Below are 139,990 nucleotides of genomic sequence, written 5' to 3' on the forward strand. Positions count from 1 at the left end.
TCCCAGAGGTGACGGTAACCTCCATCACCAGTCCCTTGCCAGAAGACTCTCCCGCAGACACTGTGGTGGCCCTCTTCAGTGTCACGGACCAGGACTCTGGAGACAATGGCAGAACCACCTGCACCACTGAGACAAACCTGCCCTTTGGGCTCAAAGCCACCGAGAACAGCTATTACCAGCTTGTGACCCAACGGCCACTGGACAGAGAAGACGTCTCTGATTATAACGTCACCATCACAGCTACTGACAGAGGCTCCCCCAGGCTCACTTCAATGAGAGTGATTAATGTTCAAACTTCAGATGTCAATGACAACTCTCCGGTGTTTGGAACATCCCTCTATGAAATGCAGGTACGGGAAAACAATCTGCCAGGCTTGCTGATCGGTTCAATCCGTGCTGTTGACCTGGACACGCAGCAGAATGCCAAAGTGACCTACTCGCTTTTGCCTGGAAAGGTCAGGGATGGCCCCACATGCTCCTTTGTCTTCATTAACTCTGAAATGGGGAACCTGTATGCCATTTGATCCATCGATTATGAGGACATAAAAGATTTCCATGTGATGGTGAGGGCTGTGGATAAAGGGTCCTCTTCACTGAGCTCAGAGGTTGTTGTCCACGTGCATATAGTGGATGAAAATGACAATGCCCCCTTCATCCTCTACCCTCTTCAGAACAGCACCTCCCTGTCAAATGACCTGGTTCCCCGGGGGGCTGACGCTGGCTACCTGGTCACCAAGGTAGTGGCCGCAGACAGAGATTCTGGTCAGAACTCTTGGCTTTCCTATCAACTGCTGCGGGCCACAGATCCTGATCTGTTCACTGTGGGGGCCCAGAATGGAGAAGTGAGAACCACGAGGCCAGTGAATAACCGAGACAGCTTCAAACAGAACCTTATTGTGCAGTCAGAGATAATGGACGCCCTCCCCAGTCCACCTCTGCAACACTGAGAATTCTTCTGGCGGATGGCTTCTCCGACCTTTATATGAAAATGCTGGCTGTCCCAAAGGATGAGGTAGCAGAGGAGGAAGACAGTAGCCTGATGACATATTTGATCATATGCTTGGCTACCATCTCATCTGTTTTTCTCCTTTCTGTAATGGTGTTTACAGCACTCAAGATTCAGAAGCAAAGGAAGTTCTTGGGGACCCATAACTCTGCGTCTACTTTTCCTGTGGGACCCAATTCCCAAGAGAACGGTGTGGATTCTGGTACTGGATCTCTTTCCCAGGCCTAGAACTATGAGATGTGCTTAGCTGGTGGATCACTGAACAGGTTTCTCAAGCCTCTGTTTCCTGTTTTTTCTGTGGAGCCTCCTAACACTCAGGTGGATCCAAGGAATTCAGCTGGTTCCCAAGAACTCCCTCGTCATGCAGAGGAAAGTAAACCCATGAGCCTGGTGAGAATATGAGTGGAATCCTTTTTATATTGTCAAATTCCAATCTGTACTTTCCAACCTAGTTTATATAGTGTTTGTTGGCACTGAATGTATAAAAATGTACTTCTGAATTAATTGGATTTCAGCAGATATTAAGTGCTTCTCTTTTTCTTTCTTCTGCTTCAGTTATGTTGATATTCTGCTTTCGTTGGTTCTGTCAACGCAAAGAAGACTTTATTAATGATTTCTCACATCATATTTTGTGAATCTTGTGTAACATCTCACATAATAACCTCATTCACCTCTGGGAATGACTATTATCTTTATTCCAAACAACTTTTGCCAGTATGGGTGGGAGAAGTATCACCAAAAGCGGAGAGGAAGGCAATAGACTGCTTGAGGTGAATCTGTAATTGTTCTACTGGGAGTGTGTTCAGAATGTGCCTGCAAGGATCCCCCTCAAGATTTCAGCCCCTCAGAGCACCCTCAGCACCCTCCTACACCAGACAACAGGGCTTGGAAGCACTCCAGATCTCAATTCTTGAACTCCCGCTATCATAGGGGAGGTCTGAGGACTGACAATCCCTCCCACCTACCACATAGTTTATTATTTCCTTGAGCCCAATAGTTTCTTTGAAACTTCCTTGGTATTGTCTTTCGTTCTATCATTCTTCTTCCTTCTGCCCCCAAAACTGCATTTTGGAATATTTCTTCTTTAGCAGTCTCTCTGTGAAATCAGCAGCTGTCACACCACTTTCCCTCCTTCATCTCACACCTATCTGCATACTTAACCACGAAAGTGCAAAGACTGCCACGGCCGCGCTTAGCAACTATGGGAACTAACGTTTCAGAATAAACCATGGTATAGAGAGGTTTGCAACAAGAAATACTCCACTATTTTCTCAGTTACTGCACATCCACATGGTCCACATTTTCATGATTTTTCCCAGTAACAAAATAATCTGTTATGAATAAACATTAACTCTAAGCCTTTCCTGTTAAATATATATTTTAAGAATGTGCACCCCACTTCTGAGTGGTGAGACAATTCAGGGGTTCCAGGGTTTACCCAGGATTCTGTTTCCCTAGAAATAGGTCACTGGAGATTGATGGCATTTCTGTGATATACAGTTTATTTACAGATATATACAGGCTGAACATAAGATGAGAGTTCACAGCATTAGCACTCAACAGATTTCTGATCCCCATCACACACCATGGGGAATCTATAGTGCCATAGGATTTCCTGCAGAGAGCAATCAGCTCTCTGCCTCCTTTTTAGAAGCAAGCTGTATCCAAAATACATGCTGAGTTTGCTTCTGTTGCTCTCAGAGACCTCTGAATTAGCACATTCCTTGTGGAGGGGCAAGAGAAAGGTAAGAGGCCTTCCAGAACACTCTACCTGTGGCCATCTCTGAGGACAGCCACCATTCAGCTAATCACCATAACAGTTGGGAATCTGCAAGGCTAAACTTGCCCAACTGGTTTGACCCATTCTAACAGTCTCTTTTCATAACCAGAGACTCACAGGGCTGGGCAGATTCTTGAAAGGTCATTTAGACCACCCCCCAAGCTTACAACAATATTGTGTACAGCACTGCCGTTGACTGAAAAAGTATACTGAGCTGCCATTCAATGAGAAATATTCAATCCTAGTGGTTGTTGTACACCCCCAATCTGTTCTTAGAAAATAGTCTGTTTCCTGAGACTGGCCTTAATGTAATAGAAATAACAGTTCTCCTGTAAAAGATAGAACGGTACAGATTAATACAAGCATACGTGATCAAAAGCACACCATTATATTTTCCCTTTACCAGCTCCACTGTTCAACTGCTTCATCACTGCAGTTGCTATTCAGCAGCCACCAATCTGTGACACAACAGGCAAAGTCAGAGTTCATTAACATGCTCCGGCATAACAGGCTTCTATCCAAGGCAGACCTAGGTGGAGTTTTCTCCTGTCAGCTGAAAGCACGTGCTCCCCAAAAACTAAATGGGCACATTTTTTAGAGATTTCCAAATGCTATCAGGATATTTCAGTAATAATGTCCAGTACTGCTACCATTAGCATAAACAGGACAGAAATAAAAAACACTGATTAGGGATGTCAGAGAAATCCACAACAGAACCAAATGAGTTTGGATTTTTATGAATCCGACCCACAGATTCCATTTGCATTTGCGCACATGTGTAAATTCGAAAACTAAAAATGTCTGATTCTGTCGATAGGCAGACAACATAGCGAAAGGTGCCTGGCAATCCATGAGACACAGATGGAACAAATTGTATGCAATCCATCCATCCCTAACAATGATGCAGGCATCCCAAGAGACAGGGCAGAGAAAACTGCCAGAAAAATCCCTACAACCGACAGTCCCCAGAATGTCCCTCCATCCCAAGACTATCCCTTCCCCTGAGTTGTTCTTTGTCTTGAAATAAAGTCACAGATTTAGTCTTTGTGGTGCTTCTCTGTTTCTTTGTTTGGAGCCTTCCCAAATGCCTCTTCAAAGAAATTCAGCAAAATCCCCATTCATCCTCTCTCTTTATGGCCAACTGCCCCCTTTTGTTCCTTTTCCTGTCCTGCAAATGGTTCTCTGGCTAGTCCACTTCATCCTCTGGCCAGTCTTCAGGACTGCCTCTGCTAATTTACTCAAGCTGGCAGCAAGATATGTCTCTCTCTCTGGCCACCATCCCAGTCATGGTGCAAGCAAATCATGGGCGCAAGCAGAGGCAGGTAACTTTCCAAGTGTCTCTTTCCCCCAACACTTACAGGTTCTGGGTTACCCTCATGACTGGGGCTTGCTTCCAGGCCAGAAGACCTAAAGGGGCTGGATCCCACCCAGGAATGCCATCATGGGGCACCCAAGGGGCAAAGCCAATCAAGGACTTTGTCTCGCCAGTTCCCCAGGGTCTGGTTGCTCCTCTGGCACACATGCTTCCAGCTTTTCGTCCTCCACCACCTTCTCCTCCTCCAGCCTTTCCTCGTCCTATACTTCTTCCATGGCCACACGCAGAGAGAAGGAATCTATCAGCTGCCGCTCTTCTCCAGTCTCCCCAGCACTGACTTCCTCCATGAGCCGCACAGCCTCCCCCTGGCCATTCTTTTCTGATTTTTGAGGCTTCCCCTCCAGCTTGTTTTCTTATGTGGCTGCTGCATACGGGGCAGAAATCTCTACCAGAAGTTCCCCATCCTCAGGCTCCAGGTTGCCTCCCACCAGGGCACTCCCATCCTCGGTCTTGGGCTGCACCTGCACCAGCTTCTTGCCCACATCTCTGCTGAAAGGTTCCTGGGCAGGCGACGCCTCCTGCTTCTCTGCTGCTGACTACAGAACTCCACAGTCCAAACCTTTCAGCTGCACACCCGCTCCCTGGATCTCTGGAGCCACCCAGGCCAGTGTGCTCTGCCGCTGGGCTTCTTTCCCCTTTGCAGCAGCTGATGAGCAGGAAAGGTGCTCACTTGCCACACTGGGAGTCCTCCTCAGCTGCACGTGGGAGGCCTCCACAGTGAGCTTCATGGTTAGTCTTAGGTCTTCACAAAACTGCTGCCTCAAGGCCTCCATCTGCTGCTAGAAAATCAACCTTATCTGCTCCAGGAGTGTTGCTGTTAGACCCTCCATGTTAGTTCAGGCAAGTGCCGCACACTGCTTCTTATAGGAAACACTTCTAACACTGGTGTTATGAATGTACACCCCATTTCTGGGTGGAGAGAAGTTTCAGGGTTTCTCGTGCTTACCCAGGATTTAGTTTCCATAGAAGGAGGTCATTGAAGACTTGTGGTGTTTCTGAGATATAAGATTTATTTACAAATATATATGGGCTGAGCATAAAATGAGAGTTCCCAACAGTAGCACTCTAACAAATTCCTGTTCCTCATCAGTTTTCTAGGGGACTCATAGTGCCACAGGATTTCCTGCCGAGAGCAAAGTCAGCTCTCTGCTTCCTTCTCAAACCCAAGACCAGCAAAAGCTATAGGGTTAGATAGCTTCTGTTGTTCTCACCAACCTCTGAATTTACAGATTCCTTTGGAATGGGGAAGAGAAAGATAAGCCCCCTTCCAGAGCAGTCTGCCTATGGCTATCTCTGAGGACAGCCACCACACAGCTAATCTTGATCACGCTATGGAATCTGCAGGGCTAAACTTGCCCAACTGGTTTCGCCTATTCTCTTTTCAGCACCACAGACTCACATGGTCAGGGAGATCCTTGAGAGGCTATTTAGACTAACGCTCAAACTTACAACAATATTATGTACTGCGTTGCCATTCAGTGAGAAATATACAATCCTAGTGGTTGTCTCCTCTTCAGCCACATGGTGGCAGTATATGCAAACACATTAACAGATGGACTGGTTTGTGAAAAAACTCGGAGGAAGCTATGAGCAGAGATGTATCTGAAATAAGAAGACTCGATTTCGTCTGTGACAAAAAGATACAATTCAGTGGAGCAAAGCAATCTGCACCGCAGAAGAAAATTTATTTCTCCATCAGAACAGATGAGCACTAGGTGAATGTCAGAAGCTTTATATTTTGGCCAGAAATTGAAGACAGAGTTCTGAACCATGGAAAGTTGCTTCAAGAACAAACAAGGTCTGTATCTTTTGCTTTTTCTCTGTCTTTCTAGAACAATGTGTATTTCAATTCACTATTCTGTGCCTGAAGAAAAGAAAAGTGGGTCTCTAGTGGCTAATGTGCTGAAGGATTTGAATCTGGGAATAGGGGAGCTCTCTGCTCGCAGAGCCCAGCTGGTTTCCAAAAACACTAAGCAATATTTCCACCTTGATACCCGCTCTGGAACTCTGTTGATAAATGATAACATAGACCGGGAAGCTTTGTGTGGCGAGACAGACCCTTGCTTACTTCTGTATCAAATTGTGCTCCAAAACCCCTTAAAAATCTACAGTATTGAATTACAGATAGAAGACGTGAATGACAATGCTCCCAAATTCTCTAAAACTGAATTTGAGCTGGAAATTCCTGAGAATGTTCCTACAAATACACGATTCCCCTTGGAATCTGCCAAAGATGAGGACCTGGGAGAAAACAGCATCCAAAACTACACACTCAGCCCTCATGGGCATTTCTGGCTTGATGTGCAAAGGAACAAGGATGGAAGGAAATATGTGGATCTTGTTCTGGAGAAGCCACTAGACAGGGAGAAGGAGGCACACTTTGGACTGACTCTCACGGCTGTTGATGGAGGGATGCCACAGAGAACAGGCACAGTTCAAATAAACATTAATGTACTGGACAGTAATGATAACTTTCCTCAGTTCACTCAGTCTGAATATATAGTAAAGTTAAAGGAAAATAGGCCACGGGATACTCTGGTCTGCAAAGTGGAAGCCAAAGACATAGATTCAGGTTCAAATGCACAGATCACCTACTCGTTCCATAGGGTGCCTGAAAAAATATACAATTTATTTCATTTAAATGAAAGGACTGGGGCGATCACTGTTCTGGGACAGATCGATTATGAACAAGGAAGCAGTTATGACATGAATATCAGAGCAACAGATAGTGGGGGTCTTTCTGGGCACTGCAACGTCCTGGTAGAGATTGAAGACATGAATGACAATGCCCCGGAGGTGTCCGTCATATCCATTACCAGCCCTTTACCAGAGGATTCTCTCTTAGAGACACTGGTTATCCTCTTCAGTGTCATGGATCAGGACTCTGGGGACAATGGCAAAACTGTCTGTTCTGTGGAGATAAACCTTCCCTTTGGGCTCAAAGCCACCGAGAACAACTATTATCAGCTTGTGATCCAAAGTCCCCTGGATAGAGAGAAAGTCCCCGAATATAATATTACCATCACAGCCATTGACCGGGGCTCCCCTAGGCTCACCTCAACAAGAATGATCAATGTTCAAATTTCAGATGTCAATGACAACCCTCCAACATTTGAAAAGTCTTTACATGAAATGCAGATTCGAGAAAACAACATTCCAGGTCTGCCAATTGGCTCAGTCCACGCTGTTGATCTGGACACGGAGCAGAATGCCAAGGTGACCTACTCACTGTTGCCTGGGAAGGTTGCTGATGGCCCTGTGGCTGCTTACATCTCTGTCAGTTCTGAAACGGGGAATGTGTATGCGCTCAGATCCCTGGATTATGAGCAGATAAAGGACTTCCAAGTTACAGTAAGGGCAGCAGATGGCGGTTCTCCTGCACTGAGCTCAGAAGCTACTATCCGAGTCATTGTCATAGACGAAAATGACAACGCTCCCTTCTTCCTCTATCCCCTTCAGAACAGCACGTCCCCCTGCAATGAGCTGGTTCCCAAGGCAGCGGAGGCCGGTTACCTGGTCACCAAGGTGGTGGCCGTGGATGGAGATTCTGGTCAGAACTCCTGGCTTTCCTATGAACTGCTGAAGGCCACAGACCCTGGCCTTTTCAGCATAGGAGCACAGAATGGAGAAGTGAAAACCAGGAGACCACTGAGCGAGCGGGACACAAGCAAGCAGAGACTTGTTATCCTGGTCAGAGACAATGGGCTCCCTCCACAGTCCAGCACTGCAATGCTCAGTATACTTCCGGTGGATGGCTTCTCAGATCCTTATATGAAGACAGTGGATGTCAGTCCGCAAGAAAACGACGAAGATGGGACCTTGACCATGTATTTGGTGATCTGCCTGGCTGCGGTCTCATTTGTGTTCCTGGTTTGCATTGTGTCCTTTGTTATTATCAACATCTACAAGAAAGGTTCCGGAGAAACGTTTATCCCTGCACCTCCTCACTTCCCACCTGCCAGGCCTGATATCCCGGAGAACTGTCCCGATTCTCAGAGTGGGTCACTTTCCAGGGCTTTCCACTATGGTGGTTGCTTGTCGGGTGGATCCTTAAGCAGTGAGTTCAGATTTCTCAGGCCTCTCATTCCTGTTTTATCTCTGGGAGACCCCAAAATCCCTGTGATCCACGGGACATCATCCAGTTCCTGGGATATTGGTCAGCAGGTCACACATAAGGAATCAAGAGAACAGGTGAGAGAATAGTATTTTTTTTTTAATTATCTGAAACACCAGGGACCTTAAAGCAGGTCACCATGAGATTGCAAACGGTTTCTGCTTGATCGTCAGTCACATCTGATATTTGTTTTTTCACGTTAATCTCTTTCTACTGCTGTTGGCCGATAAAATATATAGTGGCTAAAGAGAAAGCAGCAGGTTTTTAACTGTCTGTTTATTTCAAATCCACGTGAGACATTTTCCCTGCACCTTTGCAGGGAAGCAAAGAGAGCATCTTTGTAGCTGGGTCATCCTTTCTATTCCCTCTCTCCTTTTCCCCTTGGACCTCTTCTTCTTGCACCCATGCTTTCCTCAGGCCCATTCTTCCAAACCCATTGTTCCGTTTGGATTTCTGTCTTCAGCCCTTTTGCTTGTCTCCCCTTCCTGTCAACCTTCTCCACACTAAAACTGGCTTAAGATTTCATGTGGTAATCACAGTCACTATACATGCCCCAGTATGTCCAACAATAAACCCCCCCAACTGTGGATGACATACCTGCATCTTCAGATGCCCAGGTACATGCACACAGGAACCCTGATTGGGCCATGCTTTCCATATATATATATGCCCAGCTGCTTAGATACGCAATGGGGATATATTATCTACACTGTTTCTGTAGCAGTCCTGTTAGTTGGACATGTTGTGGAGACATCCTAAGATACCTGTTCTATAACTTTCTGGTTTCTCACTCCTGGTTGCCCCCCAGTTCCCCATAATTAGCATGTGTGATCTCCTGTCTGGTTGCATTGGGCAAGAAGCCTCTGACCAAAGCCACTCTGAGCTGCAGGCAAACTCCACTCAGGTTCATACCAGCCTTTCCTGTGTTGCCCAGGTTATGACAGCAGTGCCTTTACTGAGCCGAGGGCTTTTCATGATGTGTAACACTATAAGTCATAGTGTTGGAAGGGGCCATTTAGTCCACTGAAGAATTAGACAGAGGGTACAAAGGACCCACTTCCCACAAACTGAGCAGCTGACCTCCATTCTCCACTCGATAATTGCACAACCCTTCTTGTCCAATTAAAGTCAACTGAAACAAAGTTTATTAAGAATAGGGATGGATAGTTGAGAAGCCTGAAAGATATCTGGTACAGCTGTAGAAGGGGGCAAAACCTAAATGAAGTGTCTAGACTAAGCTGCATTTCCAATCTGAAATGCACTTGTTATGGCTACCTTACTGATAAGTGCCCTCCCGTAAGGGAGTAAAAGTCTGTCTTTCACAATAGGAAGCCTGCTGAAATATCTGCATACTAAATCTTGTGTCTTTAGTCCCTCAAATGCATACTCTCCCACCTCTCCACCCCCACTAGATGGACTGCTGGCAAGGGATGGGTTGCACCTCACAAAGGCTGGGAAGAATGTGTTTGGCCACAGCATGAAGAACTTCATCAGGAGGGCTTTAAACTGAATCCACGGGGGAGGGAGACATAAAGTTGGAGGTAACACTGGATGAAGGATCATGCACCACAATGGAGAGAACAGCTCTAATAGCACCCAATAATAGTCTTCAGAAACATGTAGGAATGAAGCCAGACTATGAAGCACATGGTCTTTGATGTCTATATACTAATGCCCAGAATATGGGAAACAAACAGAACAAACTTGAATGCTTAATACAGGAGGGAAATTATGACTTGGTAGGTGTAACTGAGACTTGGTGGGATGACTCCCATGACTGGAATACAGCAGTTGAAGGATATAACTTATTCAAAAAGAACAGGAGGGACAGAAAGGGAGGTGGAGTTGCACTATATGTTAAAAATACGTATCTTTGCACAGAAATACAGGAGGGGGCGGGGCTTGGCAGCCCCATTGAGAGCATCTGCGTTAAAATAAATGGAGCAAAGAATAAAAGGAACATGGTGGTCGGAGTCTACTACCGGCCACCCAATCAAGGACAAGACGAGGATGAAACTTTTGAAAAGCAAATTGCCGGTGTTTCAAGGAAGTATGATGCAGCAGTACTGGGAGACTTCAATTTCCCTGATATTTGTTGGGAGACAAATTCTGCAAAACATGGTCCCTCCAAGAAATTCCTGACTTCTGCTGCTGACAACTTCCTCCTACAGAAAGTAGAGGAAGGAACTAGAGGATTGGCTATCCTTGACTTGATCCTAACCTACAGAGATGGCTTAGAGGATAAAGTTGCAGTTACAGGAACTCTGGGGGAAAGCGACCATGTTATACTGCAAATCTTGGTTCTAAAAGAAGCAAAAGCTAAATGTAGCCAAACTGGATTTTAGGAAAGCCAATTTTAATAAAATCAGAGCAATGATAAGTAAGGTCCCATGGCAAGTGACTCTCATGAGAAAAAGGAATCCAAGATGGGTGGGAGTTTTTAAAAAAGGAAATTCTAAAGGTACAATTACAAACCATTCCAACAAGAAGAAAAGGTGGAAGACAACAGAAGAAGCCAATGTGGCTTCACAAAAAACTTAGAGAAGACCTGAAAACAAAAAAGGACACATATAGGAAGTGGAAGGAAGAACAAAGGAAGAGTGCAGGCAGGGAGCACAGAATTGCAGGGATGGCATCAGGAAGGCTAAAGCTGAGAATGTGCTGAGGTTAGTGAGGGATACTAAAAGCAACAAAAAGGCTTTCTTCAGATACATGCATAGACTATGATACATGCATACTATGATACATGCACTTCAGATACATGCATAGACTAAAAGATGGAGGAAGGAAATGGTGGTTCAACTATTAAATAAGGATGGCAAAAATGATAACAGATGACAAAGAAAAGGCAGAAGTGCTCAATTCCTACTTTGGCTCAGTCTTGTCCCAAAAGAGGGCCTATGACCCCCCTGGCAAAGGCAAAGTACAGGCTGAAAGGGCAGGATTGCAGCTTGAGATCGATAGGCATATGGTCAAGGAACACCTAATTACTCTGTATGAGTTCAAATCTCCAGGGTCAGATGAACTGCATCCTAGAGTCATAAAGAAACTGGCAGAAGAACTCTTGGAATCACTGCCTATTATCTTTGAGAAATCATGGAGGACAGGTGAAGTGCCAGATGACTGGAGGAGGGCTAATGTTGTCCCTATCTTCAAAAAGAGAAAAAAGGGGGAACTACAGACCAATCAGTCTGACATCAATCCCTGGGAAAATTCTGGAGCAGATGATAAAGCAATCCATCTGTAAGCACCTTGAAAGCAATGCAGTGATTACTTGAAGCCAACATGGATTTGTCAAGAACAAATCCTGCCAGACTAATCTGATCTCATTTGTTTAATCAGGGAACCTCCCTTGTGGACTGTGGGAATGCTGTGGATATAATATACCTCAACTTCAGCAAAGCATTCGACAAAGTGCCCCATGATATCCTGATGAGCAAAGTAGCTCAAAGTGGGCTAGATGAAACAACGATCAGGTGGATCCACAGGTGGCTACAGAATTGGACTCAAACAGTACTGATCAATGGGATCTTCTCAAACTGGGGAGAGGTAACGAGCGGGGTACCACAAAGCTCAGTCCCGGGCCCAGTGCTCTTCAACATTTTACTAATGACTTGGATGAGAAGGTGCAGGGAATGCTTATCAAATTTGCAGATGACACAAAGTTGGGTGGGATAGCTAATATCCTGGAAGACAGAAAAAAAATTCAAAGTGATCTTGATAGGCTGGAGCGCTGGGCAGAAAACAACAGAATGAAATTTCATAGGGATCAATGCCAACTTCTGCACCTAGGAAAAAGAAACCAATTGCACAGTTACCAGATGGGGGATACTTGGCTCAACAATACTACAAGCAAGAAGGATCTTGGAATTGTTGTAGATCACAAGCTGAATATGGGCCAACAATGTGATGTGGCTGCCAAAAAGGCAAATGCTGTCTTGGGCTGCATTAATAGAAGCATAGCTTCCAAATCCCGGGAAGTACTAGTTCCCCTCTACTCAGCACTGGTTAGGCCTCATCTGGAGTGCTGTGTCCAGTTCTGGGCACCACACTTTAAGAAGGATGTAGACAAACTGGAGAGGGTTCAGAGGAGGGCAACAAAGATGATCAGGGGACTGGAAACAAAGCCCTACGAGGAGAGACTGAAAGAACTGGGCATGTTTAGCCTTGACAAGAGAAGACTGAGGGGAGATATGATAGCACTCTTCAAGTACTTGAAAGGTTGTCACAGAGAGGAAGGACAGGATCTCTTCTCGATCATCCCAGAGTGCACGACATGGAATAATGGGCTCAAGTTACAGGAAGCCAGATTCCGGCTGAACATCAGGAAAAACTTCCTGACTGTTAGAGCAATACGACGATGAAACCAATTAGCTAGGGAGGTGGTGGGCTCTCCCACACTGGAGGCATTCAGGATGAAGCTGGACAGCCACTTGTCAGGGATGCTTTGATCTGGCTTCCTGCATTGAGCAGGGGGTTGTGCTTGAGCAGGGGGTCTTGTATTGCATTGAGCAGGCAGTCTTGTAGGCCCCTTCCAACCCTACTATTCTATGATTCTAGTTCAGTTCAGTCCTCCCATGGAAACAGATGTGTAATCCTTTTTATTCTCTATCTAAAATCACAGCTGAGACATGGTATATCCACCTGATTAAGACGCAAAGCAAATGAAAGTGTATTGATTCAGTAATCATCCTTCATACCTTCTCCATGCATTCACTTTATATACGGATGGTGGAGAGGGTTGTGCTGTTGGGCCCACCATCACTTGTAATCCACTGGTCCTGCCCCATCCCCTCCATGCATAAAACGTAAGGCCTGATAAGGGGCACCTATACATGTATAGCTGTATATGCACACAGGTTCTCCACATGATTGGGGTGCCTGATAGTGCAGGGTTCCCATTTGTGTAATGCACCTTTGTGTGTACAGTTGTACAGCTCTGCTGGCTCCACCTCCTGGCCTCTGCACATATAGACAAAGGTCTGAAAAAGGGTACCTATCCACATAGATGCTTTACAGAGTTGAGCTCTACATACGGATGTCATGGGGCAGGACCAGCATGGTATGGTGACATTTGGGACAGAGCCAGTGCATGGTGAAAGTGAATGTATGAGAGGTGCAAAGCAAGCCAAGCATCTCAAGGTAAGTGCCTTTCCTTTGCAATAGCTTTCAGCCCAAAGCTCTGCTTCTGGGATAGTCAGTCCCTGTGTCGATGAATACATACAAATCTTAATACCGGAGACTACCAAAGGCTCTCTAATTCTAAGCGTAGCTCTTATACTACTGTACTAACTGAAGCTAGCACCTACTAGTGATTATCCAGAAGTTCTTTCTATGATGGGGTTCATCTGGACATCTGGGGACTTCAAGGAAAGAAGGACAAGTTCGCGTTTCATGGGGAAATCACTTGACAAAGGGCCTTTTCAGATAGTCACTAGGGGCCTGCAGAATAACTTTTCCCTTCCTAGGCTTACTCTGTGAAATAGATACAGCACATTAAGGCCATGTGGTAAATAAATAAGACTGGTCTCTTTGCTTGAGAATGCAATGAGAAAGAAACTTTCCCCTGCTTTCTTAGTGCAGCTTTTTAAAATTAGCATAAACTTTTCGTTAATGGCTGAGAGGGAAACTGAGATGGCTCCTATGGTGATGATGTCTCACTTGCTACCTAGTTTGCCAACTGTTACGGAGCATTTACCTTCATGGGGATCATTCTCAGGCTACATACTTTTTAATCAAAAAAGTATCTCAAAGTGGGCAATAAAATCAGCAAAATTTCAATAGAATATAAATACACTTAAAATGCACTACATTAAAAATAGCACCAAAATAAATCCAAGAAACCCATTAGAAAAATAAAAACAGCAGCCTTCAATTCTCTCCGAAAGCCATAGTAAACAAAATACATTTGAGCATCTTCCTAAATGACTAGTGAGAACTGCATAAGTACACCTCCCTGCATAAAGGTGTTCCAGAGAACAGGGCATCCACCACAGAGAAGGCCTAAGAATATGTCACATATAAGTGTGGCTCCTGAAAAAAAGAATGATAATGCAGAGTTAATGCCTCTAATGAGGCAAGTGGAGAAGTATATGGGAGGAGGCATTCTCTCTGATAACCTATGAACGAGCTATTTAGGCCTTCATAGGTTAATACCAACACTTTGAAATGAGCTCAGAAACAAATCACTAACCTATGCAGCTCCTTAAGAACAGCAGTGATCAGACTCCCGCAGTAACACTCAGTTATTATTCCATAGCCCCGTTATGCCTGGGTCCTGCTCCAGTTATTTCCATTCAATTAAAAGAAAAACACAACTTTTTTTTTTTTTACTGTACAAGTGCATCAGGACTAAGGCAATAAATATAATTTTAAAAATAAAAGCTGCCCTTCTCCAGCAGATTACAAAAGATAAATAAGCAAAAATGTTCTTCTTGTGTTTCTTTAACCTTTCTGCAAGTTCTTTCTCTGTTGTCTGTTTTGCCTTTCTGCAAGCGCACATCAGTTGTCAGATATAAGCCACCTCTTTTCTTACACACCTCCTCATATTCTTCTCTTGCCTTCTGTTATACATTCCTAACTCTAATGAAGTCAGCCCTTTAGCCAAGCAACACAGAAGACGTATTCAGGTGTTACAGGAATAACGGAAATGGCCACAGTTGGGCTGGGGGGTGCATGTTTTGCCCCACCCCTAAGGTTGCATGGCTCCTCCAGACCCCTCACGTGATTATGGTGAACTTCTGCAGTGGGGAAACTTACGTATCTGTGCAGACTCCCAGTGCAATTAAAGGCCCTGATTTTCTAATGGTTGGCTGTTCCAGTGAGTAATGCCTGCATAGGGCTAGCCTCTTACCAGATTCTCAGATAAGTTTTTCATTTTGAATTCTCTAGCTTTGGTTAGCAGTCCACTTACATCTCCTCTCAAGGCCTTTTTCTCTCTGGAAACAAAAACATACAATCTAACTGGGAGTGTGAAGAGCAGGCCGAAGTACAAGCCACAATGCAGGCTAACACAGTTCTTTCATTTCTGGTTGAACAAAGTCAGTTCTTGATTTCTTTAGTCAATATTTGATCAAATATGCCACACAGTACTCCAGCAGGGAGTGAATATGTGTGTGTTTTTAATCCAAGGATCAAATTTTAAAATTTAAAAGCTTCCTGTTACTATACTTGCTCAGGACATGTGTCTACACACATCTGAATCATATTTCCATGTCCAGGAAGTAAGCCCTTTGGGGACAATGGATGACTGAGGGAGATTAGTCTGGTGCTTTCCCTCTAAGCCTTCTGGCTCTTTTCCTGCAGGAGTTCAGGCTGCTGTCAGTCCAGTTGAGCTGGCCCAGAAACTAGCATGTTTTGTCTAATCAACAGGAGCACAGCATGGGCGACATAAGGACTTTGGCCTGGATAGTGGAGTATCCCCATAAGGTTCCTGGGAGGGAAAACAAAGCTAAAACTTCAGGACTTAACCAAGAAAAAAAGGTGATAATATGCAAAATTACTGAAGGCTAATTCAGTTTCCTAAGGGAGAGAGGAAAAGCAGTGGGGCAGAATTGAGCCAAAGGCAGTGTCCAGGCAGAGGAAGAGAGAAGGTAGAGAGAAAGGATAAGAAGGAGGTAGGGAAGCAGGGAGAAAGAAGCAAGCTAAAGGATCAGGCAGGCCGGAAAGAGAGGGAGGGAGAGTGCGGGGAGATATTTTACCAGTCCTCAAGTCTGCTGAAGCATATGGAGGAAATGAAGGAGAGAAGGATCCTCAGCAGCAGGATTAGATCCAAGAGGGAAGGCCAGGTTTTCCAAGCTGTAGTAGTAGGGCATTCACCAGGGAAGAAGCAAAAGGAATTGAGGGAGTCTGGTGTTCCTGGATCAGAGCAGGCCTGGGCAGAAACACAGGAAGGTAAGCCACAAAATGGGCATCTGACTTGAAACGGGGGCAGGGGGCGGGGAGCTGTGGGCAGCCTGGATGCTAGCAGGGCAACTCCAAAAGATAACGTTTAGTTTAGGGGTTCAAGAGCAGTTGTAGTCTTAGCAAACAAAAACCTGGGTGTCTGCTGAAAGGGTTTTTTCAGGGGAATAAAACGGCTTTATAAAAACATCCTTATAAAAAGGAGATCTGACTCTTGGTGGGTGTTTTTAGTGCTAGGTAGAAGAACACAAGAGAATGCAGGGCTCTTGGTATTGTCAATTAATGAGTGGTAGGGTATTCACCCTGATTAAATTAGCACTTTGTCTTGGCATGTACAAGAACTCTGTAGCCCAGGATACTTAAAGTTAGGACACTCTGTTTTCCCCATCAGTAGTACCGTTCTCCTAGGTTACCAGCCCTTGCCAGCAGCAGCTATACAGGTGGAATCTCTGAGACAAAATGGAGGTGCCAGTACAAAATGGGAGTGCTCTGCCAATGCTATGCTCTCACCAGAAATAAAAACAGTAAGTACTCTGACATGGAGTACAAATAAATTTAAAAACACTCAGCCATGAAACTCACTGGGCCAGTCACTGTCTCTCAGTCTAACTTACCTCACAGGGTTGTTGTGAGGATAAAATGGAGAGGAGGATCATGTAAGCCACCTTGGGCTCCTTGGAGGAAAGGCAGGATATAAATATAACAAATAAAACAGAACGCAAATGAAGTTCCTGGACAATTTTTTAAAATGTTCTTTTTGTGTCTGTTTTTGCATTTTGCCTTCCTGCAAATAGCCATACCCTTGGCAGAATGCTAAGCAGAATGCTACACAGATGCTGTGCCCTGAATTTTCAGCAGACTGAAGGCAAGATCAGAAACAGCAGAAGTTTCTAGATTGGATAGAAGAGATTCCTGCTATTTCATACAGTCTTCAAACCCTAGCACAAGTCAAGCAGTAGCAGTAGCTCCAGGTACCCTCCTAAACTACAAAACATTTGCACTCTTGTGGAGGGCAGATGTCATCCAGGCCTCCTAGAGAGTATAAGGGGAGAGATTATCCAGTCAGTGCTAAGTGACAACAATTAAGGTTTTGAGCCTACAGAGAAATACATTGAAATCCTGAAGACAGGGTGTCCTCATTCCCATTCCTCATGCTGTGCTCAAGGCAAAGTATGGTTTTATTAAAATTATGTTAGTATAAAGAAATATTTAGAGTGATATTTCAAGTGAAGCCTACCTGAATCTTTCATAGCTGCCTGAGCAGAATACACACGCGTGTGCGCGCACGCACACACACACACACACACACAGAGTTCTAAGTAAAACTTGGGGTGAAACTGCTCCATATTCTGTTAGAACTACTAAAACAAGTTAAATTGACTTCTAAAGATTCCAACTTCCTAGCCCTGGGGCACATGTAGCCTCCCCCCTCATTATCTTTTAAATGTATTATTGAGCTTCTAGTATGAAGGATTGCATATAATTCCAAAGGTTTGCAATGCGTCATTCATCATGTAGCCAAAATGGCACCACTCACGAAGAAAAGAGATTTTGCATGCTCAGAGGATTCCCAAGGTATGCAAAAGTAGAAAGAAACTGGGGGTGGGACCCTAAAAGGAAACAAATTCCCATTCCCAAAGGCTGAAACACATCTGCGCATGTGTGCATCACACGCTTGACTCCCGGAGGGGTGTTGCCATACCAGGGCTTCCACAGCAGACTTCAAAAAGCCACTGCGTCAGCTGCATGTCTTGTGAAGAAGCGACAGAAGAGGGAGGCAGACATTGCTGCTAGAAGAGCAGCAATGATATTAGAAGATAGAGGGGTGGGGAGGGGAAAGAGAAGGAGCAAACAGGAGGGGAGAGGAAGAGCCAATACCAGATCCCACTGGGAGGAGGAACAGGAGGCGGGAGAGAAGGAGAGGCCGTAGGGGCAGAAATGACAACAGAGATGGATGGGGGAGAGAGGTGAAAAATGAAATGAGAGAGAAAGGGATGGAAACAGAAGCAGGGAGACATGAAAATGGCAGGACAAGTGACAGAGCAGCAAACCAAAGGGAAAAAAGGAGAAATGGGTGACGCTGCAGGGCGTGTGGAAGATGGAGCCAGAGAAAGATTGACACCCCTGCAACCCAACCCCTCACACATTCGCAACCCAGCTGCCCACCGTCCTTTGGCTGAAGGGGAGGCCGGAGGGCACTTCCCGTTGGTTCCACTGCCTGAGGGCAACTGTCAGCCAGAGCCCAGCAGTCTTCCTGGCAGGGAGGGGGAAGCAGCTCCCCACAGCGACTCCTCCGTGGGGTGATGGATGGGCCGGGCCAATCACCTCTTGCCATGCTGTTCTTCCTAGGTGGCCGGGGGGCATCTGTACTCTGGCCCATGGCAGAGGCCAAAGGACGCTCCCCCTCGGACAGCTGCTGTCTGAGGGCAACTGGCAGTTGGAGCGGAGTATTTTTCTGGCAGGGAAGGGGGAAGAAGGCATCCTGCAGGCATCCCTTGTCTGGCCGATGGCACACCTTCCCCTTGCCATGATGTTCTTCCTGTGACGAAGGGATGAACAGTCCCCCGGCTGAGTGCAGAGGGTGCTTCTTCTCCTGGCTGCTGCCTGAGGGCAAGATGGGGGAAGGGGAGAGAGAAATGGAGATTTTGTGTGGGGTACTAACCTGTTTTAATAATCCAAAAAGCAATTTGTTGCAGGCCCCAATTGTATTAATCACATTATGAAAATGGAATCCAGTTCCAAAAGTAAAAAAGAAAAGAAAAGATGCTTACTCTCCGTTCTGCAAACCCCCACACACACACTCACTCACACATATGTGTATGTTCTCAGACATACTAACAACCCATATATGAAGTTCTAGACCGAGAATTGTTCTGAGGAGATTATGCATGCCCAATGCAGGCTTCTGCTCCAAAAGTTAAACTGTTTCTTCCTGATCATTCACATGGCCTATACATGCTGGGATTTCTCATTTCCCTATTAAAGAGACAAAATACAAAGTTGAGATTTTAACACACATAACTATACTAAACAAACTATTGGAAAGTTTCTGAGGCCTAGCAAATGTAGACATAACACAAACACTTTCGAGCACAATTCAAGGTTTCTTGCATCATCTCAGTGTCGTAGATAGGTTTCCCAATTATGGGCAAGTACAATGACAATGATGAACATCAACAATAGAAATGAAAGAGTGGGGAGTGAATCTGAGGTGCCTTGATAAGTCTTAATATAAAGTATAGATTAAGAGAATACGTATTATGAAATATTACACTCATTGCAAGCTCTTATTGGAGATGATTTCTCTATATATGTTAGCAAGTGGCAATGTTTGTGGGAGTCATATCATAGCTCAAGCACAAGATGGTGCTATTGCACAACACAGAACAGAAAAGTCGGGGAGCAATTGCTCTACTGGAGACCCGTAACCATTAGACAAAGGAATCTCAAGGAGAAAGAGAGCAGATCCTCACCACAAGCAAATCTTCAGACATTTTTGGAGGAGAAGGCCACCTTATCATTGCCAAATAAAATAAAGGAAAAAGGAATAATTTGCTTTGGAAACTTGCAATGGACAGTCACCTCCAGCAGCTGCTGTAGAAAGAACCACCTTGTGTTTCAGATCTGACTGGAGCTAAGGCCGGGACAATGGAAAAGCATCACAACAGCAGGCAAGTTTTGTCTTTTTTTTTGTCTCTTTGTGTATTTGTAGCAATGTGTGAGTCTATCTATTCGGTGCCAGAGGAAAAGAAAAATGGGTCTCTGGTGGCTAATGTGCTAAAAGATTTGAAAGTGGATGCCAAAGAGCTGTCTGCTCGGAGAGCCCAGCTGGTTTCTAAGAGCTCCAAGCAGTATTTCCGGCTGGATCCTCATTCTGGGAATGTGATGTTAAGGGATAAAATAGACCGAGAGGCTCTGTGTGGCCAGAATGACCCTTGTGTTCTCCTCTCTGAAATCGTGCTGGAAAACCCACTGCAGCTACACAGAATCGAAGTTCAAATAGAGGATGTGAATGATAATTCCCCCAAATTCTCTAAAAATCAAATACTTTTTGAAATATCTGAGCAAATTCCAACAAATACCCGATTCCCTTTGCAACGAGCTCAAGATTCAGACACAGGAGAAAATGCTGTTCAAAATTACACACTTAGTCCTAATGAATATTTTAGGCTGGATGTTCAAAGCCACAGCAGTGGCGGTAAATACGCAGAACTGGTATTGAAGAAACAATTAGACCGTGAGGTCAGCCCAAAGATTGCCCTAATTCTCTCAGCTGTGGATGGAGGGATTCCCCAAAGAACTGGAACAGCACAAATAGTCATTAATGTTCTAGATGCCAATGACAATGTGCCTCAATTTGGATTATCTGTATACAAAGTGAAGCTGATGGAAAACAGCCCTTTGCATACATTGGTCACTAAAGTTGAGGCCATCGACAAGGATATTGGCTCCAATGCTCACATCACATATTCTTTCAGCCAAGTGCCAGAAAATGTGCTCAGATCATTCAAGTTAAATCAACATACTGGGGAAATAACTATAGCAGGAACAATTGATTATGAAGAAAATGGTAATTATGAGATTAATGTTGGAGCTGTAGATGGAGGAGGGCTCTCTGCATACTGCAAAGTGATTGTGGAGGTTGAGGATGAGAACGACAATGTCCCAGAGGTGACGATATCCTCCATCACCAGTCCCTTGCCAGAAGACTCTCCCACAGACACTGTGGTGGCCCTCTTCAGAGTCACGGACCGGGACTCTGGAGACAATGGCAGAACCACCTGCACCACTGAGAAAAACCTGCCCTTTGGGCTCAAATCCACCGAGAACAGCTATTACCAGCTTGTGACCCAACGACCACTGGACAGAGAACACGTCTCTGAGTATAACGTCACCATCACAGCTACTGATCGAGGCTCCCCCAGGCTCACTTCGGTGAGATTGATGAACATTCAAATCTCAGATGTCAATGACAACCCTCCGGTGTTTGGAACACCCCTGTATGAAATGCAGTTACGGGAAAACAATATTCCAGGCCTGCTGATAGGTTCAGTCCATGCTGTTGACCTGGACACAGAGCAGAATGCCCAAGTGACCTACTTGCTATTGCCCATGAAGATCAGGGATGGTCCCGCGTCCTCCTACGTCTCCATCAACTCTGAAACGGGGAACCTGTATGCTATTCGATCCGTCGATTATGAGGACATAAAAGATTTCCATGTGACGGTGAGGGCTGTGGATAAAGGGTCCCCTCCACTGAGCTCAGAGGTTGTTGTCCATGTGCATATAGTGGATGAAAATGACAATGCCCCCATCATCCTCTACCCTCTTCAGAACAGCACCTCCCTGTCAAATGACCTGGTTCCCCGGGCAGCCGACACTGACTACCTGGTCACCAAGGTAGTGGCCGCAGACAGAGATTCTGGTCAGAACTCTTGGCTTTCCTATCAACTGCTGAGGGCCACAGATCCTGGTCTGTTCACTGTGGGGGCCCAGAATGGAGAAGTGAGAACCACGAGGCCAGTGAATAACCGAGACAGCTTCAAACAGAACCTTATTGTGGCAGTCAGAGATAACGGACGCCCTCCCCAGTCCACCTCTGCAACACTGAGAATTCTTCTGGTGGACGGCTTCTCCGACCCTTATATGAAAATGATCACTGTCCCAAAGGATGAGGTAGCAGAGGAGGAAGACCGTAGCCTGACGACGTATTTGATCATATGCTTGGCTGCCATCTCATCTGTTTTTCTCCTTTCTGTAATGGTGTTTACTGCGCTCAAGATTCAGAAACAAAGGAAGTTCTTGGGGACCCATAACTCTGCGTCTACTTTTCCTGTGGGACCCAATTCCCAAGAGAACGGTGTGGATTCTGGTACTGGATCGCTTTCCCAGGCCTACAACTATGAGGTGTGCTTAGCTGGTGGGTCACTAAGCAGCGAGTTCCGGTTCCTCAGGCCTCTATTTCCTGTTTTTTCTGTGGAGCCTCCTAACACTCAGGTGGATCCAAGGAATTCAGCTGGTTCCCAAGAACTCTGTAGTCGTGCAGAGGAAAGTAAACCCATGAGCCAGGTGAGAGTATGAGTGGAATCCTTTTTATATAAGCAAATTACAATCTGTGCTGGCCACTTTCCATTGTAGTTTATCTAGTATTTGTTCTTTTTTCTGCTTCAGTAATTCAGTATATTCTGATATGATTGTTTATGTCTATGCAAATGGAAATATCTTGTGAAGAGTGTATGATATGTTATATAATAACTTCATAAACCTCTATGCATCTGACTGTTGCCCTGTTTCCAAACTACTTTTTCCAACATGGGTGGAAGAAGTAGCACCAAAAGCTGAGGCAGAAAGGAAGGTAATAGTGTGCTTGAGGGGAATCTGTAATATTTCTACTCAGAGAGAGTCTCCAAAATTTGCAAATATTTCTCGTTTAGCGGCATCTCTCTGAAATCAACAAGTATGACAGCAATTGTCATCTTCATTTCACACCTACCTGCATAGCTAACAACCAAAGTGCAAAGACTGCCATGTTTAACAGGTTTGGGAACCAAAGTTTCAGAATAAACATTGCTACAGAGATGTTTGTAACAGGAAACAGTTACTTTCTCAGTTACCACTCATCTATATGACGACATTTCCATAATCTTTCCCATACTTTGCTGGGTATTTTCCTAGTAACATAATAATCTGTTCATTACATGTTTCATGTAAATGATTCATTACATGTTTATCTCCCAGCTGGGGCATGCTGGGAGATAAACTCCCAGCTGGGGCATGCTGGGAGTTGTAGGACTTTTTTCTGTCTAAATATGCATAGGGTTGTGCCCTTAGTGTATTGGGCCCTGCTGTACAGAGAGAAATATACAATCTAGTGGTTGTTCCCTCATCTGGCCACACGGTGGGAGTATAGGCAAACACATTACTATGAACTCCGAATTTTGTTTTTGGGGGAACGTCAAAGGAAGCTATGAACAGAGGTGTGTCTGAAACAAGAAGACAGCTAGATTTTATCTTAGATGAAGGGGAAAGCAATCAGCGCCGCAGAACAAAATTTGCTTCTCTATCAGTAGAGGGTAAAAGTCAAAATTTGGCCAGAAATTGAAGACAGAGTTCTGAACCATGGAAAGTTGCTTCAAGAACAAACAAGGTCTGTATCTTTTGCTTTTTCTCTGTCTTTCTGGAACAATGTGTATTTCAATTCACTATTCTGTGCCTGAAGAAAAGAAAAGTGGGTCTCTGGTGGCTAATGTGCTGAAGGATTTGAATCTGGGAATAGGGGAGCTCTCTGCTCGCAGAGCCCAGCTGGTTTCCAAAACCACTAAGCAATATTTCCACCTTGATACCCGCTCTGGGACTCTGCTGATAAATGATAAAATGGACCGGGAAGCTTTGTGTGGCCAGGCAGAGCCTTGCTTACTGCTGTCCCAAATCGTGCTCGACAATCCCTTAGAGGTCTACAGTATTGAAATTCAGATAGAAGATGTGAATGATAATTCCCCCAAATTCTCTAAAAATGAATTTGAGCTGGAAATTCCTGAGAATGTTCCTACAAATACGCGATTCCCCTTGGAATCTGCCCAAGATAAGGACCTGGGAGAAAACAGCATCCAAAACTACACGCTCAGTCCTCATGAGCATTTCTGGCTTGATGTGCAAAGGAACAAGGACGGAAGCAAATATGTGGATCTTGTTCTGGAGAAGCCACTAGACAGAGAGAAGGAGGCACACTTTGGACTGACTCTCACGGCTGTCGATGGAGGGATGCCACAGAGAACAGGCACAGTTCAAATAAACATTAATGTTCTGGATATCAATGATAATTCTCCTGAGTTTATTGAATCTGAATATATAGTAAAGTTAAAGGAAAATAGCCCACGGGATACTCTGGTCTGCAAAGTGGAAGCCAGAGATTTAGATTCGGGTTCAAATGCACAGATCACCTACTCATTCCATAGGGTGCCTGAAAAAATATACAATTTGTTTCATTTAAATGAAAGGACTGGGGCGATCACTGTTCTGGGACAGATCGATTATGAACAAGGAAGCAGTTATGACATGAATATCAGAGCAACAGATGGTGGGGGTCTTTCTGGGCACTGCAACGTCTTGGTAGAGATTGAGGATATGAATGACAATGCCCCGGAGGTGTCCGTCATATCCCTTACGAACATCATACGAGAGGATTCTCCTCTGGACAAAGTGGTGGCCATCTTCAGTGTCACAGACCAGGACTCTGGGGACAATGGCAAAACTGTCTGTTCCATGGAGATAAACTTTCCCTTTGGGCTCAAAGCCACCGAGAACAACTATTACCAGCTTGTGATCCAAAGTCCCCTGGATAGAGAGAAAGTCCCCAAATATAATGTTACCATCACAGCCATTGACCGGGGCTCTCCTAGGCTCACCTCAACAAGAATGATCAATGTTCAAATTTCAGATGTCAATGACAACCCTCCAGCATTTGAAAAGTCTTTGCATGAAATGCAGATTCGAGAAAACAACATTCCAGGTCTGCTGATTGGCTCAGTCCATGCCGTTGATCTGGACATGGAGCAGAATGCCAAGGTGACCTACTCGCTGTTGCCTGGGAAGGTTGGTGATGGCCCTGTGGCCGCTTACATCTCCATCAGCTCTGAAACGGGGAATGTGTATGCGCTCAGATCCCTGGATTATGAGCAGATAAAGGACTTCCAAGTTACAGTAAGGGCGGCAGATGGCGGTTCTCCTGCACTGAGCTCAGAAGCTACTGTCCGAGTCGTTGTCATAGACGAAAATGACAACGCTCCCTTCTTCCTCTATCCCCTTCAGAACAGCACGTCCCCCTGCAATGAGCTGGTTCCCAAGTCAGCGGAGGCCAGTTACCTGGTCACCAAGGTAGTGGCCGTGGATGGAGATTCTGGTCAGAACTCCTGGCTTTCCTATGAACTGCTGAAGGCCACAGACCCTAGCCTTTTCAGCATAGGAGCACAGAATGGAGAAGTGAAAACCAGGAGACCACTGAGCGAGCGGGACACAAGCAAGCAGAGACTTGTTATCCTGGTCAGAGACAATGGGCTCCCTCCACAGTCCAGCACTGCAATGCTCAGTATACTTCCGGTGGATGGCTTCTCAGATCCTTATATGAAGACAGTGGATGTCAGTCCGCAAGAAAACGGCGAAGATGGGACCTTGACCATGTATTTGGTGATCTGCCTGGCTGCGGTCTCGTTTGTGTTCCTGGTTTGCATCGTGTCCTTTGTTATTATCAACATCTACAAGAAAGGTTCCGGAGAAACGTTTTTCCCTGCACCTCCTCACTTCCCACCTGCCAGGCCTGATATCCCGGAGAACTGTCCCGATTCTCAGAGTGGGTCACTTTCCAGGGCTTTCCACTATGATGTTTGCTTGTCGGGTGGATCCTTAAGTAGTGAGTTCAGATTTCTCAGGCCTCTCATTCCTGTTTTTTCTGTGGGAGACACAAACATCCCTGTGAGCCACAGGACATCATTCGGTTCCCAAGTGATTGCTGAGCAGATTGCAGACAAAGAATCAAGAGAACAGGTGAGATTATCACATATAAATTTGAGGTGTAAGTGTTGATAATATTCCATGTACATTTTCTGCAGTGTTGTAAATCACCTCTCCTCTTCCTGTGATTTTTCTGGGATTGCTGTAAATGTGTTCATGTATTTAGGAAGTCTTGCCCTCTTTCAGAATGGATTGTTTGCATTTGGGGACATTATCATTTCACAGTTATGACTGGCTACTTAGTGTTTTGAGATAATCTCATTCACTACCTGATCTATGTTTGTCTGGACCACCTCTGTTACTGATACAAAGGGAAGAAGCTGCAGCACTAAGTACAGGGGGGAAATGGTGCTGAACTGCTAACAAGAGATATAACGGCATTGACCAAAAGAAGGTGAACACCAGGGCTAATCCAAAGCATTTGACCACACAAATTTCTCAGCATTGAGGGACAAAGAGATGCCCAAAGATCAGGCAAGGGGCACCTGAGTTCAAGTGGGAGGTGCAGGTGGTTGGCTATGGGGGAGTAACTGCATATTGTTGAACGAGATGCTCTGAGGGCCACCTGCCTTTTTTCCTTTTCCTTTAACCTTAAATGTGACGCTGCAGAGCTCACGTGAGTGAATCCTGGGAATGTGGCTGCTTTCTGCATCACAGATGGGTCTGTAAATAAACCTGGTAACAGTTGCATGACCAAAGTGTCTCAGGTTTCATAAAATACAACATCAGGATGTTCTAGAGTCCCTCACTATATTGGACTTGCCCGTCTGGCTGCTGCTGCTGTGACTCCACATTCCCTGGAGCTGAGGCAAGAGTTTCTTGGGTGGGGCAAAGGTGCTCAGTGAGAAGTCTCCCCCACAGTCCCCAGATGTCTGAACTTCCACTTTGTGGCTGAATCTCTGGGGCAGAGCAGCTCTCATAGGAAATATTTCTGGCTCAGAAATGGCTGCTGGACCAACCAGGTGTTAGTCCCTCCCAGGTCTGGCTTGATTCACCCAGCTCACTGCAGCCGATGATTCGCACAGCTTCTGGCTCTTGGTGGCAGATGCAAGAGGACTGAAAAAAGGGAACATTCATATCACTCGAGTAAACCCAGGAAGGAACTCGTTAAGGACAGAAAAGAATAGTTGACAGGGAAAAGAGAAATCTAGAATAGTTGCACAACAAAGCAAAATAGAAACTGAATTTCTAGTTTACACATGACTCGTACGACCTATTCACATGTTAGCTTTTAATGAAGAACCAGTCTTGCAGAAGCCTCCTTGTACCTGTAGTAACGACCAGTCTAAGAAACACTACAGGCAGTTGGAGTTCTTCCCTCTAGCCCTCTGTACACAGCGTTCCTAGGGCTCCTTCACACGGAGCTTTTATCCTGCCACTGAGATGGCTCCTTCACGGAAGTTTGCAGGCTCTTTCCATGACACCGTGCACCTCCAGGACGTCTCCTGCACTAAATGCCCTTTGTTCCATTTTTAAATACATCACAAATAATGAGCTGCCAAATTACCCCACTGTGTTCCGCCTGAGTTTCCTTTGTAAAAAGAGGAAAAATGGCAAGAAGAGGAACGAGATCAATGAAAGATAATGGAAAACTCAGATATTGTCACGTTTCCCTTTGCCCCTGCTGTAAAACTTCAAAAGCCAAATCAAAACACAGACAAGAGACTTCAGTTCCAAGGCTTTTAATCCACTTAATTCAGTGGGTCATTCAGATGCTAATTGTCAGTGACCCACAGTCTACAAAGGAAAAGCCTTCAGGGAGTTCAAAGGAAAGTTGCCCACCGTTTGAAGAACAGGTGAGCTTGCTGTCTAACTTAAGGGGTGGTGGTGGATATCTGCCTCTATCTTGTGAGGACTCTAAGCGCAGCTGTTCCCACCGGGCCAATTGGGCAGATCGCCTAAGCTCCGCCCCTGCCATTTCTCTCTTGTCTCTGCATCTGCGTCTAGCGTCTAAGAATTCAGGCTCTACCTGCTCTCTATCTCTCACAGGGATGGGTGAGGAGGGGCCCTCTCCATCCAGCTGTGCTGTTGAAACTTGAGGAGTAGGCCTATCCATCTCTGTCCAGGCCTGGAAAATTTCCTCTCCCATGTTTTGCAGTTCCTCTTCAGACTCTGAGCTACTCTGCCAATCGCTGCACTCAGGGGCAGCCCTGACAGATATGGGGAGAAGGAGGGGGGAAGGGGTGGGGGGAAAGGAAGCGTGTGAAGAAGGGAGTCATTGTGATCCTGCATTTAAAACTGAAGCAGAAAGCCCCATTTTAAATGCAGGATTTTAGGCTGGTGTAGAGATGCCCAGGCCTGTGTTCAGTGCCACTGCATCCTTGCCCTTTCTTGCTAGTGGGAACAAGGAAGACTCCTCTTCCTTTTTCTCTTCCTTGTTCTCTCTTGGTGCAGTTGCTTTCCCTGATCTACTCTCTCCAACTGCAGGCAATATCAGCCCATCCCAGAGGGAGGAAACAAAGAAAGAGCCTAGGCAGTGAGTTCCCTCTAACTAGAAAAAGCAAAGCTGCAGCAATGATGAGTGGATGATGGCTTTCTCTTTGCGAGAAGCACTGAGCAAGAGGGGCCTAGAAGGAAGAGATCAGGGTGTGTTAGTGGCAAACCAGATGTAACACTAAAGACATAATTCCCTCCCCAGACATGTCCCCCCTTTTTAAAACACAAAGACATGATTGCTAACAATGTGTTTAACATCATGGCTGGATTGGCCCTTAGAACTGGTTGCACTAGCAACTACATGTGCAAGAAGGCATGGTGTGAGTCAGCCTCAAATATAAAGGTGCCGTGGTTACCTTCTAGCATACTACCTTCTATGATTCTAGCCCACGTGTGGCTGCCCACTGGAGCATCTGAATCCCAAATGAGGGACCTCTGAGCTTATTCACAGTTGGAGATTTATCCTGAAGACTACTATTGCTACTTATCATCATCATCATAGAATAGTAGGGTTGGAAGGGGCCTACAAGGCCATCGAGTCCAACCTCCTGCTCAATGCAGGAATCCAAGTCAGAGTATCCCTGACAGATGGCTGTCCAGCCTCATCTTGAACGCCTCCAGTGTGGGAGAGCCCACCACCTCCTGAGGTAATTGGTTCCATTGTCGTATTGCTCTAACAGTCAGGAAGTTTTTCCTGATGTTCAGCCGGAATCTGGCTTCCTGTAACTTCAGACCATTATTCCGTGTCCTGCACTCTGGGATGATCGAGAAGAGATCCTGGCCTTCCTCTCTGTGACAGCCTTTCAAGTACTTGAAGAGTGCTATCATATCTCCCCTCAGTCTTCTCTTCTCCAGGCTAGACATGCCCAGTTCTTTCAGTCTCTCTTCTTAGGGCTTTGTTTCCAGTCCCCTGATCATCTTCGTTGCCCTCCTCTGAACCCTCTCCAGTTTGTCTGCATCCTTCTTAAAATGTGGTGCCCAGAACTGGACACAGTACTCCAGATGAGGCCTAACCAGTGCTGAATAGAGAGAAACTAGTACTTCCTGGGATTTGGAAGCTTTGCTTCTATGAATGCAGCCCAAAATAGCATTTGCCTTTTTTGCAGCCACATCACAGCCACATCATCATCAATATCCTACCTTTCTTCAGTGAAACTCCAGGAAGTATACATGCAGTTCCCAGGTGGTCTCCCACCCAGGTGCTGACCAGAACCAGGGCCTGAGCCAGAGCTGCTTAAGTTCAGCAAGGTTACTGCATCATGTTCAAAGACACCCCAGCCCTGGCTCCATGGCTCTTCTCCCCCAATAATGACCATGTAATCTCTTTGTCTCTTTCTGGAAAGTTCTGTTCTCAATAGTGGCTCCAGCAGGATTTTTTTAAAAAAAAAACTGGTATGTAATTTTTAGTCAAATTATTTAAGTTTTACAAGGGACAGGTAGGGTTGGGTTACTCTTTGCTTTATCAAGGCAAGGCAGGAAGGGGCAAATAGCTTCTCCAAAGCCTGGGAAGGAGTGGCTAATGGTGGATTTAAGGGTAGTATTCAAGACAGAAAAAATATTTAGCTAATCTGATGCTGTATCTGCTGAACTGCCTTCCCATAGCACAAAAGCAAGCACATATCGTTCAGTGTATCTGGTGTTATCATTGGGCCTTAGAGCAGGATAATTCTGATCCCTTTCCTAAAACTAGATATAAGGAACTATCAATACAGCAAAGGTGCAGCTCTTCATAGGCTTCCTTCTCCAAAATGTGGGGGGGGGGGGAGCTGGCTCCCAGCGGTTATTCAACCCATCCAGACCTTATCTGGAAAATCCACCTGCCTCAGGATCCTATAATTCCCTGGAACTTTGGGTCCCCCTTCAGGTGTCCTGCAGCCCCAAGTAGGAGCCTGCCCACAGTTTGGGAACCACTGGCCAGAGAGATCTGGGTTCAAATCCCTATCTGTAATATTCTTGCATGGGTCCCTTGTGCAACTATGCATGTGACTGCACACCTCCCTGTTAACTGTGCACTCTCTGTTCTCCAGAAGCAGACTTCTGGAGAACATCTGAACAGCTTTATTAAACAGGTAACAAATGCGACTGGCACTGAGGCTTAGAAACACAAGACCGGCTGGGGGGAGGAGAAGAACACAGAACATACGTTCCCCCCCACACACACACTGAGTTATGGGAGGAGTGGTGGCTACAGCCAATCTCCTATTAACCCTTCAAAGACCATATACCACACTGTCCTTCCATTAACTCATTAGGTGGTCTATGGAACCCATGATAACTCAGCCCCAGTCCCTCGCAATAGTGCATATCATCAACCTGCAGTATCAAACTTTCCATCATACGTGTTTGGCTGCTGCAGTTAAACAATACTTACAGCCCAGATTTACCTCAAAAAAGCACAAACCCACTTAAGGCTGAAAACATAAAACAATGTATCATATATAAAATCTTTTGGCTCAAACCCCACTTCCCCATTGCCCACCCTGACATGGGGGGGGATATGGAACCTGGAAGGTGAGTTTGTAGTTAAGGTGGTGAAGGTAAGGATTAGGGCAGATAGCAGCTCAGTGGTCTTGAGCATGTACTGTGCATGTATAAAGCCCAGGCTCAGTTCTTAGCATTTCCAGTTAGAAGGATCTGAGGTAGCAGGGCTATGGGAAAGACCTTTCTCATACTGTGCAACAGGAATACTGTGCAACAAGAGTTCTAATGGGTACATTTATTTATTTATTTATTTATTTATTATTATTATTTTATTTATTAATCGCCCATCTGGCTGGTCACCCAGCCACTCTGGGCGATGTACAACATACAATAAAACAATAAAATTCTACAATAAAAACATTTTCTAAAATACCCTAACCCACCCCAAATGCCTGCCTGAACAGCCACGTTTTTAATGCATGACGGAAGCTCATTAAAGAGGGGGCATGACGGAGTTCCCTAGGGAGGGAGTTCCACAGAGTGGGGGCCACCACAGAAAAGGCCCTCTCCCTCGTCCCCACCAGTCTAGCTGTCCTGGCTGATGGGACAGAGAGAAGGCCATACAAGGCTGATGTTGTTAAGCGGCCTGTCTGGTGCTGCTGGAGGCGCTCCTTAAGATAGGCTGGGCCGGAACCATATAGGGTTTTAAAGGTCAAAACCAACACCTTGAATTTGGCCCAGAAAACAACTGGTAACCAGTGCAACTCCTTCAGCACTGGAATGATGTGATCTTGCCGGCGGCTGCCTTTAATCAGGCGAGTCATCTGGATGTTTGAGAGAGTGTTGTGGGTGCCATCACAAAATGGCTCCCATAGGGAGCATGCCCATTCAAACAATGCCACAGACAAACCCAGAGAGAGAGAGAGAGAGAGAGAGAGAGAGAGAGAACACACGCTGTCAGGAGCGCCCTAGCTGCCTCTTACAAGTCCCCTCCAGTAGCCAAAACAAGACAAAGACAAAAGGGATTCTTACCAAGGCTTTATTCCTTTACAACTTAATGACTCTTTCAGATGCTAATTGCCAGCTACTAAGCAGGGAAGTGCAAAGGGTATCTTAGCAGGGTAACCTAAGCTTTATGTACGCAGTTGGTCCCCGTTTGGAGGAGAAGGGCGGGAAAGCTCTGAAACTTAAGGGCTAGGAGGGGAGTCTCCCCCCCTTACCCGCGCGGCATTGGGGCACAGCCGTTGCCGTAGCGCCAAGCAGGCTGAGTGCCTCCTCTCGGCACCCTCCACTTCGCGCCTCTCTCTGCGACGGCACCTTGCGTCTAGCAACAACCCATCTCCCGCTCTTTCGCTGCCAGGGTCACTATCTCTCTCTCAGGAATGCAAGCAGGGGGGGCCTCTCCCTGCAGCTGAGCCTCTGAGAGTCGAGCAGGCTCCTCTGCCACGGGTTGTAGCGCTTCCTCAGAATCAGAGCTGCTTTGAGGCTCTGTGGGCTCACTTCCAACCCTGACACAAACATACACAACACAGGAGGAACACAGACCCAGACCAGAAAAAGAAAAAACCCTTCAGTCAAGTTCCATTCTTTCCCTTCCCCCACATCACTCCACTCTTTCTTCCCCATAAGTGCACAATTTTGTCTCTCTCTTTTTAAACATGTTCACAGGGCATTTTCCATCCTGGTCACTCCACTTTCTGCTTGATGGCTCATTTTAGCCTGGAAAAGTACATAGGGTTGATAGAGAGAGAGGAAGTTGGAAAGTGCATTACCCGGGTGCCAATCTCAGCCTGATAAGGTAGATAGAGTTGAAAGAGGAAGTGGGAAGAGTGTCACTCTTGTAATTTCCCTTCTCTCCTCTGTGTACTTTTAAAGACTGATATTACTTCCTTCCCACTTCAGAAGTGGGGGCACTGAGCTGGTGGAGGAGCACAGAGGCTTCATGAATGCTGGGAGAAGTCTTCATGGGTCCTTTTGTGCCCATGGACACCACATTGGAGACCTCTCCTGTACAAGATTATGCTGTTTGTCAGCATTTCTTAGGCCCCATCTACACAAGCCTTTTACTGTGGGGCAGCTGTGAGTTGAGGTCCCTCGGGACAGATGACGCAGCCACCACTTCGCAGCTATCTGTGGTTGTCTCCCAGAAAATATGGATTTCCAAGGAGGCGTTCTGCTGCGATGTTTTTCGTTTGCTGAGGGTTTCCCTGCAGTTGCAAGCTGTCTGTCCCTTCCCCAAACTGACTTTGAATTTTGCAGTGGGCATGTTGTAGGTGTGCATAGTGCTTGCGTCATTCTGTGACGCCTCTTTACTCCCCTCGTCCCTTCACAGCTGTGCAGTTACAGAGGCACAGGGAGGCGTTTTCAGTTATTTCATCACACTTTTGCACATTTTTGCAGCTTCGTATCTTCGCAATGGTTGCTTTCAGTCTCAGTGCCCAAGGGCCGGGGGGGGGGGTCTTGGGGGAGTTCCAACTTTGCTCCGGCCACCATTTCGGAGCAATAGGTAGGCACATACCGCTCACACTTCTGAGTGCAAACCACTGCAAGAGTCTCAGGCTAAGGAACTAACAAACAGATGGTGTGGAAATGAAGGAGCACAGAACACCCACTTTTTACCTAACGAGGGATGGACAGACACAACAGAATCCCTAAAATACAAAGCAGCTACTGAAGTGTCATACCCCCACGCTCATGGGGCTGCACAGCTGCGTATTAAAGTATAATGACAGAAAAAGAGCATAGTGGAGTCTGTTAGTGAAGCCCACAATAAATGGTAAGTGTATCGCAGCAGAAGCTAATTCAAAGCTGAAATGCTGTGCAGTTGCAATGGAGGGAAGGGTGAAAGTAGTGCCATGTAGATGGGGCCTTAGAGCCGGTTGGAACAAATTCAATTAACAAAAAACCATTCAGTTTAACATGTTGTGTTAAGGGCTTTCCATGTGAGACAGGTAACACCCCTGCTCCATCCAACTAGCTTATTTCTTTTACCTTAACAGATGTGTCTGTGACTCATCTGACCAAGAGAGAAAACAGCAGCTATATGGACAGGCCTCACTCGGCAACAGGTTTATATGTCCCAGCTGAGTGTTTTGGACTTCAAATTATTACAATGGTCCCTGAAACACCCCTCAAGCTAGACAACACAAAGTGGTACCACAAAATATATATTTATTGCTCAAACAGTATTAGAGAATAACAAAACTTTACGATAAAACAAGCAGAAGACATCATCCAATACAATTTGGATGATTAGAAGCATAATAGAAATAGTGGCTAGCATAGTTCTTATTAACATTAAAGTTCTATTCCTCTCAACAAAGCAGTCATTATTGAGATTTTATAGTTACCTATCTGGCAGGCATGGTTGCCAACGCTTTGGTAATCATGTTTGGTAGGCTTCTTGTTCTCCCAGGATCCCTCTGTTCACCCAGGTAAAAATCTTACTATTTATAACATTCTACCTAACATTGGGGCCATGGTGGCTTAGTGGTTAAAGACACTGAACTGCAGACCGGAAGGTCAGGTTCGAGACCTGAGTGCCGCATGACGGGGTGAGCTCCCATCTTCAGTCCCAGCTCATGCCAACCTAGCAGTTCGAAAGCAAGAAATTGCAAGTAGATAAATAGGTACCGCTTTGGCAGGAAAGGTAACAGCGTTCCATGCACCTTGGTGTTCAGTCATGCCGGCCACGTGACCACGGAAGCGTCTTCAGACAGTGCTGGCTCTTCGGCTTAGAAATGGAGATGAGCACCACACCCTAGAGTCGGACACGAATGGTTGGGGACACCTTTACCTCTATCTTACCTAACATTATCTCCAGTTCCTTATACATCTATGCACCTTGACTTTTTGGACTTACTTATAGCTCCTATTCATGACCTCAGGAGGGACTCTCCCTAATGCAGCCAGGCTTACAGCTAACTTCAGAAGCACCCTTGCAAAGGGCCATCTCCTCATGAGGTAATGAGCTTTTTACTTCCAATAACTAATCAGTCTCGCACTGGCAAACTTCTTTGCCCCAGTTCCAAGAGCACAATTTGCACTTAAAGCTAGCTTGTAATACAGATAGCTGATCACTCTATACTTATGGTTTGCACACACAGAGATTATAATGAATAACACTAATATAAAATACAATGAATTCTTACCAACAATACATGTTACATTCATACTTTGTGACACATGTTCACTCAAGCTCCAAAATGCCAGGAAATTAAAGCTGTTAAGGGCCACACCCATAACCACCGAATCATAGAATCGTAGAATAATAGGGTTGGAAGGGGCCTACAAGGCCATCAAGTCCAACCCCCTGCTCAATGCAGGAATCCAAGTCAGAGCATCCCTGACAGATGGCTGTCCAGCCTCATCTTGAATGCCTCCAGTGTGGGAGAGCCCACCACCTCCGTGGGTAATTGGTTCATTGTTGTATTGCTCTAACAGTCAGGAAGTTTTTTTTAAAATACTTTTTATTTATTTTTGTCTTTATAAATGAAATAAACAATACCAACAACCTGATCAATAACTACAATTTCCCAACAATACAATATTCTTAAGAGGACACAACAATAACGAAAAGGAGAAGAGAGGAAAAGAAAAGGGAAAAAAAAGAAAAGGAAAGGAAATGTTTTCTTTTTCTTTTTTAAAGGGTTAAATTTAAACTCCCATACAGACGGGCTTCAGATCCCATTCTATTTTAAAAACTTTACCTATAACATTAGCAATATTAGAATTTAATAATCAACCTTACATTTCAATATCATATCATCAGTCTTATAGCAAAGAAGCAGGCCTACAATTCATTCCCAGTAACCATACATTGCCCTTAAGTTAAAATATAATAGTAATAATAAAGCTTAACAGTTTAACCAACCAAAAATCTTACTAAGTAGTCTTATAGTAATGATAATGATGATGATGATGATGATGATGATGATAAAAAAGTTGAAATTATAATGTTATATAATAATAAAGCTTGGAAGCAACCTTACAGCAATCAGGGATATATTTTATACTAGATATATAAATGAGTGTGCACAATACACCCTCAAACAATATATTTGAATACAGCATATCATATCCATTTTAGAGAACGAGAATTTAAAGAAAAATAAAAAAGAGAAGAAAAATGAAAGAAAGCAAATGAATATATGTATAATCAGTTATCTTCTGGCCTAGCCTGAATCATACAGAGTAAACGTAGACAGTTAGCAAAACTTGTTTAAAGATTCCAGTCCATAGGGCTGGAACAGAAATCTCATGCATTTTTACATTCAGCCATGCCTCCGCCATTTCATGATTTAGAAACTTCTTCATCTGACCTTCAGAAACAATGCAAAATGTAGCAGGATATTTTAAGTGATATTGTAAGTTCATTTGTTTGCCATATTTTTTGCTTTGCTGAATTGCCTTCTTTTATCAGCCACCTCTTTGATGAAATCTGGTAATAACATAACTTTATCTTGTTTCCAAAAAAGACTTCCACCCTCTCTTGCCAAATGCAGGATATAATTCTTTGTGGAGATTCCTGCAATTGGACTATAATCATATAGCCAGTCCCTGTAGCATTTGGCACACAAAATGCTTGCTCAATATCAAGTAAATAATCAGATGGCACAGGGAGTATCTCATGCAAAAGCTTCTCTACAAAAGTAGGTAAATTTACATTACTAGGCAAATTTTTAATACCAATAATATGTACATTGAATCTGCTCATGAAGGCCTCCACTTGGGAAATTCTGACAGAGAAATTTTTGAAAAAAGCTTGTGTCATAGTTTCGTTCGTTGTCAGCCTATCTTGTAGCTCGTTAACCTTCACCTCCAATTTTTTGCCAAGAAGTGTTAATTAAATCCATAGCCCCTTGCAGGACGGTGATGGAACTTTGAATTGAATCCAACCTCTTGGCTTGCTCCGCAAATTGCGAAGATAAAGTTTTTATCAGAGTAAATAATTCCCCTATATCTTCTGTTCTCAGAGCTTTTGCCCAGGGAGGTACAGGGGGAGTGGGCAGTGATGCAGTCCCTTTCTTTCTCCTCACTGTAGCCATGTTTCTCTTCAAACAAATCTTTCAGGTCCTCAAATATTCTCAAATATTGTTGATATTTCTTAAACCATACCTCGGATGTTGCTGATATTTCTTAATCCATATATTACAATGGAACATGTCAGCCCTGTTTTCTCCTATTAGATAGGAGTTTCAAAACAGCTTTTTGCGATGGTTAAGCTCTGAGAGGGTAGTCTTGGAATTCAGCACACCTGCTGCCTCGCAGAGAGTACTTTTCTCCAAGATCTTATCCAGATGCTGCCTTGCCCCCCCTTTTAATTCCAGGGGGGAGATGGAAAGATTTTTCAACATTTTAAAAAGCTGTTTGAGATAGCGTCCCGCGGAGGCTCCATGGAATGCTGCGAGGGCAACATTGGTTACAACCGGGAGTTTTTCTTGATGTTCATCTGGAACCGCTTCCTGTAACTTGAGCCCATTATTCTGTGTCCTGCACTCTGAGATGATCAAAAAGAGATCCTGGCCTTCCTCTGTGGGACAAATTTTCAAGTACTTGAAGAGCGCTATCATATCTCCCCTCAGTCTTCTCTTCTCAAGGCTAAACATGCCCAGTTCTTTCAGTCTCTCCTCAAGTCAAGGTATATTATGTCCACAGCATTCCCACAGTCCACAAGGGAGGTTCTCTGATCAAACAAATGAGATCAGATTAGTCTGACAGGATTTGTTCTTGACAAATCCATGTTGGTTTCAAGTAATCACTGCATTGTTTTCAAGGTGCTCACAATGGATGGCTTTATAATCTGCTCCAGAATTTTCCCAGGGATTGATGTCAGACTGGCTGGTCTGTAGTTCCCAGGTTCCCCTTTTTGCCCTTTTTGAAGATAGGGACAACATTAGCCCTCCTCCAGTCATCTGACATTTCACCCATCCTCCATGATTTCTGAAAGATAATAGACAGTAGTTCTGAGAACTCTTCTGCCAGTTCCTTTATTACTCTAGGATGCAGTTCATTTAGCCCTGGAGATTTGAACTCATTCAAAGTAATTAGGTGTTCCTTGACCATATGCCTATCGATCTCAAGCTGCAATCCTGCCCCTTCAGCCTCCACTTCGCCTTTGCCAGGGGGGTCATAGACCCTCTTTTGGGAGAAGACTGAGCCAAAGTAGGAATTGAGCACTTCTGCCTTTTCTTTGTCATCTGTTATCATTTTGCCATCCTTATTTAACAAATGTGTTATTTAGGCAATATGCATATGGTATGGTATCCTAGGCTGTGGCTATTTCCAGCTTCACCATTACCTTGGAACTGGATGGCTGTCAGTGACAGAGTGGTGGACCCAAGTCATAGATTAGTCTGTGTCACTGGAATAGACACATCAAGTCTATGCAACTGAAGCTTTCATGCAACTGACACTACCATTCCATGTTACAAGAACCTAACGGGGGCTGTGTTTCCATGACAAAGGAAGGAGAAGCTAATGGAGGAGTACTGGATTTTTTTTAAAGGAATCAGCTTTGCTGCGCTTTGGTCCATGCAGGGCTCCACGAGCAGTAAAAATCACTTCACAGAACATACTTTCTGGTGGGAGTGGGAGGTGAACATCATCTGACTGGCAGGGGCTGCTCTACCAATAAGAGAGGCTTCCCCCCTGTCCCCCCACTTTCTCCTTTCCCCTGAAAGTCCAGATGCTCCTGCATTCCAGGAGCAAGCCTCATTGAGTGCAGTGGGAGTCACTTCTGAGTAGACACACATATGCTTGTACTGGGAAAGGGGGGGAGGAGAAACAAAGATGGGAAACCAGCCCCCATTTTAGCCCACAGGATCTCTATAATGAAGGGTCAAAGTAGTTACTTCCTAAGGCAATAAACCAAAGAAAGGAGAATCGGAGCCTTGAGATCGGGCTTTACTGCACTTAGGGAATTGGGCTTTCAACTGTGCCATGTCAATTGACGGGGATCTCTGTATGTTCTGATGTGGGCATTCAGAGGGCAAGCATTCATCACAATGGGAGTTACTCCGGAGGAGACACTAATTGGTTTGCGCAGGGATGGGAAACACACAGGAAACACCCCTTGACCAGGGTCACGGTGAAAGGCACACCCCTGGGCAGGGCTAGCATACCCAAGGTCAATGCAGGGGTTGGGGCACACAGCAACTATGTCGAGGAGAACCTGACTTAAGGAAAAGAATCAGACCATAAGCAGTCTCAGGAAATCCAGTTTTTTCCCTGGTAAACTTTGGGGTGGCTGCTGGATGGCCACAATGTCGTGTATCCCTAATGACCTCCACACGCAGCCAGCTCAGAGTAAATTGCTGGTGGAAACACCCCCTTGGTCAGACAAAAGGGAAATGGAAAAGGTATAGTTTACTCTCCTTTCCTTCCTTCTGAACCATGCTTTTATTGTGCAGGCCAGGCAGGTGTTGTTGTCGTTTTTAACCTCGTAGCATGCTTCCTCTCTCAACCTTCATTGCACCCCACGGGAAATTTACTAGAAGCTGTTAGTGGCTTGAGCAGGCCAGTTCTGTTCCCCCCATTCCAGCCCCCCTTTTCTTCATCTGGTACTCTAACAATCCACTGCTCAATTGTGCTGAATATTATGTAAATCCTGGGAGCTTACTGGTCCTTACTGGGTCATATTTTTCTTTTAGTTTATATACTTCTGTAAACCTAGGGAGTCTCCTGAGTCTAGAAATCACTAGCTTATTTTTGGTTGGCCCCATTTCATTTACAGAGTGACAGGCATAACCATATTAATTTGATACTAGAGGGAATAATGACCAAATCAATAGCATTTAACAGATTATAATATTTTCTAGGATTAAAAAACTCAACAACTTGGAGCTTAAGCAGAGTTATAAATTATAAATTAAAGCTCTTATAACTGAAGTCATGCTCCAAAGTGCTTGGAAATTGTACCTTAACTTGCATGCCATGTAACCAGTAAAGATGTTTTACATTCTCATGTTTTGTGCTTGCTTACCACTTAGGCTCCATGCACCAGCACTCCGCTTTTGTCTTTCAGTCCCAATAATCTTCCTCTGCAAGTTGGGGGCAATACTGAGAAAAAAAAAAAGAGCAGTTAGTACCCAGGTGCCCTTGCCCACCAACTAGGGACGGTGGAGAAATCCTCAATGGATACAAATGAGTTTGGATTTCTATGAATCTATGAATCCACCCTGTGGGTTCCAGAGCAGGCTGGCGTTTTCCGAATTACATGGACTCCACAGATTCGTAGAATGGCTTTTTACTGGGGGGGGGGGGGATTTGCACAAATGCGCATTTGCACAAGTGGAACAAAATTCTGTAAAAAAAAATCTGATTCCATCACTGAGCGAATGATAGGGCAAAAGATACCTGACAATCCGCAAAACACAGATGGACCGGATTTCACACCATCTGTACATCCCCAGCCACTGCCCAACTCTCTTCCATCTAAGTTTTTGTTTGCGTTCAGGAGAATGGCAATGAAGGTTTATCGCTGCAGGATGTGACAGCCAGGAATTGGGACACATGGTTCTGTTGTCATGGGGCAGCAAGGTGCTTGGGGGCAAAGTTTACAAGACATCAAGGAGTGCGGAATAGTGTATATGGAAAGGGAGTATTTGCACATGGGCCCAGGAGTAAAGAGAGGAGGCACAACATTTGGGGGTTAAATGTGGGCTACAACTGTATTAAGTATTTCAAATGAGTCACACTGCCTCTGATCTGATTACCTCGGGATAGGTGAGGGGGGCAGGCCCCAAACTCTGGTCCCTGTTCTTCCCAAGTCAAGTAGCCCTGAAAAGCACATCTAAAGAAGCCCCTTTCATCCTCAAAATGCTGTCTCACAAAGACATAGCCCTAACTTCCTATTCTACCTTTACCTGAAAGGTATGGCCTATTGCATAGCCAAATTAAATCGTTTATTTTTTTAATTTAAAAATTTAATTTAATTTAAATTTGATTTCTAGCCTGCTCTTCCTCACAAAGAGCCCAGGGCAGATAACAACTTACATTAAACACTATACAACACACAGACGCCATTTAAGTCATAAATTAAAATCACAAATATATATTAAAATGCAATAAAACCATCATCAGCAAGATCAACAGAAAAGCAAATAAAGCACTTGGCTATACTGCAAAAGCTTGCACAAATAAGTATGTTTTTAACCTGCACCTAAATGATAGCAGCATGCGGGGGCGGGGGAGCCCAATCTCTAGACAAATGGAGGTCCATAACCCAATCCCCAAGGGAGGCTGCTTCCCAGCATTGCAGTGCCATGTGTGTGTGTGTGGGGGGGGTGCTACAAAGGACCTGTCCCTGTAGCCAATTTGTACCAGGGGCGGGGGCGATTCTAACTCAGCCCCAGTGGTGACCATCTTACTGGAGGGGATGTACTATGGGCCTGTGCCTGCCAGTTTGGGTGTATGGGAAAGAAACAAGGAAAGCTGTCTAAGAGGAAATCCAGATTTGGGGGCTTTCTTTCTTCAGAGAATCCCTCAGAACTTCTCAGCTCTAGTTCCATTACTTTTTTTGCCTCAGGAACTATTAACCCTTTAGCCATTGATATGCTAGGCAACCAGCATACCCAGAATTGGTTACATGCACACACAAGCACCACATGGCTTAACCTTCAGCTGCTGTTTGTCTGTGTGCTTGACAATGCATGATGAGCAAGAGGCCCAGAAAAGATCCACAACAGAACAGCATGAGTTGGGTTGAAGGAGCCAAAGCCACCTCTCCTTGAAGTGGGAGAGCCTTGCCGTGGCAGTTTCCACAAAGGAATGTCTGCAGCACTTTACCAACTCTTCCAACAGTAATTGAGATTCCTGAATCCTTAATGCCTTAATCTCTGTGAAAGGAAGTATAACCTTCCTGGCTACAGGTCTCAGCCCACTGCGGGGTACAGGCTGGACACCAGGCAATTGCTGATTATGATGATTGGAAAGGGACCCTGAGGTTCAATAAAGGTGTTACAGTTCTAAATCTTTGGCCTCCTTCACACTCCTGCCACCTTTGTTACTTACAAAGTACGGTCATGCCCATGGTTGTTTCCTTTCTGAAGGGTATTTTTTTCATATTATACATGTTTTACTGAGTTTTTAAGATACTGTATGCATTGATCAGATTATGAAAGATGACCCCTAGATTTTTAATCTAATTGTATTTATAAAATATTCTTTAATCTTTATGAAATATAATCATTACAAGCTTTTAATTCAAAAGAATGTTCTATGCATATCATTAATGACACAGGAATTGGAGAAATATACAACTGCTGCATTTTCTTCAAACACAAGGTGGTGCCATTGCACAAAGCACTAGAAATCAGACGCTTTGCCAGAAAGCTCTGACCATTAGACAAAGGCAGCTCAAAGGAAAAGGCAGAAGCTCTTCATTGAAACAATATCTGCAGAAATTTTAGCAGTCAAACACTGCCGCATCTATTTACAAAAAAAGTGCATCAGAGCAAAAGGTTCCAGTTGGGGATTATAACAGATGAAAGGGAAGCTACAGTAGCTGCTTTACGAAGAGCCACATTGAGATTCAGATCTGCTTTAGGAGAGGCTGGGAAAATGGAAATATGCTACCATAGCAGGCAAGTTTGCTATTTTTTTATATATCTATGTAGTTGTGGGGTGGTTTGTGAGCCTTTCCACTATTCAATGCCAGAGGAAAAGAAAAGTGGGTCTCTGGTGGCTAATTTGCTAAAAGATCTGAAAGTGGATGCAAAAGAGCTGTCTGCTCGGAGAGCCCGGCTGGTTTCTAAGAGCTCCAAGCAGTATTTCCAGCTAGATCCTCATTCTGGGAATGTGATGTTAAAGGATAAAATAGACCGAGAGGCTCTGTGTGGCCAGAATGACCCTTGTGTTCTCCTCTCTGAAATCGTGCTGGAAAACCCACTGCAGCTACACAGAATCGAAGTTCAAATAGAGGACGTGAATGATAATTCCCCCAAATTCTCTAAAAACCAATTCCTTTTTAAAATACCTGAGCAAACTCCTACGAATACCCGAATTCCTTTGGAGAGAGCTCAAGATTCAGACAAAGGAGAAAACGCTATTAAGAATTACACACTTGGTCCTAATGAACATTTTAGGCTGGATGTGCAAAGTCACATTGACGGCAGCAAATATGCAGAACTGGTACTGGAGAAACCATTAGACCGTGAGCTGAATCCAGAGATTTCCCTAGTTCTGTCAGCTGTGGATGGAGGGATTCCACAAAGAAGTGGCAGTGCACAAATTATTGTTGATGTTCTGGATACGAATGATAATGTTCCTCAGTTTAATAAATCTGTATACAAAGTGAAACTGATGGAAAACAGCCCTTTGCATACATTGGTCACTAAAGTTGAAGCCATCGACAAGGATATTGGTTCCAATGCTCACATCACTTATTCCTTCGGTGAAGTGGGTGAAAATGTGCTCAAATCATTCCAGTTACATAAACATACCGGTGAACTTACCCTTGCAGGGAACATTGATTATGAAGAAAACAGTAATTATGACCTGAACATCAGAGCCACGGATGGAGGAGGGCTCTCTGCATACTGCAAAGTCATTGTGGAGGTTGAGGATGAGAACGACAATGTCCCAGAGGTGACGGTAACCTCCAACACCAGTCCCTTGCCAGAAGACTCTCCCGCAGACACTGTGGTGGCCCTCTTCAGTGTCACGGACCGGGACTCTGGAGACAATGGCAGAACCGCCTGCACCACTGAGACAAACCTGCCCTTTGGGCTCAAAGCCACTGAGAACAGCTATTACCAGCTTGTGACCCAACGGCCACTGGACAGAGAAGATGTCTCTGAGTATAACGTCACGATCACAGCTACTGACCGAGGCTCCCCCAGGCTCACTTCAGTGAGAGTGATTAACGTTCAAATCTCAGATGTCAATGACAACCCTCCGGTGTTTGGAACATCCCTCTATGAAATGCAGTTACGGGAAAACAATATTCCAGGCCTGCTGATCGGTTCAATCCATGCCGTTGACCTGGACATGGAACAGAATGCCAAAGTGACCTACTCGCTTTTGCCTGGGAAGATCAGGGGTGGTCCCGCATCCTCCTACATCTCCATCAACTCTGAAACGGGGAACCTGTATGCCATTCGATCCGTTGATTATGAGGACATAAAAGATTTCCATGTGACAGTGAGGGCTGTGGATAAAGGGTCCCCTCCACTGAGCTCAGAGGTTGTTGTCCATGTGCATATAGTGGATGAAAATGACAATGCCCCCTTCATCCTCTACCCTCTTCAGAATAGCACCTCCCTGTCAAATGACCTGGTTCCCCGGGCAGCAGACACTGGCTACCTGGTCACCAAGGTAGTGGCCGCAGACAGAGATTCTGGTCAGAACTCTTGGCTTTCCTATCAACTGCTGCGGGCCACAGATCCTGGTCTGTTCACTGTGGGGGCCCAGAATGGAGAAGTGAGAACCACGAGGCCAGTGAATAACCGAGACAGCTTCAAACAGAACCTTATTGTGGCAGTCAGAGATAACGGACGCCCTCCCCAGTCCACCTCTGCAACACTGAGAATTCTTCTGGTGGACGGCTTCTCCGACCCTTATATGAAAATGCTGGCTGTCCCAAAGGATGAGGTAGCAGAGGAGGAAGACCGTAGCCTGACGACGTATTTGATCATATGCTTGGCTGCCATCTCATCTGTTTTTCTCCTTTCTGTAACGGTGTTTACTGCACTCAAGATTCAGAAACAAAGGAAGTCCTTGGGGACCCATAACTCTGCGTCTACTTTTCCTGTGGGACCCAATTCCCAAGAGAACGGTGTGGATTCTGGTACTGGATCGCTTTCCCAGGCCTACAACTATGAGGTGTGCTTAGCTGGTGGGTCGCTAAGCAGCGAGTTCCGGTTCCTCAGGCCTCTATTTCCTGTTTTTTCTGTGGAGCCTCCTAACACTCAGGTGGATCCAAGGAATTCAGCTGGTTCCCAAGAACTCCCTAGTCATGCGAGGAAAGTAAACTCATGAACCAGGTGAGAATTTGATCTGAATCCTTTCCATATAGTTTTAAATTTAAATTTCCTAAGATTTGAATATCTAATAAAACCCTTGGCAATGTATATATGGTTTGGTCCCACAGAATCAATGAGAGAAGCCTTAATGAAGGAGATCCTTAAAATGGTTAAATGGTTTCAAGTGATTCTCAAAAACTCTCCAGGCTATTTTTTTATCTCTGATAAAAAACACCAGTGCTTTCTGTCAGTGCTGAAGTGCACTGATAACTGTTTCGGCAGATCACCCATTGAGTATGCTGCTTTTCTGGCATTATTTCCTGCTTTCTATTCTGTATTATACAAAATAACGCAGCAGATGTCATCGTGTGTGCTACAAGGCCTAAATGTGCAAGAGGGATATGGCAGCACCATAATGGGATCATATTGATATGACACAAGGTGTACATCTGGCCCAGTCTTGTGAAAAGGTAACTGATATGTGAAATGAGAAGAATTATTTAATTATATTTTAAATCCATAATGTGTGAATGGTTAAACAGTAATTGTCAGGTACAACCTAGTATAGTCTGTTGATGCTTGAGTCCCACTGAAAGAACAAGACAAGTGCAAATGCTCTGGTTTTCAAGCATCATGAATCAAGTTGTCTTTTTCTTTATGCACATACTGAGGAAAATAATGACCTCATTTATGAATGGCAGCCCATCTATAACATCTAAATAAACATGTATCTAAATCTAATCAATATTGGGCTGCTTTTCTGTGGACAATATATGATGCTAATACGTTTTTCTCCATTAAACCACAAGGTAGCAGCATTGGCAAACACATTCTTTACAAATCAGTCAGAATCTTGTTTTGTAGAAACAGAAACTAGAAACAGACAGCTAGAAACAGAATTGAAGCATAGGGAAGCAGGAACTTTGTCTGTGATGGAAATATAAAAATTAAGAGTGTAACATGGCAGACAATTTCCACAGTAAGACATATAGTCACAGGAGAGAAGCAGAAATTTTGCATTTTTGACAGAACTTCAAGATCTTACTAGGAAAAGACTGGAAACTTGGAAGATGGCTTCACAAACACGCAAGATCTGTACCTCTTGCTCCTGCTGTTTGTGTCTGGAGTATTATCTTTCTCAATCCACTATTCTGTGCCTGAAGAAAAGAAAAGTGGGTCTCTGGTGGCTAATGTGCTGAAGAATTTGAATCTGGGAATAGGGGAGCTCTCTGCTCGCAGAGCCCAGCTGGTTTCCAAAAGCACAAAACAATATTTCCATCTTGATACCCACTCTGGGAGTTTGTTGATAAATGAAAAAAATAATCCAAGAAGCTTTGTGTGGCCAGGCAGAGCCTTGCTTACATCTGTCCTAGATTGTACTGGACAATACCTTACAGGTCTACAGTACTGAACTTCAAATACAAGATGAGAATGATAATTCCCCCAAATTCTCTAAAAATGAATTTGAGCTGGAAATTCCTGAGAACGTTCTGACAAATACGCGATTCCCCTTGGAATCTGCCCAAGATGAAGACCTGGGAGAAAACAGCATCCAAAACTACACGCTCAATCCTCATGAGCATTTCTGGCTTGATGTGCAAAGGAACAAGGATGGAAGGAAATATGTGGATCTTGTTCTGGAGAAGCCACTAGACAGAGAGAAGGAGGCACACTTTGGACTAACTCTCACGGCTGTTGATGGAGGTATGCCACAGAGAACAGGCACAGTTCAAATGAACATTAATGTACTGGACAGTAATGATAACTTTCCTCAGTTCACTCAGTCTGAATATATAGTAAAGGAAAATAACCCATGGGATACTCTAGTCTCCAAAGTGGAAGCCAGCAATTTAGATTTGGGTTCAAATGCACAGATCACCTACTTGTTCCATAGGGTGCATGAAAAAATATACAATTTGTTTCATTTAAATGAAAGGACTCTCCCCTGGACAAAGTGGTGGCCATCTTCAGCATCACAGACCAGGACTCTGGGGACAATGGCAAAACTGTCTGTTCCATAGAGATAAATCTCCCCTTTGGACTCAAAGCCACCGAGAACAACTACTACCAGTTTATAATCCATAGTCCCCTAGATAGAGAGAAAGTCCCCAAATATAATGTTACTTGGGCTCTCCTAGGCTCACCTCAACAAGAATGATCAATGTTCAAATTTCAGATGTCAATGACAACCCTCCAGCATTTGAAAAGTTTTTACATGAAATGCAGATTTGAGAAAACAACATTCCAGGTCTGCTAATTGGCTCAGTCCATGCTGTTGATCTGGACATGGATGCCAAGGTGACCTACTCGCTATTGCCTGGGAAGGTTGGTGATGGCCCTGTGGCCGTTTACATCTCTGTCAGCTCTGCAACAGGGAATGTGTATGTGCTCAGATCCCTGGATTATGAGCAGATAAAGGACTTCCAAGTTACAGTAAGGGCAGCAGATGGCGGTTCTCCTCCACTGAGCTCAGAAGCTACTGTCCGAGTCATTGTCATAGATGAAAATGACAATGCTCCCTTCTTCCTCGATCCCCTTCAGAACAGTACATCCCCCTGCAATGAGCTGGTTGCCAAGTTACCTTGGAGGCCGGTTACCTGGTCACCAAGGTGGTGGCCGTGGATGGAGATTCTGGTCAGAACTCTTGGCTTTCCTATGAACTGCTGAAGGCCACAGACCCTGGCCTTTTCAGCATAGGAGCACAGAATGGAGAAGTGAAAACCAGGAGACCACTGAGCGAGCGGGACACAAGCAAGCAGAGACTTGTTATCCTGGTCAGAGACAATGGGCTCCCTCCACAGTCCAATACTGCAATGCTCAGTATACTTCCGGTGGATGGCTTCTCAGATTCTTATATGAAGACAGTGGATGTCAGTCCACAAGAAAACAAAGAAGATGGGACCTTGACCATGTATTTGGTGATCTGCCTGGCTGCAGTCTTGTTTGTGTTCCTGGTTTGCATTGTGTCCTTTGTTATTATCAACATCTACAAGAAAGGTTCCGGAGAGACGTTTATCCCTGCACCTCCTCACTTCCCATCTGCCAGGCCTGATATCCCGGAGAACTGTCCCGATTCTCAGAGTGGGTCACTTTCCAGGGCTTTCCACTGTGATGTTTGCTTGATGGGTGGATCCTTAAGCAGTGAGTTCAGATTTCTCAGGCCTCTCATTCCTGTTTTATCTGTGGGAGACCCAAACATCCCTGTGAGCCACAGGACCTCATCTGGTTCCCAAGGTATTGCTGAACAGATTGCAGATAAAGAATCAAAAGAACCAGTGAGCAAAATGCCACATGATTAAATTATATTGGACTTTTTAGAATAAAGCAGGATAGGACTGAAACAGCTTTTTTGTTTAGCAATCAGTTACTTTTTATATCCATTTCTTCCCATCACCCTGTTTCTGTTGATTTTACATATTGCTTGTTGTTCAGTCGTTCAGTCGTGTCCAACTCTTCGTGACCCCATGGACCATAGCACGCCAGGCCTTCCTGTCCTGCACTCTACTTGTTGCTAAGTTATCAAATGTTCCTGTTTCTAATATTTCTGGTAACTCTGTGCTTGCTTTCGCTTTATAACCTCCTGCACCTATTGTCCTACTCACTTGATCTCCTTTCCAGTAAGATTCCTCTTATGATTGTGAGTGTATGTGTGTGGGGGGGATATCCTAATTATTGTTGGTTTTACTGCTCACCAGAACCCACTGCAGTGATTTTCCTGTCGCTCTCCCCTAGGCATCAGGATTATGGCCTCAGCTTCTCTGAGGTGCTTGCAAGCTCCTCTCAAACTTTGACTTTGTTTCCCAGGGAAATGCAGCAGTGCCTCTTCCAATCCCAGAAACTGTCCAGGTATCTATATAAGAATACGGTAGTGTAACACTTATTACTAGAGAACTACTGGTCTGATTTTACTCATTATTTTTAAAACTGAAACCTGAGCAGTGTAGACATGTAGAAAATTTTGAAACTTTGAAAACATTCAAAGCTCAAGCTTTAATAGCAAAATAGTATGTTTATTTGCTCCATGCCAAACAGTCTCCTTTTGCTCTATGGTTCAGTGCCGGTTTATTTGCTGTGTGCCAAACAGCGCCTGATCTGACATCATGTGTTTTCAACCTTTATTACCGGCATCCTCCCACTTTCCTTTTTTCTGTTTCTGTTTGGGTTTGCTTTTATTTGTTTTGCTTCACAGGCAGGCTTCACAGGGGGCTGGTAGGCCTTGGGGCAGTTTCTAGGGGCAATGGCCATTCTCTCCCCCCTCGGATTGGTTTGTTTTGAATGAGACAAATCAGAGAGCGAGGAGGGAGGGGTTGTTGCTGCTCCTTCCTTGATGTCCTGCATGCAGGTGGAGTTTGTGTATTTGTGTGTGTGTATGTGTGAGTGTCTGAGTGAGGGGGGTAGTGGGCAGGGTACAAGACGAGCACCATATTGGATGGCTCAGGGCAGGTGAAAGAAAAGGGGTGGGTCTGTCTGTGCTTTCATGTAATGGGATGGGGTTCTTATTGGATAGAGGGAGGCTAATTGTGTGGGTGAATGAGAGGGAGGGAGGTGGGCTGGAAGACCCTGTTTGCTAAGGCAGGGGGAGGCTTTCTTTAATGTAGTGAGAAGAGGTCTTATAATTGGGGTGCTCATTGAGGGGAAGCTGATGCAGGACATAATTGGAAAGTTGAGAGAGGAAGAGGGAGGGAAGGAAGGAAATGCCCCTGAAAGTTGTTGCGTCGCAAGGGAAATGGTCAAACATATTTTCATCAAATCATTCTTGGACTACTAGCACCCGTGGCGACACAGGCTTTACACTCGTTCACAAAGGGCTCCGTCACACGGGTGGAGAATTCCACAACAATGCTGGTTCTTTCCCCATTCAGTATCATTGCAGGACTGGGTCGTTCTCTTTAGATGGCTGTCCCCGTCATATTATTTTTCATTTCTTTCCTTCTCACAGGGGTGGTGATGCTGCTCAGAGGCATCACCGCCTTTCTGCAAAGAAGCATGACACGTGCTCGGGGTGTAGCAATAATTCCTCCCTGGTTCCTGCCCCTTTCCCTCCCCTTGCACGTTACTGCTGGATAGGGGCTGACAAGCAGACAGCCCCCACCAATCAATCTCCCCGCCTCCCCATTCAGTGTTTTTGACAATCTCTGCCTTTTGCTGAGCCATTTACTCTCTGGGAATGCACAGCAGGGGGACATCCCAGCAGGTCAGAAGGCCAGCACACTGCTCTGCCAACCTGCCACTCAGCCACCTTGTTCAGAATGCTGCAGGTCAAAAATGGTGAGGACCCAAAATGGCACAGGCACAGGAATGCGACATGCTCCACAGCCCATCGTCACTGCCTTTGCCATCATGACCACACCCCCAACAACCCAAAACAACCGCCCACAGCCGCCCAAACACAGCAGTTCATTCATGCTAGGGGAGAAATACGTGGGGAGGTCATGGCTTTCCATTTGTGCATATCTGGGAAAATACCACTTTTTTCTGTTTGAGGAAAACACGGGATAGGTAGGTGGAAATGGTGGGATAATGACTGGATTATTAAGATGTCATGTAATGGACCCGCACAATTCAGTGAGTGGTCAATCATGAATGTGCAATAAACTGGAGGTGTAGAGACTCCAAAGAATGTGGAGGATGTGACACATTTTTTTTTCTATTTCATCAATGCCTGTTACCTCAGTGCCTTACATGATACCATACAACATGTCTAATTCTGGTAAACTAAAGAAGAAGCTTCTTATAGACATATAAGAAGTTTCTTATCCAGGTGTTTGGTTAACAGCTAGATAAGAAAAAGAAAATTTGGAACAGGTGGCAAAAATCAGTAAAATAAAATAAAATTAGGTACCAAATATAAAGTTTCTAGCTTATGCATAATTCCTAAGCCCATTATCTCAACATCACTGAAACCTATTTTTCATGTAAACCTAACTACTGCAGTTATACTCAAATTAATTAATTATCTAATTAGATTCCTTTCCATTGAATTCAAGGCAAGAACAACAAAACCCAAAAAACAAATAAAGCATCATCCATTAAAAACCTTGAAAATACATGCACGTGACATAAAACTCAGATTCAAAGGAGAAAAAAGTGAAGAAGAGCGAAAAAGCCTTTATAAATGAAAAAAGTGTTCACCATCCAACAGAAAGTGTATGAGGGACTCCCCAAGGAAGCTATTGCACAGGCACATGTCACAACAGAAAAGGTTCCACTCTACACACTGACAGTTTTTTAACCTCACAAATAGAAGGTACACAGAATAAGGCCTTATGCCTGACTTGAGAGAATGTGAAATTTCATATGGTGGTAGTCACCTGCCCAGGTCTTTGCCAGCCTTTAAGATAATAACAAGCACTTTGAATTAGGACTGAAAGCTAATGGACTCTGCTGCAGCAAGAATTGGAGTGGTACACTGGGCCAACTCACATGATCACTGGAGCTCACCGTGGTATACTTAAGGCAATGGGTTTTTGGAGGGTTGTTTCCCCCTCCAACAAGCCATGCCACCTGAGTTTGGACAACAAACCATGGCAACACCCCACCCACCCCGTCAGAGACAGAATATTCAAAATGGCTGCTGGCACCACAACCCAGTGTTGCTTAAATAAGCCACGGTGGGCTCCAGTGATAGTGCGAACCTGCTCACTCTCTCTAAACAGCCCCTGATGGGCAGTAGAGTATTCTACAGCAACTGTAGGTTCCAACCTGGCTCCAAAGGCAGCCTTATATTGTTGCTTGATGTTAACAGAGCATGGATGACTTCTGGGCAGATCCTGCTTCTGCTAATATGTAACTGCATTCTTCCCCCCTCCCCAGACCCTGATGTGTGGGAGCTATCTGTTGCCAGAAAGGTATGCAAAAACAGCCAAACACAGAAATGCTGAAAACCGTTGTGAGGCAGGAAACCATTTTGACTGGATGTGTTGATAATGTGTTTGTTTTGAAACAACAACAGAGAGATGAAGGGTTAATTGTAAAGGGAGAAAAAAACTATATATTTAACTGGTGGCCTGGACTAAAGAAGGTTACAGTGTTAATGTCAGGAGATTGTTAAATGGTTGCTTTGGAGCTATGGTAAACAAAGACTTGCTACATGTGAGGAGTTCTGCTTTATATCCTGATAGATGGAATCAAAAGGTGGTAGATTTGAAATGGCTGAATTGGAACATTCCAAAGTTGTCTGTTGGTCCTTTATTTGAAAATAGTGGGGGTGGAATTCTACCCACTAAAGAACTGATTGGCTGGAGAGTCCTGACAGGAGTGTATCTAAAGAGAGGTCCAGCACTGGAAGAGTCAGTCAGAGGCTTCCTTCACACGGAGCTTTTATCCTGCAATTGAGATTGCTCCTTCACGGAAGTTTGCGGGCTCTTTACATGACGCCCTGATCATCCAAGGCATCTCCTGCACTAAATGTCCTTTGTTCCGTTTTTAAATAGATCGCAGATAATGAGCTATCAAATTACCCCGTTGTGTTCCACTTGAGTTCCCTCCATGAAAAGAGTAAAACCAGCAAGAAGAGGAGCAAGACCAATGAAAGATAATGGCAGACTCAGATATGGGGAGAAGGAGGGGGAAAGGGGGGGAAGGAAGCGCGTGAAAAAGGGAGTCGTCGTGATCCTGCATTTAAAATGGAAGCAGAAAGTACCGTTTTAAATGCAGGATTTCAGACTGGTGCAGAGATGCACAGAGATAAGAAGAAGCCAGAAGAAAAGAAGAATCCAGCCGGAAGAGAAGCCAGAAAAGACCCAAGGAGTGGCTTAAGGGGAGCTGGAAGATGCATGAAAATGTTTAAACATCAGCTGAAGCTAAGGGCTGAGGAAAAACTGCAAGCAGGGGCTGAAATTGCTTGAGACAAGAGAAGGCCTGAGAGGTGGGAGAAGAAAAGTCCTGAGGCAGCCTTCAAGACAGAGCTGTGAACAGAGTATCAGCAGTGAACCGGAGGAGAAAGCAGTTGTGCTTGAGCATATAGGAACATGGCCTGAAGGAAGACAGTTAGCTAACGCCTCACAACCATTCAGTGAGTTTACTACAGCGAGTCTTTTAGGGTAACTAGCTAAAAGTCTGGTTTCGGAAAGGAAATTTTGCCTTAATATAGCAGCTTTTAAATGCTATAGCAACATCTGTGTAGCTATCCCTTAAAAAGAAATAGTAATTTAATTTAATATTAAATTAATATTAATTTAATATTTAATAAGCATTTAATGCATATTGCATTTAATAAACATTTTTCTATAGCTATAGTTTTATAACTATATTATTTACTTGGCTTGTGCCAAGGCATAGACTTATGCTGCACTATTACAGCATGTAATCCGGAAATTCTTAGAATCATAGAATAGTAGGGTTGGAAGGGACCTATAAGACCATCAAGTCCAACCCCCTGCTCACTGCAGGAATCTAAGTCAAAGCATCCCTGGCACATGGCTGTCCAGCCTTGTCTTGAATGCCTCCAGTGTAGGAGAGCCCAGCACCTCCTAAGTAATTGGTTCCATTGTTGTATTGCTGTACCAGTCAGGAAGTTTTTCCTGATGTTCAACCGAAATCTGGCTTCCTGTCACTTAAACCCATTCTTCCGTGTCCTGCATGCTGGGATGATCGAGAAGAGATCCTGTCTTTCCTTTCTGTGACAACCTTTCAAGTACTTGAAGAGTGCTATCATTTTTCCCCTCAGTCGTCTCTTCTCAAGGCTAAACATGCCCAGTTCTTTCAGTCTCTCCTCACAGGGCTTTGTTTCTAGTCCCCTGATCATCTTCGTGGCGCTCCTCTGAACCCTCTCCAGTTTGTCTGCATCCTTCTTAAAAGTGTGGTGCCCAGAACTGGACACAGTACTCCAGTTGAGGCCTAACCAGTGCTGAGTAGAGGGGAACTAGTGCTTCCTGGGATTCGGAAGCTATGCTTCTATTAATGCAGCCCAAAATAGCATTTGCCTTTTTTAAATCCACATCACATTGTTGGCTCATATTCAGCTTGTGATCGACAACAATTCCAAGATCCTTCTTGCTTGTAGTGTTGTTGAGCCACGTATCCCCCATCTTGTAACTGTGCATTTGGTTTCTTTTTCCTAAGTGCAGAACTTGGCATTGATCCCTATGAAATGTAATTCTGTTGTTTTCTGCCCAGCGCTCCAGCCTATCAAGATCACTTTGAATTTTGTTTCTGTTTTCCAAGGTATTAGCTATCCCGCCCAATTTTGTGTCCTCTGCAGATTTGATCAGCATTCCCTGCACCTCCTCCTCCAAGTCATTAATAAAAATGTTGAAGAGCACTGGGCCCAGGACTGAGCCCTGCAGTACCCCGCTTGTTACCTGTACCCAGTTTGAGAAGGTCCCATTGATCAGCACTCTTTGAGTCCAATTCTGTAGCCACCTGTGGATCCACCGGATTGTTGTTTCACCGAGCCCACTTTGAGCTGGTTTGCTAATCAGGATATCATGCGGCACTTTGTCAAAAGCTTTGTCAAAGTATATTACGTCCACAGCATTTTCACAGTCCACAAGGGAGGTTACCTGATCAAAAAATGAGATCAGATTTGTCTGGCAGGATTTGTTCTTGACAAATCCATGTTGGCTTCGAGTAATCACTGCATTGTTTTCAAGGTGCTTACAGATTGATTGTTTTATAATCTGCTCCAGAATTTTCCCAGGGATTGATGTCAGACTGACTGGTCTGTAGTTCCCAGGTTCTTCCTTTTTTCTCTTTTTGAAGACAGGGACATTAGCCCTCCTCCAGTCATCTGGCACTTCACCCATCCTCCACCATTTCTCAGAGATAATAGACAGTGGCTCTGAAGAGTTGTTCTGCCAGTTCCTTTATTACTCTAGGATGCAGTTCATCTGACCCTGGAGATCTCAACTGATCCAAAGTAATTAGGTGTTCCTTGACCATATGCCTATCGATCTCAAGCTGCAATGCTGCCCCTTCAGCCTGTACTTCGCCTTTGCCAGAGGGCTCATAGATCCTCTTTTGGGAGAAGACTGAGCCAAAGTAGGAATTGAGCGCTTCTGCCTTTTCTTTGTCATCTGTTATCATTTTGCCTTCCTTATTTAAATTGAACCACCATTTCTTTCCTCTGTCTTTTACTATGCACGTATCTGAAGAAAGCCTTTTTGTTGCTTTTAGCATCCCTCGCTAACCTCAGCTCATTCTCAGCTATAGCCTTCCTGACACCATCCCTGCAATTCTGTGCTACCTGCCTGTACTCTTCCTTTGTAGCTTGGCCTACCTTCCACTTCCTATATGTGTCTTTTCTTGTTTTCAGGTAATCTCTAAGCTCTTTGTGGAGCCACATTGGCTTGTTCTGTTGTCTTCCACCTTTTTTTCTTGTTGGAATGGTTTGTAATTGTACCTTTAGAATTTGCTTTTTTAAAAACTCCCACCCACCTTGGACTCCTTTTCTCATTAGAGTCGCTTGCTATGGGATCTTAATTATCATTGTGCTGAGTTTATTAAAATTGGCTTTCCTAAAATCCAGGGTACGCATTTGGCTACACTCAGCTTTTGCCGTTCAAAGGAGGGCAACGAAGATGATCAGGGGACTGGAAATAAAGCCCTATGAGGAGAGACTGAAAGAAATGGGCATGTTTAGCCTTGAGAAGAGAAGACTGAGGGGAGATAAGATAGGATCTCTTCTCCATCATCCCAGAGTGCAGGACATGGAAGAATAGGCTCAAGTTACAGGTTCCGGCTGAACTTCAGGAAAAACTTCCTGACTGTTAGAGCAATATGACAATGGAACCAGTTCCCCAGGGAGGTAGTTGTCTCTCCCACATCGGAGGCATTCAAGATGAGGCTGGACAGCCATCTGTCAGGGATGCTTTGACTTAGATTCCTGCATTGAGCAGGGGGTTGGACTCGATGGTCTTATAGGCCCCTTCCAGCCCTACTATTCTATGATTTGATGATTCTATGAACATGGTCACTTTCCCCCAGAGTTCCCGTAACTGCTACTTTATCCACTAAGTCATCTGTGTCAGTTAGGATCAAGTCAAGGATAGCCAATCCTCTAGTTCCTTCCTCTAGTTTCTGTAGGAGGACGTTATCAGCAACACAAGTCAGGAATCTCTTGGAGAGGCCATGTTTTGCAGAATTTGTCTCCCAACAAATATCGGAGAAATTGAAGTCCCCCATTACTACTACATCATACTTCCTTGAAACATCGACAATTTGCTTTTCAAAAGTTTCATCCTTGTCTTCTCCTTGATTGAGTGGCAGGTAGTAGACTCCGACCACCAGGTTCCTTTTATTCTTTGGTCCATTTATTTTAACCCAGATGCTCTCATTGGGGCTACTAAGCTCATCCTCCTGTCTTTCTGTGCAGAGATATGTATTTTTCACATACAGTGCAACCCCACCTCCTGTTCTGTTCCTCCTGTTCTTTTTGAGCAAGTTATATCCTTCAATTGCTGTATTCCAGTCATAGGAGTCATCCCACCAAGTTTGAGTTACACCTATCACGTCATAATTTCCCTCCTGTATTAAGAGTTCAAGTTCATTCTGTTTGTTTCCCATACTCTGGGCATTAGTATATAGACATCGAAGACCATGTGCTTCATGGTCTGGCTTCCTTCCTACATGTTTCTGAAGACTATTATTGGGTGCTATTAGAACTGTTCTCTCTGTTGCGGTGCATGAGCCTTTGTCCATTGTTACCCCCAACTTTACATCTCCGTCCCCCGTGGATTCAGTTTATAGCCCTCCTGATGACGTTCTTCATGCTGTGGCCAAACACATTCTTCCCAGCCTTTGTGAGGTACAACCCGTCCCTTGCCAACAGTCCATCTGCCAGGAAGTATGGCCTGTGGTCCCAGAATCCAAATCTCTGTCGTCGGCACCACCTTCATAGCCAGTCATTCACCCGGAGCATTTTTCTTTCCCATTCTATCCCTCTTCTAACTACTGGAAGGATGGATGAGAAAACTATCTGGTCCCCAAAGTTCTTGAGTTTCCTTCCCAAAGCTTCAAAGTCTGACGTGATTTCTTCGTAGCTCTGCTTGGCAGTATCATTTGTTCCCACATGGATGAGAAGAAAGGGATACCTGTCAGTGGGCTGTATGAGTGCAGGCAACCCTTCAGTTACGTCTCTAATCTGTCCTCCTGAGTTTCGTTCCCACGCAGCAAGGAGTCTCCCACTCCCACTACTCTTCTCTTTTTCTTGATGTAGACCTTAGTTTCATCGCTCCTCTTGACTGACCTTTCAGCCTCTTGTTCGCTCTCATGCAGGTTCCCCTGTAATTCTTCCTCTGCAGGCTGCCCTCCAGTCTCATCCTCAAGTACCTGGAAACGGTTCCATAGTTCCACCGCTTCCACTGGTGCAGAGTGGCTTCTAGTTCTTCTGCTCCTGTCACCCTTTTCCAAAGAGTACTTCATTTTTCCTCACCTCAGCATTTTCCTCTTTTACCTCAGTTTGCTGTTGCTGTTCAAGATTCTTTTCTTCACTTTGCTGCTGTAGTTCCACCGTTCTGTCCAAGAACTCTTCATGTTCTCTTATTCCCTGGAGGGTGACCACTCGCCACTCCTGTCCTCTAACATTTTCTTCCAATGGTATAAACAACTTGCACTTGTTGCACATGTAGGCTATGTTGATCTCAGGCAAGAAAACAATGCTTCCTTGTTCAGGAAGCATCTGCTTCTGACCTGTTAGTCCCACACTACAGCCTAGAACAGGGGTGGGCAGAAGGTAGATGGGGTCCTACTGGGAGATATCTGGATGATACACAGTAGATTAGCCAGGATTTCTGACTCTCGGTTGTTTAACTGTAGCGACAACAACATGACTGTCCACCGCCTTAAATGATATTGCTAAAATTAAGAAAGCTTGGGGGGAGGGGGTAGTAAGGAGTGGGTTTTTGTGTGGAAGGATGTTGACCTCTGTTCAGTTCTGGTACTTAAAACAAATGCCTGGGCTCAGAATTCTTTAATTCTAAGTGTTTGCCTTTTTGTACCAGGCTCCACTTGGTGGATCTTGTTTTTGTTGTTCAGTTGTTTAGTCATGTCCGACTCTTCGTGACCCCATGGACCATAGCACGCCGGGCCTTCCTGCCCTGCGCTCTCTCCCGGAGCGTGCTCAAGTTCATATTCATTGCATCGGTGATGCTATCTAGCCATCTCATCCTCTGCCGTCCCCTTCTCCTTTTGCCTTCAGTCTTTCCCAGCATCAGGGTCTTTTCCAGAGAGTTTTCTCTTCACATTAGGTGGCCAAAATATTTGAGCTTCAGCTTCAGTATCTGTCCTTCCAGTGAGCAGTCAGGGTTGATTTCCTTTAGGATGGACTGATTTGACCTCCTTGCAGTCCAGGGGACTCGTAAGAGACTTCTCCAGCACCACAGTTTGAAAGCATCAATTCTTTGGCGCTCAGCCTTCCTTATAGTCCAGCTGTCACAGCCATACATTACTACTGGGAAAACCATAGCTTTGATTAGACGGACCTTTGTCGGCAAGGTGATGTCTCTGCTTCTTACTATGCTGTCTAGGTTTGCCATAGCTTTCCTCCCAAGGAGCAAGCATCTTTTAATTTCATGGCTACAGTCACCGTCTGCGGTGATCTTGGAGCCCAAGAAAATAACATCTGTCACAGCTTCCATTTCTTCCCCTTCCATATGCCAGGAAGTGATGAGGCCAGATGCCATTATCTTCGTTTTTTTAATGTTGAGTTTCAAATCAGCTTTTGCACTCTCCTCTTTCACCCTCAACAAGAGGCTCTTGAGATCCTCTTCACTTTCTGCCATTAGGGTGGTATCGTCTGCATATGATAATTGATAATTCTCCCAGCAATCTTAATTCTGACCTGTGATTCATCCAACCCAGCGTTTCTCATGATGTACTCTGCATATAAGTTAAATAAGCAGGGTGACAATATGCAGCCTTGTCATACTCCTTTCCCAATTTTGAACCAATCGGTTGTTCCATGTCTGGTTCTTACTGTTGCTTCTTGGCCCTCGTACAGGTTTCTCAGGAGACAGGTAAGGTGGTCTGGTACTCCCATCCCTTTAAGAATTTGCCAGAGTTTGTTGTGATCCACACAATCAAAGGCTTTAGCGTAGTCCATGAAGCAGAAATAGACATTTTTCTGGAATTCTCTTGCTTTCTCCATGATCCAGCGAATGTTGACGATTTGATCTCTAGTTCCTCTGCCTCTTCGAAACCCAGCTTGTACTTCCGGTAGTTCTCGGTTCGCATACTGCTGAAGCCTAGCTTGTAGGATTTTGAGCATCACCTTGCTGGCATGTGAAATGAGCGCAATTGTGCGGTAGTTAACACTCTTTGGCATTGCCCTTCTTTGGAATTGGAATGTAAACTGACCTTTTCCAGTCTTGCGGCCACTGTTGAGTGTTCCAAATTTGTTGGCATATTGAGTGCAGCACTTTAACAGCATCATCTTTTAGGATTTTAAATAGCTCAGCTGGAACACTGTCATCTCCGCTAGCTTTGTTGTTACTAATGCTTCCTAAGGCCCACTTGACTTCACTGTCGAGGATGTCCGGCTCAAGTTCAGTGACCGCACTATCATGGCTATCAGGGACATTCAGATCTTTCCTGTATAGTTCTTCTGTGTATTCTTTCCACCTCTTCTTAATCTCATCTGCTTCTGTTAGGTCCCTGCCTTCTTGGTCCTTTATCATGCCCGTCTTTGCACAAAACGTTCCCTTGAAATCTCCGATTTTCTTGAAGAGATCTCTAGTCTTTCCCATTCTGTTGTTTTCCTCGATTTCTTTGCATTGTTCATTTAAGAATGAATGTTCAATTAAATTAATGAATTAAGAATGTTCATGAGCTTCTTGTTGCAAAATTTCAGCTTAAATTGAAGAACATAGGGAAAACCACTAAACCATTCAGGTATGACCTAAATCATATTCCTTATGAATATACAGTGGAGGTGAGGAATAGATTTAAGGGATTAGACCTGATAGACAGAGCGCCTGAGGAATCATGGACTGAGGTCCATAACATTGTTCAGGAGGCAGCAACGAAATCCATCCCAAAGAAAAAGAAATGCAAGAAAGCGAAGTGGCTGTCTGATGAGGCTTTACAAGTAGCTGAGGAAAGAAGGGAAGCGAAAAGCAAGGGAGAAAGGGGAAGATATATCCAACTGAATGCAGAGTTCCAGAGAATAGCGAGGAGAGACAAGAAGGCCTTCTTAAATGAGCAATGCAAAGAAATCGAGGTGGATCTTGAGGTTCTAGTAAAAAAAAAAAAAAGATCCCCGCAATCCTGAAGTCTGCCCACCTCTGTCCTAGATGGAAAAAACACAGCAGAGGACACAATGAGCCAGTCTCCAGAACAGAAACAAACTCCCTCCTCCTCCTCCAACACCACCACCCCAGACAAAATGAATGTCCTTATTTTTAAAGACTTTAAAAATCTATCCAGAGGACCTGGATGATGTCCATTCCTTCCAGTCACAGTGGTCCGTTCCTGGAGCCAGTGTATGAATCAGAATTGGGAATCTAAACTTCTAAGATTTAAGCTGATTTCTGATTTCCTACTCAACAGTGTTAGAATTCTAACCAGGAAACCTTACAGGGACCCTCAAAGAGGTTCCCAAATGCTGGGAATAATGAATTAAGCAACTTTGGCTAGTTGCTTAAATGAAATGAAATTAAAGAAAATTATATCGGTGCCTTTGCCCCCATGGTGAATGTTTGGTATGGTAGGGCCAATCTGCCAAGACATTGGAGAGGTGTGAATGGTTAACATTCTAATGGCTAACTGACACACAGGGAAGGTGATACCTATGGTAATTAGAGTTGAATCCACATTTACCAAGTTAGCCAGAAAAAATGGCTGGTTTTCTCAGCCTACGTAATTCTATGCTGAACTGGAGGCAATGCAGGAAAATGCAGCCAATACGTCTCAATGTCACCATATGAACTTATTCAACGATATTCACAAGATCTGTTTTGAACTGAACAGAGCAATGCAGAAATTGACTCCTTGCTGTGGGACCTGGGTAAGAGTGAGGAGCTCTAAACCCCTTGCTAGGAGTTTGCATCGTGGTGCCTTCCCATACCAGCATTGCTTGTTCCTGAATGAGTACAATATTGGCCTGGGGCCATTTTGGTGGACTTTTCCCACATGGTCCTTTTCAGCGGCTTCCATGCTGCTTGAGGATACATTACTCAGATAAGCTGTCAACAGGCTCCAAGAGCCAATGTATACACTAAACAGATGTTAATAGGCGATAGACTGAGGTGATAGAATTCTGGGTTCATATTTCTCAGTGCTCTGCAGTGTAGTAAAGCAGCGCTGCCAGCTATACCTTTCTGTCTGCTATGCTAGCTCACAATAAGAAGGGAGTTTTTAATATTGAGGGGCTTTATAACACATTCAGCCCTTCTGTCTGAAGTGGCACAGTCCAGAATTCTGTTACCTCAGGCTCTGGGGAAAGTGACCTGCTTCAGGTGGAACCATGTCACTGTTCTTGCTCCCCCAAACCCTCTAAAAATCAATCCCTCCTCCATTGTGCCATGGGCAGAACAGTACAAGAACTCCAACAAAGCTGTTGCGAGCCTTAAATGTGTCCAGTCCCCTTTTAAAGCTGTCCAAGTTGATGGCCATCACTACGTCTTGTGGAAGCAAAGTCCATTGTTTAACTATGCACTGTGTGAAGAAGTACTTCCTTTTATCTGTCCTGAGTCTCCCGCCATTCAGCTTGATTGGATGACTCCAGGTTTTAGTATTATGAGAGAGGGGAAGCATTCTTCCAATCCACTTCCTACACATTCTGCATAATTATATACACCCCTATCATGTGTCATCCCGCCCCCCTGCCACCACCTTTACTCACCATTTTTTTGCAACCTAAAAAGTTTCAAGGATTGCAAATCCTCCTCATAGGGGAGTTGCTCCATTCCCTTGATCTTTTTGGTTGCCTTTTTCTGCACCTTTTCCAGCTCTACAATATCCTTTTTGTGGTGTGGTGACCAGAACTGTACATGGTAGTCAAAGTGTGGTCATACCATAGCTTTGTATAAAGGCATTATGATATTGGCAGTTTTAATTTTGATTTCTTTCCTAATGATCCCCAGCGTGGAATTTGCAGCCTCACACTGGATTGATGTTTTAATCAAGCTGACTACCACAACCATAGGATTGCTTTCTTGTTCATTCACTACCAATTCAGACTCCCTTCAGTGTATATGTGAAGTTAGGACTTTTTGTCCCAATGTGTACCACTTCATACTTGCTTACATTGAACCACATTTGCCATTTTAATGCCCATACCACCAGTTTGGAGATATCCTTCTGGAACTCTTCACAACCCCCTTTTGTTTTAACCACCCTAAATAATTTCTGTTTTCAGCAAACGTGGTCACCTCAATGCTCACCCCTAACTAGATCATTTATGAACAAGTTAAAAAATACCGGCCCCAATACAGATCCTTGAGGGATCCCAGTGTTTATATTGTTCATTCTCCTTCAGCAAGCCTTGTCTTTCTATATGCTTAAAGTTTTATCTTTAATAATTCTTTCCATCAGTTTAACCAGAACAGATGTTAAGCTAAGCAGCCTGTAATTTCCTGGACCCCCTGCCCCATTCCGTTTTTAAAGTTGTTGTTACATTGACCACTCTCCACTCCTCTGGTATAGAGTCTGATCTTACATATAGGTTACATATTTTTTCAACAAATATGATTTCTTTAAGAGCTCTTGGATGGATATCATCCGGACCTTGTTTTCAGTTTGTCGGTAAGATCTAGAACTTCATCTCTTGTCATGACTATTTTCCTCAGTTGCTCAAACAGTCTTCCTGAAAATATCAGTTCAGACAGATATTTCTCCTCTGCACTGAAGACAGATGCAAAGAATTCATTCAGCTTCTCTGCAATCTCCTTATCTTTCTTTAGTACACATTTAACTCCCTTGTCATTCAGTGGTCCAGCTGCCTCCCTAGCCAACTTCCTGTTCCTGATGTATTTAAAGAGGTTTTACTGCTGCTGGTCTTAATAGCAATATGTTTCTCAAATTGCAGCTTGCAGTTTACTGGAAACGGTAGGATATTTCCTAGTGGGATTCCAAGCATAGGGTTGTATCCGATAGTGTCCTTCCACCAGTAGAATGGTCACCACTGACAGATTGAGCTCCCCCCCCCCAGCCCTCTGAGCATCCCCCAGCTCTAGAGGATTGGGGAGCCCTCCAAAGCCAATTTACAGGGCATGCGGGGGGGGGGGAGTAGGGAAAGTCATGCAACACTGCGTTTAGCCCATTAAGTACACATTATTAGTACACACATTATGCCACCAGCCTAGTTTCAAGATGCTTAACTGGAGAGAAACAAAACTAAGCACTGCAGGCAGCGGAGGCTAGTGGTTCCAATTTCAGTGGGGCTGTAGATGCGCTCTCGATTTCAGTCAAAACCAGTCAGACCTCTAGAGGAGTTATCCAAAGTGCTGAACCCATTTGGGGGATAGGGTTTAGCACCTTGGATAGCTCTTTTAGAGTTCTGAGTGGCTCTGACCAATCCAGAGTGGATTCACAGCCCCACTGAAATTGGAGCCACCAGACTCCACTGACGACAGGCCATCTGACTCCCCAGTCAGAAGGCAGATTAAGTTTTATTCATCACATTCATCTATTCCCCAGCTTCAGCAGCTCCAGGCACTGGAGGTTACTTCTATTGCTCCATTCTAAACCGTTCATGAAGGAGTAAACCTGCTCCCATCTTCCAATGCTGTGCCCAAAGAGTGCAAAGGGAATGGTATGACTGACAAGCAATGGAAGCAGCGGTGGTGTGCTCCATTTCCCTCCATTTCATGTATGGCCAGTACAGAAGAGTGAGCGATTTCCGAACTTCCCTCCTACTTCGACTGTATCGCCATTGTGCATCAGCTGGTGATGGCTGCATAATTCTCAAGTGAGCATTTATTTTCCTGAGTAGCAGGCACATTTTGGGTGCTGGTGGCATATGGCACATTTCTTTTCCGGGCTGCTGCTGGTGGCAGGGTCGCCAAATCTTGAAATAAGCAATTCTGGTATCTGGGCAGAGCTTGAAAGAGCCCTCGGCTCGGGGGGCAGAGACCAGACTAAATCTGTGGTGGAGACAACGCAGAACCATTTTTGGTGGGGGCGGAGATGGAGCCAAGCATTTTTGGTAGGCCAGAAAGCAAGCCCATCAAGTGCAACGTCTGTCCATTCATGACTGCAACATCTGTCTACTCGCCCAAGGTGTACAGCTTTAAGAAGTCTAGGGAAGGGGATAAGCAGAATAAGACAGCTGTGTCCCTTGTGTTTTTGGCAACTGGCCAAAACCACCACAGCAAAAACTGCCGGAACATTTTTTTTCTGGTCAGTGGACAACTCTAAGGATTAGGCATGTGGGCTGAGTTATTTTCCTGACTGGGGGAGGCATGCACTCACTGTTTATCCAGGTTTGAGAATATATTGGTGGTTAAATGGTCTCTATTGTTCTGGATCAAGAACAGTTTTATAGGCACAGCTGTGCTTTTCCTGAAGTGTGTTTGGAGTGTGTATTTGGAGGTTATTTTGCTGGTTTCAAAAATAAAAACATTTGTGTGCACTAGGAACAAACTTTATTTTATTGAAATGTACTCAGTATGTTTAGTGTTTTTAGACTTGTTAGAATACCTATATTCAGTGACTTCTTGGATGTGCTTGATTATCAGCAAATTGGGTTATCCCAGCAGTGGCCAGCTTGGATCAGTGCCTGGGCATTTAATACTTTCTGAGGGGAGATAAATAAATTGGGACTTTGAGCTGTAGTAAGGCCTAAGGGTCTCGGTTTTGTATTACAGGTATATCTTGTCAGTTTGGGATTCAGCCTGGCTTGAGCATAATCAGCAGAAAGGCAGTAAAATAAACAGAATTGACATTGATATGGACACCAGTGTCATTCCTGCCTATGCCCTGCTACCAGTCTCTCAGCCTCCTTCAACCGACAACACGTAGCCATTCCTTTTCCTGTGCCTCATGGCAAGTTCTTATTCACTGTACCCTGCAGCCTAGAACTGTGCTCTTGGGTACAAGACACGCACTTCCCCTTCCTACCCCTCTCCCTCCCTGTCTCCCCCTTTTTTGTTGTTGATGGCACATTGGATTCGAATTGGATATGGAGGTGCAGCTGGTCACTAGGAGGGAAAGAGTAGGTTTGATCTGGGAATTTGGGGGTATGTATCACTATATTGCTATTTTGAAAATTTATAAAATTGACAAATACAAACAAAATATAAATACTTTACTGATCTTTTAGAATAAACAGTAGAATATCTATTAATCAGATTATGTCAGGAGACATCTAGCTTTAGCCATTGTGGTTTCAGACATTTTGGAGGTGACTCAGGCTGTGTTTCCACCAGCAATTTACTCCAGCCTGGCTGCGCGGTGAGGTCTCTGTGTTTCCATGACGTCATGGCCATTCAGCACCAGCCCCGCATTTTAACGCAGAAAAACCGCTTCTTCTGAGACTGCTTATAGTCCTATTTTTCCAGCTTACTTCGGCTCCATTACTGACCTGTTTCCACAACCGCACTGGGTTCGGTATCATAGTGTGATATGGGGTGGTATCATGGGGTGTGTAGCCCAGCCTTTGTGGGTGTGTTGCTCTTACTTCAGTGACCCAACCCTTTCCCTCTCTGTTTTCTGGAATTTCATCGCTGTTTTGGAACAGGATGACGAGGGACCAACTTTTAAAACATCATTGAAAATAAGCATCAGAATACAGCCTATGACCCCAGTCAAGGGGTGTTTTCTCTCATTGTGCTGAATGAGGCTTGCCCTCTCAATGACCACAGAAATAACAGAGAAGCCCCTCAATTGACATAGCACATATCAAAGGCCAAGCCCTTAAATGCAATTAAGCATGATCTAGAGGCTCCGGTCCATTGCCTTAGGACGTAACTACTTCACAGCTTCCATATAGAGATCCTGTGCATTAAAATGGAGGCTGCCTTTGGTCTGTTTCCCACAAGAAACCCATTAGTGTCTCCTTGTGGTTGATGAGGCTTGCCTTTGAATGCCCACACCAGAACTTATGGAGATTCCCCTTCAATTGAAATGGCACATTTTAAAGCCCAATTCCTTAAGTACGATTAAGTGACCAAGCAGGATTACGAGGCTTCGATGAATTGCCTTAGGAAGAAAATTCGTCACAGCTTTGTTATAGATATCCTGTGGGTTACAATGGGGGCTGGTGTGTGTCTTTGTGTTTACTGCTCTCTTTCTCTCAACAAACCCATTACTGTCTCATCAGAAGTAACTCCCACTGCGGTCAGTGAGGTCCTCTGGGTTAAAATGGCAGCTGGTTTCCCTCTTTGTGTTCTCCCCTCCTTTCCCAGCACAAGCGTATGTGTGTCAACTCAGAAGTAACTCCCATTGTGCTCAATGAGGCTTGCTCCTGAAGTGTTGGTGAATCTGGACTTTCAGGGAAAAGGAGAAAGAAGGGGAGAGGAGGGAAGCCTCTATGATGATGATGATGATGATGATGATTCATTTCATTTCTATACCACCCACTAGCCGAAGCTCTCCAGGCGGTTCACAAAAATTAAAACCAAAAAGCACACAGTAAAACAATTTAAAATATATAGAATATTAAAACCACAATATAACAATACAAATACAATAAAACCTAGAAGCAGTGCAGAAATTTAAAATACAGATTTAAATCAGCAAAGCTAAAAGTCTAGAAAGCTAAAATGCTAAAATGCCTGGGAAAATCAACAGGTCTTCACCTGGCGCCGAAAGGAATACAACGTAGGTGCCAGGCGAACCTCACTAGGGAGCTCATTCCACAGCCGGGGTGCCACAGCAGAAAAAGCCCTCCTTCTAGTAGCCACCCACCTCACTTTGGCAGGGGCTCATGGAGAAGGGCCGCTGAGGATGATCTTAAGGTCTGGGCGGGCACATATGGGAGGAGGCGATCTTTCAGCTCTTCACAGCAAAGCTGATTCCTTTTTTAAAAGCTGGTACACCTCCATTAGTTTCTCCTTCTGTTGTCCTGTTGTCCAAGGAGGCGGGAACACTGATGAGGTCATCAGACCCAACCCAGACTCCACTCAGACTCCACCCAGCCATCAAGAAAATAATTCGATTAGAGTTCAGTGGAAGCAGCACAGAGCCCCAGGCTACAGTGACGATAAGCCGGGACTTTAAGGGCTGTGGAAACAGAAAAAGGAGGAGATGAGATTGGGGAAACATCGCAACAAAGTTGCAAACAAAGTGAAGCTGATAGCATGGAAACACACCTTCAGTGTATTCAATTACTGTCTGAAGGGGCATTGCAGCAGGCTCCACCCCGCCATATATTAGGGATGGCGGAGAATTTCTCCCCGAAACTTCGGGGGGCCAAGCGCCAACGTGTTTGGCCCCCCGAACAAGTTTCGGGGAGAAATCCTCCGCCCGCCCCCCGCACCCCCCCCCCCGGGATGGGACTTACCTTTTGCGAATGTCCCTCCCGGTGGCTGGTCCGGCCGGCGGTTCGGCGGGTGTTCGAGCGAGGCGGGAGCGGCAGCCGGTCTTTCAACCGGCTGCCGCCGCCGCCATTGTAATGAAAGAAAAAAAAAAAACGCCCCCTGATAGGCTACGTGACGATTCACGTAGCCTATCACGGCTAGATTTGCAAAGTCAGCCGTGATAGGCTACGTGAATCATCACGTAGCCTATCATGGGTGACTTAAAAAAAAAAAAGTGTACGGATAATGGCGGCCCCCATAGGGAGCCGCCATTCCCGTTCCTTATTTGGTGGCTGTAGTCTATGTAAATGTTTACGTAGACAACGGCGAAAATAAGGGCAACGCTATTTGCGTTGCCCTTATTTTCGCCGTAGTCTACGTAAACATTTACGTAGACTACAGCGACTAAATAAGGAACGCGAATGGCGGCTCCCTATGGGGGCCGCCATTCGCATACGCGCTTCTTTTTTTTTTTTTTTAAAGTCACCCGTGATAGGCTACGTGACGATTCACGTATCCTATCACGGCTGACTTTGCAGATCTAGCCGTGATAGGCTACGTGAATCGTCACGTAGCCTATCAGGGGGCGTTTTTGTTTTTGTTTTACTTTCGCGTTCGTGGCCGGGCGAGGCGAGGCGCCTCCTCCCCGGCCTGAATTTCGGCCGGGCGAGGCGGGAAGCCTCCCCCCCAGCCTGAATTTCGGCCAGGCAAGGCAGGAAGCCTCCCCCCCCGGCCTGAACTTCACGGGGGGACTAGCGAAGCGCCTCCCCCCCACCGCGAACGGCCTTCGACGACAGGTAAGTGACTTTCGTCCACCCCTACCATATATATGTTTGTTTGTTGAATGTATGGAGCATCCCCTACAATGTCTGAAAGGGGGCAAGAAGGCATGGAAAATGTATACAAATGGACAGTATGAACACGGGATTATGTACAGTGCCCCATCCATATGCACAGACTCTTGGTGAATTTGCCCAGGGAGATAATTAGGTAGTGCTTGTATTAGCTTGGCAATGTAAACAAGGACTCTGCATATTGTCTGGCCAATTTACAAAAGGTAAGCAAAGGTTATGCATAGAGAATATAAGAAATGTTTCTTGCCCCTCATTTAATATGTACAATGCACAGCTCATATCAATTCAAACAGCTTTATCTATAAGGAACTATCTAAGTACATCTGATAGTAAAACAGTCAGGAAATTGACAATTACAAGAATTGCATGGATTTCAAACACAAGGTGGTGCTATTGACCAACACAGATTCTTAGGGAGGAGGAGTAACTGCATGTGGAAAGCTGTAGTCATTAGGCAAAAAATCTGAAGAGAAACGGAAAGAGCTCTTCCTTACACAAAAATGCCCAGCGATTGCAAAAGGAAAAGGCAGCAGTACAAAGGAATTATTTGCCTCTGAAATGTATTAGAGAGAACCTGAAGCAGCTTCTTTACCATCACATGTTCTCTGTGTTAGATCTACTTGGAGTGAATCTGGAGCGATGGAAATACATCACAGGAACAGGCAAGTTTGCTTTTTCTTTCTGTCTTTCTGCATGTATGGGGCAATATGCAAGTCAATTCTCTATTCAGTGCCAGAGGAAAAGAAAAGTGGGTCTCTGGTGGCTAATGTGCTAAAAGATCTGAAAGTGGATGCAAAAGAGCTGTCTGCTCGGAGAGCCCGGATGATTTCTAAGAGCTCCAAGCAGTATTTCCAGCTGGATCCTCATTCTGGGAATGTGATGTTAAAGGATAAAATAGACCGAGAGGCTCTGTGTGGCCAGAATGACCCTTGTGTTCTCCTCTCTGAAATCGTGCTGGAAAACCCACTGCAGCTACACAGAATCAAAGTTCAAATAGAAGATGTGAATGATAATTCCCCCAAGTTCTCTAAAAAACAATTCCTTTTTGAAGTACCTGAACTAGTACCCATGGATACCCGATTCCCTTTGGAGAGAGCTCAAGATTCAGACAAAGGAGAAAACACAGTTCAGAATTACACACTTAGTCCTAATGAACATTTTAGGCTGGATGTGCAAAGTCACAGTGATGGCAGTAAATACGCAGAACTGGTATTGAAGAAACAATTAGACCGTGAGGTCAGCACAAGTATTGTCCTAATTCTCTCAGCTGTGGATGGAGGGATTCCAAAAAGAACTGGAACAGCACAAATAATCATTGATATTTTGGACATCAACGATAATTTCCCTCAGTTTGAACAATCTGTATACAAAGTGAAACTGATGGAAAACAGCCCTTTGGATACATTAGTCAGTAAGGTTGAAGCCAGTGACAGGGATATTGGCTCCAATGCTCACATCACATATTCTTTCAGCCAAGTGCCAGAGAATGTGCTCAGATCATTCAGGTTACATAAACATACTGGTGAACTTACCCTTGCAGGGAATATTGATTATGAAGAAAACTGTAATTATGAGCTGAACATCAGAGCCACAGATGGAGGAGGACTCTCTGCTTACTGCAAAGTCATTGTGGAGGTTGAGGATGAGAACGACAATGTCCCAGAGGTGACGGTAACCTCCATCACCAGTCCCTTACCTGAAGACTCTCCCGCAGAAACTGTGGTGGCCCTCTTCAGTGTCATGGACCGGGACTCTGGAGACAATGGCAGAACCACCTGCACCACTGAGACAAACCTGCCCTTTGGGCTCAAAGCCACCGAGAACAGTTATTACCAGCTTGTGACCCAACGGCCACTGGACAGAGAAGACATCTCTGAGTATAACGTCACCATCACAGCTACTGACCGAGGCTCCCCCAGGCTCACTTCGGTGAGAGTGATGAACATTCAAATCTCAGATGTCAATGACAACCCTCCGGTGTTTGGAGCATCGCTCTATGAAATGCAGTTACGGGAAAACAATATTCCAGGCCTGCTGATCGGTTCAGTCCGTGCTGTTGACCTGGACACGGAGCAGAATGCCAAAGTGACCTACTCGCTTTTGCCCGGGAAGATCGGGGGTGGTCCTGCAGCCTCCTACGTCTCCATCAACTCTGAAACGGGGAACCTGCATGCCATTCGATCCGTCGATTATGAGGACATAAAAGATTTCCATGTGACGGTGAGGGCTGTGGATAAAGGGTCCCCTCCACTGAGCTCAGAGGTTGTTGTCCACGTGCATATAGTGGATGAAAATGACAATGCCCCCTTCATCCTCTACCCTCTTCAGAACAGCACCTCCCTGTCAAATGACTTGGTTCCCCGGGCAGCAGACACTGGCTACCTGGTCACCAAGGTAGTGGCCACAGACAGAGATTCTGGTCAGAACTCTTGGCTTTCCTATCAACTGCTGCGGGCCACAGATCCTGGTCTGTTCACTGTGGGGGCCCAGAATGGAGAAGTGAGAACCACGAGGCCAGTGAATAACCGAGACAGCTTCAAACAGAACCTTATTGTGGCAGTCAGAGATAACGGACGCCCTCCCCAGTCCACCTCTGCAACACTGAGAATTCTTCTGGTGGACGGCTTCTCCGACCCTTATATGAAAATGCTGGCTGTCCCAAAGGATGAGGTAGCAGAGGAGGAAGACCGTAGCCTGACGACGTATTTGATCATATGCTTGGCTGCCATCTCATCTGTTTTTCTCCTTTCTGTAACAGTGTTTACTGCACTCAAGATTCAGAAACAAAGGAAATTCTTGGGGACCCATAATTCTGCGTCTACTTTTCCTGTGGGACCCAATTCCCAAGATAATGGTGTGGATTCTGGTACTGGATCACTTTCCCAGGCCTACAACTATGAGGTGTGCTTAGCTGGTGGGTCGCTAAGCAGCGAGTTCCGGTTCCTCAGGCCTCTATTTCCTGTTTTTTCTGTGGAGCCTCCTAACACTCAGGTGGATCCAAGGAATTCAGCTGGTTCCCAAGAACTCCCTAGTCATGCAGAGGAAAGTAAACTCATGAACCAGGTGAGAATATGTGTGGAATCCTTTTTATATAATCAAATTACAATCTGTGTTGGTGTCAAGGGCTCCTTGGAGGGCTCTCATTCTAATCCAGTAGCCAAGTCCAGACACAGACAAAGGGACTCTTTTCAAAGCTTTATTCTTCTTTTACAACTTAACAGCTCTACAGGTAGCAACTAGATCTGAGCAGCAGCATCCCTATGCCCTAAGTTAGAACAGTTGGTCCCTGTTTGAAAAGCAATTACTGGCAGACCCCTGAATATAAGGACTAGGGAGAATCCCTCCCCTTTTCCCTTGGATCCTCTGGGTGCAACCGTTCTTTGAGCACCAACCGGGCGCTACGCCTCCTTTCCGCGCTCTCCATTTGGCGCCGCTCTCTGCGTCTGCGCCGCGCATCCAACCAGTCTGCTATCGGTGCTGGGTCACTCCCTGGACTGCTTTCTAATCTAGGAATGTGGGTGGGAGGAATCTCTGTCAGCTGCGGGCCCTGGGAAAAAGGGGTGCACTCCTCTCCCAGGAGCGACTGCTCTTCCTCCAAATCAGAACTACTCTGGGATTCTATGGGCTCAGTGTCCACCCTGACAGTTGGCCACTTTCCAATGTAGTTTATCTAGTATTTGTTCTTTTTTCTGCTTGAGTAATTCAGTAAGCCAGGTGAGAATTTGATTTGAATCCGTTTCATATAGTTTTAAATTTAAAATGCCTAAGATTTGAATATCTAACAAAGCCCTCGGCATCTTATCAATGGTTTGGTCCCACAGATTCAGTGAGAGAAGCCTGAATACAGGAGATCTCTGAAATGGTAAATGGTTTAAGTTGATTATCAAAAACTCCCCAGGCTATATCTACACCAATGCTTTTTATTGGTATTGAAGAGCACTGATTTGGGCACATTACTATATACTGCTTTTCTAGCATTATTTCCTGCTTCCTATCCCGTATTATCCAAAATACTGCAACAGATGTCATTGTGTGTGTGCTACAAGGTATAAATGTGTATGAGGGATATAGCGTCACCATGATGTGACCATATCGATATGACATGAGCTGTAGATCTGGCCCAGTCACACAAAAAGGTAACTGATGTGTCAGATGAGAATAATTATTTAATTATATTTTAAATCAGCAATGTTTGAATGGTTAAATGGTAAGCGTCTGCAACAACGTAGAACCAATCTCCATGGCCGACTAAATGTGGAGGGAGGACACATCAGGGCTGTTCACGACAGATGATGCTGTCCCCAATCTGCAGTCACCCTGCAGCTTCCCTCCGTAACGTTTTTGGAAAGTCGTTCTAGTGCGTTGTTTTTCTTAAATGCAGCTCTGGAGCAGTCCTGCTGACATGTGCCCCATCCCCCACATTAAATCCTGGGCATGGCCTCATGCTGTGACATGGCTGTGACATGGCAGTGACCTGGTCAGAGAGTGGAGCCGCCCCTTCCGCCCTCAAACCATCCCTTCTTTTTGGACACAGGCTTCTTCCCACTTCCCATTCACAAGCACTCACCCATTGAGGATCAGTAGCGTCTTTTCCCCAGTGAGAAAATCAGGCTGTTACACGTACCGGCTATCTAGCCTCTTTCTCCTATTCACAACAGCAGTTTCATTCACAGCACTGGAGCATGTAGCACACAATAAAGAATACACAGGGTGGCAGGGGAGGAGGAGGCTAGGAGCGAGAGCCTGCAGCTGTGGTATTCCACTGTACTGATACTGCGATACAGTAAAAACCCAAGAATGCACCGACGGGGTGGAGAGGACATGGCCACCTGTACTGATGCTGGGAGGGGGAGGAGAGGGGGTGGCCAGGAGCGGGAGTCTCCAGCAGCAGCAGCTGCCCCACCGAGTGCTAGCAGGGGGAGGCAACTCCAGCCAGCCCTTTCCCTCCGTGCGGGGCTGTAATAGCGTGAATTCTCTCAGTGGGGAAGTAACTCAGGTGGGATTCTCTCAAAAGCAAAGCAGCTGAGGTGAGAGGCTCTCCATGAGAAAGCAAAGCAGGCGGGGAGCAGGGCTGTGGGGAGCAGGGCATTCAATAATGGCGGATGTGAGGGGAGAGGGGTGCGACAAACTCTGCGGACCAAATTCATCCCTTCCACTAAACTTCCCTGTTTGAGCAGGGGAGAGCAGACAGGGGTGGGGGACGAGCCCTTCACACTTGCTGAGCAGCATCCACTAGGCTGATGGCCTTCAGTTCTACTCACCCACAGGACTCCGCCCACACAACCCCAAATGAAGGTGGTTTAAAGTGCTCTTGTGTGACTTGTGAAAGTGGGTTGGGGGGGGTGGATACTCTGCGTTTCTTGCTTCATGTGCGCATAATGGACCAAAGCCTATTTCATGAAAAATAGGATAAAACAGAAAGCACTTCTCATTTCGTGCCATGAAGCTTGTCTGTTGATGCTTGAGTCCCATTGAAAGAAGAAGTGCAGATGCTCCGGTTTTGAAACATCGTGAATCAAGTTGTGAAATAGAATTTGCTTTGCTCTTTTTCTTTATGCACATACTGAGGAAAATAATGCTCTCATTTATGAATGGCAGTCCATCGATGACAACTAAATAAACATTTATCTAAATCTGATAGGTACTGGGCTGCTTTCTGTGGACAATGTATGATGTTAATAGGTTTTTCTCTCATTAAACCACAAGGTGGCAGTATTGGCAAACACATTCTTTGCAAAAGAGTCTTTTGCAGCAGCACTACAAAAGCTAGACACAGACAGAATTGAACCAGAGGGACGCAGGAACTTTGTCTGTGATGGAAATATAAAAACTAAGAGAGTAACATGGTGGAATAGTTTGCACAATAAGACATATAGTCACAGGAGAAAAGCAGAAATTCTGCATTTTTGATAGAACTCCAAGTTCTTGCAAGGAAAAGACTGGAAACATGGAAGACTGCTTCACAAACAGGCAAGGTCTGTATCTTTTGCTCTTGCTCTTGCTCTTTGTGTCTGGAGTATTGTGTATCTCAATCCACTATTCTGTGCCCGAAGAAAAGAAAAGTGGGTCTCTGGTGGCTAATGTGTTGAAGGATTTGAATCTGGGAATAGGGGAGCTCTCTGCTCGCAGAGTCCAGCTGGTTTCCAAAAACACTCAGCAATATTTCCACCTTGATACCCACTCTGGGAGTCTGTTGATAAATGATAAAATAGACCGAGAAGCTTTGTGTGGCCAGACAGAGCCTTGCTTACTTCTGTCTGAAATAGTGCTGGACAATCCCTTAGCACTCTATAAGATTGAAATGACAATAGAAGATGTGAATGACAATGCTCCCAAATTCTCCAAACATGAATTTGAGCTGGAAATTCCTGAGAATGTTCCAAAAAATATGCGATTCCCCTTGGAATCTGCCCAAGATGAGGACTTGGGAGAAAACAGCATTCAAAATTACACACTCAGTCCCAATGAATATTTTCTGCTTGATGTGGAAAGGAATGATGATGGAAGCAAATATGTGGATCTTGTTCTGGAGAAGCCACTAGACAGAGAGAAGGAGGCACACTTTGGACTGACTCTCACGGCTGTTGATGGAGGGATGCCACAGAGAACAGGCACAGTTCAAATAAACATTAATGTTCTGGATATCAATGATAATTCTCCTGAGTTTATTCAGTCTGAATATAAAGTAAGGTTAAAGGAAAACAGTCTGCAGAAGACACTGGTCTGCAAAGTGGAAGCCAGAGATTTAGATTTGGGTTCAAATGCACAGATCACCTACTCATTCCATAGGGTGCCTGAAAAAATATACAATTTGTTTCATTTAAATGAAAGGACTGGGGAGATCACTGTATTGGGAGAGATCGATTATGAAAAAGTGAGCAACTATGACATAAAAATCAGAGCAACAGATGGTGGGGGTCTTTCTGGGCACTGCAAGGTATTAGTAGAGATTGAGGATATGAATGACAATGCCCCGGAGGTGTCCGTCATATCCCTTACCAACATCATACGAGAAGATTCTCCCCTGGACAAAGTGGTGGCTATCTTCAGCGTCACAGACCAGGACTCTGGGGACAATGGCAAAACTGTCTGTTCCATAGAGATAAACCTTCCCTTTGGGCTCAAAGCCACTGAGAACAACTATTACCAGCTTGTGATCCAAAGTCCCCTGGACAGAGAGAAAGTCCCCGAATATAATGTTACCATCACAGCCATTGACCGGGGCTCTCCTAGGCTCACCTCAACAAGAATGATCAATGTTCAAATTTCAGATGTCAATGACAACCCTCCAACATTTGAAAAGTCTTTACATGAAATGCAGATTCGAGAAAACAACATTCTAGGTCTGCTGATTGGCTCAGTCCATGCTGTTGATCTGGACACGGAGCAGAATGGCAAGGTGACCTACTCGCTGTTGCCTGGGAAGGTTGGTGATGGCCCTGTGGCCGCTTACATCTCCATCAGCTCTGAAACGGGGAATGTGTATGCGCTCAGATCCCTGGATTATGAGCAGATAAAGGACTTCCAAGTTACAGTAAGGGCGGCAGATGGCGGTTCTCCTGCACTGAGCTCAGAAGCTACTGTCCGAATCGTTGTCATAGACGAAAATGACAATGCTCCCTTCTTCCTCTATCCCCTTCAGAACAGCACGTCCCCCTGCAATGAGCTGGTTCCCAAGTCAGTGGAGGCCGGTTACCTGGTCACCAAGGTGGTGGCCGTGGATGGAGATTCTGGTCAGAACTCCTGGCTTTCCTATGAACTGCTGAAGGCCACAGACCCTAGCCTTTTCAGCATAGGAGCACAGAATGGAGAAGTGAAAACCAGGAGACCACTGAGCGAGCGGGACACAAGCAAGCAGAGACTTGTTATCCTGGTCAGAGACAATGGGCTCCCTCCACAGTCCAGCACTGCAATGCTCAGTATACTTCTGGTGGTTGGCTTCTCAGATCCTTATATGAAGACAGTGGATGTCAGTCCACAAGAAAACAATGAAGATGGGACCTTGACCATGTATTTGGTGATCTGCCTGGCTGTGGTCTCATTTGTGTTCCTGGTTTGCATTGTGTCCTTTGTTATTATCAACATCTACAAGAAAGGTTCCGGAGAAATGTTTATCCCTGCACCTCCTCACTTCCCACCTTCCAGGCCTGATATCCCAGAGAACTGTCCCGATTCTCAGAGTGGGTCACTTTCCAGGGCTTTCCACTATGATGTTTGCTTGACGGGTGGATCCTTAAGCAGTGAGTTCAGATTTCTCAGGCCTCTCATTCCTGTTTTATCTGTGGGAGACCCAAACATCCCTGTGAGCCACAGGACTTCATCCGGTTCCCAAGTTATTGTTGAGCAGATTGCATATAAAGAATCGAGAGAACAGGTGAGCAAATTGTCATATGATGAATCCACATTGGACGTATTGGAATAAAGCTGGATAGCACTGAAATAGGTTTTTGTTTGGTAATCAGTTACTTTTTATATCTGTTTCTTCCCCCATTACCCTCTCTGTTGATTCTCCATGTTGTTCTCTTTTGCTAAATTATAAAATGTTCCTGTTCTTAATATTTCTGGTAACTCTGTGCTTTTCATTTGCTCCTGCTCCTTTCCCATGCACCTATTGTTCTACTCAAGTGTAGAACACTTACTTCTTTCCATCTTACTTCTTTCCAGTAAGATCCCTCTTATGATTTTTTTTTAGGGGCAAGGGGTGGGGATACCATAGTCATTGTTGGCTTTACTGCTCACCATAACTAACTACAGTGATGTTCCTGTTGCCCTCCCCTAGGCATCGGGATTATGGCTCCAGTGTCTCTGAGGTGCCTGCAAGCTCCTCTCCGACTTTTAAAATGCTTTACTTTCTTTTAGAGAAATGCAGCAGTGTCTCTTCCAATCCCAGAAACTGTTCAGATATTCATAAAGAATGTGGAGGATGTGGCACAATTGTTTCTATTTCATCAGTGCCTAAGTTATCTCAGTGCCTTACATGATACCTTAAAACATGTCTAATTCTGGTAAAGCAAAGAAGAAGCTTATTATTATTATAATAAGCTTCTTGTCCAGCTGTTTGGTTGACAGGTGGATAAAATAATTTGGAACAGGTGGCCAAAAATTAGTAAAATAAAATAAATTAGGCACCAAAATATAAATGAAGTTTCTAGCTTATGCGTAATTCCTAAGCCCATGATCTCAACATCACTGAAATCTATTTTTCATGTACACCTAGTTACCGCAGTTATACTCCAATTAATTAATGAGATTCCTTTCCATAGAATTCAAGGCAACAACAAAAAAACAAATAAAGCATCATCCATTAAAAAACCTCAAAATACATGAAAGTTACATAAAACTAAGATTCAAAGGATAAAAAGTGAAGAAGAGCTAAAAATCCTTTATACATTAAAAAGAAGTGTTCACCATCCAACAGAGAGTATATGAGGGACTGCCTCAGGGATGCTTTTCCACAGGCACATGTCGCAAGGTTCCACTCCACACACTGACAGTTTTTGCCTCACAAATAGAAGGTACACAGACTACGGCCTTATGCCTGTTTTGAGAGAATGTGGAGTTCCATGTAGTGGCAGGCACCTGCCCAGGTCTTTGCTTGCCTTTGAGATAATACCACCAAGCACTTTGAATTAGGACTGAAAGCTAATGGACTCTGCAGCTGCACTACAATTGCAGTGGTACACTGAGCTGCTTCTCACAATCACCAGAGCCCACCATGCCTTATCTAAGCAATGGCAGGTTGCGTTGTGTGGCCATTTTGAATTTTCAGCCCTCGATGAGGGGGTTGCTATGGTTTGTTGTATCATCCAAGCACACCCAGATGGGAGCGAAGTCAGGACTTTCAGCTGTAATTCAAGGGGTGTGACAAAAGTGGGGCACTAACCATTCAGGAAGGACAGCCAGTGGCATACACACACACCCGTCGTTGGTGCCTCATAAGTAATGGAACAAACCAACATCATTTCAAACTTAAGGATCGCCTTTAATACCTGGATGAAAATCCTTTGCAGGCAATGACTGCCTGAAGTCTGGAACCCATTTGCTGTTGTTCAGTCGTTCAGTCGTGTCCGACTCTTCATGACCCCATGGACCATAGCACACCAGGCCTTCCTGTCCTGCGCTCTCTCCCGGAGCATGCTCAAGTTCTTATTCATTGCATCGGTGATGCTATCTAGCCATCTCATCCTCTGCAGTCCCCTTCTCCTTTTGCTTTCAGTCTTTCCCAGCATCAGGGTCTTTTCCAGAGAGTTTTCGCATTAGGTGGCCAAAATATTTGAGCTTCAGCTTCAATATCTGTCCTTCCAATGAGCACTCAGGGTTGATTTCCTTTAGGATTGACTGATTGGACCTCCTCGCAGTCCAGGGGACTCGTAAGAGTCTTCTCCACCACCACAGTTCGAAAGCATCAATTCTTCGGCACTCAGCCTTCCTTATAGTCCAGCTCTCACAGCCATACATTACTACTGGGAAAACCATAGCTTTGATTAGATGGACCTTTGTCAGCAAGGTGATGTCTCTGCTTCTTACTATGCTGTCTAGGTTTGCCATAGCTTTCCTCCCAAGGAGCAAGCGTCTTTTAATTTCATGGCTACAGTCACCATCTGCAGTGATCTTGGAGCCCAAGAAAGTAAAATCTGATACTGCTTCCATTTCTTCCCCTTCTATATGCCAGGAAGTGATAGGGCCAGATGCCATGATCTTAGTTTTCTTAATGTTGAGTTTCAAACCAGCTTTTGCACTCTCCTCTTTCACCCTCAACAAGAGGCTCTTGAGATCCTCTTCGCTTTCTGCCATTAGGGTGGTATCGTCTGCATATCGGAGGTTGTTGATAATTCTCCCAGCAATCTTAATTCCGACCTCTGATTCATCCAACCCAGCATTTCTCATGATGTACTCTGCATATAAGTTAAATAAGCAGGGTGACAATATGCAGCCTTGTCGTACTCCTTTCCCAATTTGGAACCACTCAGTTGTTCCTTGTCTGGTTCTTACTGTTGCTTCTTGGCCCTCGTACAGGTTTCTCAGGAGACAGGTAAGGTGGTCTGGTACTCCCATCACTTTAAGAATTTGCCACAGTTTGTTGTGATCCACACAATCAAAGGCTTTAGCGTAGTCAATGAAGCAGAAATAGACATTTTTCTGGAATTCTCTTGCTTTCTCCATGATCCAGCGAATGTTGGCGATTTGATCTCTAGTTCCTCTGCCTCTTCGAAACCCAGCTTGTACTTCCGGTAGTTCTCGGTTCGCATACTGCTGAAGCCTAGCTTGTAGGATTTTGAGCATCACCTTGCTGGCATGTGAAATGAGCGCAATTGTGCGGTAGTTTGAACACTCTTTGGCATTGCCCTTCTTTGGAATTGGAATGTAAACTGACCTTTTCCAGTCTTGCGGCCATTGTTGAGTGTTCCAAATTTGTTGGCATATTGAATGCAGCACTTTAACAGCATCATCTTTTAGAATTTTAAATAGCTCAGCTGGAATACTGTCATCTCCGCTAGCTTTGTTGTTACTAATGCTTCCTAAGGCCCACTTGACTTCACTCTCGAGGATGTCCGGCTCAAGTTCAGTGACCACACTATCATGGCTATCAGGGACATTCAGATCTTTCCTGTATAGTTCTTCTGTGTATTCTTTCCACCTCTTCTTAATCTCATCTGCTTCTGTTAGGTCCCTGCCTTCTTTGTCCTTTATCATGCCCGTCTTTGCACAAAACGTTCCCTTGAGATCTCCAATTTTCTTGAAGAGATCTCTAGTCTTTCCCATTCTGTTGTTTTCCTCCATTTCTTTGCATTGTTCATTTAAGAAGACCTTCTTGTCTCTCCTTGCTATTCTCTGGAACTCTGCATTCAGTTGGATATATCTTCCCCTTTCTCCCTTGCTTTTCGCTTCCCTTCTTTCATCAGCTACTTGTAAAGCCTCATCAGACAGCCACATGGCTTTCTTGCATTTCTTTTTCTTTGGGATGGATTGAGTTGCTGCCTCCTGAACAATGTTACGGACCTCCGTCCATAGTTCCTCAGGCACTCTGTCTATCAGGTCTAATCCCTGAAATCTATTCCTCACCTCCACTGTATATTCATAAGGGATATGATTGAGGTCATACCTGAATGGTTTAGTGGTTTTCCCTACGTTCTTCAATTTCAGCCGAAATTTTGCAAGAAGCAGCTCATGATCTGAGCCACAGTCAGCTCCAGGTCTTGTTTTTACTGACTGTATGGAGCTTCTCCATCTTTGGCTGCAAAGGACATAATCAATCTGATTTCGATATTGACCATCTGGTGATGTCCATGTGTAGAGTCGTCTTGTGCTGTTGGAACCCATGGACATGACCAAATGCTGAGTTTCCTCCCTCGAGATGCTTTGCCAGGCCTTTACTGCAGCTGCCTTCAGCTGCTGCTTGTTTTTGGGTCTTTCTGCCTTCAGTCCTGTCTTCAGTAAGTGAGAAGCATGCTCTATTGGGTTGAGATCAGGTGACTGACTTGGCCATTGAAGAACATCCCACTTCTTTGCCTGGAGAAACTCTTGGGTAGCTTTTGCTGTATGCTTTGGGTCATGATCCATCTGCAATATGAAGTGGCGTCCTATCAGTTTGGCAGCATTTGGCAGCTGAATCTGAGCAGAAAGTGTAGCCCTATACACTTCAGAATTCATCCTGCTAGTTTTATCAGCAGTCAGGTCATCAATAAACACCAGTGACCTGGTTCCATTGGCAGCCACACATGCTCATGCCATAACACTGCCTCCACCATGTTTGACAGATGATGTGGTATGCTTTGGATCATGAGCTGTTCCTTTCCTTCTCCATCCTTTTCTCTTCCCATCATTTTGGGACATGTTAATCTTGCTTTCATCAGTCCAAAGGATCTTATTCCAGAACTGGGCAGGCTTTTTTAGGTGTTTGCTGGCAAAGGCTAATCTGGCCTGTCTGTTCTTGAGCGTTACCAGTGGTTTGCACCTTGTTGTGAAGCCTCTGTATTTACATTCATACAGCCGTCTCTTGACTGTAGATGTTGACAATGACATGCCTACCTCCTCAAGAGCATTCTTGACCTGGCTAGATGTTGTGAAAGGGTTCCTCTTCACCATCAGCAGAATTCTGTGGTCATCCACTTTAGTTGTCTTTCTGTGGTCTTCCAGGCCTTTCGCTGTTGCTGAGCTTGCCAGTTAATTCCTTCTTTTTCAGGATGTTCCAAACTGTTGTGCTGGCCACTCCCACTGTTTTTGCTCTCTCTGATGGGTTTATTTTGTTTCCTCAGCCTAATGATGGCCTCCTTCACTCACATGGACACCTCTTTGGACCTCATGTTGAGAGTTCCAGTGAACAGCTACCAAATGCAAATGTAACATTCAGAACCACCTCCAGGCCTTTCATCTGCTTGATTGGTCATGGGGTACCCAGGAAACAGGCCACACCTGGCAATGCAGCTGCTTGTCAGCCATTCGTTCCATTACTTATGAGCCACCAATGATGGGTGTGTGTGTATGCCACTGGCTGTCCTTCCTGAATAGTTAGTGCCCCACTTTTGTCAAGCCCCTTGCATTACAGCTGAAAGTCCTGACTTCGCTCCCATCTGGGTGTGTTTCCTTTCAACTTCAGTGTGGTGGTGTACAGAGGCCAACTGCCAAAACAGTTATCTTGTTCCAATATTTCTGGCCCTGACTGTATCAGTTGCTGATGGTGGGGAGCCACAATTTGGTTAGCAGCAGTGAGATCACTTTCACAAGCCACTATCTAGTGGTGAGATAACCCATGTCATCATAGTGATCCCCCCACATCTTGGTGGAAACAGTGATGGGATACCCTAGAGAAGGGGTGTTTCTTGACAATAGTCAAGTAGTTGTCGACCTTTTTAATAGCTAGCCACTACCACCAGCTTCTTATTTTGGAATGGAAGTCCAACCTGAATTCAAATCAAATCACTCTTTATTACAGTCCAATGACCAAAATAACTCCATAATCAACATAAAATACATTGACAAAAGACAAGAAATAGGGCAATATGTATATGAAGCCAAAACATTATAAAAGTTCTAAACATTTCAGAGGAGTTCTAAACGTTGGATAGATTGGGTAAATGCTTGATGGATTTTACTTGCTCCTGCGAAAAATTTGGCAGCAATAAGAGTAGTGGCTGCCTTTTTGTCAGAAAATAATAAAAAGTCATAAAATGCATCCGAGTGTCCTGGCAATTCAGATAAAATGGGATTGATAAAAGTTTTACGAATATCACGATAAAAGAGACAGTACAGGAGAACATAGGTCACTGTTTTGATCTCTCCTGAGTCACAGGTAATATCTGTGTAAAAGCTCTACGATACTTCTGGACTGAGAGTGAATAGAGATAATTCGCTGGTTTGTGACGTTGAAGTGCAGTGTCAATTAAAATGGAATTTGAGGTTAAGTTCATGTCGACTTGATATCCGATATCTGCTAGGCGTTGTCTGACCATTGCTCTGGCGTTCTCATATCCCAGAGTGATCAAGTAACTAGGGGAGAGTCCATAAAACAAGAACTTTTGAAATAAAACTTTAGTCCAGGAAGATTGAAACACATCTTGAAGGATTAATGGAGCTAGGCCTGCTGGAAAGAAAATTAACTTTAGCCAGAAGTTAAAAATGGAAAGCCAGGCCCTGGTTTGAACCTTCTGGAGACCAACTTCAAGTCTCAGAGCAGCTCTGGAGACACAGTGGGGCACCTGGAGGACAGCTCTCAGGAAGTTTGATTATACTGCTTCCATGGGGGTAAAACTGGGGTAGGGGCCAAGCTGTGCTCCTTGCAGGAGTTGGGCTAATGATTTGGCCGCAAACAGCTTTACTGCTGCCGGTACATAATGTCCTCCTCTTGTATGGATGAAATTTAAGATAGCAGAGGCACTTCTTTGAGCTGCCTGACTGACATATTCTGCGTGTGCCTTCTGACTGCCAAAACAATGCCCACATATTTAAAAATTTTGCCTGTTCAATCTTATGGCTATTAACGATCCAGCTGTATGTCCTTGGTCTTTTGGCGAAGACCATGACCTTTGTCTCCTGATAATTTATTTGCAGATGTTCATCATGACAGTATTGAGCCAGGGCCCATAGGGCTCTCTTCAAGCCTATGGGTGACTGAGACAGAATTACCTCATCATCAGCATAAAGTGGCACCAATAGGTGTCTATCAGCTAGCTTGGGAGGGTGGATGTCAACGCGGTCAAGAGCTTTAACTAATGAGTTAAGTAAAAGTTGAACAGCAAAGGAGCACCTTGCTTTACACCTTTTGATGTTGAAACAGGACTAGACAGCAAATCCGCAGGGTTGCATCTAATTTTTAAGGTGTTTTCATGTAATTTATACATAAGAAGTAGGCGGCGATCCACTGAGGTAGCCTCAAGTTTGCACCAAAGATCGTCTCTAGAGATGGAATCAAAGGCAGATCTACAAAAGCTGTGAACAGGAATGTTTTAGATTTACTGGTGTATTTCTTGGGCCATAGTGGATCGACCTGATCTAAAGCTAGCCTGTTCATCTGCCAGAATGTTTTCATGTTCCATCCAAGTTTGAAATTTCCAGTAGAGATGCCTGGCATATAGTTTGCTAATAATGGTAAGCAAGCTAATTGAGTGGTAATTGGCTGGGTCATCTTTCCTTCCCTTTTTAAAGATGGGGATGATGATGACCAAGCCCCAGTCTGGAGGAATATGGGCAGTTTGATCTATATATGTGAAAACAGTAGCTAGAATAGGAGCCCATCAATTGATGTTATTCTTAATTAGTTCTGGAGGTATATAGTCGCAGCCAGGGGCCTTGCCAGGTTTTAGTTGCTTTACCAGGTCAATGATCTTGGAAACTGAGACAGGAGGCCATTCAATGAGGGGTCCTAAGATATGCTCCATCTGAAAATTGGGTGCCCCTCTACTGCATATAGTGCATGGAAATGAGTCTCCCATGTCTCAGAAGGAATATGACAGTCCAGATGTGTTGGGCCACAGGTAGGAAGCATTATAGTCAGACGCCAGAAGGAGGCCATATCGTTGGACCTCACAGCATGAATAAGCTGTTCCTGCCCCACTTTTTGAGCATGCTTCTTTTTGGCCTTAAGCAGGGTTGTATAACATTTTTTGCATAGTATTAGGTCAGCCAATGAAACTACTGAAGGATTTTCCTTGTGAGCCCTAAATTTAGCAATCAGGCCTTTCTTGGCACAAATACTGTCCTGGTCAAACCAGTTCTTGGATCTGAACTGGGTAGTCTGATGCTTCCCTGAGTTTTTAACTGTTAAATGAGTCCTCAGTTCATTGATCAGAGTCTCATAAACATCTAGAATTCCAGTATTTGCACCTGTTGTAAGAATGGAAGAACAAATCTTGTGGAAATAATCAGCATTTAGCAGCTTTGTAATAGACCTGTCCACCTTCTCAGTCTATCTGATCTTGGTGGTTCTGATATCAGCCTCCATGTTAGGCTGGAAGGCAGCAACTACATACATATGGCACTCAAGGGGCTTTAGGGCCAGAGTCAAGGGAAGATGATCACTGTCAAGTCGATTATCTATCATCAAATGATCCACAAGTTTTAACAGATTATGTGAGGAGATCAAGTACTCAATGGTACTCATCCTGGTTGTTGTTGTTCAGTCGTGTCCGACTCTTCGTGACCCCATGGACCATAGCACGCCAGGCCTTCCTGTCCTGTGATCTCTCCCGGAGTGTGCTCAAGTCCATATTCATTGCATCAGTGATGCTATCTAGCCATCTCATCCTCTGCCATCCCCTTCTCCTTTTGCCTTCAGTCTTTCCCAGCATCAGGGTCTTTTCCAGGGAGTTTTCTCTTCGCATTAGGTGGCCAAAATATTGGAGCTTCAGCTTCAGTATCTGCCCTTCCAAGGAGCACTCAGGGTTGATTTCCTTTAGTATGGACTGGTTTGAACTCCTTGCTGCCCAGGGGAATCATAAGCGTCTTCTCCAGCACCACAGTTCGAAAGCATCAATTCTTTGGCGCTCAGCCTTCCTTATAGTCCAGCTCTCACAGCCGTACGTTACTACTGGGAAAACCATAGCTTTGATTAGACGGACCTTTGTCGGCAAGGTGATGTCTCTGTTTCTTACTATGCTGTCTAGGTTTGCCATAGCTTTCCTCCCAAGGAGCAAGTGTCTTTTAATTTCATAGTTACAGTCACCGTCTGCGGTGATCTTGGAGCCCAAGAAAGTAAAATCTGTCACTGCTTCCATTTCTTCCCCTTCTATATGCCAGGAAGTGATAGGGCCAGATGCCATGATCTTCGTTTTTTTAATGTTGAGTTTCAAACCAGCTTTTGCACTTTCCCCTTTCACCCTCAACAAGAGGCTCTTGAGATCCTCTTCGCTTTCTGCCATTAGGGTGGTATCGTCTGCATATCGGAGGTTGTTGATAATTCTCCCAGCAATCTTAATTCCGACCTGTGATTCATCCAACCCGGCGTTTCTCATGATGTACTCTGCATATAAGTTAAATAAGCAGGGCAACAATATGCAGCCTTGTCGTACTCCTTTCCCAATTTTGAACCACTTGGTTGTTCCATGTCTGGTTCTTACTGTTGCTTCTTGACCCTCGTACAGTTTTCTCAGGAGACAGGTAAGGTGGTCTGGTACCTCCATCTCTTTAAGAATTTGCCAGACTTTGTTGTGATCCACACAATCAAAGGCTTTAGCGTAATCAATGAAGCAGAAATAGACATTTTTCTGGAATTCTCTTGCTTTCTCCATGATGCAGCGAATGTTGGCGATTTGATCTCTAGTTCCTCTGCCTCTTCAAAACCCAGCTTGTACTTCCGGTAGTTCTTGGTTCGCATACTGCTGAAGCCTAGCTTGTAGGATTTTCAGCATCACCTTGCTGGCATGTGAAATGAGTGCAATTGTACGATAGTTTGAACACTCTTTGGCATTGCCCTTCTTTGGAATTGGAATGTAAACTGACCTTTTCCAGTCTTGTGGCCACTGTTGAGTGTTCCAAATGTGTTGGTATATTGAGTGCAGCACTTTAACAGCATCATTTTTTAGGATTTTAAATAGCTCAGCTGGAACACTGTCATCTCCGCTAGCTTTGTTGTTACTAATGCTTCCTAAGGCCCACTTGACTTCACTCTCGCGGATGTCCGGCTCAAGTTCAGTGACCACACTATCATGGCTATCAGGGACATTCAGATCTTTCCTGTATAGTTCTTCTGTGTATTCTTTCCACCTCTTCTTAATCTCATCTGCTTCTGTTAGGTCCCTGCCTTCTTGGTCCTTTATCATGCCCGTCTTTGCACAAAACGTTCCCTTGAGGTCTCCGATTTTCTTGAAGAGATCTCTAGTCTTTCCCATTCTGTTGTTTTCCTCCATTTCTTTGCATCGTTCATTTAAGAAGGCCTTCTTGTCTCTCCTTGCTATTCTCTGGAACTCTGCATTCAGTTGGCTATATCTTCCCCTTTCTCCCTTGCTTTTCGCTTCCCTTCTTTCCTCAGCTACTTATAAAGCCTCATCAGACAGCCACTTGGCTTTCTTGCATTTCTTTTTCTTTGGGATGGATTTCGTTGCTGCCTCCTGAACAATGTTACGGACCTCCGTCCATAGTTCCTCAGGCACTCTGTCTATCAGGTCTAATCCCTGAAATCTATTCCTCACCTCCACTGTATAAGGGATATGATTGAGGTCATACCTGAATGGTTTAGTGGTTTTCCCTACGTTCTTCAATTTCAGCCGAAATTTTGCAAGAAGCAGCTCATGATCTGAGCCACAGTCAGCTCCAGGTCTTGTTTTTACTGACTGTATAGAGCTTCTCCATCTTTGGCTGCAAAGGACATAATCAATCTGATTTCGATATTGACCGTCTGGTGATGTCCATGTGTAGAGTCGCCTCTTGTGCTGTTGGAAAAGCGTGTTTGCTATGATCAACCTGTTCTCTTGGCAAAACTCTATTAGCCTTTGTCCTGCTTCATTTTGAACACCAAGGCCATGCTTGCCAATTATCCCGGTGATTTCTTGACTTCCTACTTTAGCATTCCAATCCCCTATGATATAGGACATCTTTTTTTGGTGTTAGTTCTAGAAGGTGTTGTAGGTCTTCATAGAACCGATCAACCTCAGCTTCTTCGGCATCAGTGGTTGGGGCATAGACTTGAATTACTGAGATGTTGAATGGTTTGCCTTGGATTCATACTGGGATCATTCTATCATTTTTAAGATCGTACCCCAGTACTGCTTTTCCCACCCTTTTGTTGACTATGAGTGCTACTCCATTTCTTCTCAGGGATTCTTGCCCACAGTAGTAGATATGATGGTCACCTGAATTAAATTTGCCCATGCTTGTCCATTTGAGTTCGCTGATTCCCAAGATGTCGATGTTCAATCTTGCCATCTCATGTTTGACCACCTCCAGCTTACCTTGATTCATTGATCTGACATTCCAGGTTCCTAAACAATATTGTTCTTTACAGCATCGGATTTTCTTTTCACCACCAGACACATCCACAGCTGAGTGTCCTTTCGGCTTTGAGTGTCCTTTCGACTCATCCTGGTACCTGACCAAAATGTGTATTCTCCTGGGATGTCACCGGTAACATTTCCATTTAGGATACATAAGTCCAAACGGTATGACATTTTGGCCAGGCATAGTCCAGCATGGCTGCAAACAGTATCTTTTGAAAGGCAGGAGTTTGTGGGAAAGAAAATTGGCCTTTCAGGGGGGCAGAGATGATGATGAGCATGGAGTGCAGTGTCATCTGGTCCCAGTCTGGCATTGAAATTACCCCCGATAAGTACTTGTGTAATCGGAGCGGTTGTTATCAGATTTCCAATGTATAATTCTAAACCTTGCCATAGCATGTTGATCTGTGAATGAAGTCATTGAGGAGGAAGATATACAAGATCATCTCCTGGCTGAACATGATACTATAGAAATCACTATAGAATCCTTGGGGAGGCCTATCACTACTATGGAGTCTTCTCCCGAACACTCAGACTGACTGTCAACTTCCAACAAAACCTCTCTGTGCTTTCATGGAATATAGCAGGCTAAAGAAACAAGAGTAGTGATGATTCCTTTATAAATTACATCTCTAAATTTGACATTTTGATGTTACAAGAGACCCGGGCTCTGGATGATATAGAACTAAATGGCTCCGTTGGCCACCAGCTTCACGCTTCCCCTAGTGATAAGAAGGGACAGCCTAGGGGTGGCCTAGGCATTTTTGTTTCTACGCAGCTCCGCATCTCATTGACTAATCTCCCTTCTCTTAACCAGTTTACAATTGCAATAACAATCAAATTCAATCAGTCTAATATGTTACTTCTGAACGTATATCAACCTGAATTAAAATGCAGTAATGACCCTGGATTGAGGCTGTCTGTTATTTAGCAGTGTAAGCCCCCAGTCCATGCTACTGCTCAAACCACACTAAAGGGCACCATGGCAGTGTGTGCCCAGTGGTATTTCAAGGAATGGGAAACATGGGGCAAATTGAAAAAATCATTAAAAACAAGCCAAAGGGGGAAAATGTAGTACACTAAATAAATAAATGGACACAGTATCATGGCAGTATAACAACCATGTACAAGAATAAGCATGTTCAAGCTGGCTATTTACTTGGCTTGTGCCAAGGCCAGAGACATATGCTGCAGAATTACAGCAGGTAATCCAGAAATTCTTGTTCAGGAAGCATTTGCTTCTGACCTGTTAGTCCAACACTACAGCCTAGAACAGGGGTGGGCAGAAGGTAGATGGGGTCCTACTGGGAGATATCTGGATGATATGCAGTGGATCAGCCAGGATTTCTGATTCTTGGTTGTTTAACAGTAGTGACAACATGACTCCCCACCACCTTAAATGATATTGCTAAAATTAAGAAAGCTTGGGGGGAGGGGTACTAAGGAGTGTTTTTTTGTGTGGAAGGACAGTGACCTCTGTTCAGTTCTGGTATTTAAAACAAATGCCTGGGCTCAGAATAATGGGCTCAAGTTACAGGAAGCCAGATTCCGGCTGAACATCAGGAAAAGCTTCCTGACTGGTACAGCAATACAAAAATGGAACCAATTACTGAGGGAGGTGGTGGGCTCTCCCACACTGGAGGCATTCAAGATGAAGCTGGACAGCCATCTGTCAGGGATGCTCTGACTTGGATACCTGCATTAAGCAGGGGGTTGGACTCGATGGTCTTATAGGCCCCTTCCAACCCTACTATTCTATGATTCTATGAATTCTTTAATTCTAAGAGTTCACCTTCCTGTACCAGGCTCCAGTTGATGGACTGTGGGAATGCTGTGGACACAATATACCTCAACTTCAGCAAAGCTTTTGACAAAGTGCCCCATGATATCCTGATGAGCAAACTAGCTCAAAGTGGGCTCGATGAAACAACGATCAGGTGGATCCAAAGTTGGCTACAGAATCGGACTCAAAGAGTCCTTATCAATGGGATCTTCTCAAACTGGGGAGAGGTAACAAGTGGGGTACCGCAGGGCTCAGTCCTGGGCCCAGTGCTCTTCAACATTTTTATTAATGACTTGCAGGAGGAGGTGCAGGGAATGCTGATCAAATTTGCAGATGACACAAAACTGGGTGGGATAGCTAATATCTTGGAAGACAGAAACAAAATTTAAAGTGATCTTGATAGACTGGAGCACTGGGCAGAAAACAACAGAATGAAATTTAACAGGGATAAATGCCAGGTTCTGCACCTAGGAAAAGCAAACCAAATGCACAGTTACAAGATGAGGGATACTTGGCTCAACAATACTACAAGCGAGAAGGATCTTAGAATTGTTGTCGATCAAGCCAACAATTTGATGTGGCTGCCAAAAAGGCAAATACTATTTTGCTTCCAAATCCCGGGAAGTACTAGTTCCCCTCTACTCAGCACTGGTTAGGCTTCATTTGGAGTACTGTGTCCAGTTCTGGGCACCACACTTTAATAAGGATGCAGACAAGCTGAAGAGGGTTCAGAGGAGGGAAACAAAGATGATCAGGGGCCTGGAAACAAAGCCCTGTGAAGAGAGAATGAAAGAACTGGGCATGTTTAGCCTTGAGAAGAGAAGACTGAGGGGAGATAGGATAGCGCTCTTCAAGTACTTGAAAGGTTGTCGCAGAGAGGAAGGCCAGGATCTCTTCTTGATCATCCCAGAATGCAGGTCACGGAAGAATGGGCTCAAGTGACAGGAAGCCAGATTCCGGCTGAACATCAGGAGAAGCTTCCTGACTGGTACAGCAATACAACAATGGAACCAATTCCCTAGGGAGGTGGTGGGCTCTCCCACAATGGAGGCGTTCATGACGAGGCTGGACAGTCATCTGTCAGGGATGCTCTGACTTGGATTCCTGCATTGAGCAGGGGGTTGGACTTGATGGCCTTGTAAGCCCCTTCCAACCCTACGATTCTATGATTCTGTGATCTTGAAGTTCATAGCTTCAGAGAGCTTTGGCTATTGGGCGGTATAGAAATGAAATGAAATAAATAAGTTCTAGTAAAAAACAAAGTAGATCCCCGCAATCCTGAAGTCTGCCCACCTCTGTCCTAGATGGAAAAAACACAGCAGAGGACACAATGAGCCAGTCTCCAGAAGAGAAACAAACTCCTTCCTCCTCCTCCTCCTCCTCCTCCAACACCACCACCCCGGACAAAATGAATGTCCTTATTTTTAAAGACTTTAAAAATCTATCCAGAGGACCTGGATGATATCCATTCCTTCCAGTCACAGTGGTCCATTCATGGAGCCAGTGTATAAATCAGAATTAGAAATCTAAACTTCTAAGATGTAAGCTGATTTCTAATCTGATTTCCTGCTCAACAGTGTTAGAATTTTAACCAGGAAACCGTACAGGGACCCTCAAAGAGGTTCCCAAATGCTGGGAATAATGAATTAAGCAACTTTGGCTAGATACAGCTATCAAGAAAATGATATCAGTGCCTTTGCCCCCATGGTAAATGTTTGGTATGGTAGGGCCAATCTGCCAAGACATTGGAGAGATGTGGTTAACATCCTAATGGCTAACTTACACACAGGGAAGGTGATGCCTATGCTAATTACAGCTGAATCCACATTCACCGAGTTAGCCAGAAAAAATGGCTGGTTTTCTCAGCCTACGTAATTCATAACCATTCTATGCTGGACTGGAGGCAATGCAGGAAAATGCAGCCAAGACATCTCAATGTCACCATATGAACTTATTCAATGATTTTCACAAGACGTGTTTTGAAGTCAAGAGAGCAGTGCAGAAATTGACTCCTTGTTGTGGGACCTGGGTAAGAGTGAGGAGCTCTAAACCCCTTGCCAGGAGTTTGCATCATGGTGCCTTCCCATACCAGCATTGCTTGTCCCTGAATGGGTATAGTATTGGCCTGGGGCCATTTTGGTGGACTTTTCCCGCATGGTCCTCTTCAGCATCTTCCGTGCTGCTTGAGGATACATTACTCAGATAAGTTCTCAACAGGCTCCAAGAGTATACACTAAACAGATATTATTAGGTGACAGACTGAGCTGAGGTGGTGGAATTCTGGGTTCATATTTCTCAGTGCTCTGCAGTGTAGTAAAGCAGCACTGCCAGCTATACCTTTCTGTCTGCTATGCCAGCTCACAATAAGAAGGGAGTTTTTAATACTGAGGGGCTTTATAACACATTCAGCCCTTCCGTCTGAAGTGGCACAGTCCAGAATTCTGTTACCTCAGGCTCTGGGGAAAGTGACCTGCTTCAGTGGAACCATGTCGCTGTTCTTGCTCCCCCAAATCCTCTAAAAATCAATCCCTCCTCCATTGTGCCATGGGCAGAACAGTACAAGAACTCCAACAAAGCTGTTGAGAGCCTTAAATGTGTCCAGTCCCCTTTTAAAGCTGTCCAAGTTGATGGCCATCACTACGTCTTGTGGAAGCAAAGTCCACTGTTTAACTATGCACCGTGTGAAGAAGTACTTCCTTTTATCTGTCCTGAGTCTCCCGCCATTCAGCTTGATTGGATGACTCCGGGTTTTAGTATTATGAGAGAGGGGAAGCATTCTTCCAATCCACTTCCTACACACTCTGCATATACACCTCTACCATGTCCCCTGCCCCTTTACTCACCCTTTTTTCCACCCCACCATATACATGTTCATTGAATATATGGAGCATCCCCTACAATGTCTGAAAGAGGACAAAGAGGCATGGAAAATGTGTATATATAGACTGTATGAACACAGGATTATATACAGCGCCCCATCCATATGCATAGACTCTTGATGAATTTGCCCACAGAGACAATTAGGTAGGGCTTATATTAGCTTGGCAATGTACATAATGACTGTACATATTGTCTGTATAACAGAGGTTATACATAGGGAATATTTGAAATCAGTTCACATTGTTTGGCATCAATGAGTGATTAAACGGGAAATTTCCCCATTGACAAGATGAATGTGTACACATTCATTATGCCTCCTATGTAATATACACAATCACCTATGTTTGTGCACAGCGCATTCAACTGAAACTTCTTTATCTATATGTTTATGTACAACAAATTTTCTATGTATATCTGATAGTAAAACAGTCAGGAAATTGACAACAATTACAAGAATTGCATGGATTTCAAACACAAGGTGGTGCTATTGACCGACGCAGATTCTTAGGGAGGAGGAGTAACTGCATGTGGAAAGCTGTAGTCATTAGGCAAAAAATCTGAAGAGAAACGGAAAGAGCTCTTCCTTACACGAAAATGCCCAGCGATTGCAAAAGGAAAAGGCAGCAGTAAGCACTTTCAGGAATAAATACAACAAAGGAATTATTTGCCTCTGAAATGTATTAGAGAGAACCTGAAGCAGCTTCTTTACCATCACGTGTTCTCTGTGTTAGATCTACTTGGAGTGAATCTGGAGCGATGGAAATACATCACAGGAGCAGGCAAGCTTGTTTTTTCTTTCTGTCTTTCTGCATGTATGGGGCAATATGCAAGTCAATTCTCTTTTCAGTGCCAGAGGAAAAGAAAAGTGGGTCTCTGGTGGCTAATGTGCTAAAAGATCTGAAAGTGGATGCCAAAGAGCTGTCTGCTCGGAGAGCCCAGCTGGTTTCTAAGAGCTCCAAGCAGTATTTCCAGCTGGATCCTCATTCTGGGAATGTGATGTTAAGGGATAAAATAGACCGAGAGGCTCTGTGTGGCCAGAATGACCCTTGTGTTCTCCTCTCTGAAATCGTGCTGGAAAACCCACTGCAGCTACACAGAATCAAAGTTCAAATAGAGGATGTGAATGATAATTCCCCCAAATTCTCTAAAAATCAATTCCTTTTTGAAATACCTGAACAAGTACCCTTGGATACTCGATTCCTTTTGGAGAAAGCTCAAGATCCAGATAAAAGAGAAAATGCTGTTCAGAATTACACACTTAGTCCTAATGAACATTTTAGGCTGGATGTGCAAAGTGACAGTGATGGCAGTAAATATGCAGAACTAGTATTGGAGAAACTGTTAGACCGTGAGGTGAATCCGCAGATGGCCTTAATTCTCTCAGCTGTGGATGGAGGGATTCCAAAAAGAACTGGAACAGCACAAATAATCATTGATATTTTGGACACCAACGATAATTTCCCTCAGTTCGAACGATCTGTATACAAAGTGAAACTGATGGAAAACAGCCCTTTGGATATATTAGTCAGTAAGGTTGAAGCCAGCGACAGGGATATTGGCTCCAATGCTCACATCACATATTCTTTCAGCCAAGTGCCAGAGAATGTGCTCAGATCATTCAAGTTAAATCAACATACTGGGGAAATAACTATTGCAGGAACAATTGATTATGAAGAAAACAGTAAATATGAGTTTAATGTTGGAGCTGTGGATGGAGGGGGACTATCTACTTACTGCAAAGTCATTGTGGAGGTTGGGGATGAGAACGACAATGTCCCAGAGGTGACGGTAACCTCCATCACCAGTCCCTTGCCAGAAGACTCTCCCGCAGACACTGTGGTGGCCCTCTTCAGTGTCACGGACCGGGACTCTGGAGACAATGGCAGAACCGCCTGCACCACTGAGACAATCCTGCCCTTTGGGCTCAAAGCCACCGAGAACAGCTATTACCAGCTTGTGACCCAACGGCCACTGGACAGAGAAGACGTCTCTGAGTATAACGTCACCATCACAGCTGCTGACCGAGGCTCCCCCAGGCTCACTTCGGTGAGAGTGATTAACGTTCAAATCTCAGATGTCAATGACAACCCGCCGGTGTTTGGAACATCCCTGTATGAAATGCAGTTACGGGAAAACAATATTCCAGGCCTGCTGATCGGTTCAGTCCAAGCTGTTGACCTGGACACGGAGCAGAATGCCAAAGTGACCTACTCGCTTTTGCCCGGGAAGATCAGGGATGGTCCCGCATCCTCCTACGTCTCCATCAACTCTGAAACGGGGAACCTGTATGCCATTCGATCCATCGATTATGAGGACATAAAAGATTTCCATGTGACGGTGAGGGCTGTGGATAAAGGGTCCCCTCCACTGAGCTCAGAGGTTGTTGTCCACGTGCATATAGTGGATGAAAATGACAATGCCCCCATCATCCTCTACCCTCTTCAGAACAGCACCTCCCTGTCAAATGACTTGGTTCCCCGGGCAGCAGACACTGGCTACCTGGTCACCAAGGTAGTGGCTGCAGACAGAGATTCTGGTCAGAACTCTTGGCTTTCCTATCAACTGCTGCGGGCCACAGATCCTGGTCTGTTCACTGTGGGGGCCCAGAATGGAGAAGTGAGAACCACGAGGCCAGTGAATAACCGAGACAGCTTCAAACAGAACCTTATTGTGGCAGTCAGAGATAACGGACGCCCTCCCCAGTCCACCTCTGCAACCCTGAGAATTCTTCTGGTGGACGGCTTCTCCGACCCTTATATGAAAATGCTGGCTGTCCCAAAGGATGAGGTAGCAGAGGAGGAAGACCGTAGCCTGACGACGTATTTGATCATATGCTTGGCTGCCATCTCATCTGTTTTCCTCCTTTCTGTAATGGTGTTTACTGCATTCAAGATTCAGAAACAAAGGAAGTTCTTGGGGACCCATAATTCTGCATCTACTTTTCCTGTGGGACCCAATTCCCAAGAGAACGGTGTGGATTCTGGTACTGGATCGCTTTCCCACGCCTACAACTATGAGGTGTGCTTAGCTGGTGGGTCGCTAAGCAGCGAGTTCCGGTTCCTCAGGCCTCTATTTCCTGTTTTTTCTGTGGAGCCTCCTAACACTCAGGTGAATCCAAGGAATTCAGCTGGTTCCCAAGAACTCCCTTGTCATGCGGAAGGAAATAAACTCATGAACCAGGTGAGAATAAAATGCAGTTCATTCTATAGTGTGGACCCCCAAAGTGGTGGTATTATGACTGCAATCCAGCTGCTCCATAACCCCCACACCCTCCTTCCCCCACCCTAGCCTCTCCATACACCCATCTGATTGGAACAAAGGCCGACGGCCAGACATCAATACCATGATGACTGATATTCCAGTGGTCCATGGGTTTCTCATAATTTCCTCATTCAGATGGCAAGCGCAAGCGGAGTGAAAAGGATTTGCCTATGGCCAAACAATGAGTCTAGCTGTTCGATCCTAAATCAAAAAGGGCTCCTGAGCCATAAATAGTTGGGTGGGAAGGAGCATTTTGATGATAAGAGATTTACTTATCATATTGCTCCTGTACCTCTTCTGGAAATGTGAATGTGGCAAAGTGAGTTTATAAGCGTGTGCAGAATGTCCTACTATCCTTATCACTAAGTAACTACTATCAGCATCCATTTATCTCAGGTAAGTGAGGAAGGGCACCCAGAGTGATACTTGTGATTTCAGTCTGTTCCCCTTTTAGAAACTGAGTGCTGATGATTACATGGAGATCCTTGAAGGCAGATGGAGAGAAAACTGGTTTACAGAAGCTAGGAAGAGAGCAGGGCAATAAAGGGAATAGAGGGATTGGGAAATATGAAAACTGGGGAACAGGACAGAAGATGGTTATGTCTATAAAGGGCTTGTTGGGGTTTTCTTTATGACCTGGACCCCCTGAGCAACTTCTTAAGGAACTCTTGCCTCCTTAGGAGTCCCACCTTCCTTCTTTTAAACTTCTCCTTCCCAATAACGTGGGGTTGAGGCTGTAGCCCTGGGATGATTGGCACTTCAGACACCTGGGTGTTAACCACAACAGTTTACTGGTAAATTAAAAGGAAGCAAATTACAACTAAAGGTATTTATTTACAGAATAGAACTGATACAAAAGGCATTAAGAGAAAATAAAAGTTGCATGAACGCAAGTTCCTCTACACTAGCTGCGCTTAGACGTCTCCAGGCTGCTTTTTCCTGCTCTGTCTTCATGCTCTGATCTTCTTGACCCTCTGGTCTTACTCTCTGTCCCCTGGCTCTCTCTCCCTTTTTATCCCCCCAAACCAAAAGTACTGTATCAAACCCGAAGAAATGAAACTTAACTCAAGAAGTTGAAACCTAACCACAGAAATGAAACTACTCCTCTTAGGGATACCCCCTCCCTGCAAAAATAAAATAAAAATCCAGGCTTCTAGGCCTGACCTTTTTCTTTTCCTTGACCCTGTCTCCACAACAACAGAAGGAGAAAAGAATGGAGGCTTACCCAGATTTTGTCAAGGAATAGGCTACGGTGCGCTTTGGTCTGTGCAGGGCTCCACGAGCGAGTGCACCGCTCCAGTATAAGTCACTTCACACAACATACTTCCAGGTGGGGTGGGGGGATTGGAGTAAACATCATCAGACTGGCAGGGGCTGCTCAACCAATAAGAAAGCCTCCTTCCACCTGTCCAGGCTCTCCTTTTTCCTTCCCCTGATACTCCCATGAAGCGATGGATGGAAGCATAGCCTCATTCACCACAATGGGAGTTACTTCTGAGGAGACCCCTTCCCCAAGCTATGCCCAACTCCACCGATTGTTTTTTACATTTCTCCCCCGTAAAACCACTATCTCACTTTGTCACTATCTCATGATAGCACTAATGCATGACAGTAACATAGTCAGAAATAGGGGGCATAGCTGTTGCTAGACAAATGCGTGATAGTGACCTAGTGACATTCTTAAAACCCTTTGTAGGTGTGATTTTTTAAACCATCCTTTCTGGATGGGTGATTTCTTTCATGTCTCTATGCCTCTATCACACATTTGCTCTATCGTGCAATTGCACAAGGGCAGCCCCACAGACAGTGCATTACAGTAGTCTAATCATGAGGTTACCAGTGTATGGATCACTGTGTTTCTTGGCAAAAAGGGTCATACAGAAATATTAATAATAAATAAACAATTAAAGTAACTGAGCATGGTCTTGATCACTGCTTGCCTGAACCTGCTAAGACTAAACCAGTAGTGAACTACCTTGACCTGTCCTGACTTACTGTGACCTGACTGACCTTCACCAGATGAACTTGGATAGACTTTACTTACTGTGCCCTGACTGACTCAACCTGATCTACTTGATTTGATCTGATTTGCTTCACCTGGATCTGTCCGATGTAGCTGAGAGGGAGAAGACGGTAATAGACAGCATTTGGTGAACTTTCTGTTGTGAGAGATCAGCAGCTGTTCACCAGTTCCGACTCACATGTCAGACCTAACACCATGCCGAGCAACCGAAGTGTAAAGACTGCCGTGCTTAACAGGCCTGGGAGCAAAGGCTCAAGCATGGATGGAGGCATGCAGTGGTGAGCAGCAAGGAACACACAGCCACCCTCTCAGTTACAGGCCATCTTTATGGCCCCATTCCCATAAATGTTCCCACCATTTGGTGGGGGCATTTGGCTAGCTACAAAATAAGGTGTTCTGAATAGATAGCCAGTAAGCTGTATTTTGTAAAGTGTATTTTGTACTGGGGTGCCATTCAGTGAAAAACATTCCATCTGAATGAGCTTTTCCTTCATTCAGCCACATGGTGGCAATATTGACAAATATATAAGTTGAAATTCTCTTTTTGTGAAGAAGCTCACGGGAAGCAATGACAGACAAAAAGATTCTGAAACTAGAAGACAGCTAACTTTCATCTTTGCTGAAGAGAGAGAATTCAAAAGAGGGTGTGGAGGAATCAATCCTACAGAGAATCCCATCAGCAAAGAAAGTCTCTGGAAGCTTTGCATTCTGTCCAGAACGTGAAGCGTTCACCAGGAAGAGGCTGGAACCACAGACCATTGCTTCAAGAAAATGCAAGGTCTGTATCTTTTGCTCTTGCTCTTTGTGTCTGGAGTATTATGTGTCACAATTCATTATTCTGTGCCTGAAGAAAAGAAAAGTGGGTCTCTGGTAGCTAATGTGCTGAAGGATTTGAAGTTGGGAATAGGGGAACCCTCTGCTCGCAGAGCCCAGCTGGTTTCCAAAAGCACTAAGCAATATTTCCACCTTGATACCCACTCCGGGAATCTGTTGATAAGTGATAAAATAGACAGAGAAGCTTTGTGTGGCCAGACAGAGCCTTGCTTACTGCTGTCTGAAATTGTGTTGGAAAACCCCATAAAAATCTACACTATTGAACTGCAGATAGAAGATGTGAATGACAATGCTCCCAACTTCACTAAAAATGAAGATATTTCACCTTAGAAATTAAGGTGAAATAAGAAATAAGATATTTCACCTTAGAAATATCTGAACATGTTCCAGTGAATACCCGATTCCTGTTGGAGCCAGCACAAGATGAGGACCTAGGAGAAAATAGTATCCAAGACTATACACTTGATCCCAATGAGCATTTCAGACTAGATGTACAAACTGATGAACGTGGGAGGAAATATGTGGACCTTATTCTGGAAAAAACACTAGACAGAGAGAAGGAGCCACACTTTGGTCTAACTCTCACAGCTCTTGATGGAGGAGTGCCACGGAAAACAGGCACAGTTCAAATAAACATTAATGTTCTGGATATCAATGATAATTCTCCTGAGTTTATTCAGTCTGAATATAAAGTAAGGTTAAAGGAAAACAGTCCGCAGAAGACACCGGTCTGCAAAGTGGAAGCCCGGGATTTAGATTTTGGTTCCAATGCACAGATCACCTACTCATTCCATCTGGTGCCTGAAAAAATTCACCATTTGTTTCATTTACATCAAGATACTGGGGAAATCACTGTTTGGGGGCAAATTGATTATGAAAAAGAAACCAGCTATGACATGAACATCAGAGCAACAGATGGAGGAGGTCTTTCAGGACTCTGCAAGGTCCTGGTGGAGATTGAGGATAAGAATGACAATGCCCCAGAAGTCACAATCATGTCATTCAGCAGTCTGTTGCCAGAGGATTCTCCCTCAGAAACAATTGTGGCTCTCCTCCGTGTCACGGACCGGGACTCTGGGGACAATGGCAGAACCACCTGCACCACTGAGACAAACCTGCCCTTTGTGCTAAGGGCCACCGAGAACAGCTATTACGAGCTTGTGACCCAACGGCCACTGGACAGAGAGAAAATATCCATATACAATGTCACCATCACAGCCACTGACTGGAGCTCTCCCAAGCTCACTTCATCAGGAATAATTAGCATTCAAATCTCAGATGTCAATGACAATTCTCCAGTATTTGAAAGGCCATTGTATGAAATGATGTTGCTGGAAAACAATATTCCAGGTTTGGTTATAGGTTCAGTCCATGCTGTTGACCTCGATATGGAGCAGAATGCCAAAGTGACCTACTCATTGTTGCCTGGGATGATCAGGGATGGTCCCGCATCCTCCTACGTCTCCATCAACTCTGAAACGGGGAACCTGTATGTCCTCCGATCCCTGGATTATGAGCAGATAAAAGATTTCCAAGTGACTGTGAGAGCATCTGATAGTGGCTCCCCTCCACTGAGCTCGGAGGTTATTGTCCACGTGCATATAGTGGATGAGAATGACAATGCCCCCTTCATCCTCTACCCTCTTCAGAACAGCACCTCCCTGTCAAATGACCTGGTCCCCCGTGGGGCAGACGCTGGCTACCTGGTCACCAAGGTGGTGGCAGTGGACAGAGATTCAGGTCAGAACTCTTGGCTTTCCTATGAGCTCCTGAGAGCTACAATTCCAGACTTGTTTGCAGTGGAAGCCCATAATGGTGAAGTAAGGACTATCCGTTCAGTTACAGATAAGGATGCTTTCAAACAGAGCCTCATCATAATGGTTAGAGACAATGGGAAAGCACCTCAGTCCAGTACCTCAAGTCTTAATGTGCTTCTTGTTGATGGCTTTTCAGATGCATATATGCAGGTCATGGATCCGCTGCCTGGGGATGAACATGAGGATGCCCTGACCCTATACTTAATTATCTCCTTATCTCTCATTTCTTTTCTTTTCTTGCTTTCTCTGGTGATTGTGGTAGTCATCCAGATATACAAAACAAAGAATTGCCAGAAAGAAAGGACAATTTCTTCCTCTGGGAATTTCTACTGTGATGCAGACTTTTTTCCTCATCCTTCTCCTCTGAGTGCCACTGGGACTCCTTCTCAGTCAAATTGTTATGAGGTCTTCTTGCCAATTGGATCTGGGACCAATGAATTTAAATTTCTCGGGCCTCTGCTTCCTTCACTATCTGCAGACCCTGAAGCTCCTGTGCCATCTACTCTTGACTCTCAGGTAAGATCCTACATAAAGATTGAAAGGAAGTCTCTGGATTAGATATTTTAGATATTTATTTTTAACGTGTTGTGCCTTTTTTAGAATATGAGAAGCCTAAATAAGTCAATAATATATTTAATTATTTGAGTAGATGACAACAGATAATGGTCTGATACCGAGAAGATGCTGAAGATGCAGGGATGAGTGGGTGGTGAGATACGCACCCATGGAAAGGGAAGTGCCTCTGTACAGGAACTGCCATGCAGAAATTCCAAAATAGGTGCACAATAACCCTGCAAGTGACTGAACAACCCTCAAGATGTTCAACTCCCATCATCCCCAACCAGCATGTGCTGGTTATAGATTTTGAGGATTATCTCCTCATAATCCAGGCTGTGCTGTCTGTGGATGATGGGAATTGTGGTCCAACACATTTGAGGGCAACAGGGTGGGGGAAGGCTGGTCTGGGCTATTTGACCTATTAATGTAAAGGTGGAAGAACTGTTTCCTCACATAGTCTGTTTGCCAACAGGCCTCTTGAGGACCAAAGATCACATCTCTGAGCATGGTGCATCTTCTGCATATTGTCCTATTTGCAAAATAATGCTTATTTTAATTAATTTAATTCAGTATTGGAGGCAGTAAGCCTATGTACACCAGTTGCTGGGGAACATGGGCAGGAGGGTGCTGTTGCACTCGTGTCCTGTTTGTGGGTCCCTGGTCAACAGCTGGTTGGCCACTGTGTGAACAGAATACTGGACTGGATGGACCCTTAGTCTGATCCAGCACAGCTCTTCTTATGTTCTTAATTATTATACCTTACAAAGGCCTTTTCTACTGTCCTCTTCTTAAATGGATTCACAGATTACAGATGGAGGTTAGCACAGGTGACTGTTGAGGAAAGTGATCTGATAATACATATTTATTATCATATTATGCAAGTTAGCATTTAGTACAGTGATAATAATTTCCAAGTGGATGCAAAAAAGGCTCAAGGTTTCAGAACATTTTGAGAACTGACAGCACTCCTTAGTCTGGAGTGCTTCACTTGCGAATGTTGGTAATACAGGAGAGAATGCAGAAGAGAATGACATTCAAATTGGATATACACTCTATCCAACAAAGGTTTTACATTCGGATGTTACAGATATGGGAAATGCAAAAATCAGTTTAAGTGTCAGTTGTGAGAATAGACTAAGATATTTTCTGCCTGCTTATCCAAATGTAACACCTATATACTGACTACCCCATTTCATTTACCACATTTGTCATTCCCAGTGATTCAGTCCAGACTGTAAGCTCCTGTGACATTTGTTAAAATGACCTAAGCCTAGTTTGGTTATTTCACCTAAGGGAAGGTTTTCTGAAAGCAGGGTATGCTTTAAGTTGGAGACTTAAATTACTAATGTAATGGGTAATAAATGGCTGTTTGCTTGCTTGCTTGCTTGCTTATTTATTTATTTATTTATTTATTACATTTCTATACCACTCAATAGCTGAAGCTCTATTTTGGGCTACAGTCTCTTACCTGGGAGTAAGCCCATTTAGCTCAATGGGACTTACTTCTGAGTAGATATGTATAGAATTCTGCAGTTAGCATTAGAGGTTACAGGAGAATCACTAACTGAAAAACATCACCTCTTCTCCCATTGTATTTCATCATGAAATTGTTTTTGTTTTATTAACAATTTAGATGGCATAGAAATACACTCGCTATGGGTGGGATCTATTTCCTACGCAATACTGGCTTGTAGAATCAAGCAAAGAACTGACAGCTGCAACATTAGGAGAAACCACACTTCTTGCAGCTGTTTCCTGTTTTTTTCTTTAGTCAAAATTATTATTATATTAATGATTTTACCTGCACCCCATCTCTCTTCCCCCTTCTCTCTGTCCTCCCCCACTTGATGAAGAAAAGAACCAGAGGTATGTGACAGATTTGTCCTTATCTAGGGATATTATGATATAGGATTTTTGTATTCAGTGGATCATGGATCAGCAGGCAACGTATCATATGCCATATTCCAGGTTCAAAACGTCACCAAAGAATTGTAAGTTTACAGCATTCCTGGTATTAACACAGAGAGTTACAAAAAAAAGGACCCTGAGATCAGGCATGCCTTTTTATCTTTTACTTCAAAATCTTAAGCACTTTCTACATTTCATGATATAAGAGCATTGATATAAGACAAAATATAAAGTGGTTACAAGCAAAACATAATTTAAAATATTCTGAGTTTAGTTTTAGGAGCATTGCCTTTATTTTAAAGATTAAACATCTAAACATCTCACCCAATGATATTTCAGAGCTGGGAGCAAAACAGAGAAGTCCATGGAATGCCATTGTCCTCCTGAGGACAGATGTTGTGTCCTGTGAGAACCAATGTTGGGTTTTGAAGTCTTTGTATTTCCCCCCTCATATTTATATGATTCCTTATTAACTGCTGATGTGTGTTTCCTACAAAACAAGAGATTCTCTAGCAATTCTTTTTCTTTTCTTTTTTGAAGTTCTCAGGTATGATTTTGGGAAGTAGTATATTTACTTCATTACTTGTCAGATTTGCTGAACTACACATTTCCGTATGTCTTCCAAACATGATAACATCTGCTTCTTTTCCGCAGGTGCATTGATTCAAATCTTAAGTGTTTCCTAGTTCTGTTTACAATAGTTTGTTGTTGTTGTTTATTCAGTCAGTCACTTCCGACTCTTCGTGACTTCATGGACCAGCCCACGCCAGGGCTTCCTGTCGGCCGTCGCCACACCCAGCTACCCCAAGGTCAAGTCCGTCACCTCCAGACTATCATCCATCCATCTTCCCCTTGGTCGGCCTCTCTTCCTTTTGCCTTCCACTTTCCCTAGCATCAGCATCTTCTCCAGGGTATCCTGTCTTCTCATTATGTGGCCATAGTACTTCAGTTTTGCCTTTAAGATCCTTCCCTCAAGTGAGCAGTCTGGCTTTATTTCCTGGAGGATGGACTGGTTTGATCTTCTTGCAGTCCAAGGCACTCTCAGAATTTTCCTCCAGCACCACAGTTCAAAAGCATCTATCTTCCTTCGCTCAGCCTTCCTTATGGTCCGGCTCTCGCAGCCATAGGTTACTACGGGGAATACCATTGCTTTAACTATGAGGACCTTTGTTGTCAGTGTGATGTCTCTGCTCTTCACTATTTTATCAAGATTTGTCATTGCTCTCCTCCCAAGAAGTAAACGTCTTCTGATTTCCTGGCCGCAGTCAGCGTCTGCAGTAATCTTTGCGCCTAGAAAGACAGTCTGTCACTGCCTCCACGTTTTCTCCCTCTATTTGCCAGTTATCAAACAAGCTGGTTGCCATAATCTTGGTTTTTTTGAGGTTTAACTGCAACCCAGCTTTTGCACTTTCTTCTTTCACCTTCGTCATGAGGTTCCTCAGCTCCTCCTCGCTTTCAGCCATCAAAGTGGTATAATCTGCATATCTGAGATTGTTAGTGTTTCTTACAGCGATTTTAACTCCAGCCTTGGCGTCATCAAGCCCAGCACGTCGCATGATGTGTTCTGCGTACAGGTTGAATAGGTAGGGTGAGAGTATACAACCCCGCCATACTCCTTTCCCAATCTTAAACCAGTCGGTTGTTCCATGGTCTGTTCTTCCCGTTGCTACTTGGTCGTTATACAGATTCCTCAGGAGGCAGACAAGATGACTTGGTATCCCCATACCACCAAGAACTTGCCACAATTTGTGATGATCCACACAGTCAAAGGCTTTAAAATAGTCAATAAAGCAGAAATAGATGTTTTTCTGAAACTCCCTGGCTTTCTCCATTATCCAGCGGATATTGGCAATTTGGTCTCGAGTTCCTCTGCCTTTTTGAAACCCAGCTTGTACATCTGGCAATTCTCGTTCCATGAATTGCGGGAGTCTACCTTGCAAGATCTTGAGCATTACCTTACTGGCATGTGAAATAAGTGCCACTGTTCGATAGTTGGAACATTCTTTGGTGCTTCCCTTTTTTGGTATGGGGATATAAGTTGATTTTTTCCAATCTGTTGGCCATTCTTGTGTTTTCCAAATTTGCTGGCATATGGCATGCATCACCTTGACAGCATCATCTTGCAAGATTTTAAACAGTTCAGCTGGGATACCGTCATCTCCTGCTGCCTTGTTATTAGCAATGCTTCTTAAGGCCCATTCAACCTCACTCTTCAGGATGTCTGGCTCTAGCTCACTGACCACACCGTCAAATCTATCCCCGATATTATTATCCTTCCTATACAGATCTTCTGTATATTCTTGCCACCTTTTCTTGACCTCTTCTGCTTCTGTTAGGTCCTTGCCATTTTTGTTTTTGATCATACCCATTTTTGCCTGGCATTTACCTCCAATGTTTCTAATTTTCTGGAAGAGGTCTCTTGTCCTTCCTATTCTATTATCTTCTTCCGCTTCCACGCATTGCTTGTTTAAAAATAATTCCTTATCTCTTCTGGCTAACCTCTGGAATTTTGCATTTAATTGGGCATATCTCCCCCTATCACTGTTGCCTTTTGCTTTCCTTCTTCCTTGGGCTGCTTCCAGTGTCTCAGCAGACAGCCATCTTGCCTTCTTGGTTTTCTTTTTCTTTGGGACGTTTTTTGTTGCCACCTCCTGAACAATGTTGCGAACTTCTGTCCATAGTTCTTCCGGGACCCTATCAACTAAATCTAGTCCCTTAAATCTATTCTTCACCTCCACTGCATATGCATGAGGAATATTTGTGAGCTCATATCTAACTGATCTGTGGGTCTTCCCTATTCTCTTCAGTCTGATTCTAAATTGTGCAATAAGAAGTTTGTGATCTGAACTACAATCAGCTCCAGGTCTTGTTTTTACCAACTGCATAGACCTTTGGCTACAAAGGATGTAGTCAATTTGATTTCGGTGTCGACCGTCTGGTGAAGTCCATGTATAAAGTCGTCTCTTAGGTTGTTGGAAGAGAGTGTTTGTTATGCACAGTGAGTTGATCTCACTAGATCTACTTCTGCTTCTTCAGCATCTGTGGTTGGGGCATATATTTGGATCACTGTGATGTTAAATGGCTTACCCTGAATTCGAATTGAGATCATTCTGTCATTTTTTGGATTGTATCCAAGCACTGCTTTAGCCACTTTATTATTAATTATGAAGGCTACTCCATTTCTTCTGTGGTCCTCTTGCCCACAGTAGTAGATCTGGTGGTCATTTGATGTGAAATGGCCCATTCCAGTCCATTTCAGTTCACTGACACCCAAAATGTCTATATTAAATCTTGACATCTCCCCAATAACCACATCCAATTTGCCCTGGCTCATAGATCTTACATTCCAGGTTCCTATGGTGTGCTGATCTTTAGAACATCGGATTTGTCATTCACTACCAGCACCATCGGCTGCTAGCCGTCCCTTCGGCTTTGAGCTAGCTGCGTCATCACATCTGGGGCTAGTTGAACTTATCCTCTGTTCCTCCCCAGTAGCATTTTGACCATCTTCCGACCTGGGAGTCCCATCTTCCGATGGTATACCAATATACCGTCGGTATACCATTGGTATATATGATATCATGGTATTGGTATACCGATATACCATCGGTATACCATTGGTATACCGACAGTATACCAACAGTACATATTGTACTATGTACAATAGTACAGTAGTGAATTATCCTTTCCCCCTAACTTTCTTGTCTGAAGGACCTATTACTCCTTTCCTGAGTTCAGCTGGGAAAATTTCATCTTTCGCATTGCAGGTTCATTCAAAAGTCACAGCATGTCAGTACAAATGCTTCTGTTAGAATGCTTCTGTCAGAATCAAACTGATTCAACCTTCATATAATAATACCTTTTTAATGTATCATTTGTTTTTCTATGAAAATTATAAATGTCTGAGAGAAATAAATTTATGAGAGAAATGTGGAAGACCAATAACTCTTTATTCTGGATAAATATTTGCAAGGTAGTCTACTATGCACATTGGTGCAGGAGTCTTGCAAGATGCAAAGGCTTCTGGGACAAATATTCATCACAGGTAGCATATACTAATATGCCATGGAGATTATTTCTCCTTTTCAAATCTCTCCTATCAGGATGACCTAGTAGAAAGTATCTAGGAAACAAACAATCTAGTAAACAAATGACCAATCACAGCACTTTTCAGTATATTTGAAATTAGCATCTTGTGAATGTTATAACTCTTAGTAAGGAATGGTGACAATTGTATGTGTATTTCATAAGTACATTAGGCCAACCATGGATTTCTTTCCTATTTTTCTAATGGGCCAAGATACCTTTGCTTTTTATGGCATTATCTTGTCTACCAACATTTGAACAATTGGGGATGATATTGTGAAGGGCGAAATTAGAGAGGTAGAGTATATGGAGGTAGAAAGAGAAATGAAACTTAAGCCGAATAAGGAGGAAGTACGGTTGGTCAGGGAATCATACAATACAGTGTTAGGAGTTTAGCCTGTATGGGACGAGGTTACACTCCATTTTAAGAACCCTTTTTTTTTTTTAACCCTTGGAGATGATCCTGGGTCTAATATTGCTCTTGGATGCCAAGGTGGCAGCAGTGAAGGGAAAAAAGAAAGGCAGCACTAAACACAACAAGTAAAAATAAAAAATAGAGGCAAAATCTCAAATTGGTACTGGAAAATAGAATGGCAAAGTACCCTTATAGAATGGTAAAGTACCCTTATAGAATGGTAAAGTACCCCTGTTTCAATAAGACCTTCTTCATGAGCACAAGAATACAATTTTCCTACTAAGTCCATCTCTCTTCTTGCATTAAGAATTGCCTCCTCTCATGCATATTTACCTGTACATTTTGATCAACATCTGCTTCTCTGCTCCATGCCCCTCTGTCATTTGAGGTTTGGTGGGAGGGGGCAGGTGAGATAGGGCTCTTTTGGCTCCATTGTTGCCTGCCTTCTAGAATGTGGCCAAAACTTTGCTTAGCCCCAAAGGGCTTTAGGGGATTTTTGTGGTCTGATTGTTGTTAAGTGACAGTGGTGACATGTTCTTACCTGCTGTATTTATTTTGAGCTGTTTATTTTGAGCTGTTTGGATATATATTTAATTATTGTTTTATTGAAAATGTAAGAGCCACCTTGAATATCTAATATGATGGGAAAGTGGTATATAAATTCTTTAAACAAACAGCTTTTAGTGTTGTTCTGAAAGAGAGTGCTTGGCAAAATAACTGGGGGATGGAAGGCAGTAGCAGAGATGAATTCTACTAGGCTACTGCTAGATTAGTGGTATGATGCTTTTCCACATACTACTTCGAGAAACATGGAGTCTCTTCCCGTTATGGCCTCAGACTTCTGCTAATTCAAGCTGAATAGAGATTGTCCCCCAAACCTCTTATTTTATCTTTATGCACAGCAACACCCCACCTCCTTTCTAGCTTGTCCCATGCATTCTCTTCCTTTGTCCTCCCAGCAAATTTCTATGCTTCATATGGTTGCATCATTATAACCCAGTTTTATTTATTTATTTATTTATTTATTTCTATGCCACCAAATAGCTGAAGCTCTCTGGGTGGTTCACAAAAATTAAAACCAAACAGCACACAATAAAACAATTTAAAATATATAGAACATTAAAACCACAATATAACAATACAACCACAATAAAACCTAGCAGCAGTGCAGGAGTTTAAAATACAGATTTAAAACAGCAAAGCTAAAAGTTTAGAAAGTTAAAATGCCTGGGAAAATAAAAAGGTCTTCACCTGGCGCTGGAAGGAATACAGTGTAGGTGCCAGGCGAACCTCACTAGGGAGCTCATTCCACAGCCAAGGCGCCACAGCAGAAAAAGCCCTCCTCCTGGTAGCCACCCGCCTCACTTCCTTTGGCAGGGGCTCACGGAGAAGGGCTGCTGACGATGATCTTAGGGTCCGGGCAGGCACATATGGGAGGAGGCGATCCTTCAGATAACCTGGCCCCAAACTGTTAAGGGCTTTGAATGTTAACACCAGCACTTTGAATCGGGCCTGGAAATGGACTGGCAGCTGGGAGCAGTTCTCCCTTGCTTCTGCCTCAGTTCACATGTGATCCTCTTCAGAGTTAAACAAGCTGTGCCCTTACTCTGCCCTTTGACCATTCCCGCTTCTCCTGGCACGGTGAGGCAGGAGGAGAAGCAAGAATGGCTCTAACCCACGGATCACCACCCTAGCAACTTCGTGGTTTGACAGAGCCTGACACCCCCGAGGGATATATAACACACATACACAGTTCATATTTTAGGGTTTCAGAAAACATTAAAAACCAAAATCCATAGTTGGCCAGTACCTTTATTAGGACCAACCAAAATACCAGAAATGATTGTGCAAGCCCTTGAGTTCTCCAGAACTCTTCATCAAGCTAGCTCAGCCTTCCCCAACAGGTAGCCGCTAGTTATTTTGGATTCCAACTCCCAGAATTCCCAGCCATCAGCCATGCCATCTGGGCCTGATGGGAGATGAAGGCCAAAACATTTGGAGGGCACCAGGTTGGGGAAGGCTGGGCGAGGTCGTAAAAAGCAGGGGATGGGGGGAAATCGTAGCCAAGATGTCTGCAGTTTAACCCCAGTCTCAAAATGGAGATTGCAGATGTAGGGGTTCATCATATGGAGCTTTTAACTTGCTCTTGAGATAGCTCTCTCTCGGAAGTGTGAGGGCTCTTTAGATGATGCCGTGACCCTCCAGGGTGTCTCCCGCCATTTCCTCCAGCCTATCTCATATTTTCCCCAAACGCAAAAAATGTATTTTTTCCAGCCCAGGGAACAGGAGCAACACGACCGCAGTGTGAAATTCTCCAATAACAGGAGAAACTGCTGGGTCCGCCTGCTGTGGCTGTTTGTTTTCGGTTGTTGGGGGTGTGGGCAGTTTGAGATTTGACAGAAGCAAGGGCAAGAATCACCTGCTGACTAAAACTCCTGCCTCCGCATTTCTCAGTTGGAGGGAGAAGACGGTAAAATGCCCCCCTGCAATGAAGGGAGACACATCAGATCCCCCACCCCACCAAGCTCAGAAGCAACATCCTCTGTTGTTTCAGAGCACCCCATTAAGTTCAATGGGGCTTACTCCCCAAGTAAGTGTGCTGAGTAGGGGTGCACGAAAGTCACTTCCCTGGTCTCGCAGCTTTTCACGGTGGGGGGGAGGCGCTTCGCTGCTCTCCCCCCGAAGTTCAGGCTGGGGGGGGAGGCTTCCCGCCTCGCCCGGCCGAAATTCAGGCCGGGGGGGAGGCTTCCCGCCTCGCCCGGCCGAAATTCAGGCCGGGGGGGAGGCACCTCGCCTTGCCCGGCCGCGAAATAAAAAGTTAAAAAAAAAAACGCCCCCGAGATACGCTACGTGACGATTAACGTAGCCTATCACGGCTAGATCTGCAAAATCAGCCGTGATAGGCTACGTAAATCGTCACGTAGCCTATCACGGGTGACTTTAAAAAAAAAAAAAAGCGCGTACGCAAATGGCGGCCCCCATAGGGAGCCGCCATTCGCATTCCTTATTTGGTCACTGTAGTCTACGTAAATCTTTACGTAGACTACAGTGACCAAATAAGGAACGTGAATGGCAGCTCCCTATGGGGGCCGCCATTAGCCGTACGCGCTTTTTTTTTTTTAAAGTCACCCGTGATAGGCTACGTGACGATTTACGTAGCCTATCACGGCTGACTTTGCAAATCTAGCCATGATAGGCTACGTTAATCGTCACATAGCCTATCACGGGGGCGTTTTTTGTTTTTTTTTAGTTTTATTGGAATGGCGGCGGCGGCAGCCGGTCGAAAGATCGGCTGCCGCCCCCGCCCCTGACGAAGACCCGACGAACCGCCGCCAGGACCCGCCGCCAGGAGGGACATTCGGGAAAGGTAAGTCCCGTCCTGGGGGAGGTGCAGGGGGCGGGGGGGCGGAGAATTTCTCCCCGAAACCTCTTCGGGGGGCCGAACACGTTGGCGCTCGGCCCCCCGAAGTTTCGGGGAGAAATTCTCTGCCAACCCTAGTGCTGAGGGTTGCAGACTTACAGGGTGATCTTATGTCTGCTCAGAAGTAAGTCCCATTGAGTTCAATGCGGTTTACGCCCACATAAGTGTGCCAAAGGTTGCAGACGTACAGCACAATCTTAAATTTTATGTCTACTCAGAAGTAAGGGAGAAGTTTCCTGTGGGCTGTGAGAAAACAGTACAGCAGAAGTTAAGCTACGAAAACAAGACCCCCCCCCCTTTGCACACATGCCAGGGCGGGAGAAAGGCACTCCCTCAGTACAAACCACATGTCTGCCATGTAAAGGAGCCCTTCCTAATCCCACAAAGAAATGGAAAGCAGGAAGCTCTGGAAAGGATGTGGATTTTTGAGGGGGTTTGCTTAATGTAGAAACATGTTTAGAAAGAAAAAGGTCTCACAACTCCCAAAATTCCCCAACCAGTATGGGAGTTGTAAGACTTTTTATGTCTGCAGTCACTGATACGTCTTGCAGGTATCAGATTACATCCACAGAGGGTTGTTTTTTTTCTCATGGACCAGTGTGATGGCTTTTTCTTTTTAAAGAAAGCATTAACATTTCCTTTCCCTATATTTGTAGTAACTGGAACATCTTACTGCATTTGATTTCGGACTGAACACTTTTGATTGCAACTTAATGCCCTGGCAGCATTTGTCTAATGAAAACTAAAGTCAGCATGCAAAAATTACAATGCATCCTTTTATATTCTTTGCAGGCCAGAGCTTCTCTCTCTGAAGATTCAGCTCCCAGATCTGGAGGCCCAGGTTGCAATGTTAATCTGGCAATAGGTGCAAATGTGAACTCTGGTCAAAGTGACTGGCTTTCTTATCAGTAGATGAGAATAACCAACTAGGTCCATCATTCCATCTCTACTGGACAAAAAATAACAATCAAGAGATCAAGCATCATGCAAGAAACCGAACCCCTGGCCTAGAACGCATGGGTCCTCTGCGGCTCTGCCTAAAAGGGAACGTCATCAGGCACAATGACTTGGAAACTCTTCTGTGCAAGCCAAATTGGAATTAGCGGGAATACCCCATGTTGTCCTCATTCATTTCAATCGGGCTTGTGTAACAACATACAGGTAGATTGTGCCCATATACTTGCATGGTATACAATTTAGTTATTTCTGCTTTGTAGGTTTTTACAATAAACGACTACTGTTTTGATCTAGCTTCTAAGGAAACTTAAGAGTCCCCCTTGCATGCTTGTAGTTGTGATTCTTCCTTTGTTTATGATTATGAGGTTTTTGTTGCTCTTCTTAAAATATTTCGGTGATTATACCAGTCTCTCAGAAATTCTGTTCACTGACCTTCTTTATCATAGAAAATATTGTAATGCAGGTGTTGCTAGTAACTTCCTTGAAAATCCTGGCAAGACAAGTGAATGATTATGTTCAGTAAGAAAAGAAAAAACAGAGGATGGGCACAATCCACCAAGAACTTAAAAGAAATGTGAGCTTTACAAGTGAAGAGTAGTTCTTCCATTCATTTGGATGAGACTTGCAAATGAGGCTTTTATTTCCCAGGATTCTATTTCCACACATCAGTTTCTAGTCATATTTAGACTGTGTATGCACTTACCTGTCTGAATGCTTAATTCTACCATTGTCTGAAGTTATTTTTGTGCTAGTGACTTCCATAGTGTCCACACACTAAAATACACACCTTCTCTGAAAATTAGCAATTACTGTTTTCCTGTCATTTACCCAAAGCACAAGTTATGCTGAGAAAAATATCACAAGCTAATCAATATTACATTGCAACAGTTCAAGAAGAATGCATATGAAAAGAACATTTTGCCCACTTATTTCTGTTCAAGAGGACAAAGGAAGCTACCCTAAATCATATCCTGAAAAACTGTCCTTTAGCATTGGCTAACTTATGCTGCTTGGAACTAATCAGATGATAACTAAATGGGATTTACCACCAAATTGATTATGATCTCTGCAGCAAAAGGTGATCTCTACAGGAGTAAACCCTGCTGGAAACCCATGGCTACTGTAAAGAAATCTCTTTAAAATAATTGTATACTCTACTATGACAGCGTCGTTTTACGTTTATGTGGTTGTGTAGTCTGAATAGTTTTCTGTAAACCTTTGTCTTTGGGGAATTGTGCTATATTCAGACAATGACAAAAAATCACAATGGTAAAGCTTTTTGAAATTTGTAGATGAAAATGTGTAGAGAGTCGTATTATAGTGATGTAGCGGCTGAAGTAGTACCAAATGCAATCCACATAAACTGGAATCAGCAGGAAATGCACCCCCTCCCCCTTTTAAGGGTGTGGACTGCACCCATTTCTTTTTTATACACTGTCATCTTTTTGTTATGAGAAGATAAAAGAAATGCGTGTACTTTGACGTATTGTTTGCTAGATTCTAACATTATGTTTGTATGTTCATCATATAATAAAATCACTTTCTAAAATCTGTGGGTGAAAATAATTTGTGGAACAGAATCCCAGAGTTTTAGCCACTCTTCATGTCCAGAACGGTCTGCTCCCCCTGCCCCAAGGCAAGCCAGTTGCCCCCTGAATTTGCAGCCAATACAATTCTGGCATTGAACTTCTAGGGAAGCTTGTCTTTTATCATTTGTGTGATTGTAATGTAATTCCTGCAATCTAATTACGGCACAGTTTCTAATATTAAAATGTTACTTTGCTATTTTGACAGAAAAGCTATTTATGTGAATTGGAGTAGTGGTGGGGAACTTGGAAAGAATTAGGTGTAGCACACATTCTCTTTTGGGGGGAATCTCCACGGCGACAGATTTAGCTCACTCTCCCACTTTGTTGCGTTTCTTACTGAAGTTGAATCTGCTCCGTCTAGGGACACATGGGGTCAAAAACCCAGATTATCCCAAAACTAGCCTGGGGCTCTTGGTAGATCACACATAGTTTACTGCACAATTGTTTGGGTGGCTACTGGGTGGAGTCTCATCCACGTCATCACCTAGAGAGCCTGTTCCCTCCCTTCCACTTTCACCTTGTTCTGCTTCTGCCCCTTCTGCTTTCTCTGGCCAGTGTGTGTGTTAGTGCCCCCACCCTCCCCAACCTATGTTCAGCCCTCCCCACCCAATTTTTTTAAAAAAATATTTTCCCTCTAAAACTGCAATAGCGGCAGGATGGGGTGCAGCAGCAACCCATCACATTACCGCATTAGTGGGGACACTCAATCACTTTAAGTAGCCTGCTTTCAATCTTTAATATTTCCCCTCCCCTTCTGTGCATGTCTACTCAGAAGTAAGAAATAAATCTCACTCCCCTGCAGTGAAAGGGTTAAATGCTAACTGTAGTAATTCTTCCTAAAGTGCTTTTTTGCTTCTCCAATGCTCTCTTAGATCGTGATTGTGATTTTGTGCTTCTTTGATGTTCTGTAGTTTCTTTGTTATGTAAAATCACTTCTCTGCTTTACCACAGTAATGATCTTGCCTTCTCATTGCAAGCAGGGGAAAAGGAGAAAGGGAGGAAGAGGGGTGTGTGTGTGGAAGCAGTAAGCAAAAGTGCACACATGGAGAAAAATGGGATGGGGAGCAGAAACTGTAGTTTCTCAGCTATTACGTAAAATCCCATCTCTACTTTATCGCTTCATCGCAGTAACTTTCCGGTTTACAGGAACATTCATAATGTAGTCGCAGCCAGGAGCCTGGGCAAGGGTGGGAAACAAGCCTCACTTATTGGTCTCCCCACCTTTTTTTACTCTATGTCCACCACCCCATATTTCACTTGTAAATAACTCCCCTCCCCTCCAGCTGGCTGTGGTTGGTGAAACTGGAGCGCTTACTTTGGGTTCACGATGGAGAGGTAATGCTCCGTTTCAATGTTGTGCTTTTAAGGGGATTTTTTTTAAAGGTAGAGGCTGCCAAGCAGAGCACACCTATACTTTCGGGGGGATGGCCGCCAGAGGTTGATGATAGGCAAGGTGAAGTAAATACTATGAGGTAGCTCAGAAGTCCTGAACAGCCAGCTACAACATGGTGGAAACATTAGGGAAACACAGGAAGGGGAACCACTGAGGGAACACCCCTTGGCTGGGGTCAGTGCGGTCACAGCCAGGTGACACACCCCTGGGCAGGGCTATCATACCAAAGTAAATGTGGAGGGTTGGTACACACTGCAACAGAAGTGCAGACAAGCTGAATTAAGGAAAACAATTGGACTGAAAGTAGTCTCAGAAAAATCATTCTTTCTGTGAAAATCTCAGGGATGGCTGTGAGATGGCCATGACCTCATGTGCCCCAAACAACTTCCAAACACAGCAAACTCACAATAAATCACTCGTGGAAACACCCCCTTGGACTTGTGTTCCAATCCTCCCATTTCAGATCGAAATCATGCCTCTTTTGGTCCCAGAAAGTTCTGTTTCCTATTCATTATCATTCCATCTTCAAACACCCTGCCACCTACCCAAAGGTCCCTGTCAGGGTTCCCCTTATGACCTAGACTCCCTGAGCAACTCCTTAAGGATCGCTTGCCTCCTTAAGAATCCCACCTTCTTTCTTTTAATCTTCCCCTTCCCAATCACGTGGGGTTTAAGCTGTAGATGTGGGGTGATTGACACACCAGGCACTTGGGGTTTAACCACAACAGTTTACTGGTAAATTTAAAGCAAACAATCACAACTAAAGGTATTTACACAATAGAGCTGAGTGATACAAAAGGCCTTAAAAGAAAATAAAAGTTGCAAAATGCATGTTCCTTTACCGTAGGTGTCCTTGGACTTCTCTAGGCTGCTCCTTCCTGCTCTGGTCTTCTGACTCTCCTCTCACTGTCTCTCTCACTCTCTTTGTATACCCTCCTCCCTCAAAACTGAAAGTACTGTTTCAACCCTGAATAAATTAAACTTAACTGGGGAATGGAAACAGAAACTTAACCTGAGCAATGAAACTACTCTTCTTAGGGATAGCCCCTCCCAACAGAAACTCCAGGCCTCTAAGGCTGACCCTTTTCCCTTTGCCTCTGTAGGCCTCAAAACTTCACAGTCCCAAAGAGCACCATTAAAGCCACAGCTCTGAACAGATGCACCTCAAATGGGGAGGAGCACAGCGTCGCCAAATACCTGATGGGGGCATGGAGCAGGTCAGGGAACACTGGGGTCTGCTCTTCTGGCTAGCAGGGAGGTCCCAGCATTCTGCATATTCTAAAGTCACCCTTGGTGTCTCTTCGTACCTCAGACTTGACAGAAAGGCCTGACTGGCAGCAACACCCATCAGGAGTGGGGAGTTTGCAGCTGCGGATGGAGGAGGTGCCACCTGGCAGCCTTGCTGAAGCTGGCGTTGCAATGCTTGAGGGCTGGGAAATCTTACGATAGCTGGGATTTCTGGCTATTACAAGATGTGATGCAGTGAGATTTGGCATGATGCCCCATGCCACCTAGCCTCTTTCATGACTGGCAAGCAGCAGGACCATCCCACCTTCCCTTGATAATGGGTTAATCCTAAGTGGCAGCTGGTCACCCTTTACAGGAAGGAATTCTTATCATACCATCCTAGTTGACCATAGATACTACACATTTGATTCTAGCCAAAAGGCCAAGAAGCAATGCCCAGTTGACCATGAACAGGCTTGTTTTCTGCTTACCTTGGGGTAACCTTTCTGTCAATAGGCCGGAGTCTTTCTGAGTTTTCTTACAGCCATTGAAATGTGGCAGGTGGAACAGAAAGGGGGGAGATGTAAGGCCCATAGTTGAAGTTATGCTCCTAAAGCTTTTTAACACAAGGTCCTCCTGGGCTGGGGAAGGTGCCTGCAATTGTCAGCCATACAGGATGGCGGGGCAGGAATCAACCATCTGACCTGGGCAGCTACTGAAAATGGGACCTGCTGTACTCCTAAGCATATGGCTCTGCACTAAGGCTTCCTTATAGGCAGAGAGGCTCAGCATAAGCATAGAACTTGAGGGACATGAGCAGCATGAAAGTGAGGAAAGTTCCTTGGGTACAAGAAGAGTAGAGAAAGGGGTCCCCCACCATTCTAGTTAATCCCAGTTAATCTTGCTATAGTAATAATTAATAAAAGTTGTCACATTAGTCATCCCAATATTGGTATCCTGTCTTCCGTCCACAAAGGACAAGGTTGTGAGGTGCCTGGAGACTGACCATACAAAGGTGGTCAATCAAGGTGGTCAACCAAGATAATCTAGCTATTTGATAGGCCTTCCTTGCTCTAAACTTCTGCCATTCTCCAAGGACCTTGGCATAATTCACCCTGATGCTGGCTGCCAAAGATGCCACTATGGTGGTGCAATGATCCTCAACCCTCCAAATGTCCATAGTGTGCTTGGCATTACTACCAGCTTGGCCCTCTCAGCAGGAACTACAGATAGAAAATGTCCCACCTACAAATGAAAAAGGGTATCAAAAATGCCATTGTCAAAGCCAGACACATGCGGCTGTAAGAAGAGAATACTGAAATGCAGGATCCACCAGAGAAACTCCCTGACCACCCACATGCCCCTGGATGATTTTGGGTGTGGGAATTAATTATTTGCACCATGGCCTGGTTGGAACACACAAAAATAACCTGTGCTGTTGGAAAACTTAGTTGTCTGTAAATGAAAGGCAACTACAATTGGGAGACATTTTAGGAAGGTAAGGTTCCTGATCAGGTTTTTAGATATTCATTCCTCCAGTCACACCTGAGTGTACTTGAAGCTGCCTGGCCCTTTCCTATTTCCTTACTAAGTTTCTTCTGGATCACACCCTCCAAACCTGTGACTGATTTCTATTTTCTGGACATCCTGGGCTCCCAGGACCCTATGACGTTATCCTAAATTCAGGTAAGCTGTGTCCACCTGGCAAAGGCATTTCTCCAGAAGGCAGCAAAGTTCCTCTAGTTTAGCTGGGCTGGGAGCCTTTTATAGGAACATAGTCACCATTCTACTCTGCTTTGACCAAATGCTGTTCCTTTGCTTCTGCACTGAAGAAATGGCCTTTGGCATAGGACCCAAGCAAGTGATATTTCTGCAAATGTAGCACTTGTGATCCATGACAAAACATTTAATTTTAATTCTTTTCTATGGAAAATTCAATTTAAACAGACCACTAGATTAAAAGAAAAAACATCAGAAGAGATGAGCACATTGCAAAGTCATTGGGATTCTTAGTCCCAATTAGATGCATCCTTCTTATTCTTAATGAAAAAAATTAACAGATCAACTAATTCTGTGATGTAAAGGCACTGGTTGTTCTGGTAATATTAGAAATTGAATTGACAAGGAATTGATATTGCTGTAACAGGGGACTAAATAAACAATTGCCTATTGAATAATAACAACAACAAATTATTCTACAATGAATATAGCAGTCACACCTATTTTAATGAAGTGTAGCCTCATGTTGATTGTTGACAAAGAAAACCCATAGGTCCTGTGGAAATAGAATTGAACTCAAGGCATTTGCCAGAATATTAATTTGTAATGTACAAACTAGATCTCTAGTTTGATTATATGTTGATTGCATAGGAAAACTGTAATTTGTTCTTCAGTAGTTGCTGCTCTTGCTGTCACTAAGTACTCATTGATTATCAAAATATCAACCATACTTTCTGATCTGGTCTTTGTGGTCTGTAATGGGCTCTACTCTTTCCCAAAACTGAAGGCTGAAAAATATGATGATCCCCACATTTTAAATATAAGGTCATTGCCCATGTCTCATTGGGGCATCTGATGCTGAAAGGGTTAAGATTAAATATCAGGATGCTGAGGGGATGTCACTTGGACAAGATGTCAGCATAGTCCATTCTTCTGTTCCACTGACAGCTAATTTCTAACTTGAAACAGTGAATAAAAATACCAAAACTATAAAATAGCATTGGAGCAATGACCATTATGCAACAGAGCTCCCAAGTGAGCAAAGAAGGACAGCTCATAGCTTGTTTTGGAGCTAAAAACAGCTGAAACAAAAGACAACTCGGTGATGAAGAAGAGGGCCCTCAAACACTAAAATCCCCTCAAGGCGGACAGAAGCCAGTGATGAAAATTCTTAACAAAATGCAGCAGCTTAGACAAGCATGGTTTGATACTATGTGCCTACTCCACGGGGGGAAATGATGGGGTAACAGTATTGCTCACTGAATGAGCTAAGACAGCAAAGGAAGACTGGAATTCAGGAGAGGACAGCAAAGAATAATTAAGAAATTGACCAGATCTACTACTGAATTACAGGAGTGAGTCCAGCTGCTAGAAAATAGGAGTTGCCTGCTGAATCTGCAGCTTCAAGTGGTTCAGTGAGTCAGTGGAGGGGGATCATACGGTTGATGTTTTTAATCAATTGGGTCAAACACCCCTTTCCTAATTTTCAGAAGGGTTGCAATGCCATTGACTGGGCACATAGAGCCTTCTATGCTAAGCCCCTGCCTGGCTCAGAGGCAGCATTTTGACAGCTGGGAAAGAGGGTCAATTGCTTTACAAAACCTCTAGAAGCCAAATATTCTAAGACTGAGCTAGGACACTCTGCAAAAGAGAAAAGCTTTTCACTTTCGTACTTTACTTCACAGCTAAGAAAAGTGAACACTGCCTATAAGTGGGGATTTCTGGTCAAACTGATCACTCAAGTAGAAGGAAAGATATGTATGGCATTCACCCTACAAGAAGCAAAGAATCACCTGTCGGAGTTGGAATTTGATCCAGGAGCAAAGATCCCAGCAGAATCCAACAGTGAGGCCTCATCACAAGAAGTGGAAGATGGCCCAGCCCGGAACAATTGGTTGAAAAAAGCAGCCAGAAAGTGACCTGTGAAACTGACTAGACTACCTCCACCAAAACACTAGAAACTGAAAGTCCAAGAAAAGGTGACTCCAAAAAGTATCCACTCCAACGTTTAGTTCTGGAGGTTGAACTTGACAATAATGTTCAAGTAGCAGCTGAAACAAGATTTCTAGTTTTTTCATTAACAGCATACAGATTTACATTGCTGTTTAACAGCTATTGGAAATTACAACGTATGTTGGAGGATAAGAGAGGGAGCGGCCATGCAGAATCACCTAAAGTACCTCTCAAGCATTCCACACCCCTTCTGTGCCCGTCGCAAATGCTGGCTTGCGGCTGGAGCTAATCATCGTAGAGGATCCCCAGCAAAAACATCGGTGGGGGGGGTTAATATTTTGTTTGTTCTTTGTTCAGGCCTTAATACACAAAAAGAGAAAGGGGAAATGGAAATAAACAAGGGGGGAGGACATCTCACAAGAGGGATCCTGCCTTACCACTGGATGACAAAACTACATAATATCTCATGACAGAAGTTGAGATAATCACATTTAATGTCAGAAGCATAGGATGGCCATAAAGAGGGTCCAAAACATGATTTTAAAAAAAGAAAAAGAACACCCAGATAGACAGTGCTTTGCATAAGTATTCACTCGCCTTTGACTTTTCCACATTTTGCAATCTCAAGCTGCAATCCTGGCTGAAGGGGCAGGATTGCAGCTTGAGATTGATAGGCATATGGTCCAGGAACACCTAATTACTTTGAATGAGTTCAGATCTCCAGGGCCAGATGAACTGCATCCTACAGTAATAAAGGAACTAGCGGAAGAACTCTGTGAACCACTGTCTATTATCTTTGAGAAATCATGGAGGACGGGTAAAGTGCCAGATGACTGGAGGAGGGCTAATGTTGTCCCTATCTTCAAAAACGGTAAAAAGGGGGACCCTGGGAACTACAGACCAGTCAGTCTGACATCAATCCCTGGGAAAATTCTGGAGCAGATCATAAAGCAATCCATCTGGAAGCACCTTGACAACAATGCCGTGATTACTCAAAGCCAACATGGATTTGTCAAAAACAAATCCTGCCAGACTAATCTGATCTCATTTTTTGATCAGGTATTCTCCCTTGTGGACCGTGGGAATGCTGTAGACATAATATACCTTGACTTCAGCAAAGCTTTTGACAAAGTGCTCCAAGATATCCTGATGAGCAAACTAGCTCAAAGTGAGGTCGATGAAACAACGATCAGGTGGATCCACACTTGGCTACAGAATCGGACTCAAAGAGTGCTTATCAATGGGACCTTCTCAAACTGGGGAGAGGTAACGAGCAGGGTACCACAGGGCTCAGTCCTGCGTCCAGTGCTCTTCAACATTTTTATTAATGACTTGGAGGAGGAGGTGCAGGGAATGCTGATAAAATTTGCAGATGACACAAAATTGGATGGGATAGCTAATACTCTGGAAGACAGAAACAAAATTCAAAGTGATCTTGATAAGCTGGAGCGCTGGGCAGAAAACAACAGAATGACATTTAATAGGGATAAATGCCAAGTTCTGCACCTAGGAAAAAGAAACCAAATGCACAGTTACAAGAGGGGCAATAATTGGCTCAACAATACTACAAGCGGGAAGGATCTTGGAATTGTTGTTGATCACAATCTGAATATGAGCCAACAATGTGATGTGGCTGCAAAAAAAGACAAATGCTCTTTTGGGCTACATTAATAGAAGTATAGCTTCCAAATCACATGATGCACTAGTTCCCTTATACTCAGCACTGGTTAGGCCTCATCTGGAGTACTGTGTCCCGTTCCAGGCACCACACTGTAAGAAGGATGCAGACAAACTGAGGGTTCAGAGGAGGGCAACAAAGATGATCAGGGGACTGGAAACAAAGCCCTGTGAGGAGAGACTGAAAGAACTGGGCATGTTTAGCCTTGAGAAGAGAAGACTGAGGGGAGATACGATTTGTTGTTCAGTCATTCAGTCATGTCTGACTCTTCGTGACCCCATGGACCATAGCACGCCAGGCCTTCCTGTCCTCCACTCTCCCGGAGTGTGCTCAAGTTCATATTCATTGCATCCGTGATGCTATCTAGCCATCTCATCCTTTGCCGTCCCCTTCTCCTTTTGCCTTCAGTCTTTCCCAGCATCAGGGTCTTTTCCAGAAAGTTTTCTCTTCGCATTAGGTGGCCAAAATATTTGAGCTTCAGCTTCAGTATCTGTCCTTCCAATGAGCACTCAGGGTTAATTTCCTTTAGGATTGACTGATTGGACCTCCTTGAAGTCCAGGGGACTCGTAAGAGTCTTCTCCAGCACCACAGTTCGAAAGCATCAATTCTTCGGCACTCAGCCTTCCTTACAGTCCAGCTCTCACAGCCATACATTACTACTGGGAAAACCATAGCTTTGATTAGACGGACCTTTGTTGGCAAGGTGATGTCTCTGCTTCTTACTATGCTGTCTAGGTTTGCCATAGCTTTCCTCCCAAGGAGCAAGCGTCTTTTAATTTTATGGCTACAGTCACCGTCTGCGGTGATCTTGGAGCCCAAGAAAGTAAAATCTGTCACTGATTCCATTTCTTCCCCTTCTATATGCCAGGAAGTGATAGGGCCAGATGCCATGATCTTCGTTTTTTTAATGTTGAGTTTCAAACCAGCTTTTGCACTCTCCTCTTTCACCCTCAACAAGAGGCTCTTGAGATCCTCTTCGCTTTCTGCCATTAGGGTGGTATTGTCTGCATATCGGAGGTTGTTGATAATTCTCCCAGCAATCTTAATTCCAACCTGTGATTCATCCAACCCAGCGTTTCTCATGATGTACTCTGCATATAAGTTAAATAAGCAGGGTGACAATATGCAGCCTTGTTGTACTCCTTTCCCAATTTTGAACCACTCGGTTGTTCCATGTCTGGTTCTTACTGTTGCTTCTTGACCCTCGTACAGGTTTCTCAGGAGACAGGTAAGGTGGTCTGGTACTCCCATCTCTTTCAGAATTTGCCACAATTTGTTGTGATCCACACAATCAAAGGCATTAGCGTAGTCAATGAAGCAGAAATAGACATTTTTCTGGAATTCTCTTGCTTTCTCCATGATCCAGCGAATGTTGGCGATTTGATCTCTAGTTCCTCTGCCTCTTCGAAACCCAGCTTGTACTTCCGGTAGTTCTTGGTCCACATACTGCTGAAGCCTAGCTTGTAGGATTTTGAGCATCACCTTGCTGGCATGTGAAAGGAGCGCAATTTAGGGATGGGGGAGAATTTCTCCCCGAAACTTCGGGGGGCCGAGTGCCAACGCATTCGGTCCTCCGAAGGTTGTTCGGGGAGAACTTCTCCGCCCCCCTGCCCCCCACCCCCCGCGGGATGGGACTTACCTTTCACGAATGTCCCTCCCGGTGGCGGGTCCCAGCGGTGGTTCGGCAGGTCTTCGTCAGGGGCGGGGGCAGCAGCCGGTCTTTCGACCGGCTGCCGCCGCCGCCATTACAAGCAAAGTAAAAAAAAAAAAAAAAAAGCCCCTGTGATAGGCTACGTAACGATTAATGTAGCCTATCACGGCTAGATTTGCAAAGTCAGCCGTGATAGGCTACGTTAATTGTCACGTAGCCTATCACGGGTGAAAAAAAAAAAAGTGCATACGGCTAATGGCGGCCCCCATAGGGAGCCGCCATTCGCGTTCCTTATTTGGTCCCTGTAGTCTACGTAAATCTTTACGTAGACTACAGCAAAAATAAGGACAATGCAAATAGCGTTGCCCTTATTTTCGCTGTAGTCTACGTAAATCTTTACGTAGACTACAGGGACCAAATCACGAACGCGAATGGCGGCTCCCTATGGGGGCTGCCATTTGCGTACGTGCTTTTTTTTTTTTTTTTAAGTCACCCGTGATAGGCTATGTGATGATTAACGTAGCCTATCACGGCTGACTTTGCAGATCTAGCCATGATAGGCTACGTTAATCATTACGTAGCCTATCACAGGGGCGTTTTTTTTTTCTTTTGAAGTTCGCGGCCGGGGAGACGGGGCGCTTCTCCCTGGCCTGAATTTCGGCCGGGCGAGGTGGGAAGCCTCCCCCCCGGCCTGAATTTCGGCCAGGCAAGGAGGGAAGCCTCCTCCCCGGCCTGAACTTCGGGGGGAGCAGCGAAGCGCCTCCCCCCCACCGCGAAGCAAGCTGCGAGACCAGGTAAGTGACTTTCGTGCACCCCTAGCGCAATTGTGCAGTAGTTTGAACACTCTTTGGCGTTGCCCTTCTTTGGAATTGGAATGTAAACTGACCTTTTCCAGTCAGTTGTTGAGTTTTCCAAATTTGTTGGCATATTGAATGCAGCACTTTAACAGCATCATCTTTTAGGATTTTAAATAGCTCAGCTGGAATACTGTCATCTCCACTAGCTTTGTTGTTACTAATGCTAAGTCTAATCCCTTAAATCTATTCCTCACCTCCACTGTATATTCATCAGGGATATGATTTAGGTCATACCTGAATGGTTTAGTGGTTTTCCCTATGTTCTTCAATTTAAGCCGAAATTTTGCAACAAGAAGCTCATGATCTGAGCCGCAGTCAGCTCCAGGTCTTGTTTTTACTGACTGTACAGAGCTTCTCCATCTTTGGCTGCAAAGGACATAATCAATCTGATTTCGATATTGACCATCTGGTGATGTCCATATGTAGAGTCGTCTCCTGTGCTGTTGGAAAAGAGTGTTTGCTATGATCAGCGTGTTCTCTTAGCAAAACTCTATTAGCTTTTGTCCTGCTTCATTTTGTATACCAAGGCCATGCCTGCCTGTTATCCCGGTGATTTCTTGACTTCCTACTTTAGCATTCCAATCCCCTATGATGAAGAGGACATCTTTTGTTGGTGTTAGTTCTAGAAGGTGTTGTAGGTCTTCATAGAACCGATCAACCTCAACTTCTTCGGCCTCAGTGGTTGGGGCATAGACTTGAATGACTGTGATGTTGAATGGTTTGCCTTGGATTCGTACTGAGATCATTCTATCGTTTTTAAGATTGTTCCCCAGTACTGCTTTTTCCACCCTTTTGTTGACTATGAGTGCTATTCCATTTCTTCTAAGGGATTCTTGCCCACAGTAGTAGATATGATGGTCACCTGAATTAAATTCGCCCATGCCTGTCCATTTGAGTTCGCTGATTCCCAAGATGTCGATGTTCAATCTTGCCATCTCATGTTTGACCACCTCCAGCTTACCTTGATTCATTGATCTGACATTCCAGGTTCCTAAACAATATTGTTCTTTACAGCATCAGATTTTCTTTTCACCACCAGACACATCCACAGCTGAGTGTCCTTTCGGCTTTGGCCCAGCCGCTTCACTCTTTCTAGCGCTACTTGAAAATACCCTCTGCTCTTCCCCAGTACTATATTGGACACCTTCCGACCTGAGGGGCTCATCTTCCGGTGTCATCTCTTTTAGCCTTGTGATACGTTCCATGGGGTTTTCTTGGCAAGAATACTGGAGTGGGTTGCCATTTCCTTCTCCAGTGGACCACATTTTTTCAGAACTCTCCGCCATGACCTGTCCGTCTTGGGTGGCCCTGCACGGCATAGCTTATGGCTTCACTGAGTTACGCAAGCCCCTTCTCCACAACAAGACAGTGATCCATGAAGGGAGAGATACGATAGTGCTGTTCAAGAACTTGAAAGGTTGTCACAGAGAGGAAGGCCAGATCTCTTCTCGATTATCCCAGAATGCAGGACACGGAATCATGGGCTCAATTTACAGGAAGCCAGATTCTGGCTGAACATAAGGAAAAACTTCCGGACTGTTATAGCAATACAATGATGGAACCAATTACCTTTGGAGGTGGTGGGCTCTCCCACACTGGAGGCATTCAAGACGAGGCTGGACAGCCATCTGTCAGGGATGCTCTGACTTGGATACCTGCATTGAACGGGGGGTTGGACTCGATCATCTTATAGGCCCCATCCAGCTCTACTATTCTATGATTCTAAGAAAGCCATTGCTGGGAAATAAGAAAAAAAAGGAACACCCTGATAGACAGACTGACTCATATCAAATCCCATTTGGATTTTGCCAAAAGGCATGTGGGAGACACACTAAACATGTGGAAAGAGGTTCTCTGGTCTGATGAGACCAAAACTGAACTTTTGGGCCTTACTGCAAAATGCTATGTGTGGTGCAAAGCCAACAGTGCTCATCACCCTGAGAACACCATACCCATAGTGAAGTGTGGTGGTGGCAGCATCACGTTGTGGGGATGGTTTTCATCAGCAGGGACTGGGAAGCTGGTCAGGATTGAGGGCAAGATGGATGGAGCCAAATACAGGGCAATTCTATTTTATTTGTTTGTTTGTTTATTTATTTGCAATATTTATATACCACTCCACATCAAAGATTTTGGACTGGTGAACAACAAGATAAAAGAATAAAACCCCATGATTAAAACAATTAAAAGATTTTAAAAGAACAGGTTATGAATTTAATAAACTGTGGCTGGTCACTCAAGGAAGGCCTCTTGAAATAGCAGTGGCTTCTGAAGGTGCTGAAAGCAACACAACGTTGGTGCCTGCCTGACCTCCATAGGCAGGAAATTCCACAGGAAGGGGGCCACTGTGCTGAAGGCTCTTTTCCTGGTGGACTCCAACCTGGCCATAGGTCCATGTGGAATCACCAGGAGCATGCCCTCTGATGACCTCAGTGGTTGGTAAGGGAAAAGGTGCTCTCAGGTATCCTGGGCCCAAGTTGTTTAGGGCTTTGTTCACTAGTACTAAAAACTTAAACTTGGCCTGATAGCGAATAGGCAGCCAGTGTAGTTCCCTCAGCAAAGGAGTTGCACACTGAAAAGGAGCAGCTCCCGACAACAGCCGAGCTGCTGCGTAGTAGCCAGCCTTAAGGGCAGCCCCACATAGAGCACATTGCAGTAATCCAGTCTTGAGGTTACTAATGCCTGTATCACTGTGGCCAAACTATCCCTGTCCAGGAGAGGCCATAGCTGGCAAACCAGCCAAGGCTGGTAAAAAGCACTCCAAGCTGCAGCAGCCACTTGGGCCTCCAGCAACAGTGATGGATCTAGAAGTACCCCCAAACTATGGACCTGATCTTTCAGAGGGAGTGGAACCCCATCTAGAACAGGCAATGAGCCTATCTCCCAGACTCAGGAACCATTAATCCATAGGGCTTCCATCTTGCCAGGATTCAGTTCCAGTTTAGTGGCCCTCATCCAGCCCATTACTGAGTTCAGGCACTGGTCCAGGACTAGTACAGCCTCTCCTGATTCAGATGTCACAGGGAGATAGAGCTGTGTGTCATCAGCATACTGATGGCGCTAGGCTCCAAAACCCCTAATAACTGCTTCCAGTGGCTTCAGATAGATGTTAAACAACATTCATTCATTCATTCATTTATTACATTTATTAATCGCCCATCTGGCTGGTCACCCAGCCACTCTGGACGATGTACAAGCGTATAATAAAACAGTTTAAAACAATAAAATTCTACAATAAAAACATTTTCTAAAATACCCTAACCCACCCCAAATGCCTGCCTGAACAACCACGTTTTTAATGCACGCTGGAAGCTCATTAAAGAGGGGGCATGGCGGAGTTCCCTAGGGAGGGAGTTCCACAGAGTGGGGGCCACCACAGAAAAGGCTCTCGCCCTCGTCCCCACCAGTCTAGCTGTCCTGGCTGATGGGACAGAGAGAAGGCCATCTGAGGCTGATCTTGTTAAGCGGCTTGTCTGGTGTTGCTGGAGGCGCTCCTTAAGATAGGCTGGGCTGGAACCATATAAGGTTTTAAAAGTCAAAACCAACACTTTGAATTTGGCCCGGAAAACAACTGGTAACCAGTGCAACTCCTTCAGCACTGGAGTGATGTGATCTCACCAGCGGCTGCCTTTAATCAGGCGAGCTGCCGCGTTCTGTACCAGCTGCAGCTTCCGAACTGTCTTCAAGGGTAACCCCACGTACAGCGCATTACAGTAGTCTAAACGAGAGGAGACCAGGGCATGTACTACCGATGGGAGCAGATGGTCAGGAAGGAAGGGGCGCAGCCATCAGATGGAGTTGATACAGCGCTGTCCGGCTCACAGCTGACACCTGAGCCTCCATGGACAGCTGGGAGTCCAAAATGACCCCCAGGCTGCGGACCTGGTCTTTCAAGGGTAGCCGTACCCTATTCAACACCAAGTCAACATCCTCCAGCCTCCTCTTGTCTCCCACCAAAAGTACCTCAGTCTTCTCAGGGTTCAACTTCAGCTTATTCCCCCCCCATCCAGTCACTCACCGCCTCCAGACATTTGGACAGGGATTCTACGGCCAACCTTGGTGAAGATTTGAACGAGAGGTAGATCTGCATGTCATCCGCATATTGATGACACTGCACCCCAAACTTCCTGATGATAGCTCCCAGCGGCTTCACATAGATGTTAAATAGCATCGGGGAGAGGATGGAACCCTGTGGCATCCCACAAGTGAGTGGCCACGGGTCCGAAACCTCCTCTCCCAGTGCTACCCTCTGGTACCTGCCGGAGAGGAAGGATCGGAACCACGGCAATACGGTGTCTCCAATGCCCAACCCCTCCAGGTAGTCCAGGAGGATACCGTGGTGAATGGTATCAAAAGCTGCTGAGAGATTGAGGAGAACAAAGAAGGAGCATTCACCCCTATCCAGCAGCCCTCCTCATATCATCCACCAAGGCGACCAAGGCCGTTTCTTGTCCCCACATTGGGGACAAGATGGTACCCTGCAGCACCCCATAGCAAAATTGCCAAGGGGCTGATGAATAGTCACCCAATATCACTCTCTGAAATTGACCTCATAGGCAGGACCAGAACCACAGTAACACAGTGCCTCCGATACCCATCCCACAGAGTCGATCCAGGAGGATACCATGGTCGATGGTATCAAAAGCCGATGAGAGGTCGAGCAGAATTAACAGGGCTGCACTCCCCCTGTCCCTCTCTCGATAAAGGTAATCCATCAGGGTGGCCAAGGCTGATTCAGTCCCATAACCAGATCGAAACCCAGACTGTGCTGGGTCTAGATAATCAGTATCCTCCATGAGTGCCTGCAGTTTCTCCTCTGCAACCCTCTCAAGTACCCTCCCTAGGAAAGGGGTATTTGCTACTGGGCACTAGTTGCCTAATACCATTGGGTCCAGAGCAGGCTTCTTCAGGAGTGGCTGCACTACTGCCTCCTTAAGGACAGCAGGGACCACCCCTTCCCATATAGAAGCATTCACCACACCCTGGACCCACCCAGTCATACCTCCTCAGCTAGCTTTTATTAGCCAGGAGGGGCAGGGATTGAGAGGGGACGTGGTCGGTCGCATCACTGCAAGCACCTTGTCCACATCATCAGGCCACAGGAACTGGAACTGATCCCACAAAATCGGGCAGATGGTGGCATCAGATACCTCGACCAGAACTGTGATAACAACAGTGTCAAGTTCGCTGTGGAGGCAAGCAATTATGTCCTCCAAGTGTGATGCAAAAAGGTCACAGCAGGTCCTCGACAGGGCCAGGGCTCCATTTGCTGGGGAGGGTGTTAACAACCCCCAGTCTACCTGGAATTGCTCTCCTGGACGGCTACTCAAGGATGCAATGGAGGCAGCCAAATAAGCCCTCTTTGCTGCCTACACCACCATGCAATAGGCACGATTATGTGCTCTAGAGTATGCTCAGTCATCTTTGCTTCAATCTTGTGCCATCTGTGCCATTTGCGCTCTAGCTGATGTCCAGCCTGTTTCATTGACCGCAGTATACCAAGGAGCAGAGTGGTCCCTACAGCGCCAGAGAGGGCACTCGGGTACAATCAAGTCAATGGCCCTCCGCACCTCACAGTGAGGCTAGGGCTTCGGCTGGATCACCAGCTCTCTCCACTGGAAAATCCCCAAGAGCATTCAGAAGTCCATTGGATTCCATCATTCTCCTGGGGTGGACCATCTGAATGGTTCTCCCACCCCTGCAGGAGGGAAGTAACATCATGAATTCAAATCTCACCAGGAAATGGCCTGGCCATGACAATGGGGTTACTTGGACCCCCGCCGCCAATCTTCAGACCACCCAACTCACAACGTGGACAGCAGGGTGGGCAGTACACCAGCAACATCCCCAATCGGTCTCTATGGCCCAACACCAGGTGCAGCCCCTCAAGGCCTGCTCCACAGTGGAGTGGTTTCCTAGTGATGGAGATGGAGGTTCTATGAACCACAGCGACTCCCCACCCCCCAGCCCTCCAACCTGTGTTGGTGCTGCACCAAGTACCCAGGTGGGCAGAGCTGACTCAGGTCAACCCCACCCAGCTCACCCACCCAAGTCTAGTAATACACACCAGGTCAGCCCTCTCATCCACGATTAAGTTGCGAATGAGTGCGGTCTTATTGCAGACCAATCTGGTGTTAAATAGCAGGACCACAAGACAGAAGAGCTCAGTGGAAGAGCTACCAGGTATATGAGAGCTAGAGCAGGGGGGTAGTGTAGGGGAGCAGTGTATAAACGACTATAGATGCTCTAGAGGAAATTCTAGAGGAAAACCTGTTTCAGTCTGCAAGGGACCTGGGACTGGGGCAGAGGTTCACCTGGCAACAGGACAATGACCCTAAACACACAGCCAAAGTTACACTGGAGTGGTTTAAAAACAAGAACCTGAATTTCTTAGAATGGCCCAGTCAATCCAGTTGAGAATCTGTGCATATTCCTAACACATGTCTTCTCAGAATCTTTACAGGTACCACAGCTCAGGATCCCAGAAACAGACACCCAACAGGAACCTCAACTCCACTTCTGCAACTGAGGATACAAGGACTAGGCACCCCACACAGGGAATCAAAAGAGGGATAATCAGTGCTTCAAATGCTTTCCATCTGTTTCTCACCCTTGAAATATGAGGAAAGACTGTATTGGCCTAAAAAATATTCCTGTCTCAATACGCAGTAGCAGTGTTTCCCGTTCAAAGGACACAGGTTGAGAATGCTCTGTGCCGCAAGAGGGAGCCCTGTTGGCCATAAACCCCAATATGAAGGTAAACTCCCACCATATACTACCGAAGGCAACAGGAAGCACAGCCAATGTTCTAGGTAGGTGCTCCACTTCAGCCATAGATGTTGCAGGACAAACACTCATGGACTCTTTTGCTACAGCTGTTCACACAGAGCAGAACAAACCACTGCATACGACTTCGAGAGAGTAGCTGTGTTAGTCTGCAGTAAAAACAGCCAAGAGCCTCATGGCACTAAAGAGTGGCACACATGAGCTGTTGTGGATGAGAGTCCCCTTCAGTCTTTAAAGTGCTACTAGATTCTTTGATATTGCACTGCGCAAAGAGTTCTGCTACAGCTCCCTGATGGGGAGAGGTAAGTATTCTCTTCATGGTTAATCTCTTCCCCAGCAGGTTGACAGCTGAGATGGCACCAATGGGAAATGGAGGCTGAAGCAAGAAGACTGGAAAAGTACCTAGGTGGAGACACTCCAGTTGTCTTCAGGTTTCAAAATTCAGTTGTGGAGAGGAAATGGGGGTGCATGCTCTGACCCTGGCCCTCCATCCCCTCCATCACTGTGTTGATGGGGAAGGTCTGAACAAAAGCTGTAACTGTGTTCAGCTGAATAAGTTACAGTCCTCCATGCAGCTGGGAAGGCTGATTGCACAGGGTTTCAAATTGCACAGAGGACTGTAACCAGTTCGGCTGAATGCAGTTACGGCCTCTGTTCAGACCTTCCCTGTCAACATGGCGAGGGTGGGGCCAGAATGCACACCCCATGCTTCCCTCCTGTGAGAAGGGGTGCCCGTCTACAAAGGAAGGCTCCTCACAAGTAAAGGACTCCTCATGAGGAGGGCCCTTCTCATGAGGACTTCTTTCAGAAGTCTCTGATGTGCTTCAGCTGAGTCCTGGGTGGGGCTCTGGAAGCTCCAGCTGATAACCTCTCAGTTGAAATCTGCTGCTTGCTAGAACAGCACCTTATTTTATCTCCTAACAATTATAGTTCTACCTGGCCACTGTTGTACACTTCCTGCTGGTATTGGAGATGTCCTGGCTGACCCTCCATGATCCACAGATCTCCTGACCTCATGGAGAGGAAGTATTTTCTTGGGTTATTGTGGTGTACACTGCTGGCCCCAAAGGGTGAACTCTGTGATTGACTCCAGGATGCAAGCCACTGTAGTTCAATTTTGACCAAGTACCAAGACTTCAGGGATGTATTTGATAAGAAAGAGGCAAATCAGTTGCCCCCATACTGACCCTATGACTGTGCCATTGACATGGTACGAGGGGCCCAGATTCCAGTGGAGTGGATCTACTCACAATCCAAACCTTGCTGCCTCATGAGACTTCCTTGAAAAAAACCCCTGAAACTGGGGTTTATCTGACGGTCTATCCCTCCCATAGCCGCTCCAGCACTGTTGGTCACAAAGAAATGTGGGGAGCTGAATCTATGTAATTTTGCCCTGAACAAAACCACAATCTGCAGATGGTATCCATTTCCCCCTAATCTCTGAAATTTTGGAAAGACTTCACTACACTGTGATAATGATATACACAATCTGGGATAAAGAAGTGTTAGCCTTCAAGGCAGCTTTTGAAACCTGACATAATCTATTGGAGGGGGCAACTCATCTGATGGAGGTGCAAACAGACCACCAGAACCTGGAGCACCTGCAGACTGCTTGTAAACTCAACCAACAGCAGATCTGAGGTTTTCCCACTTTAAGTTCACTATGTCTCCCTATCAGGAGTTCCAGAGAGATTCAGTCTCCAGACAGTTCAGAAGTCAAGCCACTCCCAGACTGGCAACACATTCCCTCAACTGAGTTAGATGCAAACAGAGTCCCATGGAGTTCTGATCAGAGTTTGGGTCACCTGGAGCACAGTTGTCTCCATAGGGTAGGGTGGGGTTATTAGAGGAAGAGTGTTAAAATACCAGGAGAAAGGAAGCAGGAGGAGAGGGGGAAGGGGCATGCGGACAGCAGACAGAGAAAGGACATACCGATAGAAAGAAATGAAGGAGGACAAGGGAAAAAGAAGGGTTCAGAGAAACAATGGATGGAAGCGACAGGAGGGACAGGAGGCAAGCACCCTTGCAGGCTGAATATCATTACTCAAGGAGTCAGGACGTGACTTGCAAAGAGGATGAAGATGATCCAGCTCCCCCCAAATGTGATTGGCAGTCCAAGCATTTTTACCAGGCTATAGCCAGACAGTCTCCTGCTTGCTCACTCCCTTCCCCTAAGTCCCACTCTCAAGAGAGGAGAATGGGAGGCATCCAGCCAAACATTCCTGCTCAAGTGGTAGCATCTTAACACCAACCTCATTCTACGTGGCTTATAATGTAGTTGATAAGGGAAACTCCTCTACTCAAAGAGAGTCCTTACCTTAAATGGTAAATAGAGTGGAGCTAGTTTTCCCCAGCTGAATGAAGGTTTTCTTTTCTTTTGTTTGCATAGAAACAGACTCTGCATATTTTGTTTTGCTCATGGAAGACATGGAGAATGGGGGTTTTACCCTCTAGGGCACACACCATTACTTACATTCTGAGTCCCCACAACTGGCAGGCAGATGCCTTATCCCAAAACCATGAATATGCCTCACCCAGTGGAAAGGAGTGGTATCTTTGGTTTTGTGACCAGAAAATTCTGCAGCTGCTCTAGTACCACAGTCTATGATTGAGCAATTCTGACAGCAACAAGATGCCTTTGCCCAGGCCTGACATCAAAAGGTATCCTTCCCAGAAGCTGTAGAGAGGTCTCTGTACATGGTCCAAGACAGCCTACTATACCTCAAAGGCTGTGTCTAGGTACCCCCAGGCACAGTCCAGGTAGAAGTGCTATACCTGTGTCATGACAGTTGGCCTGCTGGACATTTTGGTTTCTTCAAGACTCTCCATGCAGTCACCTGAGAATTCTGATGGCCTTGGTTCATGTGGATGTTGAGCACTACATAGCGACATGCGATATCTGTCGTTGGGCTGAAGATCAACCCGGCAAATTTGTTGGCTTATTATAGCCCTTGAAGACCCTGTCAGGACCATGAAAGGCCACTTCATTAGACTTTATCACAGACCTACCACTGTCGGAGGGACACAGCACCATTTGGATAGTCGTGAATTTGCTTTCAAGATGGCCCATTTCAAGATGGCCCATCTGCTCAGCTAAGGACACCACTCGTTTATTCACATGCACTTTATTTACATGGATTGCTGGAATGTATCAGATCAGATCAAGACCCCCAGTTCTTGGCCTAGTTTTGGCAAACACTGACCAACCTTTTGGAAGTAAGCTTCCACCTTTCTGCATCATATCTTCCCCAGTAAGATGGACAGATGGAATGGACCAATGATACCCTGAAGCAATACCTCTGGTGTTATGTTGACTATTAACAGGGTAAAACTTCTACCCCTGGCTGAATTTGCATACAACAACTCCCAATACACTCCCACCCATAACACTCTTTTTTTTTTTTTGCCAACTATGAATATCACCCCTGGATGTCCCCTACCACCTCCTCACCATCCTCAATTCCAGCTGCTGACCAACTACTCCAAGAGCATTTGCCCTTCCAAGAGCAACTGGACAGAGCCAGGCAATCATATAAGGGTTTTGTAGATAGGAAGCAGCAACTAGGACTCCCATTGTGGGTTGGGGATCAAGTATGGCTGTCTACTCTTCATCTCTCAACATGCCAGCCAAGCTGTAAACTGGACACCTGCTTCATAGGCTAGTTTCCCATAACTGCTTAGATCAACCCAGTTACCTATTGCTTCAGTTGCCTCTATCCATGCTCATTCATCCAGTGTTCCAGCAATCTCTCTTGGCTCCTGCTATACCAGACATCCTTTCCATGACCAACCAGCCCAACCATCTCCAGTGATCATAGAAGGAGAAGGAGAATCCAAAGTGGCTGGGATCTTAGACTCTTGCTCCCACCATGGCCACCTTCAGTATTTAATCAATTGGAAGGGTTATGGCCCTGAGGAATGATTGTGGGAGGATGCCTTGAATGTCCATGGTCCTGACCTGGTCCATCAGTTCTATCTCTGATATCTGGAAAAAATCTGCCCCCTCTGAATCTGTCTGGGGGAGATTGTGGGGAGGGGAGTGATGTCATGTCCCCACTGAAGGATTCATAGAATCATAGAATAGTAGGGTTGGAAGGGGCCTACAAGGCCATCAAGTCCAACCCCCTGCTCAATGCAGGAATCCAAGTCAGAGCATCCCTGAAAAATGGCTGTCCAGCCTCGTCTTGAAGGCCTCCAGTGTGGGAGAGCCCACCACCTCCCAAGGTAATCTCCAGGTAATCCCCAGGTAATTCCTGAAGAGGAATCTCTGAAGATTCCTCTTCAGAGGAGGAGCTAGAGCTCCCAGAGTCAAACAATATCAAGGAGCAGCCCATGACAGAAAAACGGGAGGAGCCTGGGCCTTTGAGGGAGGTGAGAGAGACAATAGGAAAAAAATGGGGGTGAGGTAGTGGGGAAATATTTCAGAACGGAAGTCACAATTCCCAACTATTGGTTGGGAAAGTGTCGATCCATGTCATGTGCCAATTGCATCAAATAACCTTCAGTTCTTCTAGCCATGGCTTTTAGAACAGCACAGACTACTTTTAGTGCCTAGCGAACAGTGGACTGTGACTCATGCACCCGCACTTTACTTCTGCCTCCTGTTGAATGGCTGCAGTTATGATATTGAACAATTTTCTTGTTCAGGGAAACAAGACTTGGGAAAGGACAGGAAAGTGTTCTGACCCAAGAATTCCTCAGTATGTTTGTTGTGGAAAATGGAAAGCAAGAACCCAGAACCAGGAAGAAAGAACAGCAGGAACTTGCTGTAAAGACCAGAAAACAGAAGCTGCTACTCCACATTATGTCCTTGGCTGAAGTTCCTGAAACCTAACCACAGATAGATGATGGATAATTCACTGAAGGATGGGATTCTGCCTAACTATCTTCCAAGAGGGCAATGAAGCGAAAGAGCAACAGGTTGTATAAATTCACTTTCCACTACCAACCCAGTAGCTGGGTTGGTAGTGTCTAAGGATGCAATCCTATGCAGGTTTAGACAGAAAACCTGCATAGGATGCAATCCTATGCAGGTTTTGACAGGAAAAAGTCCTACAACTCCCAGCATCCCTTCAGCCAGCCACACATTCACCCTAATTATATTAGATATTATTCTAGCACTCTTCTTCACCATCTCACTATCACCTGAAGTGGAGTAATGTAACTTTAATGAGCTTTAGTCCTACAGAAGGCAATGGGATTTAAATCTGTTGAAATACTGGTAGGCTCTGGATTGGAATGATACACTTAATTTACATGATCCTGAGGTAACAACTCCTGAATTAATTTAAAACTCTAATGTAGAGTAGTAATGTATGTAGTAGAGTTGAATAGCAGCTAGCAGTGGGTTGACAGAATGAACACCTCCTGCCACTTCAAAAACTGGACATAGTGGCTTCTTACTCTATGTTTTCATACATTTGTGTATGGAGATGCTTCTGGAAGACAGTCCTTGCATCAGCTGTCATCAATAATATATATTGTGCACGGGTGCGTGTGCACGCGTGTGTGCGGGAAGCTGAGATTTAACATATTTTGTGCAATCACAAAGTTCAATTAGTTAAGCAATACAGACAAATATGTGCACAGGCAATTAAGTATCCATTTGTATGCATGAGCTCCAGGCTCTTAGTGTTAATTGCAGATACAGATGACAAATGTGTTACACATTATGCCACTTTCCCGAAGTGATGGGGTACAGTTTTTGCTGTGCTGCTCCACCCTAGACTGGAGGTGACGGTTGCATGTCTGAATGTCCCTTCCTCCATCGTAAAGCTGCCTGTATCTAAAACTGATGCCAGAAGAACAGGTTCTAAGCTAGCTTCCTCAGCTTTTGACCTTTTGGTTCAACACAAACAGAAAATAAATTAACCCCATAACATCCAAAACTATATATGAAATTAGGAGACAGTTCTGTCCCTTTACAGTTATAGACTGACAAAAATGGTCCTATTTTTTCCGACACCCAAAGGAAAAATCTTATTTATTTATTTACAATATTTATATACTGCTCCATATCTAGAACAGATTTCTAGAACAAATCTAGAACAGATTTCGGAGTGGTGAACACAGGAGATAAAATAGTAAAAGGATAAAAAGATTACAACATCAGATTAAAATTATACTATTTTAAAAAACGGAAGATGTAGATATCTTTATGGTGATAACAATAATCTGTAACTTACGTAGATGGCAACGTTGTCAAAAAATACCATCATCATGGCCAAAGGAAAAACATATTTTCAATACTGTGGTGCAACTATGAACAATAAGAAAGCACAGCGGCCTTGAGAGCTATGCAGATATAAATAAATATAACCTAATATTAGCAGGAGGAGGCCTGGGGTTAAATCAGGGATGGAAACCTATGACTCTCCAGATGTTGGACTACATCTCCCATCATCCCTATTGGCAAAACTGACTGTAGCCGAGAGGAGTTGGAGACCAACAACATCTGGAAGGCCACAGTTTCCCAACCCCTGCTTAAAAACAAACATGTGTCCCGAAGAACAGCTATCTATTAAAATTCCCCATGATGTTAGAGAGAAATCAGCAGAGAGACATGATGATGTAAGATCACCATAATTCCCAAGGATTATTTGTTTGTCATGCTGTCTTAATAAGTATTAAGTAATAAAGCATAGTCTGGTACCTCCAGAGAATGTATATGTCCTATGCATTTTATTAAAGAAATGAAACAAACAGGGTTGCAACTCATATTTTGTAAGACATTATATTTGTGGTTGGGACGGGGCTGTGGCTCAGGGGTAGAACACTGGCTTTGCATGCAGAAGGTCCCAGGTTCAATCCCCAGCATCTCCAGGTAGGGCTAGGAAAGACTCCTGCTTGAAACCCTGGAGACCTGCTGCTGCCAGTCAGTGTCGACAATACTAGGCTGGATGGACCAATGCCCTGACTCAGTATAAGGCAGCTTCCGATGTTCCTATGTGGTTATGCCTATCAGGGGAGGTGAGCTTCAGATCATGTCACATGCTGATGATGTCAGTGAACTGTTGATTCAGTCAGGTCTATATTTATGGAGGAGAGGCCTACCAATGGCTATTAGCTGGGGTCACTGAATTGAAATTCCATATTCAGAAGCAGTATAACTCCAAGTGTCAGATGTAATGGCATAGGTTTTTTTGTGCCTTGCATGTGAACACACCCCTAGAGACATCTGGCTGGCTGCTGTTGGAGACAGAATGCTGCACTAGATAGACCTTGGTCTGATTGTAAATGGCAGTTCATACATTCTTATATCAAAAATGCCATAGACCATTTGGCTGAATATAAATGCATAACTTAATAGGATGATAAAGGTCCTGGAAGACACAGGCTCTGAATGGCATTATTAGGTACTCGTGCTGCTGGCATGGATTTTTTTTTGGTTTGGCTCCTTTGGTTGTTGATTTCTGCCACTGTCAGTTCAAAGGTATTTTCCCACATAACCCCCACCCCCCGAAACATTGGAATCCATCTGTGAATGGACACTGGAACAAATGACACCACACAATCCATGAAACACACACAGGACGGATTTCACAAAACTGGACATCCCTACTCGCAAGTAGGGGGCTTGCTCACAAGGAGGACCTTTTTAGCTGCAGTCACTAGCAGCTCACAGCTGAGGTTTAGGTATAGTTCTGACAGCGTCAACCAGACCTTCCTGAATCCAGCTTGCCTTGCCTTGCCTCCGGACTGAATCCTTTACTGATTTCTGGCATGAGTATTTCTGGACTGAACACTGACTCTCCTTCTGCCAGCTCCTTGTCTGCTGTATTGCTTTGGGCCTTTGTTACCTGTTAGGTGGACTGGACTCTGACTCTCCTTCTGCCTGCTTCTTGTCTGCTGTGTTGCCCTGGAGCCTTGTTGCCTGTAACCTGGACTGCGGAGACTTTGCCTTTTGCCTGATTCCTGTTTGTGCTGACCACCAGCTTGGAACTCTTGGACTCTTGAACCTGCAGCTGCTAGGTTCAGACTCTGGAAATGTGATGCTCCCAAATTCTCTGAGGGTCAAACCGCATGTTACTTTAAAGATGTAGCTAGGGATTTGTTTGTCTTTTATTGAAAAGTAAGCTCATGGGACCTCACATGGATCAAGATCCTAGAGGGGGCTTTATCTTTTGCCCTATGCTTTCTGTTTACATTACAACTGGATTCCTTTTTGGCAATATAAATTGGAGGAATGGAGAACCTGATTCCACATTGGGACCACAGCATGGTGGGGGGAGGGTAAAGGATTAAACTCTCCCTACCTCCCATGCTATGGTCCCAATCCATGTAGTAACATGTAGTCTCACCTTGGGGGGGTCACATTCCATAACTAAAGGAATAGGCCTTGCACACAGAAGCCTCTGAATACCTTGGAGTACTGGCACATTCTAGCTTCAGAGAAAGACTGAGCATGCTCGACACAACTTTGCCAGAGGTTACTGCCATAGGCTTTCATGGGGCAATAAAACCTTAATCTCTTTTGAACTGCTGCTCAGAACTTCATCAAACCAATGAAAGGCACATCTCCTCAACCAGCCTGAATAATGTACATCAGTAGTTTTCACCACAATGTGAAAGAAATATATAATATACCTAGATGCAGCTTGCAGTGAAAAGGACAAACGTGTCAGTTACTCTTTAATTTGCTGAACCTGTGGCAATTTGTATCAGATCGGGTCATTTTGCATAATTGTAGACTTCATCAGGTAGATCATGGATGTTGACTTTAAAGTTATTAGCTCAACAGGTGTCATTTTTGTAAGCAGTAGAATTGTGAGGCTCAGGCTAATAATGGCAGAACTTCTTCTTTTTGTGTAACTCCCCTTAACAAAAGGGTCATTCTTTAATCTCTCTGAAGTGTTACTGTATCTCTAAATTGGGGATCACAACAAGATCACATACCAAGGGATGTGTCAGATATGACAAAATTTCTGAACACCAAAGTACAATCCTTGTTGTTGTTGTTGTTCAGTCGTTCAGTCGTGTCCGACTCTTCGTGACCCCATGGACCATAGCACGCCAGGCCTTCCTGTCCTGCGCTCTCTCCCGGAGCGTGCTCAAGTTCATATTCATTGCATCCGTGATGCTATCTAGCCATCTCATCCTCTGCCGTCCCCTTCTCCTTTTGCCTTCAGTCTTTCCCAGCATCAGGGTCTTTTCCAGGGAGTTTTCTCTTCGCATTAGGTGGCCAAAATATTGGAGCTTCAGCTTCAGTATCTGGCCTTCCAATGAGCACTCAGGGTTGATTTCCTTTAGGATGGACTGATTTGAACTCCTTGCAGTCCAGGGCACTTGTAAGAGTCTTCTTCAGCACCACAGTTCGAAAGCATCAATTCTTCGGCGCTCAGCCTTCCTTATAGTCCAGGTCTCACAGCCATACATTACTACTGGGAAAACCATAGCTTTGATTAGACGGACCTTTGTCGGCAAGGTGATGTCTCTGCTTCTTACTATGCTGTCTAGGTTGGCCATAGCTTTCCTCCCAAGGAGCAAGCGTCTTTTAATTTCATGGCTACAGTCACCGTCTGCGGTGATCTTGGAGCCCAAGAAAGTAAAATCTGTCACTGCTTCCATTTCTTCCCCTTCTATATGCCAGGAAGTGATGGGGCCAGATGCCATGATCTTCGTTTTTTTAATGTTGAGTTTCAAACCAGCTTTTGCACTCTCCTCTTTCACCCTCAACAAGAGGCTCCTGAGATCCTCTTCGCTTTCTGCCATTAGGGTGGTATCGTCTGCATATCGGAGGTTGTTGATAATTCTCCCAGCAATCTTAATTCCGACCTCTGATTCATCCAACCCGGCATTTCTCATGATGTACTCTGCATATAAGTTAAATAAGCAGGGTGACAATATGCAGCCTTGTCGTACTCCTTTCCCAATTTTGAACCACTCGGTTGTTCCATGTCTGGTTCTTACTGTTGCTTCTTGACCCTCGTACAGGTTTCTCAGGAGACAGGTAAGGTGGTCTGGTACTCCCATCACTTTAAGAATTTGCCACAGTTTGTTGTGATCCACACAAT

At 44.7% G+C, this 139,990-nt stretch overlaps 4 protein-coding genes and 2 pseudogenes across 8 annotated transcripts; all 6 read left to right on the forward strand.

Annotated features, from left to right (window-relative positions):
• Positions 1–1,234, forward strand: part of LOC146347560 (protocadherin beta-18-like) — a 4,799-nt pseudogene extending 3,565 nt beyond the window's left edge.
• Positions 1,235–5,795: 4,561 nt separating this feature from the next.
• Positions 5,796–112,668, forward strand: LOC146347561 (protocadherin beta-16-like). 5 transcript variants are annotated; one of them, XM_084850924.1, is made up of 2 exons: positions 5,796–8,352; positions 110,959–112,668. In XM_084850924.1, exons 1-2 carry the CDS (start codon positions 5,932–5,934, stop codon positions 111,076–111,078), a joined length of 2,541 nt encoding a protein of 846 aa, XP_084707050.1. In that variant the 5' UTR covers positions 5,796–5,931; the 3' UTR covers positions 111,079–112,668. The 5 variants fall into 5 exon arrangements, with proteins under 5 accessions (XP_084707050.1, XP_084707049.1, XP_084707048.1 ...); XM_084850923.1 differs by lacking the exon at positions 5,796–8,352 and adding an exon at positions 23,151–25,717; XM_084850922.1 differs by lacking the exon at positions 5,796–8,352 and adding an exon at positions 68,215–70,819.
• Positions 19,892–22,258, forward strand: LOC146347562 (protocadherin beta-16-like). Its single transcript, XM_084848237.1, has one exon. It carries the CDS (start codon positions 19,892–19,894, stop codon positions 22,256–22,258), a length of 2,367 nt encoding a protein of 788 aa, XP_084704363.1.
• LOC146347563 (protocadherin beta-16-like) lies at positions 37,790–44,521 on the forward strand. The gene is made up of 3 exons (XM_084848238.1): positions 37,790–37,798; positions 41,413–41,486; positions 42,160–44,521. Exons 1-3 carry the CDS (start codon positions 37,790–37,792, stop codon positions 44,519–44,521), a joined length of 2,445 nt encoding a protein of 814 aa, XP_084704364.1.
• Positions 44,518–52,043, forward strand: LOC146347564 (protocadherin beta-3-like; annotated as a pseudogene).
• On the forward strand, positions 97,899–100,336 carry LOC146347565 (protocadherin beta-16-like). Its single transcript, XM_084848251.1, has 2 exons — positions 97,899–98,277; positions 98,322–100,336. The coding sequence occupies exons 1-2, from the start codon at positions 97,899–97,901 to the stop codon at positions 100,334–100,336; spliced, it is 2,394 nt and encodes a 797-aa protein (XP_084704377.1).
• Positions 112,669–139,990: the final 27,322 nt, after the last annotated feature.

This window comes from Heloderma suspectum, chromosome 4, assembly GCF_057233095.1.
Source record: "Heloderma suspectum isolate Gila_16-S chromosome 4, 16-S_ref, whole genome shotgun sequence".
Lineage (NCBI taxonomy): Eukaryota > Metazoa > Chordata > Lepidosauria > Squamata > Helodermatidae > Heloderma > Heloderma suspectum.

What these genes read in the sequence shown, in the direction of transcription:
- LOC146347562 (XM_084848237.1), top strand. Translation starts at nt 19,892, where the DNA reads ATGTGTGAGTCTATCTATTCGGTGCCAGAGGAAAAGAAAAATGGGTCT.
- LOC146347563 (XM_084848238.1), top strand. An exon ending in GATTGGAAAGGGACCCTGAG is followed by an intron (nt 41,487 to 42,159) that starts GTTCAATAAAGG and finishes ATATCTATGTAG; the next exon opens with TTGTGGGGTGGTTTGTGAGC.
- LOC146347561 (XM_084850921.1), top strand. Translation starts at nt 73,704, where the DNA reads ATGGAAGACTGCTTCACAAACAGGCAAGGTCTGTATCTTTTGCTCTTG. An exon ending in ATAAAGAATCGAGAGAACAG is followed by an intron (nt 76,131 to 110,958) that starts GTGAGCAAATTG and finishes TATTCTTTGCAG; the next exon opens with GCCAGAGCTTCTCTCTCTGA.
- LOC146347565 (XM_084848251.1), top strand. Translation starts at nt 97,899, where the DNA reads ATGCAAGGTCTGTATCTTTTGCTCTTGCTCTTTGTGTCTGGAGTATTA. An exon ending in CAACTTCACTAAAAATGAAG is followed by an intron (nt 98,278 to 98,321) that starts ATATTTCACCTT and finishes AAATAAGATATT; the next exon opens with TCACCTTAGAAATATCTGAA.